The sequence below is a fragment of the Sebastes fasciatus genome, chromosome 15 (genome assembly GCF_043250625.1).
Source record: "Sebastes fasciatus isolate fSebFas1 chromosome 15, fSebFas1.pri, whole genome shotgun sequence".
In the NCBI taxonomy this organism is placed as follows: domain Eukaryota; kingdom Metazoa; phylum Chordata; class Actinopteri; order Perciformes; family Sebastidae; genus Sebastes; species Sebastes fasciatus.
This window is the reverse complement of record NC_133809.1, coordinates 19631436-19760173: the sequence shown is the minus strand read 5'-3', so window position 1 is coordinate 19760173 and position 128738 is coordinate 19631436. Positions and strand designations below refer to the sequence as shown.

The 128738-nt window shown below is 43.1% G+C and overlaps 5 protein-coding genes across 8 annotated transcripts; 4 read left to right on the top strand and 1 right to left on the bottom strand.

The window, feature by feature from the left end:
- The first annotated feature begins 39469 nt into the window (after nucleotides 1-39469).
- LOC141783999 (cysteine-rich motor neuron 1 protein) lies at nucleotides 39470-77877 on the top strand. Of its 2 annotated transcripts, XM_074661664.1 has the most exons (15): nucleotides 39470-39924; nucleotides 45053-45214; nucleotides 45482-45655; nucleotides 53590-53832; nucleotides 58298-58477; nucleotides 62166-62369; nucleotides 63781-63909; nucleotides 64207-64360; nucleotides 67262-67383; nucleotides 69079-69297; nucleotides 70630-70845; nucleotides 71963-72184; nucleotides 72914-73036; nucleotides 74081-74259; nucleotides 75141-77877. In XM_074661664.1, the coding sequence occupies exons 1-15, from the start codon at nucleotides 39621-39623 to the stop codon at nucleotides 75333-75335; spliced, it is 2826 nt and encodes a 941-aa protein (XP_074517765.1). In that variant the 5' UTR covers nucleotides 39470-39620; the 3' UTR covers nucleotides 75336-77877. The 2 variants fall into 2 exon arrangements, with proteins under 2 accessions (XP_074517765.1, XP_074517766.1); XM_074661665.1 differs by lacking the exon at nucleotides 53590-53832 and having other exon boundaries at nucleotides 39480-39924; nucleotides 75141-75482.
- A 653-nt stretch (nucleotides 77878-78530) lies between these two features.
- eif2ak4 (eukaryotic translation initiation factor 2 alpha kinase 4) lies at nucleotides 78531-104583 on the bottom strand. The gene is made up of 39 exons (XM_074661663.1): nucleotides 104220-104583; nucleotides 103998-104113; nucleotides 102195-102297; nucleotides 101945-102118; nucleotides 101405-101485; nucleotides 101139-101275; nucleotides 100401-100501; nucleotides 100148-100305; nucleotides 99498-100036; nucleotides 98420-98535; nucleotides 97488-97642; nucleotides 96928-97364; nucleotides 96772-96844; nucleotides 96605-96694; nucleotides 96397-96519; nucleotides 96067-96171; nucleotides 95704-95767; nucleotides 95535-95614; nucleotides 95308-95409; nucleotides 95166-95216; nucleotides 94833-95069; nucleotides 93873-93948; nucleotides 93397-93518; nucleotides 93089-93138; nucleotides 92035-92203; nucleotides 91301-91417; nucleotides 91086-91151; nucleotides 90817-90987; nucleotides 90600-90734; nucleotides 90153-90260; nucleotides 89662-89790; nucleotides 87179-87265; nucleotides 86374-86486; nucleotides 86223-86278; nucleotides 85652-85755; nucleotides 84117-84185; nucleotides 83249-83293; nucleotides 82313-82428; nucleotides 78531-78954 (listed from the first exon to the last, which is right to left on the bottom strand). The coding sequence occupies exons 1-39, from the start codon at nucleotides 104355-104357 to the stop codon at nucleotides 78897-78899; spliced, it is 4971 nt and encodes a 1656-aa protein (XP_074517764.1). The 5' UTR covers nucleotides 104358-104583; the 3' UTR covers nucleotides 78531-78896.
- Nucleotides 104584-107858: 3275 nt separating this feature from the next.
- On the top strand, nucleotides 107859-111119 carry actc1b (actin alpha cardiac muscle 1b). Its single transcript, XM_074660760.1, has 9 exons — nucleotides 107859-107997; nucleotides 109026-109176; nucleotides 109271-109399; nucleotides 109559-109669; nucleotides 109759-109843; nucleotides 110088-110249; nucleotides 110331-110522; nucleotides 110606-110787; nucleotides 110874-111119. The coding sequence occupies exons 2-9, from the start codon at nucleotides 109048-109050 to the stop codon at nucleotides 111015-111017; spliced, it is 1134 nt and encodes a 377-aa protein (XP_074516861.1). The 5' UTR covers nucleotides 107859-107997; nucleotides 109026-109047; the 3' UTR covers nucleotides 111018-111119.
- A 1887-nt stretch (nucleotides 111120-113006) lies between these two features.
- Nucleotides 113007-121140, top strand: arhgap11a (Rho GTPase activating protein 11A). Of its 3 annotated transcripts, XM_074661380.1 has the most exons (12): nucleotides 113007-113570; nucleotides 115333-115400; nucleotides 115504-115600; nucleotides 115704-115960; nucleotides 116062-116225; nucleotides 116314-116454; nucleotides 116700-116774; nucleotides 117118-117291; nucleotides 117392-117521; nucleotides 117711-117819; nucleotides 118858-118972; nucleotides 119062-121140. In XM_074661380.1, the coding sequence occupies exons 1-12, from the start codon at nucleotides 113442-113444 to the stop codon at nucleotides 120525-120527; spliced, it is 2925 nt and encodes a 974-aa protein (XP_074517481.1). In that variant the 5' UTR covers nucleotides 113007-113441; the 3' UTR covers nucleotides 120528-121140. The 3 variants fall into 3 exon arrangements, with proteins under 3 accessions (XP_074517481.1, XP_074517483.1, XP_074517482.1); XM_074661381.1 differs by lacking the exon at nucleotides 116700-116774 and having other exon boundaries at nucleotides 113009-113570; XM_074661382.1 differs by lacking the exons at nucleotides 116700-116774; nucleotides 117118-117291.
- A 2509-nt stretch (nucleotides 121141-123649) lies between these two features.
- grem1b (gremlin 1b) lies at nucleotides 123650-128076 on the top strand. Its single transcript, XM_074661383.1, has 2 exons — nucleotides 123650-123934; nucleotides 125490-128076. The coding sequence occupies exon 2, from the start codon at nucleotides 125491-125493 to the stop codon at nucleotides 126058-126060; it is 570 nt and encodes a 189-aa protein (XP_074517484.1). The 5' UTR covers nucleotides 123650-123934; nucleotide 125490; the 3' UTR covers nucleotides 126061-128076.
- Nucleotides 128077-128738: the final 662 nt, after the last annotated feature.

Here is a 128738-nt window from a genome sequence, read left to right as displayed (position 1 = left end):
CCGTAGTTCTCCGACATGCTTGTGAAACTGAGGTAATGTGAGCAGCAGAGTGCAGAATTGTGGTACCGCCAGCTGCCGTCTGATTGCCATTGCTTCAAAAGTAGTGTTATTATAGTAAGGATGGCCTCTGAGCGGGGTAAACGGCGTTACCACAGTTTTGCACTCTGCAGCTCACGATACCACAGTCTTGGAAAGGGAGGAGTGAGCTGAGGGGTACTTAGTTGGTTGCAATCTGCAACCACACCACTAGATGCTGCCAAATTCTACACTTTCCCTTCAATACTTGAAGTACATTTTCCTGATTATAATTACGTAGTTTTACCTAAGTAACATTTAATACAGGAGTTTTACTTCTTTACAGTGTGGTTTTAGTGCTTTTACTTAAGTAAAGGATCTGAATACTTCCTCCACCACTGTCACTTCTTGAAAACAAAGAAAACTCACCACCATTGCCAATACTGTAAATGCAATTAAGTCACACTGTCCTCTGCAGAATACCCAATGGGAGATTTACAGTAGTCTGAAAAGAGGGGTGAATTTTTAAATAAACATCAGTGAACATTAACATTCATTGTTTTTGATAAAACTGTCTCAAGGCTGCTTTTCTTAAAGCCATAAACCTCTCTCTCCTGTGAATTACAGCAACTCAAGTACAGCTAACAGTGGATTTTACTCCCCTTTGTGTCACCTAACGGCTCTTAGTCGTCCTCACATCACTGTAAAATACAACCTCTAATAGCTTTCTGCTTAAGGGAGGTTGAGAGTCAAGAAATCCTGACACTATTCGTGTTGAGAGAAGAGAGTATTATTCTGTTTGAGACGAGCTGTAATGTTGGCCACTTGTGTGGGTTTAAAAGTTCAGCAGTCAGACAGATGGAAGTTGAACAGGGTGGTGCTGTGAAAAACCTCTGCGGCCGAGTCGAGTAACCGACGTGTGTGTGTGTGTGTGCATGAATAAGTGTGTACGTGCCAACATATGCGTGTCCTTTGCAGAGGCAAGTGCGACCTAGTTAACTTGCATCTTCCAGCAGCAGATACTAAGAAAGACTCTTATCTACTGTGTGCATATGCAGGGTCTGTGACAGGGAGGGGTAAAGTCTGCGGTTATTCCCGTCTTTCTTTTACAGCACTGATCGGCTGACCTGAAGTTGACTTGTAAGCTACAGACTAGATGGTGAAGATCAGTCTCTTATCATGATTACGTTTTCTCTGCAGAATCAATCATGATTCAGACTGAGTCACACAGCGTGTTTAACTCCACGGCTTTACTGCAGCAACACTGACTGCACCACGCTATACGTCACAGTTACAATTAATCTATTTGCCAAGTACAATGGATGTATAAAAAGTACCACAGGAATCCAACTTTGTTGTAAAATCAGAGGTTGTAAAGGCATTTGTGGCGCTCAGCTCAGATTTGGAACGAGCCAGAGCTTTCCGCTACAACACCTGTGGTCTGTTTCTGGTTATGTCATGAGTGTCAGGTCACAGTGTTCCAGTTAGGTCCATGACTGCTGAGAGGATTTGTCACCACAGCAGGGACACATCCTGCTGACTGAGGACTCAGAAGAAAAGCGTAGAAGTTGTACTGTGCCTGTCAATGAAATCCAGCCTGTCATAGAGGTTTGCTTTACACTAGTAGTTAGTAATAGTGAGAAAGTTTGTGTCAGAAGAAAAACAGTTTTTTCTTTCATTACACTTTCACTTCTATTTCTTGGCACTTGCACCACTTAATCTCTGGAGATTGTATTAAAAAGCTAGAGAAGTCTGTAAACACTGTAAATTGAGCAAAGTGTGCATCTGTTGCAGGTTGTTTTTCCTCCTCCGGAGCCTGCAGGGTCTGCCCAGGCTGTTTTGATTTCACAGCGGGTGAGTGGCAGCCTCGACCCCACCTGACCCCCAGCCCGGCTTCTGCTGATGTCAGCGTCTTGCAGCAGATTGGAGCGTGTAGCTTTTAAACAAAGCCCCAGTCTCGGCCCCTCTCGAGGGGGGCTCATCCACTCCGTTCCTTAAAGGGGCCGTGCAACCAATTCAGCTGTTTGGATCTCTGCTTTCTCACAGCACATATGGCTCTGCTTTTCACCTCCACATCGCACGGTTGATCCTGTGCACCTAACAGTTTTAACACCAGCTAGATGTGTGTCACTACTCGTTACATAAGCGAGAATAATTTGGATGTCGTGCCTGGTCAGGATATCCTGCCGTGCCCTCTTCTTGTCTGAATGAGCTCTCTGTGGAGGAGGAACAGACATCATTATGAAACCTACTCATAACTTGTCCTCTTATCACCACTGTCTGTCTTCTCTCCCATCTTAGACACACTTAGCCACATCGCATTCATCAGATTTATTGGCCTTTTTTTACGCTACAGAGCCAGAGTTTAGTAAACATATTTCTTCTGTTTTATTTTCCTTGGCCTGGACATTCTCAGAAAGCACAGTGGAGGCTTTTAATGGTTAAATAAGGTTAAATAATGCCCTTTTTGTAATTAAATCCATGATGTGAAACAGACAGCAGCCTGTGCTGGAACAGGCTAATAACCGCGTTGTGGCTGCGTTGCAACAGTCCGATATGTCTCAATAGTGAATGCAATACAAATGTTTGACTTTGTGTTTTTCAGTGCCTCGACACTTGTGGTTTTTGCATGTTGCATTTCGTGTCTGTGGTCAGCTCACAGTTGGAACAAATAAAGCAGACACACAGACACACTGTCATGGTGATTCACGCCAGATATCAGGGCATTAGATTTTGCAATAAGCCAAAAGAGGTTCGGGAGACAGTCTGCACAGGAACATAACAGACTACAGCTCAGTTAGGTCAATGCAAACATCCCACTACACTCACTCATAGTGCTGGCATAGTCGTCTGCACCTGACCCAACTTTATTGCCCCTGCGTGCCCTCTGTGTCTGAGTGTGTTGTGTGTTGTGTGTGTGTGTTGAGGTTTTGTGTGAACAGCTGGGTTGAAGACTCCAGGCTCCAGAGCCCGGTCATCTAATATCTCCTGACTGGCCCTGAGGTCTCCAGTCCTGGGGAAACACCATCCATAAAGAACCTCTTATCTGGACGGGGCCCCCTTTACATCACGCTGCTAATAAAACACCACAGAGTCTCTTTGACTGTATTCTAAATCCCTGCCATATTGTAGATAACAACTCTGGATCAAAAGAGTGAATCACTGAGGGTTTTGCCATCTTAATCTTTCTGTTAGTTGTTTGGTTTAGGCTAAGTCTCATTCCTCCAAATGAAATTACACACGATGAATCAGTTATTTAACAGACAACTGTCCTTCTCAGTTACCCTGGCAACAAAACAAGGAGTTAACTCTAGCTTTGATAGCGTCAGAGTTATTAGGCTTATCAGTCGATTTAACCTCTTCTTACTTTATGCCATTTCAAATCCAATCAGTTAAAAAGCCACCGTTTAAGTAAAGTTACTACACAGATCTCTGGGAATCACATAAGAAGAAATGATCTAACACTGGCGCCACTGTCTGTGAAGCCACACAACACTGCTGACCGTCTCATCATGAGATTTCCATTAGTTTTTCATGAGAACACTCTGGCTTAGTGCACGCTTGTCGTGAAGAGGGGGAGAGTAAAAGGCAGCATCACTGGCAGACATTAAAAGGGAAACATTAAAGTTAAGTTTTCATGATATCAAAACCCATTTTTGAAACCATTTATATCATTCATTGTGTTTGCGTTCTGTAATTTCCTCTCTACGTAGTACTTATCAGGGTTACTGGTGGGCTTCGCCTTTCCTGCAACTTGTGTACCCATGAACAAGGGATTCACAGATGCATGCACATACTGGATGTGACACAGCAGACACAAGTTTGCGTTTCACACGTTACTCCACTATGCTCATAGTTGTTGTTTTGGGGTGTGCTGTGATAAGATACATCAGTTGCCTCTTCCTCACCAACCGTTGATAGACGTGTCATTTTGAAAGGAACTCTGGGACCTGTTATTATTATAATGTTGTTTTAATTACCATCAGTAACCACAGATGTCGCCAAATGAACCAGGGTTAAAATCGTAATGGTTTATAACTTTATAGAGGCTATAATAATTTTTTTCTAATAACAATGGATCAAAGAAAGTAAAGAACAAGCGGCAAATGCCAAAAGTTGCCAAAAACGGCAGTTCATTGAATGGCCACTTGAGGCTGACTCCAAAAGTGAGTCAATCCCCATAGATCCCCATGTTAAAATGGACAATTTTACAGCAGAAATAAACTAATAAAATACATTTACAGCCTGGTACAAAAAACGTTTTTGTTTTTTATAGCTAATATCCTTGTTCATGACAACTGTACGGGGCAAATTTTTATATAACTCATCCGCTTAAAATTACTTTTTAAAGTCTGCTCTGCTGCGTCATCTGGGCCCGCCTCAGCTCCACCGACCATCCACCTCTTTGCCCATTTTTGGATTAAATAGTCTTGTATTTGCATTTAAGTAGTGCTTTTCTAGTCTTCCGACCACTCAAAGCGCTTTACAGTACATGTCAGCATTCACCCATTCACATTCATACACACCTGCCCATCAGGAGCTAATCTAAATACTCATTCACACAACGATGGCACAGCCTTTGGGAGCAATTTGGGGTTAAGTATCTTGCTCAAGGACACTTGAGCAAGATACAGGCGGAGCCGGGGATCGAACCGCCGACCTTCCGATTGGTGGGCGACCCGCTCTACCTCTGAGCTTACCTTTAGCTGTGTCGTCACTGCCAAGATGACGACGGCTGGAGCCACCCACTTTGAGCTTCACAACGGCTCTTGATAAACCTATAGTGACATCACGGAGACTACGGGCATATTTAATACAGTCTATAATAGAGACGAACCCGCAGATAATTATCACCCGACTCTGCAGTTCCACTCAGCTCTATGGAGTGTTTTAGCTTGTTTAAAACATTGTTTCAGTAAAAAACGCTAATAATTGTGTCTGCACTACCTGCCTAGCACCAAACTGCAGACAGACAAAGTAAGCAACTAGCTGGTGAACATATTGGCACATTTGGTAATTTAAGAGCCACATATTTCCCTCAGGAGTTGCCTCCACCAAGTGGCCAAAAAAATGAGTTATTGCAGGTTAAAATCCAGATATGTGAACTTGTATCCGGGCTCAGTGCAGCCTCTGTTGTGTTGGCCACTGAGTTCCTCCACTGGAGAGTTTGGGGCAGACGTGCCTTCCACAGCCGTAGTTATGGAGTTATGGGAGTGACCCTTGACCCTGTGGTCTCAGATTTGTTTTTGTAGCCTCCAGGCCACTGCTGCCTCATATACAGTACATTACTCTACTTCTGTCTAGTCTGCCTTTCTTCTTCCTGGCATCTCTCCAGTGCCTTAAGCCATCTGAACGGGATGACTCTGTCATCCCGACAAATCTCAGCGGAGGCTGGCCGATTGTTTTAGGTCTTAATGAGCTGCTTATAAAAGCGCCACTTCCTGTCTTTCCTTCCTACATTTCAACAACCTAACAAGTCCAAAATCAATACCACCGGACAATATCAAGGAAATATTAAAAGATTCTTATAACGTTAATAAAAATGTTTTCTTTTTTTTAATTTCGATAATGTTTTTCCTTCAACGTCTGCATTGCTTTGCCCTCTGCAGCGCTACCAAAGAGCTTCAGGGGAACAGAGAGGTGAAGGGGTGAAGTAGAGAAGGGACATGAGGCCAGTTTGGTGGGGAAGGTCAATGCTCTTGGCAAAAACTAGAGAAATCTGATCCAAGATTACAGACATGCCCATGACAATAACACACATCCATTGTGACAGTTTAGGACAAAGAGGCCTGAAGTGCACTGAAATTACAAACGTGGACTTACTTAAAGCAGCAGTAGGCGAGATTGGAGCAAATATGATTAAAAAAAGTTATTTTTATAAAACGTCGCTATATCATGACAGTAGTACATAACAGGTGACCTGAAAAAAATCATGTGCCTGTGTCCTCCGGTGCTCCTGACTGCGTCTGCAAGATTTCACAGACCGGAGGAAAACAAGCAGTCAGAGCTGATCTGAGGTCTGCAAATTTGTGTCATTTGTGTAGCCATTGTGAGTTCTCTTGTAGGAACGCCAAATTACTGGTGACATGACCGGAGCACAGCCAATAGGAACGCTCTCTCTCTGAAATGACCTGTGATTGGTCAAAGTCTCCTGTCACTGGCTTTTTTAAAGCCTGAAAACAGAGCCATGAGGAGGTGCTGAAGTCTAGTTTTCTCTCAGAACACTTGAATTACAATATGCTGAAAGGTTATTATGGAATTTTTGCCCCATAAAATATACTGCCTACTGCCACTTTAACCCTCATGAACATTTATTGTCCTGATGAAAAGATGTGTGGTCTTTGCATTTGGAATGAAAATTTAAAAAAAAAGGTTTAGGTTGTATATGATGTTAGAAGATTACTTTATTGCTGTATTTAAGCATTTTTCTCATCCTCATCCTGCGGCTGTGATGTTTTACTGGCTCAACAAGCTGGGCTTAAACCAGCCTGTCACCGTCTGAGAACAATTAACATAATAAGCATCTAATATTGAGAGTCATTACAAGGGGGGCTATTAAATGGCAGAGGTGGTAACCGCAATGTGACTCAGCACACACAGAGTACACGCACGTATGCACGCCCACACACATACAGTACATACGCACACAGCGGCAATTAAATCTCCCAATCCAGTACAGCGAGCTGCTGGATTCGTGTCCTGACATGTACCCTGACCTCAGCAGAGAGAGAGAAGCAGCCCGAGGCATGAATCCACAATTTAATAAGCCTGAACGTGCAGCTTCGGCTACAGTCTGCTGCTCCCGGCAATGTGACATTTTAAAAAAGTTAAATAAAATCCCACGATTTCCAACAGCATCCTACCTTTAGTAATGAAGTTACAAACAAACTCTGCTCTTGCAGAGGGTATGCATGACTGACATACGCTGCTTTTGAAATCTTTTTGGATGTGTTGCCCTCTCCTTCAGCTCCTCCAGCTCCAGCACAATGTGCAACATAAAAGCCAGCCACTTCAGAGAGCTTGTTGAGCTTTCAACTTCAACATGCGCCTCCTGAGACCTCCACTCACTGTCAGAGCGCCCAGAACAAAGCACGCCATCCACACGGCAGCCGCTGGAAACATTCGGCTGCAGTGTGTGCATGTGTATGTGAGAGACAGTGGGGAGGGCATTCTGCATTAATATATGGAGATACTGTTTCATAAGGTTGCTGTTTATCCTTGTTTGCTTTCTAACTTGACTGACATTGATTTGGGTTGCTGCGTTAGTGTTCAAATGCTGTTACGCACAGCGTGTCAGTCAGAGAAACTCTGTTAAACATGATGCTTATCCATTTGGTATGGACAAGACGTTTGTGGTGTTGCAATGACGCATATTATCACAACTTAAGAATAAACCTGTGCAGATGTGCAACCCTCGAGCAAACATCATAAAAACCCTGAGAAGAAAAAAGTGAATGTCATGTGTTTGTAATGTACATAATGAAATGCCCTTTTGTTTCTGTCCCCGTCATACAGGCTGTAAATTATACAGCAAAACTTTGGACAGTTGGAGGACAAGAAAGCATAATGGCAAAGCTTGAAAGCAAAATGACTCAGATGACTAGAAGCACACCTAACTAAACTGCAAGCCATGCTCATTCAATCTAATTTGCCTCTTCTTTTTATGTTGTCCTTGGCTTGGACGCAAACACGTCTTCAAAGGGAATAGTTGACCCGTGTTCTGCCTCCCTCCACCCAACACACACTCTCTACCCGTAGCCAACACACTCTGGTTTCTAAAACTCCTTGAAGATGGACACATCAAAGACATCCGTTGGCGTGAGTGACCTGGTCTGACCACTATGACTGGAACCTGGTTTCTTTACACAAGCAAGACTCCAAGCTATGACTCAGGCAGGTCACCTGTCTCACCACAGCCTGTGGGAGAAGAGGGGGTGAGGAGAAGCTGAGGGTTTATTTTTTCCCTCCTCACCAACACCTGTAGTGGCGCAATTTCCTTCACACTCCTCAGGTTCCTGTACTCCTGTCTCTTTTCAACATGTAGCCTTCCTCTCACCTCCCTCCCCCCCACCTCCTCTCTCCATCCTTCTCTCTTCACCTCATCTGGGCGGCATTAGCGGTGCCGCTGACACGCATGGCTCTGATAGGCGAGCGGAGCAGTGTGGAGACATTCTAAGTGTGCCAGTGGAAAATTCTACCCTCAGCCTAAAACATCAAGCCCCGAAGCCAGGCCACAACAATACTGCCACCTGGCTCAGCTGGGCGTTTGCACCGGGGGGCTGCGGTGGAAGAGCGGTCCCAGAGGAACGATGAGGAAAAGTTTAAGAGGAAAAGAGAGAGAGAGATACAAGACTTTCCAATGAATGGTGGATTGAGCCGACAGGAGGTCGGTCCTGACCCGTCACTCAGGTTGATGGATTAATCTGTTGACGAGCCCAGCTGCTCCCGCGGCTCAAGCCTTCTCAGAGAGCCTCGGCTCAGAGCAAATTGGCCCGTCCGCTCCAGTCAGAGCTGCCTGACTCAGATCTATGGGCTTAGCTGTTACCTGAGGCGAGTGCAGGCCAAGAGGCCGCCTCCCTCCCTAAATTATAGCCTTGCTCGGTTCGTAGCGCCTGAGGCCATGTGTGTGTGTGTGTGTAAATGCGGTGGCTAACTCATTGCTTTACACATAAACACAAGTACAGGCACCAGCACACACAGAAAAACACAGAAAGAGAGACAGGGGCCCTATCTCGTCCACTTATCTTGGTACAGAGTGTTCCAGATGAGCAGCTTCAGCGGCCTTGGACGTCCTCCCCTCCAGACAGAACTGTATGCTGTAATTATCCTGTAATATGGCTGCTAGCAGTAAATGCTCTGTGCTCAACTAGTTTATATTCCCTGAGGAAGAAGCCTTGGGCATTCCCACAACCTGCACACTCACACTGCTGCTTACAGTACAACTACAACCAGGTGACAGTATGTGGTTTGTACAACCTATATAGTTTAACTGCATTGGCTATATGAGCTTTCTCCACACACAGGACAACATCTGACTATCTCCACATTTCAGCACATGCATTGGTCCTCATTGGATTAATTAGTCTTCACATGTCACTGAATGGAACCCAGGATTTTACAGAAACGTCAATAATGATATTCTGTTTGTTTCCCACAACTGTTTTTCCACTGAGGTTATTAAATGCCCGTAGTCATCATTAAGTGAATTTAACTGGACTGAAATCTAATTACACACTAGTATTTTACAACCCTTTTCTATACAGTAAATTACTTTTGCTGTCAGATATGTGTCATTTTTAACTGTAGATCAGAAGATGTAAGATATGTAAAATCTCAAATCTCATTCCCATGGGAAGGCGTATAAATAGCGCAATATTACAAGGACATTCCACGTGTCATGAGAGTGCATTTTGGCTTTTTCACGTGTAGTTTTTACAGCACTAAAAAAAAACAACGGTAACGGACATAGTTAGGTTTAGGCAAAAAAAACACTTAGTTAGGTTTAGGAAAAACATCATGGTTGGGCTTAAAATAAGTACGGAAACTAAGTAAAATACGCACGGAAACAACGTAACAGAAGTACAGAAAACACGTCACAAACATGCACTAATGTCCCTAACATAACTTCAAAATAACTCAACTGGTTGAAAGTCCTGTGTTTGTTGGACCCATCCAGCTCTGCTTCCGCCACTATAAGCAGTCTTTCTCACTTTTCATTTTACGTCACTAGCTCTGAGCGTAGCATATTTACGTGGATACATTTACATTGCAGTATACAGACTACATGGCGTAAATGATATGCCAAAAGAAAGAACGGCGTTCTTATTGCAGTTGCAAATTACAGTGTGATTCATAAGCCATTTAGTGCGACTGGGCTGGTAAAATACTGACAAAGTTCTAATACAGGATGTGCTGGCCGGTCAACTCTTCCTCCTCCACATACTCATCATCATTGGGATGCTGAGGACTCATTCATACAAGAGCAGTATGTCTCTACTAATGAATGGATGCCACTACACTTCTTTCCCTAAATAAGTTTTGCACTCAAACATGTTTTTCTTTTAAGCTGTTGTGTTAAGTGTATATTATAAGATGTCTCAGTGACAGGATATAATTCATCAGACATTATCTACAGGTGTTAGTGACTTGAAATAGTAAGTAAAATCTCACATTTTTACAACATATATAGAGGGAAATAAATGTGTAACTATCTTTTTGCAATGGTGCTCTATATTCTCTGTATTTTTAATTGTTTTTAAAAATTTATTTTACTCTTCAAACGTCAGTGAATAAATATAGGCAGCTTAGCTTTTGACATGTTTATTTCCTGCTGGTAAGAGGCCTGTCATTAGGCTGTCACACAAGTGTCTTCACCATCCATCAATAAGGGAACAATCTTTTGTGTTTCAGTTGAGATAAATGAGGTTAATTACAGTCTTTGAAACCACAAACAAAGGTTTCTAGTTTCTTAAAACTGAGATGTGCAATGTTTAAACCTGCAGCAATAATGAATGCACATTCATTTCATTTAAACAGAGAAACAAATCTACAGCAACACAAAATACAACGATGGCTGTCATGTGAGTAATGGAGATTGCAGATCACAGATCATCACACCTCAGCACATAACACAGCCACCTGTTACACAGACAGACAAAAACGTGACAACATTAAACACGTGTTTACTGCGACCGAAAAGTGTGACGCTGAGTGGTCTGACAAAGCGTCAGTAATGTGACGAGTTGGGTTGAGAACGCGTTGAGATAGTTCAGCAACACTTTGCCTGTAGAGCACATGATGATAACTTCAAAGCTGTTCTCACAGAAGACTCTTATCTGGTCCAGGAGTTCTCATTGTACTGTCAATGTAATAAAAGCCATGATGGATACCACTATACTGACATGTGTAATATCTCCCCTCTGCAACAGTTGTCCTTGCTACCACGGTGAAAATTGACTGTTGCATTTTTATACTTTGATTTCACGGTCACAACTTCCACAATGCCCAAACCAATCCATTACAAACTGAAGGTCTTGTGACAGTCTTGAGATTTGGTTGGAAGTTAGAGGTTTTGACGGCGAGAGCCAAACAAATAAGTCTCTAGGTCAAACAATTTAGGGTTAACCCTTATTAGTGGTCTGAATTATACATTCGCACTATCAAGTGTCTGCATGGGAAAGGACTGAGACCTGCAAATCCAGGTCGGTGCAGTTAATGTAGGCGCCTGATTGAAGATGCTTCAAAAAAGACTAGTTACACAGTTGAATTTTGGAAAATATGTAATGATTAAGTCACACAAAGTATATCCAGGTTAAAGGGGGAATAGCTAACTAACAAATGGTGCTGGTCTCTTTGGTACAAATTACATAATGTAGCAGTAAAAATAACATCTGTTGCATACACAATGTTATACTTGAATAGGCCAGCTAAAGCTACGTGGTATATGATATGGACTTGCATTTATATAGCGCCTTTCTAGTCTTCCTACAACTCAAAGCGCTTTACACTACATGCCAACATATACCCATTCACACACACATTCATACACTGATGGCAGAGGCTGCAATGTACGAGCCAAGCTGCCCATCAGGATCTAATCTGATCATTCGCACACACACACACACACACACACACACACACACACACACACACACACACACACACACACACTGATGGCACAGCCTTCAGTGGCAATTTGGAGTTCAGTATCTTGCCCAAGGACACATCGGCATGCGCACTGGAGAAGCCGGGGATGAGCCACAGCCGCCTGTATATCTGTCGACAAGTACAATTCTCAAACAGAATTTATTGCTTGCTGTCGCTCATGGCAACATGTTAAGCTATCTTGACGTGACTGGCCTTGAGGACTAACCTGACGCGCCAGATGGTTTGTTACACAGAACCATGCGAGAAGCCGTCCATGGAAACTGTTTGGAAAAGGGCAGGCACTTTCAAAAGATATTTGGCAGGTGATTGATCTGTCAATCAAACTCTTACTGATGCCCAGTCGGGAGAAGAGCGAAAACATCTTTTCCATCGAGAAAAGCCTCCAGTGGCGTTCTTTGCTTTTATATCAATGAAGAAATACTCTCCAGTTCTGATATCACTGCTGCTATAGCAGCTATGCTGATCTCTTCAGGAGCCTCCATTGTTGTTTAGAACGAACAAACAAACCTAAGCCACGCCCATAGCTGCCAGTAGCTGCTCCCCACAGGACGCTGATTGGTCCATGTAGTGATGTTACATGCTGTGCCGAGGCTTCGGAGTGTGTGTCGAGTAATCCAGGAAGATTTCCGCGATGCGCGTATCGAGGCTTGTATCGTTTTAGACCAATTCCGTCATTGATGACGTCCGAAGCCTTGCTGCCCGGCCATACCGCTGACTGGTTCAGGAAGTGGTTCAGATCTTCACTGGTTAAACCAATGCCACTTTCCAGAAGTGAAACAGAACATTAATATTACATTACACTACAATACAATTATTGACCAAAGGATTGGTTTACACACATAAGATGCATTACTTATAAAACAATTACAGTTTATTATACATGTATGTTATATACTCATAATATACTTACTAGAAAATATACATTATATTATATATTATATAGATATAAATGGATTACATGGTAATATATATTTTTTTCATTGTTTATAGTCATTCCCAACAGCCTTTACTGATGCAAAATACAGTATATCACAGATCACATGGTTAAGATCATATCTGCCTGTTTTACACTCTTTGGCCACCAGGTGGTTTCGTGTGCACATGAAGCCCCGAGAAATGAACCCCTCTCCGAACCAATTTGCTGGAAAGCTTCAATGCTTCATGAAGCTTCAACTCGCCATCACTGGGTCCATGCTCTGGCTTGCCGGACACAAACGTATTACTTGAAGCCTGACAAGATTGATTTTCGAATGATATGTGATCCTGCGATTCTCACGTGATCTCGTGACATTGCGAGAATCCAGCTCCCTTGCAAGGTAACATGAGGACACCTCTGTCTGAAAACCCAAAACAAGAAGACATCAGTTATATAACTGAAAAAAAGCCCATGTGATTTCAATAAAAACAATCCATCATTACATCCATCCATCCATCCATTATCTGTAACCACTTATTCTATTCAGGGTTTCGCGGGAGTGGTGGGGGGGGGGGTTGGGCAAAGGCAAGGTACATCCTGGAGAGGTCCAATAAAAACATAAATCTTAATGTGAGTGAATGTGAAATAAATGAAAAGGGAAGTATAAATGAAAGACGTCTCGACTTAAAAGAGGAAACCAAAACTGAAAACTTTTTTTTCATTAAAACATTTCCCATAATTTGAAACTCTTTTCACTTTCACAACATATTTCACTTTCAAACTTTTTCACTTTCAAAACTTTTCTTTTTTTTCAAAATGTGACTGCAGGGGCCCTAAATTAAGCACCAAATCCTGTGATTTAACTATACTGTATATACGAGCTAGGGAAAAAGAGGTGGAGAGGGTGGATAATAAGAGAAATGGTTAGAGAAAGAGACAGATAGAGATAGAGAGAGATGTCACAGTCAGAGACAGAAAGAGTGTGTGTAAAGTCAGTGTTGTCGAGGTCTGGTGTCTTTGATGTCGGCCGGGTAGTGCCCACATGTCCAGCCCCTCTCTGCCAGGAAATTACAACTCCGTCCCCCTGGAGCCCCGCTGACTGCTGGGAGAAACGCTCTGTGTTTGATGTTCTAAAGAGGGATCTCCAATGCAATTTAGCCTTTCATCTCTCCCCTTCTCTTTTGTCTGTGATTCATCCAGACTCTGGCAAAGTTACTAACATTTTCACAAGTCAGAAGTAATATTGTACTGCCTCGTAAAATAAACAGCGCGTGAGACAAAGAGAGAAATGCAACAATAAACAGAATGATATGGAGAATGTATAACCTCTGTCCTTGTAACCATCAGACATCAATGATAATCATTGTGTTAATATACCATATTCAAATAAATTATATTACCACTGAGTGTCAACAGTGTGATCTCAATTCAAGGACCGTTTCACCATATTTCAAATTTTCATTTTTTTTTTTACCACTTTAAAGCTGCTATAATAAATATTTTTATGTTAACAATGTATCAAATGACGCTCGTAGTGACGATCCCACATTTAATTATCTCCTGACTCTTGGCTTTACAGAGCAATTTAGCATCTTTCTGCGTCATCATTTTGGTTTTACTGCCAACAACTGTTTTGATTGCGTTACAGCTCTCATTAGCATGGTTTCTACACGCAGCAGGACGCCACTCCAGCAAAACAAACCCTCTGTTAAACCCAATGTACACCACCTGCCCAGCACCAATCGGCTGACAGGACACGTTAGTGACAAGCTGGTGGAGCATTTAGCCGCTAAAGTGCCAGATTTTTCTCTCAGAAGTTGGTGGAGGTCAGACCAGAGCTAAAAAGAGAGTGAATTTTGGACTTATATTCGTCATGCGGCCAGACACACAACTCCAAATGAATGCACATGTTTCTCTATGTCTGCTGGATCTGTAAATAGGCAAATGTTTGCTAGCATGTTTGCCATATCAACTTTATAAGGTGATAATATGTAATTATTGTGATTACAGTTTGTTGTGCTGCCGCCGAGTGGCCACCAAAACAAACCCATAAAATGCAGGTTAAAGGCACGGTCACACATGCATGAATGCAGGCAAGTGATAATCGCCTGCAGAGGCAATATTCACTTGAAAGTAGGGCTGCACAATTAATCGAATATTAATCGCGATACTGATTTTGGCTTCCCACAGTTAAATCAGGGATGCACCAATCCAACTTTTTCAGTCCCGATACAGATAGCGATACCTGGGCTTTGGGTATCGGCCAATACCGAGTACCAATCCGATACCAGTGTTTGATTAAGAAGCTGAATGCCTCACTGTGTGGAAGTGACTGGGATCATTCTTTTATGTGTAAGGCAACATCAGGCTCGACTTAAGCATTGCTTTCCTAACTTTGTAAAACAAAATGTGAAAAATAAATACATATATATAAATTTACTGAATTGATTGATCTTATTTTGATGCAAAGAATTGTCCATTATAGCAGGAATGCAGCACAATGTGGAAGCGAAAGCAGTGCTCCGTTTATTTAAATGTGAAAGTGCAATGAAATGATTTTGTCCCTAAAATCGATGAATAATCATGATGAATAATCGTGACCTCAATATTGATCAAAATAAAAGTGATTGTCATTTTGGCCATAATCACACAGCCCTATCTGGAAGTCCACCAAAGTTGAACTCGCAAATTTGAATATGTGAATTTGCTACGCCACCAGAGGCAGATGTTTTTTCGCCCCTTCGCTTGCATAGAACAGAAGTGAACCGGAGGCAAATGGAAAAAAAGGAAATTTGAAAATCTACAATTCCATGACAACTGAACCAGTACCATCGACTGATGAAAAATGGACATTGAGGTGAGCATGTTTTGCAGTCTCCAAGGTTAAGAGTTAACTTTTCATCTTAATCATGTTACTATTATTTCTGAATGAGTCACTGAAATCCTATACTGTAGCTTTATTGCTGGATTTAGTTTTTAACACTGTATCTTATGGCTGTTACTGTTATGCTTTCAACATTATTTACTGACCATGTTGACCTTGAGGTAGCAATAAGTCAATAATGCAACACTCCCTTTTCCTTCCACCCTTTTGACAAGTGCAGCTCTTTTCCCCTCAGAGCCTCTGTTTGGACCGTAACTCGGCAGATCTGCCAGTGTACAAACTTGAGATCCAACATCTGTCTTCTTTCTATTGTGGAAAGGGCTTGGCGCTCTTTTGCTTTGGATAGGGTTCAGTTTCAGATTTTATACCCAACCAAAAAAAGAAACTGGCTTCTCAGGATTCATAAGCCATCGCTGATGGGTTCATGCAGGCACAAACAGCTGTTTTGGGTTGCCCTCCATTTGCTCTGAGTTTTATTAATCAGCTCTTGGTTCACCATGGTGATTTATGACACAGTAACGGTTTTGCATTGGACCGAAGGAGGAGGGAAAACACAGCATAGCCTGCAGACGCAGCTGGGGGTGTTTGACTTTGCACTGAGTGGGATTAATGTTCAACAGGCTGTTGTTTGGCCAAAATGAAGATTGCTTTTCAAATGTGGCACCACCCGACCTCCACTCTGTATCAACACAACATCCTTGCCAACTAACCAGGGTTCACTACATTCATGAGGTTGCATGGGAAGGTCAGGTGATAAAACTTCTTCTGGTTTGGTTTCTTCTTCTAATGTGACATCCTTTCTTAACCAGTGAGGCAAGATAAATAAGTGTGACCGCAGCAGATCATTTGATTGTTTTTGGAGAAAAGGACACCATTCATGACACGACCACAATGTCACTACCGCAGTTGACAATGTTTTATTCTGAGAACCAGGTTTTTCCTTTTACCACTGGACCTCAGCCTGGAGTTGAGTGAATAACAGCCTGGCTCTGGTTGACCCTGGTGAGCATTAGACCCGTCCCCTCTGACTCTGCTTAAATAGCCTCTTTGTAACTTTACAACCCATAAAGCAGAATTTATCAGACTAATAGCATTGATGGAGAACCGCTTTCACAGAGGTGAGACAGACTCTTTGACTTCAAGTACACTCAAGAGTGCAAAACGTGGGCAACTTGCTTGTATGCACAGTCACAACAAACAGTGTAATTAGCAGGTCAGTGAGAGCACTGATGACTGATGATCAGACTGACAATATTTGACAGCATGCAAGTACATCATCATTACCTAAGCCAAATAACACCGGTCCATCCATAAGTGAGTTGTACTTCTCCTAATTGTATACGATTGGACTGTGCAGCCAGGGGATTTGTTTTGAGTTAGCCTCAACCTGAAACATATGGAGCACTATAATTTCTTGGCAGGCTTATGTGGCAAGTGCCTGACCTCTTCCTGTGGCTCTTTTGTTCTGAGAGGGGCTGGGAGGTATCGGGGGATTGCTTATCACTCTGACACAGGATGCCAGCAGGGGTCATGGTGCAAGAGGGGAAGTGACAGTGTGGCACTTCGCTTGTTTTCATGGGGAATGAGGCGATATTGTGACACGCGGCTGTGCACCTCAACGAAAACAGGAACAGCGATGACGTCCCCGAAGATTGTCAACTGCAATGAACGGTGAAGTTATTTTCTGCTGCATATACATGGTGATAGTCCTGAGTTTAGCTGCTTTTTGTTACATTTTCAATGATGCATTCCGTCTGTCTTCACCTTGGGTTCATTATATCACTTCACAAGTGCATAAGAACACCACTAGAAAAACGAAGAGAGCAGGAATGGGGCCGATACAGTGTCGTGCGCTGGTTTTGGGTGTAGGTGCCTGGCGAGGGGATGTGGTTCTCAGGTCAGGCTTAGACACGGGGGGTGATAATCTCTCTCTGTCGCAGGTGCATTTCCCTCGAGTATCTGCGGTTTTACACACGAGTCGCACAGCTGTGCGTGTTTGCGTCGCGCTGTAACATAGAGAAGACAGCTGCAGAAGTTTCAGTAAGAAGTAAGTGTGACGACAAGTGACCAAATGATTTGTGGAGATTGTGGGGAAACTAGGTTACATGGTCTTGAGTTTCTGGAATGATTTATGATTAACACATTGCCATTTACTAGAAATGTAAATCTGCATGCTGCTGGAGTGTGATGCAAAACAGCTAACCAACAATGCCTGGAAATGCTTTTTATCTTAAGCTTGTGAGAAATTGCACTTGTCAGTGTTGGAAGAAGAACTGCGACATAATGCATTGATGTTCACACGAACTGGTTGGTAAATGTTATATTCAGCTCATATCGGCAGCAACAAGATGAAAGATCCTCATAAACACATTACTAAGCGCTTTGTTATCCTTGCTGTAGTTTTTTGCGCAGTTACAGATTTACATGCAGCAAGTGGAAAAGGTTAAAGTCGTAAATGTCCAGCGGGATAAAAAGCTGTGCAAGAACAAAAGTCACATCATGTGTAAAAAAAGAAAAGAAAAAAGTCTATTAGCTCATAAATCATAGTTGAACATGTTTGTCTTGTGACTGGTTTCCACAGAAAGGAGAACAGAGGTTAGCGTTGGTCAAACGTCTCCGCCCCCTTTGACCTCTTGACCCCTGATCCCTGGGTCCTCTTCAGGCCTCAGACTTGGAGGTCAGGGTTTGACCTCACCCGCTTTAGCTCAGCAGGCTAATGGCCTGCCACTGTCACCGCCTGCCACAGTCTGACAGCTCTATGAGGCCTCATCACACTGGGCAAACCAGAGAGCTGGGCCAAGGGGCGGGCAAAGGGGGTTCGTCTGTGTGCTTCAGATCTCTATGTGCATTAGTGTGACACAACACTGATTTCTGTTATGCTAGAAACACACATGAACACAGAAGCTATAGTTGCAGACATGAACACTGAGGGACTGTGTGTTTATAGTCAGTGGAAGCATGTGGAAGCATGTAACCCACAGAATATTAAAACAAGGGCGACTGGTGGTCACACGAATGGGAAGGAGAATTGTGTGTGTCTGTGTTAAGAGGTCCTGTGATGCCGAACAATGGTTCCTCTTCATCTGGTCATGTGGTGAGTGTGTGTGTGTGTGTGTGTGTGTGTGTGTGTGTGTGTGTGCACGTGTGATTTTGTATGCAACTGTTTGAAAGTGTGTGTGTCCCTTGCGGTGCAGCTTGGTCACATGAAAATAGTGCTAATGAGGGACTACTGTTCACAACTGGCACCGGGGGTCAGACCTCTGCTGCGCGTGCACACACACACACGCACACACACACACACACAGTCAGAGATTAGAAAGTCTTGCACAGAATAATGTCAACATTTTCACCAGGTCTCACCGACAAAGACGGATGAACAACAGCTAATAACTGTAAATGCTACAGCTGATTTACAGTAAGCTACTACTTAACCTACCCACCCAGCATCAAATAACAGTTAGCCAACTAGCGTGTGAAAAAAGTCAAATTTAACAAGCTACAGTCCCAGATTTTTTTCTTAAGAGTTGGTGGAGACCAAAGAAGAGCTAAAAACAGGCTAATCTGCTAGCAGGCTAATCTGCTTGTAGGCCAATCTGCTACTAGGCTATCTGTGCATTCTAATACCCATACTACCATATTATTTACTATGCCAGAAAAAAAATGTAGTGTGTCCAATGCCATAATATGTCAAATGCAGTATGCAGGTTGCATTTTGCAGAATGCAAGCCAGCATGCTTTTCTGGCTATTCTGACCCACAATCCCCCAATGTTATGAGGAAGTAGTATGTGACAATTGTATGCATACTGCATGCAACAGTACGTACTTTGTAAGGGCAGCTGCAGGGCGTGCCAAAAAGTAAAAAAGGGAAAGTATGCAATTTGGAACGTAGCCTATGTTTACTATCGGCTGACTGCTAGTATCTGTGCAATCTAGGCTTTTAATTTGTCAATGCTTAAAAAAAAAATGGTACAATAGAAGTAACCGGCGTTTGTACACAAACGTACATTGCACTGGTGGACAAAAGCATCATTCTCGTCAAACAAACGACGACACATTTCTGTAAGAATAGACTATTAAGAATTATGTTTGTGGTCTTTTTACTACAATATCACAGAGCCGTGCCCTCTTCCTTATGGGTGTGTATTTCTTAGCTTGTTTTGACGTTTCTCTGCCCCCTAGTTGCCAAATATATATCATGCTTGAATTAACACAATAATATTCAATAATAATAATAATAATAATTTTAATACTGATAACAATAGCACGTCAGTTAGGTATGTTTCTATCCATATATTGGTAATGATTTGAAATAAATGTGTTTCAAAAGATGTCTGCAGAAGAAAATGCAAATCCTTAACTACTATTATTATGGAATATTATGAAGAGGGCGCAACAAGATGACATAATCAAAAGGCAGCCTGTCACAGAAATTTCCCACTGAGATTAATAAAGTACTTTGTCTGTGAAAAGATAAATTAATTTTCCCTATCTCACTGTTTTGTTAACCTGGAACATCATGGTACTTCATCGCTGCTTCCTACCTAATCTATGTTACTTTTATGAGTTATATTTTTGCTTCTGTTTACACATACTTCATTTTGATTTGTCTGGTGCTATTTTACTTGTTTTACTGTTCCCTCCTCTAGGCTGCAGAAGCCTGGAATAGGGAACATAGGAACAGTCAAAAAAAAGGATTTTAGTTGTGGGTTAGCTCACACTGGGTGCACACAAACACATGCACACATGAGTATTCACTCATATTCACATGTGCACACCAGCACATGCATGCTGACAGTTGAGGGCCTATTGTACCAGTCAGTAATCACTGTCCCATTAGGAGGCTTTTGGCCATAGGGGGTTCTTTTAAAAACCTTAATCCCTTGTGCCAGCGGGGCGCTTTTGCTGGCCACTGCCCAGCATCCAGGTGATACATTATAGGAGGGCAGTCGATGCCATTTGCTGTGTGTGTGTGTGTGCGTGTGTGTGTGTGTGTGTGTGTCTGGCTCACAGAGTTTCTCATTGGAAACGAGCCAGCTGACAGTATTTGGCAGCGCCTGTTGAGTCTTTGTGTGAAAACTTTCCTCAGCCAGAGAACCAAACACACTGTGTAATTGTTGTTCGTGTCAGACACAATCTACTACAACGTGCAGTTATTGCAGCCAGATGAAGATGCTATGGGTCTCCATGTTTGACTCATTTCGGAAAACAAAGCATTTTTTTTTTTCTTCGTTTGCTCTTCTGGTGCCTAATTAGAGAGCTAGATTAAAGCAGCCGGCATGACTCAAGAGCAGCCATCTCATCCCCGGCTCCTTTTGATGAAGGAGATCCGCTGCTTTAATTACTGCTCTTCATTCATTCATGTTTCACTCAAATTGCTCCATGGTCACATGATGGGGATAATCTGCTACTCGTGGTCACGGTCGGTTGTTTGAAGATCACACAGCTTCTGAAGCTCTGATCACACAAACACACCAGCTAACAAAACACTTTCCCTCGTCAGCTTCGTCTCATCAACGCGTTGCACCTCCTGATGCAACACGTAATCTTTAAGAAATCGAGGCTATCAAAGATCTTTTCTTTCTGCTATTTATCAAAGCGCATATTCATGAATCCAAGGCTGGTAAATCAGTGTAGCGAGAACACAAAATATTCCACAAAAGTGTATAAAAGAGGGAACTAGTTGTATTTTTGGTAGGGCTGTCAAAGTTAACGCGATTAATAACGCAAATTTGTTTTAACGCCACTAATTTCTTTAACGCATTAACACAACTTGCGATTTTTATGTTGTAGCGGGCTCAGTTTTAAAGCTAGAAAACCTAAGGAATCCATTGGTACCAACCATGTCATAGTAGCTTATCGCAACGGAGGTTGAATAACGCTCCAAACTTACGCTAAATTTTGGTGAGGAAAAACTGGCATGGCCATTTTCAAATGGGTCCCTTGACCTCTGACCTCAAGATATGTGAATGAAAATGGGTTCTATGGGTACCCACGAGTCTCCCCTTTACAGACATGCCCACTTTATGATAATCACATGCAGTTTTGGACAAGTTATAGTCAAGTCAACACACTGACACACTGACAGCTGTTGTTGCCTGCTGGGCTCGAGTTTGCCATGTTATGATTTGAGTATATTGTTTTTATGCTAAATGCAGTACCTGTGAGGGTTTCTGGACAATATTTGTCATTTTTTTGTGTTGTTAATTGATTTACAATAATAAATATATACATATATTTGCACAAAGCAAGCATATTTGCCCACTCCTATGTTGATAAGAGTATTAAATACTTGACAAATGTCCATTTAAGGTACATTTTGAACAGATAAAAAAATATGTGATTAATTGTGATTTAAATATTTAATCACGATTAATCGCATGATTGTCCATAGTTTATCGATTGACAGCCCTAGTATATATATTCAAGAAAAATGTATAAAAGAGGGAACTAACTGTATTTTTGTAATAATTCAGTTACTGACTCGTCTGAACTTTAGATTGCTGCTCTGTATGCAACATCAGATCCTGCAGGGAAACAGATGCAGTTAGACCATACAGTACATTGGTCAATACTGAGGAAAAGAGAATGATTGCTCCATGGCAGTACGTCTACTAATGAAAACCATACAACATCCCGCTGGCCAAGGGGGAAGATGTGCAGTGGAAACAGTAGAAGAGCCCGAGGCCGTGAGTGATACATTACTGCCTAACCTTGAGGGACTGCTTGGCTGACAGTGGGATCAGAATAGTGCAATCAATGCCACATGCCGCCAGGAGCGAATGCATGCAGAGTGGGAATCCATCACTTCTACCGTGACAAGACGGTCTTAAAGTTATGTTTCTGTTAAGAAATGTCTTGATATGAGGTTACTGCGTGTGAACGTACACATGTGCGCCGAAGCAGAAATGCAAAACAAGTGAATAATAAAAAAAAAAGAAGAGTGGAAGCAAGGAAGGGCTATTAAAACCATGTGTTTGGGGCAGTGCCATGCGGACGTGAGTGCCAGGAAGGAGAGATGGCAGGGTTATTTTGCAAGCCTGCGCGTTGGCTCTGGGTTTCAAATCAGGGAGAGAAGTGACAAAGAATGAAGGCTCGCGGAGCAGAGATGCGTGGAGGGGGGAGAACTGCCTGGCAAGCTGTGGTCATGGGGATGTGGAAATAAAAGTTTTTACATCCCCAGCTGTTTTATAGTGCCATTTACTAGAGAGCAGGTGCAGGCTATTCAAATCTCCCTTTACTAGTAAAAATCAAATCAGAACGACTTGCACAGGCTAGTGTGTGACGACAAATAAGGAGTTGGAGCAATGTAGTAGCAACAAGTGAAGATAAGAAGCAGGGAGGAGTAGCCTCATGGGTTGGAGGTTAGTGCTGCAAGAGTTGAGTCACCCCAAGTACACAAACGTATCTGTTGTTCAGCTAAAAGTCTGACTTCTTAGCTGCACATGAGGGGATGTGGGTAAATAAATGTGTTCCCACAATTTCATACACAAATGCATGTGCAGCTCCTCACACACAAATCAGTGAAGCACGGAGAGAAAGGCACTCCCTCTCACGCAAAGAGCCGAGATTGTGTCAGCGCATCGGGCGTCCTGCCAAAGGGGAGGGGGAGTGAAAAAGTTTTAGGTGGGGGAGGGGCCCACAGGTGCCGACACTTAAGCCTGGGGGAGGAGGAGTGGAAGGAGGAGAAATCAGGGGAGAGGCAAGTGGATGCACTAAGAGGGAGAGGGAGAGGGAGAGGGAGAGGGAGAGAGAGATGGAGAGGGAGAGGGAGAGGGAGAGGGAGAGAGAGAGGGAGGGAGCCAGCAGCTCCCCTCCAAACCTTCTTCCTCCCTGGTCTGTTATTCTCCTGTGAGGATGGGCAAATGAAGGCCAGCAGCACACATTTGTATGACTTCATAACAGCAAAATGTCCTCAAACAGGACAACAGCACGCCAAGGCCTGTGGCAGAAAAGGCTAAAAGGGAATAATAGCGTGACATCCGACTGTGTCAACAAAAGGAACTGAAGCGCTTTCTAAAGATATCCGAGCCATGACATATGCTCGCATTGCTGCATGATGAATGCTTTCCGTGGGCTTTTCCAAAATGTGTGAGAGAGAAGCAGTATAAAAATATGATGTGTGAAGAGTCTTTTCACTTCAACTATTGACTTCCTAGAACTAGTTTTCTCTCGCTTCTCTGTCCCCCACTCACACACATATTAAATTAGCTCCTTTCAAAAAGAAAGAGAGACGAGGGAGGTGGGAGGTGGGCCGGGGGGGGGGAGAGAGAGAACATGCTGGTAGATTGTATTTGCTCAGCAGAATTTAATATGAGCTTTTCTTCTGAGGCCAATTCCCTGGAGACACATCCATCTCTGGGAGATGGTTGGGAGGACAAAAGGAGGACTGCCCCCGAGGCTCAGCCCAGGCGTGCTTAAACACACACACATGATCACGCACGCAGATATCAACAGTTGCGAGCACACACATAGACGTGCACACAGATGCACTTATTCACACAAGCGCAGTGCTCAGACAGAGACCGCCTTGTCTGACAGCAACTACAGACTTTGTCAAACAGAGGAGGGAGGAGGGTAGAAAAAGAGTTGAAAGGGACACAGAGAGGTAGAGATACTATGAAGTAAATGGATGGAGCAATGGAGAAGGCATTTAATAGAAAGTGACATGCTGGATGTTGGGACTTGAAAGCCAGGGGAGGTTACTTTGGTGCCGCTAGAGAGAGAATGGAGGAAATAGAGGAAAAGAGGGTTGTAGTGAGCAGTAATGCCCCGTGACAGCCGTGTCAGACTGAGGAAACGGCGTGTTTATATCGAGAGTTGTGGCAGGTTTGCCAGGCGGCTAGTGCTGAATTTTTGACGCAACACTTCACCTACTTATGTTACAGCTTCTGTTCGTTCCATGCTTCCCATTCATTGTCTATGTAAGCAGCCTTGCAATGCATTCTGGTAACATGGCGGCGCGATTTAAGAGACGGGGCATCAAGTTTTTCGCGCAACTATTTTCATGATATAAGAGAAGAAAGTTTCCAAGCGTTGTCGATCCAAAATAAAGTCAGATTCAGCAACTGCGTGGCTTATTTCTTGCATAAAATGTTTTCAGAAACATTCCGGTTCCGGTTTGAAAGCTGGGAGCAGCAGCATATGAGGGAAAGTGTTCGTCCAATCAGGTGCCGAGTGCCTTATGTCTAGTGACAGCCCATCAAGCGTCCAATACTGGGAAGCGAGGCGATCCCTCGTGATAAAAAACACCCCTGTGGACACGTACCATTATGGTACGTGTCCACAGCCTCCGTCTTTTCTACGCTTCCTGTTCATTGTCTATGTAAGCAGCCGTGCAATGCATTCTGGTAGCGTGGCGGTGCGATTCGAGAGAGGGGGCGTCATGTTGGCTGCTCCTCATTTGCTTAAAGTTGAGGTCTAGGCTACTTTACGCAAATCACGGGCGTCCGACGCGACTCGCCACCTCTGGAAACTCCCAAGAAACTTTTAAACTACGCGTTGACGATCCAAAATAAAGACAGACTCAGCAACTGCATGGCTCATATCTCGCATTGAAATGTTTTCAGAAACACATTTCGGTGAACTGTTTTCAAACGAGCCGCCATATTGGTTCCGGTTTGAAAGCTGGGCGCTGCAGCCCAAGAGGGAAATCGTTCGTCCAATCAGGTGCCAAGTGCCTTGTGTCTAGTGGCAGCCCATTAAGCTTCCAATGCTGGGAAGCGAGGTGATCCCTCGCAATAAAAAAATGCCCCTGTGGACACGTACCATTATACGTCCACAGTCTCCGTCCTTTCCACGCTTCCCATTCATTGTCTATGTAAGCAGCCGTGCAATGCATTCTAGCAGCGTGATTTGAGAGACGGGGCGACACATTGGCCGCTCCTCATTTGCATAAAGTTGAGGTCTAGGCTACTTTATGCAAATCACGGGCGTCCCTTATTTCCCGCATAAAATGTTTTCAGAAACACATTTCGGTGAACTATTTTCATGATATAAGAGAAGAAAGTTTCCAAACGAGCCGCCATGTTGGTTCCGGTTTTAAAGCTGGGAGAAGCAGCCCACAAGGGAAAGCATTCATCCAATCACGTGTGGAGTGCCTTGTGTCTACTAGCAGCCGATCACTGTCAGTGGCGGTCAATCATCTCAGGCGTCTGTCTGACAGCTGACGGCCCAGTTAATGATATATTCTCTGAAACAAATCTGACCACAGCTAGACAATAAGCAAAACTCCTTCAACTGTACACCACACACTTACTTCAACATATCAAAACCAACTGCAACCTATTATACAAATGTAATATGTAGTTAAGGGAATTGGGTAATCGTGTTTTGGTTAGTTGGTATAAAAAGTCGCTCTAGGGAGGATTCATGCCCTGGAACAGCCCATAGCCTCGCTTAGTTCATTTCCTGTTCCTGGCGGAGGCAATGAGGGATAATAAGCTCTACGCTACGCTTACTGCTCTTGATGATGCGGTCACACAACCTCACTAATAGGCAGAGAGCTGTCTCTCCCCCCCCCCCCCCCCCCACCCCCCCCCCCCCCCTTCTTGTAATAATGGATGTGATGGATACAGAGCGTCCCCCCCGGAGAGAAAACTAGTAAGACTTCTTTTCACAAAGACCACAAAATGCGATGCAACCCAAAAGGAGATTGCTCATCTTCTTGTCTGAAGTGACGGCTACAGTGAGCCACTCCTCTGGTGTGGTGCGGTGTGGAAAAGAGACAGCCAGCGAGATATAAAAGTCCCCTGAGGAACATTGGCAAGACGGGCTGTTCTCGACGGAAACTTGAAAAGATCATATTTCTGGCCGAGGGGGCTCCACAATGTTGCTGTCAGACAGAATTGTGACGGGTTATAAAGAGAGATGATGCGCTGCTAGCTGCCAAACCTTGAGTCCCATGTGTCATTTTTAGCTTTTCCACACAATGACAACAAGCCATAACATGTAAAATACTGCCGAGGCCGTTAAATAAAACGCACTCCAACAACGCGTGATTACACAGAAACCAATAAAACGGGGTTTGCGAGTGATTCATATTACAATCCTGCAGCTCGAACCGAAATTAAATGTGATTGCTGCCGCAGCTCCACTCACGCCCTCCCCCCCCCCCCCTAGCACTCCCCAAATCATAAACAGATCCTCGGTTATTCCGCTGGTGCTGCCGCCTGGGTCACATTTACCCCAGCCTGGTCGCAGATACCCATGACCAACCTTATTACACACTTACCCAATTACCTAGTGAGACTGGGCAGGTGGAGGGTGGAAAGGGGGCACGCACCACACGCACACAAACGTATGAGTACGCAGGGTTAGCAGGAGGCTACAGGGGTCGTCAAGTGCAAAGAGGGTGTGAGTGGATACTGACAAAGTGCATTGGGTTGCGTCCAGGCCTGGCCTCGGCCCAGCTGGCCTCAGGCCACGATACAGGTGCCACCCTAGATCACGCACCCTACAACCCCCCCCTCACAACATATCGCTCTCCAGCTAGTGTGAGCCTCCACAACAGGTGCAGTAGGTTAGGCTGCAGGCCCCGACATGCGAGGAAACAGACTGTTATTGTGGGCCTTCCTTCCATCATCTCCTATTTTTTCGCTCCCCCCCCCTTCCACCTCCACCTCTTCTCTTCCCAACAGCCCTGGGGAGCAATCGAGAGGTCCAACCTGAACGTGTAACCCGAGCGCAACTCTTCTATATTGTGCAAGGATGTTGAAAAGAGGAGGGGAAAGAAAAAAGTGGAGGATACGTTGCAGAGGAATCGGACAGCTCGGTGGTGAGTTATGTGTGTGCGCTCGTGTGTATCGGGTGTATTTTGGAAGCACTAAATAAGAGCGTGAAATGATAGATTCCTCACCCCTGTGGCTGGCAACGGCGCAGTCGGTGGCCGGATTAGACACGCTGCTTTCGCTCGCTGACAGTTCATCCATCTGTCAGGGTCTACCAATGGTGGCGATATGAAAACTGCAAAAAATGTAAATAAGTGCTCATTCGATTGTGCATAAAAAAAAGCTGTGTTGCAAGTTTTTAAACTGACATTCGCAGCCCTCTCTACTGTATATTTGCACAGGAAAACTTTGCAGCCTACTGCATTTCATTATGAGAAATCCAGATGTGCTTCTTGGCTGCCGGTGAATGTCTTCAGCTGTGTATGACACTGTTGTTGGCCTCGCTGCGCCGAGTGCAGACAGAGAAACGACACCTCAGGGCAAGACTTTCTGCTCTCTCCCTCTTCCTCTCTCTCTCTATCTGCCATCTCTTCCTTCTGCTGATCTCCCTCTCCTTTGTCTCTTTCTTTCACGCTCCTCCACTTACTCGCACTTTTGCACCCTCTCGCCTGTCGCACCTCTCATCTATTTTTTTGCTCTGGATTGCCCAGTCTTGCTTTTCATCCTCTCTTCCTCTAACTTACTCTCTCTCTCTCTCTCTGCCACTCTTATCGCATCATCTGCTCAGAGAGACGAGGTTGGTCTGACCAGTGACAGGTAATCAGAGGGCATGTGGGAGTCGGCTCCAGAAAGTCTGCCCCTATACCTACTTTGACTCTCCCTCTCTTTCTTTCTCACACACACACACACACATTAATTTGCAGCCTACATGGTGGATCATGTCAAATGTCAGTTAAGAAAGTAATCAGAGGAGTCATGAAGGTTCAAAGACAGAAAGGTGTTGCTGGTATCTACTGAGCCACACACTACGTGAAGGTAGTCATTGTTTTGAATGAATAACACACCCCAATGTAACTGTATTGGTAGATTTACAGAATAATATATGGAGCAAAGGTTAAGGTGCAGTCTTGTCTTCTCTTATATAAAAAAACACCAACACCAACTGTTCTTCTAACTACACTGATGATAGTTAGGAGGGAAGTTTGCGGTAGGATTTTATTGTAAACATTGATTTACTGAATAATGAGGCACATCAGTTGATTTTATGCACACCTCTGGGCCTTCACAACAGTAGACAATCATTGTTCTTCTGTTGCCTTGTGGCGGCGCGGCAGTATAGTCGCTAATGATGCAAGTTATGAAACTCTCTCGAATGATTCTGTATTCTTTTTTGACCTGAAATGATCAATAATCATCTCACTGTGCTATGGAATTAAATTCATATTTACTTATTTGACAGTGACCTTAAAGAAACCCTGAGTATTGGATAGTTGTATCAGTCTGCCCTCTATTGATAAAATCATGCAATTGCAGGATTAAATGATCATTTTAGTTCTGATTTTATTTTATTTTATTTCGTTGTTGATTAGGATCTATTATTATTATTATTATTTTAATTATTATTTATTTTTCTGGGTTTTTTTACAGTTAAATTTGTGATTATAAAATATATGACATTCTCATTTCTTATCTACTTCTATTATAGTTTCTATTCGTATTGTACCGCTTGTATACTGTATATAATGACAATAAACAGTTAGTCATTAAAAAAAAATACGTTTGACCATTCCAGACTTTTGTTAGCTTATCATTTTTACCTCTACCACCTAAAGCAATGCATTGATCTTTTGTCACATAAAGAAAGCATATAAATCCACATGATCCTTAACAGGTTGGATCATGTTCGGAAAATGCAATCCGCAAAGAGCAGGATGTATCAGAATTACGTTTTAAATGTCACCTATAAATTACTTTACAAGCATTTCATTCATGCTCACGCTCACACTTCAGGACTATTTAGAGTCGCCTATCAACCCAACATCTTTACATTGTGGGAGAAAACCGGAGTACCCAGAGAAAACCCAGGAAGGCAGAGGGTGAACGTGCAAACTCCACACAGAAAGAGAAATGCCGAGAACCTTCTTGCGTTGAGGCGACTAACTGCTGCACCACTGTGCCTCCCTAAATTATGTCATCTTTGTGTTAATTTGATGCACATCCGTGTTTGTACAGTGGATGGTGTGAAGTCACTGAGTCTCAAGACGAGCTGACCGAGAGGACTCCTCTCTATGTGTTGATAGTGAAGTGAGTGAGGGTCACTTGTTTTAAAGCGTCAGTCCATTTATATAGAACTTAAAGAGTGTAGGACTCGGCCTGTCTAACACCATGGGTCAGTCCTGTTTGATCTTATTTGACTCAAGGTTCAAGGTTCTTTATTTGTCATATGTCAATTCCAGCAAAGCAGTCATTGGTAATGAAAATCTTTGGTCTCTGGTTCCTTCAACAAAGCTCATAAAGTATGTATATATAGAGTAAAAGGGGAAATCACACAAGCAAAATGATAATCTAAGGCATACAATAGTGCAGTTAAAATAAATATAAACATAAGTGTAAAATAAGAGTGTAAATGTACATTTGTAATTTTGTTGACGACAGTATTTCAGATGGGAAAACTGAATGTAAACAGGATGTATATGCATGATGAGAAGAAATATATCTACACAGAGGTGTAAACAGGAATGTAGCATGTAATAATGAGAAGTACTAAAACATATACAGAGGTGTAGACAGGATTGTAGTACGTATGGAGAAGTAACAGTTAGTAAAACAGGAAGGTAAAGTGACAAGTGATGAGCTGAGGAGCTCAAGTGTTCAGTAGTCTTACGGCCTGCAGGACTGAACACTGGCCTCAGTAGTGTCGGTGACCTCAGCCAGACAGGTCAGCTGTCTTGGCTGTTGTTGAGCTGCACACTGAATCAGATCAGACGCAGCTGACAGATCACCGTCTAGACAAAGAGCAGACCCCTTCCTAGTATTGTTTGTTGGTGGTTAGTGGCGGGAGAAAAACAGGAAGAGTGTGTGTGACTAAGCCAGTAAAAACCTGGGCCCAGGAGGAATAAAGACTTCCTGCCTTTAGATGTTTTCTCCTCTCACACATGAGTTGACGGGCAGGAAGGCAGAATTATGAAGTTTATGTTATGTGTGATAAAATGAGCCTGAACGCTACGGGCCGAGGTGAATCTCTAGTGAAAATGCACTGCCTGCATTCCACCACACGGTGGCAGCACCACATAAAGGTAAAAAAAGGTCATTTCAACACTAGTTTTCTGTTTCTCTCTGGCACTGACAGCTCACACCTCTCAGACCATGCAACAGAGGTAGCTGGCCAGGCTCAAACCGTGCAATTAAAGGAATAGTTTGACATTTTGGGAAATACTGTATGCTTATTCGCTTTCTTGACAAGAGTTAGATGAGAGGATTGCTACCATAAGAGTGAAAGCAATCTTCTCATCAAACTCTCATGTTGAACATCTTTTTTAAAACCCTAGGCTACCAGGGCACCCCGACTCCAGAATCTTTAAGACAAAGTTGGCCTTTCCACTCCTCTTTGCCATGAAGCGACAGTTCAAGCTATTTACATCTCTGACGTATGTTCTATACAGTATTTCAAGTAAACATGAAGTTTATGGATTCACAGATGTATTAATATAACATACATAACTTACACTCTCCCCCTCATTTGACCTGTATCTACTTTCCTTTGGCCCATGTGACTGCAAGCACGCACATGTCAGCTATGGTAATGATGTCAACCCGTTGCTTCACCTTCATAAAGGTCAGAGGACTCGCACATTTTTCACATTCTTGCTCCTGCCGTCTCTCCTTCACCCCCCCACACACACACACACACAAAGATGGGAGTAAATCTGTGTCCCAGACATAACATTTAACCAGTGATCATTTTCCCTTCGCAAGGTGGTTGTTTCACCTCCATGTTTGAGTTAGTGGCACTGTAATTATGTCAGAATTTACAGCTGAAACACAGGTTGTGACATTCCTCTGCCAGCTGGAGAGCTGCCTGTAAATCTGGCACCTTTACCTGAGGATCCTCCCCTCAGAGCCCACAGAAACCGCTAGAAGCATCTATGTGAAGTCACAGGTGGATGTTTGTACGTGCAGAGTGAGCACAGGATTCGATAGGATTCAATCAAGATGATGGAGTGCAAGGAGATGGAGTTAATTCTATGGTCATAATACATAAGAAGCCTCGTAAGCTTGATTCAATTTCACTAGATGAACACGCAGATTATTTAAGAGACAGAGACTGCTTTTGTTTTATTGTTCTTGTCAAGATAGGAGAGTTTATAATTCAGTTGTTCTGACTTCTCACTGCGTAAAGTAAGAGAAGAAGAGTCAGACAATATTTGAGAAAGGAAACTGGGGCACAATCTCAAACAAAGAAGACCAAGAGTTTTAGATGGTTGGAAGACATCAGTGACACATGATGACACAAGTGGACCTACTCATCGAGGTCAAAGTTATGCTACCAATTGACTAATTTGATTTATTACACGGCTTTGTTGAATACTCGATTCTGATTGGTCAATTATGGCATTCTACAGTCTGTTATTTCTTTATAACAGACCGTTGCTATGTATAAAAGACCATTGCTATGGGCGCAGTTCTGATGTTGGACCGTTTTTGTGTCAAAATATTGATTTCTTAAGTAAGTAACCATGTAATAAGTGGGATAATGTACAGCAAACGGGTCATTGTTACCTCCGCCAAGGCCAAAGGCCTTGAAGTTATGTTTTCACCGGCATTGGTTTTTTTGTCAGTCTGTTAGCAGGATTACTCCAAAAGTTTGTGATGGATTTGAATGAAATTGGAGGGGTGGGGTGTAGCACAATGAACAAGCCATCAGATTTTGGTGATCCCGATCATGATCCGGATTCAGGAATTCTTTAAGGATTCCGATCAGCCTGAGCATTAAGACCACAGGGTATATGATGACGCGTGACCCTGCCTCCTTCTGAGAGCAGAGAGATACGTGTGTGGATGTGTGGCGAGACATCAAGGTGCAGGAGCTGCTGTCCGTCCGCGGAAAAAGAAAAAAACGGTAGATGACGGGATGGCAGACAACGTAATGTAACTTTATACAGACATAACAAGACTGCTGAAAGACAGAGGCATCCGCCGATACGTCACATGGAAACACTGTGTTAATAATAAGCCGACCACCTCACGGTACCGCCAGCTGTGAGCTGTGATCTGTTTTTAAAGTCAGGCACCTTGGCGGAGGTCTGCGCTCTCCAAGTGCCATTCTAGTTGCTAATGCTTCGCATGTGCCTGATGTGTGAATAAGCAACTGTTGGCTCACACATTTGCCAACAACAACAACAAATGTATAAGGTGATAATTATGTTAATGTTTACAGTTTGTTGCACTGGGACAAAATATCAGTTAATGAAAGTTTATAACAATTCTGGCCAAAAAAGACTGTTGGCTGCGTTCACTCTGTAAACCATTTGTGTTACAATGATATCAGACAATATAATGCCTCAAAACACTCTAGAAATACAAAATCATGTCTGTTCATGTCAAACCCCATGAACTACCAAATATGAACCTTTTAAAAGGGAAAATTTGACTTCAGGCTCGTTGGAACTTGACAGTTTCAGTTCATCTACATGACAAATATTTCCAGCTACACCCACTCAAAGTTTATGACCAGGTAGAATCTGGGTTACTGCCTCGCCCTACACTCACTTAGTGTAACCGTAGACCTCCCGAGGCTCACTAGTCCTATAGTCTCAATGATCCCATGTATGAAAGGGAAGATTACGCCAGGCAGGTGTTGTGGGAATGGGACACAAGGGTTCTTTTAGGTCTCAATCCACTGAGGAATTCATCATCTTCACATAGATTTTCAGATTAAAACTTCTGAGAGGCCCACTTAACGTTCCGCCGGAGCAAGACAGAGGCAAGCAAGTATGCCACTTATAATTGTCAAACAAGCTGGTGGCCGTTCGCTCCGCAAGGTCACAGGATCTCACGGCAGACAGGGGATGGAGGGAGAGTGAGAGGCCCAGAGTTGGGCATAATCTACAGCCAGAGGATTTGAGCCATGACTGTAAGAAGGAAGGGTCTGGGGGCTGAGTCATAACAACTCTTGATGCCAATCGAACCCAGAAACCTCATGTGTCATTACAGTGCTTTTAGAAAGTGTTGATGGAGTTGGTAACAGAACATGTTGTAAGTAGACACTGTGTGTGGTGTAGAGTTTATGGTTATTCTATTGGCACTAAACGGCTGGCTTAAACTTTGTTACTTTATCCACGGCTGATATGTGCTCCTCACAAAACAAGACTACAGCCACGCTAGGAGTTCTCTGAGGCTGTACTAAGGCACAGCGGTGCTTTGAGCTAAATGCTAACATCAGAATGCTAACATGTTGATGTTTGGCAGATATAATGATTAGCATGTTTACCATCTTAGTTTAGCATGTTAGCAGCTAGATTTCAGGCATTTAGTAATAAACCAAAGTTTTGGACAAATTGAAATTTGACCTGATGGGGCTATATAAAAAGTTAAAGAAGGCCTATTGCCATGTCCTCTGTCTGAAAAGCTCCATTTAAGTGCCCCCCCCCCCCCTAAAAAACCTAGTTTTCTCCGATTGGTCAGCTGGCCTACTCTGTTGTGATTGGTCAATCGAACCAAACTCTTCAGACTCCGCTCCAGCTCCGCTCTGACTAGCTTTGTTTGAGGGCGTGCCAAACCAGCCTCTAGGCAGGTATTATGCAAATGTGTTACTTGGTGACATCATCCCTAAGGAAGAAAAGGCAGGACTTCAATCAAGGTGTTTCAGGCAGTTCAGGAGCAGTGTTTCTGTGGGGGAGAATAACTCCCTTTGGCGTGGACTTTGGGCTTTGTAACTTTGTAGACCTTTTACATGCACAAAAAAAACCTATATAACACACTAAAGGAAAGAGAAAAAACATAATAGGTCCCCTTTAAGGGATCACCAAAGTTGTTACACTTCATCCTGAAGGTAACATGAATGTCTGTCTGACAGGTAAAGGGCTCATCCTCCAAAATGTCATCAAATCAAATCTCATTTGTGTCGCCCTCTAGGGATGCACCGATCCGACTTTTTCACTCTCAATACCGATACCTGGGCTTTGAGTATCGGCCGATACCGAGTACTGATCCTATACCAGTGTGTATGCCTCACTGTGTGGAAGTGAATGGGATCATTCTTTTATGTGTAAGGAAACATCAGGCTTGACTTAAACATTGTTTTCCTAACTTTGTAAAACAACATGTAAAAAATAAATACATAGATAACACAACATAAACTTAGTGAATTGTTATTTATCATTGAAATAATAAATTGTGCACCAGCAATTTGGTAAAAAATCATCAAAATGACCAGGAATTACAATTCAAATGTAAACCTTTTTAATTCTAAACTTTAACAGGAATTCCAGTATATAATGTATGTAGTATATAAACATAGAATTCAATTTAATAGATTAGCCCCATTGTCACCTATACCCAATCCAGCTATTTGAGTCAGCATCGACACCAATATCCGATCCGGTATCGGTATCGGTGCATCCCTATTGCCCTCCTTATGAAAACAACTTAGCAAAAATTACCTCACACAGCATTGATTTACATGTCAATATCTAGGATGCATGACTGAGCCTACTAGATGACTGGACATCTGATTAGATTTACGCCCTGACCCCATTACTTCACAGAAAACAGCTAATTCACAGACTACAGAGACAAAGTGGAATACCTAACCCTCAGGGCCGGTTGAACCCACTGAACCCTTTAACGTTCAAGCAGAACTGCTTAGAGCCAGAACAAGACGGGAGACGAAGGAGGGGGACTTGTAGTTTTGTATCACTGCTGCTGTGATGACTCTGAGAGAAAAAGACAGCAGGAGACCCGACGGTGTCACAACACATTACTATAGTCCTCGTAAGGAAAACAGCAACTGGACCAGACCTCACAGAGAGAAAGAAACAACAGAGGCTGAGGGAGCAGAGAAGCAGAAGAGAAAGAGTCAAGGACAGAGGAGAAACGATAAGAGGACAGCATGGATAAAATAATGATGTTCAGTGTTTTTGTGAACTAGACATGGGAATCAGCTCTGATCTCCTGCAAGATGAGTTACTCTTTCTGTTGGACTCCTCCGACTGTTTCCGATCTCCTTCTACAGAGGTCCAAACAAATGAAGAGTGCAAAAGTGAGAAACAAAAGCTCTTGTGAGTCCCTTTGGATGGCAGTAATGGAAAAGAGAAGTAATCATCTCTGTCGATTATTACCTCAATACAGCAGTCTGTTTCAAAAGAAAATCGTGTTTTGGCCTATTTTCTGAAAAGTTTTGTTGTGTTCACTCCTCTTTGTCATGTATCTCACGTTTCTGGCTAGTTTGAAACAGGCCATTCATTAGCGTCTATGTGTTGCTCACTAAATGATCCATATTTTCCGCAATTTCGTAGATGTCTGAATGGCTTTGAAACTCTTTCAACCGTCAGTATGCATTGCCATTATAAACCCCCTCACCACCCCCACCAACCCCATCAACCCCACCCCTTGGCCTGGATCTGCAAAGTATGGTTCAGTCCAGCACCATGCGCTCACAGATAAGCAAAGCAAGGGCGATAACCAGCACTGTACACTGAATCCCGGAGCACATCCTGAGGACTTGTTATCAGGTGTGCCGCACGCTGTCCACTCGACACGCACTCAACGCTCCATATCACACTCCACGTTCGGCCCCGTGCCGCCCTCAGCTTTGTATTGCTGCTGCCAGTGAGCTCGCCTCCAAAACCATCATTCACACCCATCTACATCCCAGAAACACCTCCTCACCACCAGCCTGACGCCGCCACAGCCGGCGGGTGTAAATTAGTTGCCTGTGGAGTGGGTAGACGAGAAGCAACAGAGAGAGGTCATCCAATCTCTGGAACAGATCCCACCCACCGTGACCCATTCATCTTCTAGGGATGATTATGTCCACCTGAAACTGGTTCCACAAGCCCGGATCACAATCATCACACCAGGGACCACAGTGGAGAGAGGGAAACTGGCGCCCCTACTGCTGTATTTTCCAAAAGATCTGTGACTCACAACATCATTAGCACATGTACACTACGGTTATTCAGGCCCTGTGAAACGCCCTTGACTGCCCCACCTTCTCCCCCTGTTTGCTCCACTCAGAGACTCTCAACTCTGGTTTTAGTGTACATGGCACTCAAGAAATGTGATTAGCTTTGTTTGGGTCTAATCTGCACTTATTTGAAATAAAAAGAAACAAGGCATAAATGATGTTCGACGCCAGACTTAACAACGGGGAAGTTTTCCCAATGCCAAATTCATGCAACATTTGACATACGAGTCTAATGAGGGTGTATTCTAGTTTGGTCCCAGTCATTGTATTGTTGATTGCTGCCCCTCTGAGAGGAAAATGCCCCCTTTATGATCCTCTAGAGCGTTTATACATGTAATTACTAGTAAAGATGGTAGAAAGAGGACCATAAGGTGCTGCGGTGACCTTTCGGTTGACAAAAACAAACCTCCAGTCCATGATAGCGGGAAGAGAGTAGCCAGCTGGCCCCCCGTTTGAAAGCCCAATGCCCATGCAGGCAAATAGGTCAAAGCCGCTGGTAACCGAGGCTCTCCAAGGTCCTGGCCTGATCTGTCGTCAACCAGCAGCGGGTGTCCGGCCAGCGGTCAGCGGGTCGGCCCATTTGACAAGAGCTTTAAGGAGGGGACGGAGCGAGGGAGGGTGGAGGGAGAGCCGGAGGACAAGAGCCGAGTTGTGTTGCAAGGGCTGATTATGCGTGCTGTGGGCTTGTTTCCTGGATGTTGTGTTTGTGTTGGAGCCGGTGGCTCCAGGCAGATGTTGCAAATGAAGGAGGTGCTGTTGTGTGTTGACATTGTGGGGGGAAAATCATCCCGGATGACATCTGATTTGGTGTTTGAAGAGGAAATGTTTCCATAAAATCTGCAAAATTGGACCATCCTCACACATTTTAATACGTGATATCTGTTATTGTATCATTTACTTTCCAGTCATTTGTATTAGAGCTGGCAGCCAGCTTTGAGGAAAGCAGACTTATCACACTTGACTGGTTTTGAAGACTACACGATCTGTCACCGTGGGAAAAAAAAGATCTGTCTGCTTTGCTCTTGCTCACTTGTGCAGTAGAAAGGGGGGACAAACAGTGTTTTTATATTGCTTTCTCTAGGTCTTCAGTGTCTGTGGCACTGACACAATCAGCCTCCAGCTGTGCCCACTGCCCACACACACACCATCCATCTTGCCAAAGTAAGCACACAAACACTGCCTCAACAAACACCAGATGACCTTTTGCCTTTCCAAAGCCACCTGCATATACAATCGGGACACCTACAAACACAAGTAAGCACGCACTCATCCACACACAAAAGGTAAGGCGGTGTAATGATATACAGCCCTGATAATGTTTGATTGTGGGGCTTTGACGGACTTTATGGCTTTATTGTTGAGCAGAGATAGAGAACAATTAGGGGGTTGGTGATAAGAGCCCAGCTGTAAATGCACTCCGTGGCATAAAAGATATGATCTTAATGAGGGAGTGTATAGACTATACTGTATTGTATTCTATTTAGGGCTGCAACTAACGACTATTTTCATTGTTGATTTATCTGTTTGTGACCCGGCAGCCAATGTTGAGATCTGTTGAGGAAATACCAAGCACCGCCAACCAGCCGGAGCAAACTTTCTAATTTTACAGCTAAAACAGTACACTACAAGATGTTTCTGAAACATTTGAGGCGAGAAATAGGCATTACAGTAACAGAATATTGATTCATATTTGAACAGCGCTGCCTAGTTTGACCTTTTGATTGGACTTCGTGAGTGATTGACAGCTGCCTCCGTTGAATGAACAGCCAATAGGAACGCTCTCTCTCTCCGAAATGACCTGTGATTGGCCAAAGTCTTCTGTCACAGGCTAGATTTTTTGTAAAGCCTGAAAACAAGATGACATCCCCAAATATCTTGTTTTGTTCACAACTCAAAAACATTCAATTTACTGTCATAGAGGAGTAAAGAAACCAGAAAATAATCACATTTAAGAAGCTGGAATCAGAAAATTTGGATTTTTTTTATTAAAAAATTACTCAAACCAATGAAATTTATATCAAAATAGTTAGCGATTAATTTAATAGCTGACAACTAATCAATTAAGCGATTCATCGCTGCAGCTCTAATTCTGATTTTATTGCCATATGGTTTCACATACTTTAATTATGTAAAGTATAGTCTACCCTCCTTTACTGGCGTGTATATGATTTAGATTCATAATGTATAGGCTAATAATAGTGTGACCTAAAGCAAGGACTTTAGATTGAGTCATTCATGCTTTTTTTTATAATGAAACACTACATTGCTGTAACACATTTGTAACAAGTATTTGTAACTGCTAAATCCGTTTTCATGGCTCTCAAAGATGCAGAATTGCAGTGATTCACAGAGTGTGACGCAGAAAAGCAACTTGCATCCTGCAACAATGACCCTCCCTTCCGCCCCCCCCCCTTTTTATTTTCTATTGACTTATTTGTTGATTTAATTTATTATTACTCTCGTATTTTTGTACTATTATTGTTTTTTTTTTGTTTTTTTTTATGTGTGTTTTGTTTTTGGGCTTTTTTTGTTTGCTTTGTTGTTGTTGTTTTTTTTTAACTCTACTCTTTCTTTTTATCATTATGATTATTGTTATTTCTTTTCTTGGTTCTGTTTTGGTTTTGAATGTTGAGGTTGTTTTCTCTATAGTGTACTTGATGGGTTTGTCGGTAAGCCTATCTACTTAAAAGTTGGTTTATAGACTGTTATAATTACAAACAGTGGATTGCATATATGAAAACAACCTTGAAAAAAGGGAAAAAATAAAGTATTAAAAAAAAAAAAAAGCAACTTCCACTCAAGGCATTCAAAGTTGCATCATTGCGCAACGAGCTGGGGACGCATCAGTTCAAATCCTCCCTCCTCCTTTTGGCTCCTTGTGACTGGTCGCTGGTGGTGTCAGTCAGGAGGAGGGGTGCCCACCTAATTTCTATATGCCTCCTGGATGTCAATTGAAGAGTCAGATTGCCTTCTCTAGCGTCGCTGTCAGCAGCAGCAGCAGCAGCAGCCTCACTAACTGGACGTCCACAGCCAGTCTGGGATCTGGAACTGAAATCAGAGGAGACGCTGGAGACGCGCGTCTACCTGAAGCTTTTTGGATATTGCTGCATCCGCACACTTCAGTCTAGTGGTATTTTTTTTGCTTCTGAAGTGTGTGTTAAAAACTTTAAAGAAGACTTTGCAAGTTTGGAGTTCCATGTAGTATAGTGCGCATGTGGTTTATCATCTGAACGAAGCAGGACTATTTCTCTGGGAAGCTTCTTTTTTTTTCCTTTATTTTAAACATGTTCAGCATGTGCTCCGTTGTGTTACTGAATGTCATTTTTCTGGTACGGGCACTCTCGGCTCACGAGTGCACGCCGTGTAATCTCCGGACTTGTACCGTCAAAGTACCCTCGCACGGCTGCGAGGGTGGCCGGAGGACCTTGGCCAGAGATCCGTGCGGATGCTGCGAGCAGTGCGCCCGGCTGGAGTGGGAGCCCTGCGGCGGACAGGACTGGACGCACGGCTACTGCGCTCTGGGGCTGACCTGCGCCTCTGTTAACAACACTGGAGCAGCCCAAATACCACAAACTGGAGTATGTAAAGGTGGGTAATGTCATTTATTAAAGGTCCCATATTGTGCTCATTTTCAGGTTCATACTTGTATTAGTATCTAGTAGAAACACAATTCTACTAGAACATGTTTTCATACTGTAATGTTAAAAAAAAAAAACATTATTTCCCTCATACTATCGGCCTGAATATGCCTATATTTACCCTCTGTCTTAAATGCTGCGTTTTAGCACATTTCGACGGAATTGCATTGCTAGGCAACAGCTTGGGTCCATGTGTACTTCCTGTCAGCTGATGACATTCACATACACTGCAACAGGAATAAACTGGGACAAATTTACAATGTTTACATTCAAAACTGTGTAAAGGGTCTAAATATTGTATATTTGTGACATCACAAATGGACAGAAATTCTTACAGCTTGTTTCAAATGGTTTCAGTTTCTGAATACGCGCTGTGTGTATTTCCCTGTGGATTGAGCATTTCGATACTTTCACAGTATCTATATAGGACTTAAGCCTGCTTTATAATAAAAAAACGTGAAAATCTCACTTTTTTTATAATATGGGACCTTTAAATCATATGACTTGTGGCAGTATTGAGAGACTGCTGTTGGGTCTTTTTTAACAGCGCAATAAAAAGAGAGGTGTCAATTCATTTGGTAGGCAACCATCCCCTTCCTTTGAGTGGCTTGAGGGCACTATTCAGATGTCAGCTGAGTCCTGACTGCAGCGACTGTGTCAGTGTTTACCTTGTCTCTGGCTGCCTGGAGCAGCTCCCCCAGGTCTGAGGGGCTCTTGACTTGCCAGGAGAGGAGTCATGTTCAACTGCTCTTTCTCCTTCTCCTCAAAGCTTCATTCACTCTCAGCTCCGAGGCATGACAATAAGTTTGGCAGCAGTGATTTGGCACTAGGTCACACTTCAGCTTTAGTCAGCTCTGTTCACTTTGCTTCACAACTCAAAGAGACATTCATAAAAAGTGAATTAAAATAAGTCAAAAATGATTGTTTGAATCAGTGCGAGGGGTAAAATTGTGGATTACCCATGGCGTGACCGACAATGATGATTGTGTTTTTTAAACTATAATTTAATAAGAAGCTGCCCCTTTCCAGCACGACTGCAAAAGTCTCCAGCAGATTTTTGTTCTTGTGAATCTACAGTGCTATACTGTGCTGCTATATCATGGATTTGCTCACTTTACGCACAATTTGGCAACTTTCTGAACTTCAAAGAGATGTGTAGGGTGTCAGGTTCCTCACAGTGAACCCAGTACGTAGCAATGGCCTTCCCCTGATGAACAAATAGCTGAGGTCCACCCCACCAGCTCCTCCACCTGCACTGTGTCCAGCTTGTTTCGGGATGATTGAAATGGGCTGACAGGACTGTAGGAGAGAGTAAGCAGCTCTCAGTGGGTGTCTGGACCCTGCCCTCCCACATCATCCCTCTGTGGGGTGGTCCAAGAGGGTTTTCCAGGGGTCTCAGGCCCCAGGCCATCCCAGGAGACGCTGCTGCTGATTGTGCCGCGTGTACAGGTTAGGCTGGCGCCTGCAGGACATCTCCTCTGCAAATTAACAGCTTTTGGAGACCTAATGGCTCCTTTGATTGAGTGGTGCCTCTTCTAGTCCTGTGTGGCTCCAGGAGCCTCGGAGCACGCCGCTGACCCCTAAATCAGACGCACGAACACACACACACAATCTCAATTTCCCAGAGGGACTAGGTGGGGGTAAATCAACACCTCCCGGTGTGTTTTCAGGGGCCACAGTAGGCAGGCTGCTGGAGGCTGATCCCAGATTTCCCTCCTCAAGCTGCGAGGGTCTTAAAGTGATTAGACTCGCAATCAGGAGAAGGGGGTAAATGTTTCCGCTTTCTGATCCCTTGCTTTTCTGCGCACAGTTTTGATTTTCTGGGTGGCCAAAATCTGTAAGTGTGGAGACGCAACAACCTGTGACAGGTGACATGTTGCACATTATATGAGAGGTATTCCTTGGTAATGCGTCATCATCCAGTTTTTAATCCGTCATTGTTAATGGGATTGAAAAACTTGTTGGAATAGCTATCAGATATAAACATTTCAGGGCTCCTGCGGTCAAGGGGAAACTGCAATAGTCATTGATTTTGACTGTTATGTAAGATACTGGTATCTAAAAAGAATTGGAAATGTGCTGGAGATTAACTGATAACTGAGGAAGTGTTAAATCCAGGCATTGTTGCTATTTAAAAAGGTATAATAACCAAAAAAATAATAGCTTGAACCAACTAATGGTTGTAGCTTTCCAAAAACAATACTTTGGATATTTAAATCCGCTATTCTCATGAAGGAATTTGGCACTAAAACACTTAAAAAATTAATCAAATGTTGAATCAAGTTGCAGGTTGAGTCTGTCAAGCGTGTTCTGAGTACACAGGCACCTGCTCTGGGGAAAAGTCCTTTCAACTTCTCATATTTGCTTCAGCGATCAGCCCGTTAGTCAGGTGAAATCATTCAGCCTTTGCAGCTAAATGATTTGTTTTGATGTCGTCATTGTAGTCTCATCGTCTGTCCTCCCGCGCAAGTTTTCGCTGAGCTCTACAGGCACTAAGCATACCACGTAACAGAATGTCTGTCTTACAGGGACGCTATGTCCACTGCACTCCTTCGCATGCCTTCTACTTCTCCCTTCCTCTGGTATTATCTAATGTTTCAAAGACTTCCTTTTTAGCTCGCTATCAGCCACGGGGCCTCTAGAGGTCAGCTTTCCCATCCTGGCCCTGGATGCCAAGACAAGCCGCGGCTGAGAGAGGAATCCCCCTGGGATGAAGCCATAGACCCTGGCTAGAGTCATGCCAGGCCAGATAATAGATAGCGAGGCCAGACTAGACTGGACCAGGGTCAGGCTAAAGGGGGGCTAGGCTGAGGCAGACCAGCTTGGAAGAAACTGGGTTGACAGGGGTCAAGCTAAAAATTTGTTAGCGAGACAATGTCTTTAGTGTTCACGCTTTCATTCATTGTTTTTATTCATTTTCTACATGCCAGATTTAGCACCCCACACAGACAGGCACCCCTGCCACCGCCACCTCAAATGAAAATACCCTCCCAGGCACAGGAAAGCCTCGGGATGGAAAAAATGTGGAGCCGAGGATCATTTTAAGGTGAAAGGGAATCACTGGGAAAGTTTTGGTGCGGTTTATTCAAAAGGCTGCTTGTACTTTGCCAGTCTCGCTGGCCGTCTGGGAGAGCTATTAACAGCACAGGCTGGCTCAGGTTAAAGGTAGTATTACCTTCACCTGTTCCATTGGCCGCCGTTTACTAGCATCGTCCATCACCGATGACTCATGCACACAATTAAACCTTAAAGGAATAGTTCAGGTGTTTTGAAGTGGAGTTGTATGAGGTACTTATTCATAGTCAGTGTATTACTTACAGTAGATAACAGTCGGCACGCCCCCAGTTTGGAGAAACAGACAGGAGTACTGGCACGGAAGCAAAGCAATGTACTGCTGGGGACGGGGACAGCAGCAAAACATATTTCAGCCACCTAAAAAAATCAATATCAGTTTAAGTGTACGCTATGTTTAGAATATTTTCACCAGTTTACCTTGTCGTCAGACAGCCCTTTCTGACAGGGAACTGAAGCCGTTGTATCTTTCTATACTCTCGCCAAAGCCACCAGACTCCATTGAAAAAACTTGTAATTTTTCCTCGCAGAACACGGGGGTTGCTGCTATTGTGTGACTTTGGTGAATCTGAACTGACGAGCATGGATAACAGCTTTAGTTCCACGTCCGAAACATTGACTGTATAGCTGTCTCACAGCAAGGTAAACCGGTGAAAATAATCTAAATATAGTATACACTTAAACTGATTTACATTTTTTTAGGTGTGCCTTTCTTTTAGGTGGCTAAAATACATTTTGCTGCCAGCCCCGTCCACAACAGTACATTGCTTTGCTTTTGTGCACTAACACGGTCTGATTCTCCAAACTGGGGGCGCGCCGATCGTCATCTACTGTAGGTAATACACTGACTATGGATAGGTACCTCATACAACCCCACTTCAAAACACCCAGACTATCCCTTTAACTTAGGGGGAAGTGACTGCACGCATGCTGTCTTCTACAGTCACATAGATTCACTCCAGCAGTTAGATTTATTACAGTAAGGGACTGACTTTTTCCCATGGTGGAATATCTGTTTTCGATTAACATGTGTTTTATCATGATTTACAGCATTTAAAAGCAAAGCCATTCCATTTCTTTCCCGTCACAGTTGAGTCTTCATATTATCGTTTTTCTTACCCCTAACTGGGAATGAAAATGATTTTCATTTTAAGAGGCTTTATTTCAGGTAGGATCGCTACAGTAGTCTGATAAATGTACCATGAAGTGCTCGTGTTTATATTGGATAGTTAAACCTTTTCACCTTTTCCTCTGGTGCATTGTGGTGTGTAGAGAAGAAAGCCAGAGTATTATGATAAGCTCCAATCAGGCTTCCACACTGTTGATTGAGCCTGGGAGCTAAATGCTTGGGAAGGGGTTACTCGGGGTTACAGTTTGTCTCATCCCGTTTACTCTGCTGCCACTCTTATAAGATTGGACAACTGTGAAGGAGGGTATAAATATGCGTTTATTCATGCGTGCATGGGAAAGGAACACTATGGTCGATGTGTATGTTGGGACACATTTACTCCCTCATACATTCCTTCCTATGGTGAAGTTTCGTCCAAGTTTGGCTAAGCCCCGAGGTGCCATCTCACTAGCGAAGGAACAATATGTGGGTATGGTGCAAGTGGCCTTGGTACAGAAGAGGCGTTCCAGCAGCCCACAGAGATGGAAACCCTGGGAGGGCCCCCATGCTGTGGAACAAAAGCAAACAAATGGGCTCAATGGCTGAAGTAGCGTGGCGCGACGAGGAAGGAGGAGGGATGGTAGCCCAAAAATACACTGGTCACTTCAGACGGCGGTGCCAGGGCAAATGTGTTGCAACCGAGGCTGTAAGCTGGCTAACCCTTCCGCACTTTCGGAGACACAAATCTCAGTTTCTGGCACATTTTAGCTTGTGATTACGATATTATCTGTAACTCTGCCCAATCTCTCTTTATTCCCAGTTAAAATGGACAAACACGTCAAAGTGAGATGTTTATGATATTTCTCTATTCTAATGTCATCTATCATCCTCCTCGCAGTGCTCCCTGAGCATCCAGAGGCCGGCCTGGTGGACGAGCGCTGTCCCCTGATGACAGGCTGCGACAGAGCCGGAGGTCAGTGCGTGTGCGATGCCCGTCACTCCTGCTTGGGCTCTTTCACCTACCCAGACCAAGAAACCTGCATGAAGGCCAGCAAGTCAGGTGAGCCCTGTCCTCCCATCACATAGTGAAATACAGATGCACACACAGTTAGAGGGAATAATACTGTCCATTGAGAGGAGCTAATCCATAACAGATGTGGCTCTGAGGTGACTAATGCTACTTACATTTCATAGTGATGACACACATGCTAAAGCTTTGTGTAGTGGTTCTCCGCTCACCCTTGAGTGGTGCCATTGTCTGTGACTCATTGATGACTGTGGTTTGTGTGTGTGTGTGTGTTTGTGTGTGTCCACGGTTGGATTTCAGAGGGCCGAAGGCACGAGCACCGGGACAGACACAGAGAGAAGTATGTGGGGCCATCCAACCCGGCCTGCATGTTCTCTGGGTGTAACCTGACCACCGAGGGCTGTGTGTGTGAGTCTCAGAGCTGCCACCACCACTTCGCCTACATCAACCGCAGCCAGTGCCAGGAAGCCGCAGGTAACCTTCAAATGACCTGCAACTGGAAACTGACAAACCACACAAAAGGCAACGAACCATAGCTTTACTCCTCTCAAGTTATTTAGTATTGAGATGTGAGGATTTATACCCAACAAAGTCACTTTCACTTAACAGAATTATATCAGTCCTACCTGTAGTCCATGCTTAGTATAAACACTGATATAAAGTGTGCTACACCACTTGCCCCTCTCTTGTACAAATCACCTCTCTGAGTGGAACACAGATTCCTTATGTCTCTGCTCATTATGGTTGAAAGGAAGCATATTGCCGCCCACCAATGAAAACCTTTTGACTCTAAGTTTGCTCACCTTTCATTTTAAGCGAAGACATTAGAATAGGTAGAATAGACTTTAAAGAACAAGTGCTTAAAACTGTTTGCGATTGTACAAATGAATCTACCTGAATATTTGCGTGGAATCACTGGGAAAGCTGGTAGGCAGATCACATGATGCACGGCACTTCCCATGATAACATGCACAGAGAGAGAGAAGTAAAGGAGGAGGAGGATGAGGGAAGAAAAAAGGTGTGAATCTGACAGAGTAGCAAAAACAGAAAAAGTCTCCATTAGAAAGAGTTGCCGAGACTGAAGATGGAAATTGTTGGGGATCCTCAGTGACAGGATACAGTCCTTAAAGGGATAGTTTAGGTGTTTTGAAGTGGGGATCTATGAGGTACTTATCCATAGTCAGTGTATTAGCTACAGTAGATGACGGTCAGCACGCCCCCAGCTTGGAGAAGCAGACACGAGTTAGCACACGGAAGCAAAGCAATGTACTGCTGTGGACGGGGCCGGCAACAAAACTTATTTTAGCCACCTAAAAGAAAGGCCCATCTAAAAATGAGACATGAGACAGCTATACGGTCTATGTTTCCGACACGGAACTGAAGCCTTTATCTATGCTCTCACCAAAGCAACCAGACAAAAACACAGCAGTACATTGCTTTACTCCTGTGCGGTAACTCCTGTCTGCTTCTCCAAGCTGAATGATCCCTTTAAGGTTTAATTATATAGAGTGTAAGATGAATGCTTGCCCTTGAATGATGTGAGAAAATGTGCGTTTACCTCCACTCTTAGCAGCCTCTGTGATTGACACTTCTAAGTGAAAAAGTGTTATTGGCACCGAGAGTTTAGCTTCCTCATTTGGATTGTGAGGTGTCTGGTAGATAGACAGGCGCAAAGTGGCGGCTGCCACCTGACTGACACTTGCAAAATAGGACAGGAGTGCCACTGAGTGAACTCAATGAACCTCTGTGTATGTTGGGTAAACCTCATTTTACTGAACAAGCCAGGAAAACCTGGAGACAAAAAATAGTCCAGTGCTGTGGTGAACCGATTAAGTCCAAAGCATGTGACTGTGGCTGGTTTTATTCACATGTTGCTCTCCTTTGATACTTTTTCTGGCATTTCACATGAAGAACTGCTCTTTAGATAGACTAAACGGTGGCTGGCGACGTGCCACGGAAACATATTTGAGATTATTTAGTCTGCAAATAACACAGCCGTTCTCCCACACTACAGCTGTGTGTGAGGATGTTCTTGATCGGTGAATCGCACAGGAAGCGTGTTCATCAAACACTATATTGTTTAGACGTATCATCATTGAAGTCTAGCGTTACAGTGAAAGATATACTATTGTTTCGTAACTCCCTCATCTAAAAAAGCCGACGGATGACAGTTTAAACTAACACCAGCGAAAACTGTAAACAACATTTTTCAGCAGCTTATGAGTTCTCGCTGCAACACACCCGCCCTTCTGATGGCCCCTCATTAAGTAAGAGACCAGGATGTGTGCGTCTGTTATGTCTGCGAGTATGCATGTGGAAAGATGCACACGTGTGTTTATATATCATCACGTGTGTGTGTGTGATAAGACTATATATGTGCGCAATGCGTGTCTGTGTGCGATAATTATCTTGTTTGTCTAGATTTCCCTTCGTCTGTCACCAGCGAGAGTTTCCTCTGCGACCAGACCGGGACTTTGTGGTTAGGATCTTATTTGCTCCATAGAAACTGCGTCAATCAACCCCTCGTTGTCTTTAAACACAAGCAGTTATTAAGATGTGTTAGCATGCACTGCTAGTGTTTGACAGCAAATAATAAATATCCTATAAAACCTCATGAAAGCTCCACTGATCGCACTTCACACGCATTAGCAGAGTCCCAACATCAGTCGGAAAGATCCTCTTATTGAGTGAGCTCACACATGGTAAGAGTTTAGCCTCTCACTTTCCCTCTGACTCACTCAGTGGTCTTGTTAGTTCATCCCTCCCCTGTGACACACTGTGATCTGTTAAAGCTCAACATCTCCTCTGCTTCCCCACTGTTGCTGTTCAATCACCTCGGGTTGTTTCAAGTGGGATCCTGTTCTCTGCCGGTGTTCAAGACGCTGATGTAATTTGGCTGCAAACGCTCAATCGGAAGCAACGGACGTCTTTAGCCGCATGTCGGGGAAAGAGGATGTGATAAGTGTAAGAGAGGGAGGGGGGGAAGGCAGACGCAGGAAGATAGGGAAATCGCAACTGAGGCCGACCGTTTTGTTGAGGTATTTGTGTCAAGTACAGGCCCCGGGGTCTTGGTAGGGTGGTGTTTGGTAATTTTACACTCTAGGATGGTTTACATATTTCATTCACGATAAGGCCCCTAACTGCTATTGTAGAGGAATTCCCCTGCTGTTGCTCACTGACGGGAACAAGCAACGGCGGTCTGCACATTTTTGGAAGTGTTTAGGTGATTCATACGACTGGCATCACTTAATACTAACATCTGCTCAGACATAGTGAAAACCGAAGCAAAGCTGGAGCAGTCAGGTTGTACTTACTTGCTCTGATAATGGGGATAGAGTAGAGTAAACTCTGTCCCTCACAGGCATGTGGAAGTTCACGAGCGGTTCATCAGACAGGGAAGCAATACCCACTATGATGCCATGGCAACAACTAATCTACTTGCCCACCTGTGCCACCTCCGTCCTGCCCCTCTCCGCCCTTGTGAAAGGACCGTTAGTTCTGCTTGGCTGCAGCCCCTTTGTGGCGGAGCTATTACTGGCTGAGCCAGACCGCCGCCGGCTGGCGCGAGACGTCTCAGCGCTGTGTGTGCTGTCTGCGGAAGCAGTGGCCCCTGTCGTACCCTGCGAGCTGCTCGTTTCCCAGTGTGTGCGTATTTGTATGTGTGTGGGTAGTCAGTGATTTCAAAGAGGAAACAAAACTCTTGTGTGGTGATTGAGACAAAGAGCTTCCCTTGAAGGCATGCTGGGATTGCTGTCAACCCACTCGCTACTCGTGGTCAGCCGCTAAACCGAACCAGCCGACGGGGAAAGCCAAGACACACACACATGAAGTCAGACCATTCCGGCACGTCCAGCTCTCAATCCATTCACTAAATCTAGATCCAACCATGACCAATGACGAATCAAAGACACCCCAACTGTAGCCTAAGACAACTCCTTCAGTTCCAAGGCACATTTTATCCATCATCAGCCATTCTTTTCCCCTGAAAGGGAACAAATCCATATGGCTAAAATCCATACATAACTCCTATACATTTGCTGTAGAGTTATTTTTTGAGGTATAGTGTCCCTTGAGTGCCAGTACACGTGACAACTGTTCCCAGCGCTTTATGTTCAGCACCCTGGAGCAGAGTATGTTCACCCTTTTCATATGCATTTTGTGCCTGATATAACGATTGACCATGCATGGTGATGATCTCTAAGGGACAGGCCCTTTAGCAAGATAGAAAGCCCTCGCGCTCTCTGTCATTGGCCTAATCTTATTGGCCATCTGACGGCAAGGAAAGGGTGTGTTTCAATGGAATGCACACATGCTATGTACACTTGCTATGCACACACACAAACACATGAAAAGTCCATGTGCAAATGTGCACCTACATGTGGACATGCTCATTACCTCACCCCAAACATGCTCATTCACAGCTGCGAAGCGGTGTTACTCGTGACGCTGAGATCACGTTTTTCATCTGCAAATATTTAGCCAAAGAGCGAGAGAGCAAAGGCCTGCCGGCATCTGCTGCTGCGTGCCTACGCCCGTCTACCTCAAGCTTCTGACCATGGTGTGAAGTTCCCACCGAGTGTTTCTGCCCGGTGACCCCGTCTGTGCCTTTTGGCCTAGACCTGCTCCGCGGTCCACACACATATACTCGCACACGCCGACACACACTGAGTGGACAATGCAGACTTTCTCAGCTGTAACTGCTGGTGGGCGCCGGGCCAGGCCCCCACAGCTTTTACGTGAGAGACCGGCCCTGATGTGTCCCTTTTTGCGGAGCAACTTTATAAAACCTGAGGACAGACCAGAAACCCACGGAGGGCAGCTGGACTGAGACAGCTTTGTTCTCCGCTGACTTGCTTCCAAAGTTGGTCGGCGAACAGAACTCACATTGTGCGCTTTTTCCATGAGTAAACTCAGGCTGTCAACACAGCCTCCTCTGCCTGGCCGAGCCGCTCCGGTTCGGGGGAAAGACTGCGCTCCTTGTACCCGGGCTTGAAGAGAAGAAAAACCCATTTAGATAGGAGGTGTTTTTCTTTCTTCAATGAGCTGCCGAGGTACCACAAATATGCATTGTTGACAAAAGAGACCATTCTGTGGTAATGAAGCAATTTCCGTATCCCACCTCTTCCAGACCAGCGTCAGGTGTGCATTGAGGTCAAAGGTTTTCCATTCTTTGCCATATTACGGTCGTACAGGAGCGCATGTTGCCTAATCTGCAGAGAATTTATCAAGCATACCAAATCAGGCCTTTTGTGTTTGTGCAAGCTGGAGTATGGCCACCATTGTGATAGGAAGATTGCTTCTGTGGTTGCTGACTCTCTAATTACAGCCATTTATGCTCAGAGATAGAACACAAACAGAACAGGATAAAATCCATTTGCTGCTGACTTCTCCCGTCCTCTCCGTCGGCCTATTGTGCTTATGAATGTGCCAGCTAGAAAATTATATTAATTGGACCTGCAAGGGTTGGACCATTTCCACGGATGGATACAATTCTATTCATTTGAATGACAATGGTGTGTCTGCCAGCTGCTTTTCCCAGCGCACTTTAACCCCCAGTGATTATCACAACTGAAGGAGTAATCAGCCTTCTCTGGGACACATACAATACACAGAAAGTGTTTTTCAGTGCTGAAGATCGTCCCAGGGCGTTTTCTATGGCTTTAAACAGTGTGAGGTTTTCATATGCAAAACCAGTCTTCCAACTGAGCAGCAGCAGACTTCGTTAGACTTTATTGGAAGTAAAACATTCGCCAATCAGCGCCTCCAACTGAAGTTTATTTAACTCCAGCTTAGGAATTAGGCCAAAAACCGTTAAAAGGGTTGTAGCCTCCCTTAATTCAGGGGTTTTCCCCTCATTTTCTATGACACTATTCAGCTACAAAGTTTATCAATGAGAGCTTTGTGGCGGTCCTCACTGTTCCCAGGTTGCTTGGGTAAACAGTACAGTACAGATACCTCACACTCCGGCTCTATTTATCTGGAGCCAGAAAAATTCAACGTTTCCCTTATCCTCAATTTCATCTGTCAGAAATGTTACCCCCACCCAGCAAAATACAGCAGTCACAGTCATACAGCCCCACTCCTCCATCCATGTTTATTGGGTCAGGTAGACATCAAACAGCTACTTAACCGCGATGTCGGCAGAGCATCGGAGATGGAATGGTTGAGAATTTACGATTCAGAGGTCCGGCGGCTGTTGAGTAGAGGACTGGCAGAGCAGAACCATTATCAGGAGATCAGGAGTCTGGACCCCGAACTCCTCACCGGTTCAGTTCCCCCCCCCATCTTGGGGAAGAACCCAGAGAGATCCATTTACAGGTCTTCAAATGTCAGGGATGAGGCACATCCTCTGAGAGACTCGTGTTGCACCGTGGAGCCAGGGCCAATCTGGGAAGACCATCAAGAAAACTCAGCTTCTGGAAACGCTACCAAACCCCAAGCGCTGTTACACAACCTCAGCCTATACGAGTCCCTCTCCTCAAAAACCATATTATGCAAAGATTGTCAAGAATTCCTCATAACTGAATCATAATTTAACTTTCTTATAAGGCAGTCATTTGTTGACACGTTTTCTCCTTTAAAATGTCAGGTACGATTTAAATTACCAGATTTTCCTCTTTCTCATCCATAATTCCTGCGCTAGTTGATGCTGCCTTTCCACTCTCCCTCTCAGCTGTCAGAGCGCTACAAAGTGTGTATTTACGGTGCTTTCAGCAGGGGATCTGGGAAATCACTCAGTGATTGACAATTATAGGACAGGACGTGAATCTGCTCTCCCCAATCCTTCTCCTCTGCCTGCACTGTGTACATTACAGTGACACTGAGAACCAAAATAAACACGTCCCTTTGGTTTGGGTAATCCAATCTTTGTAAGGTAGCTACTGTTCTCATACAATGGCTGTACAGAGGGGCGCTCCACTTTTCTTTTCCTGAACAGGCTCCAAAATACACCCCCGAGCCCCTTGCCCAGATTTCCAGTACCCCTGCACCTCTTTCCCCTTTAAAAAGGGGTATCAGAGCTTATTATGTTGGCTCTGGCGAATGAAAAGACAAACACATCCTGGTATGCTAAGTGAAGGGGGAGATTCTAGACTGGCAAGAAGAAAAGCTCTGTTGAAGGTTGGCTGGTATTAATGACTGGTTTTAGAGCGCGAGAGGCTGTTTGGATTGCGAGCCTGGCTGGGTGGGATCAGAGGTCCGCAGACAGGATATGCGGAGAGCCTTGTCGTGTCTAGAGCGCCCGCTCTCGCTTCTCTGACAGGATGCTGTGAAGCTGTCACGGACTGAAGTGGGGATCTGATGACTGTGCACAGTGAGTTTGTGTTGGGTGACTGTGTGAACTCTGCCTTTAGAGCGTAACACGAGTAGCGCTGTTCTGAAGTGGCTCGACTGACACTACAAGGAGGCAGCACTCGCACACACACACATGCACACACACGTGCAAGCACAGAAAAAAACTCCTCTAGGAGAACAGTATGGGCACTGTCGGAGCCTGGAGCCGTTGAAGGTGGCGTTACAGGATGTGTTACAGAAAAATAAGAAAAATTATGCAAAAGCTGTGTCCCTTTCACTATACACCGACCGGCTTTACTGTCTTTCAGAGGTTGTAACAGGTTAAGTTTTAGAGCTGGAGAAGTTAGATATATCATATGAAACTAGAAAACCTAAGGAATCCATTGGTGCCAACCATGTCATGCTAGCTTGTCGGGAAGGAGGCTAAATAATGCTCCAAGTTAGGCTAAATTTTGGCGAGGAAAAACTGGCATGGCCATTTTCAAAAGGGTCCCTTGACCTCTGACCTCAAGATATGTGAATGAAAATGGGTTCTATGGGTACCCACGAGTCTCCCCTTTACAGACATGCCCACTTTATGATAATCACATGCCGTTTGTGGCAAAACTCTTGCAGTGTTTTGCATGTAGTATAAATGTGTTATTTTCGCTTATTTTAAAATGGTGTATTTGTCCCTAAACAGTCTTAGAATTACGAAATTTGACCTCACTGTATAAAATGACCTGTTTCGACCTCTAGGATTATCACAGCCTCATGAAACATTACAGCTGCAAACTAGAGACCTAGGGCATTCAGAGGATGGATGGCTTTCCTAGGTATATTGGCAATAAGGGGGTATCTAAGCAGTTTCCAGAGCAGAAGTGTATGAGCACAACAGACAACTGAGAACCCAGTTCACCCGTCCGGGAGCGTTAACTTAGCAGCCACGATGCTGCGTGTAGTGTCGCAGACATGCAGACACTTTCCCATTAACATAACTTGACACAGTGCTGAGCTGCATCTCAAATTAATCTCCCCCCAAAGACCCCCTGTACCCTCCTAAAAAAGACAAAAACTGGTCTATTGGAGGTCTCCGAGTGTTAATGTCAACGTGCATCCTTGTCTGTATGTTTCAGAGGAGCTGAGGTGTGCTGGGGCGACGTGTCCCGCTCTGCAGGTGCCCTCCTGCCCCGAGGGTTCTGTCCTGACCAAGAGTTACACGCCCCCTGCTGGTTGCTGCCCCTCCATACCGCCCCAGTGCACTTGCGACCTCCGTGACTGCCACAAGCCCCAGTGCCCGAGCGGACAGCGCGCTGTTTCGCTCAGCCAGGCCAGCGGTCAGCCAGGAGACTGCTGTGACGTCTTCGAGTGCCAGAAAGGTGATTTCACTGAACAGTCTGTTTCGATTGGTCTCCCGCCGGGTGTAGCAGTGGCACGGTCGGTGTGAGATTCATCGCCTTTGAGGAAGCAATTATTTTCCTCCGAGTGAGGCTTTCCTCCCTGCTGACCAAATGTCCACAGATGAAAAGGAAAGCTGCTGATTGGATAATTACTGTTGGGCTGTTTATCAGGCCGGGCCGATGCCTCCCAGGGTTAGGACCATGGTTCAAAGACATTTTTGCAGGGGTGTATACACAAATACTTCTATTGCCTGAAGGGACATTAAATATAATAGGTCTTTTAAAGCAGATTGCTGGTCTGAAGTACACTCTTGTACCATTTTCTCACCAGGTGAGAAAGAGACAGGAAATGCAGAGAAAAAGTGGCGAGAGAGAGAGCAGATGTTGTGAGCTCAGTGCTCTGTGACGTGGCCTAGAGGCAGCCAGGAGAGTCAGGAAGGCAGGGAGGGGACCTGTGGTATTGGTCTGTTTACTCTGCGCTCCCAACAAATATTCGCTGTTTTACCAACAGAACAAATTCCCATTCTGGCCCCTCCACCCGCATAAATGAGCGCCGTGTCCCGGAATTAATGGACTTAACGAGCCCAGTGACCAGAAAAGTGCTTAGGCTACGAATTTGCTCAACAGAAGTGCAGTGTCAAAGGGTTCCTGTCTGGTCACACGTCCAAAGGGAAAAGGTTCAACAGTTCATTGATGGGAATGCTTTTTATGTGCTCCAGTCTGCCAGTGGGGAGGGTAATCGAGTCCGGCAGGCCGGCGGGGGCTGAATGGCAGCCGTGGGGGCCATGGGATCAGTGTTTTGATAACAAGTGTCTGCTGCTCTTTGGGCCCGGGGCTTGATGCCTTTTGTGCTGCCCCTACCGTCCGTTAGGCCTGCATGACTGCGCGCCGTGTCAGAAAGCTCCACAGACAGGGACAAGGACACACACTGGGCCCCCTAGTCACCACCCCGGTCCTGCATGGGCCCCCCAAAGCACTGGCTACTACCAATTCTCCTACACTAGGGCTGTCGCAATAACCACAATATTGACAAGCCAACCGCAGGGCATGGCAAGCAACCGCCACAACCGCTATGTTCACATTTTTTTTAATTCTTTGCAATGGGAGCGCCACATTTTTCCACTTTGCTACAAACGGGAGAAGCGTTTCGAGGCGCTGAGCGTCTATTCTGCGCTGAGCGATGCATGTATGGTGTTTTTTCTGGTCGTCAAGAGTTGAAAAATATTTAACTTTGGGTAAATCTCCACAATGACCAACCCCTACATGTTAGGGGTGTAAGAAAATATCGAAAAAATTTAGAATATCGCGATATAATGTTTTGTGATTGTCATTTAAAAAGCAACAATATACTGAATCATAGCCTAACAATGAATCGTATTTATATAACACTAAAATCAGGATAAATAAAGGAATTTGCAAAATAAAACAATTCTTGAAATAATACCACATATAATAATACCTGTTGAGCCAATCATTATCGTGGGGGTAATTCCTTCACCGCGACAGCCCTATCTGACACATATAAAGTCTACGTCGCTTTCAGATACCATACCTCTTCTCTAATGGAACACACTTTAACACGGCCCCCTATTGTCTCTGCGTGTCAGGCCTAGACTGATTAACTTGTTTCCATTGCCCATTTGGCTCAGGGCTCATATTTAGTCAGGGTCAGTGTGCTGTGACAATAAATCCCACCTGTGTGTTTTGGCCTCCGATAGACTCTTTCCACTGTTGGCTGGAGAATGTCTGTATCTGGGTGGCAGAGCCAAATCTGGCAGCAACCCCATCCTGACCTGATGTCATCTGATGTTACAGATGATCCTGTTTGGTCCTGTTTAGCTGTTGCCTGCTGTTTATCAACACGTTGGCTGCATATGTCCCCTGCAGTGAGCCCTGGGCACAGACTAGCTTCAGGACTGCACATGTTCTTGTTCTTTTGACATTTACGTCGGTGTTAGGCAATAAGGCTGAGATCACCAAACTAATGGTTCTCAGGGGGCTTAGCTTGAGTTTGTTATAAACACGCCTCAACCACGTCTTTCAACATTGATGAGTGGTTGTTTTGGTAACACAAGTTAAACTTGTCATTTGATATTCTGAGCTGATCAAAAAGTATCACTGCGAAGTTGAAATCCCATCATTATTCTTCTCTGGGAAAAAGTCATGTTTCCCGCTGTGGTTTTGCTTCATTCGCCTGTAAACCACGAGAAGCGGCTGTATGACAGTCCATTATGAATGATTTAGACAGCCTCAGGGTCAATGCTTTATGACCCATCCATCTCTACATCCAATCCCCACCTCAATTTAGAGAACATCACAAAGCATGACTGGAATTTAGACTCTGTGCCGCAAGTTGTTTTAGGGATTACCATTAACAAACACTGCGGAAATCACATGTGAGCATCCCCCTCATGTGACTTCCTATTGCTTCTGTGAGCGTTAAAATACGTTGCCCTGCCTTTTGATTTCAGCCAGCTAAAGTGCTTATTGCATTTTCTCTGCTTGGTTTTGCTGCACGCAAAGCAGGACAGCAGAGATACAGAGAGAGAGAGAGAGAGAGGAAAAGGCAGAAAGAATGGAACAGAAAGGAAGAGAATAAAAGATCAACAAATGCCCGCCCTACTTTCAACTCAGTTTGCCCACCTGCTTTGTATTAGAGACTGCACTACAGTCTGGTTGTCGGGAGGCATGGGGTCATTGGCGCAGACGCTATAAGTCTGCACTCAAAAGGTATGGCGTACAGATGCCGCCGTAACCTCTCATTTATAGAAACCGCTGGCCCCACATCTGCTTGCATCTGTGCAATGCATTTGCTCTCCCTGACTAGCGTAGCTACTCCTCCGTGAGTCTGGAGACTTTCTTACATAACCGCATTGCCTCACTCCCCTGATGTCGGAGTGGGTCTGATGAAAAGTTGCTGTGTGGTTTGTGTGGAGTCACCCAAACCACTGTGGTACATTTGACTGTGTAATCTAGCATTACCATTAAGATGTCATGCTGTAATCTTCTCCTTCGGCTACAAAACTTACACCACTCGTTTTGAATAATTCATCATATTAGTTTCTTTTTGTGGAAATTGAAACTTAGGTTGTTGTTATAGATATTTTGATTACAGACATTTATGCACAGATTCAGACACTTTAAGGGCCAATAGTGCAATGAGGTCAAGGTTTTCCCAAACGTATTCTGGTCTTTACTTGGCCTGTTTGCACACTGGGGATGTGATGGTGAGAAAATTTTCCCACCGATTAATAAACTTGTGACAACACCGGTGTTGCCGATTACACTGGACATTTTACAAGAAAAGACGGCGGTCAACATGTAGAGCGCTTACTTTGGTCTTTACCGTCTGGCCTCACCGGTCCAGCTTTCATTGCGAGGTCACAGGTTTCCATCTGGAGCCGCTGCGCTGTGCACACCGGCTGTGACCGCTCCGTCCTCCACACGGAGATGTTTAACGTTATGGTTCCCTTATAACATTTGGTTTAAATCCGAAGTATTGCCAAATAGGCGCTTTTGCTTTTCGCTTTGACATCAAATCCTCCACCATCATCTTGTTTGTCAACTCTCTCTCGTTCTGTGTGGGAAATCTGACTCCTGCTGCTCTGTGCTGACACTTTCAGATTGTAGCATCCGTCGTATGTTTTGATAACACGGCGCTGACATGCCAAAATGAACTAAATGGGTTTTATTTCTATAAAAAAAAGGCAAAACGACAGTAGGGCCGTTGAGTACGTAATGTAATCAGTGTATGCCCGACCACCGTGTAACCCCGGTAACACCGACTACCACGGCAAGCCTATTGCACAACAAGACCAGATCTTGGTTTTCCAACAGTGCTGTAACTAAGCTCATTTCATTTCATAGTAGAGGGAACACAGAGAAAAAGAGATTCTAAGTGCTTGGATGCTTTCGGGAAAGGCAGGCCAGAGCATTGATTCACTCCACCTGCCACCAGCACACTGAGCCCAGATTCTGCCAAAGCCTCAGACCCACTACTGTTTTCCTTTTACTCGCCACTGCAAGAGTTTGACGCCTTTTCAAGACTTGATATATCCCTGTGAAATTCCTCCTCGTGGACTTGGCTTCATTGTCTGATAAATGCCATTCCACCCCACAGGCGTAACTTCAGCCATCAGCGTCTGCCTCGGCACCATTTGGTTCAGATAAACATTTCCATCAATAGCAGAAAGTGAATGGATGTGTTTATGAATTTTTAAGTGATTGTGTATGGTCGTGATAGTCTAAGTTTGACATTTGTGATGAGAAACTGCATTTTTCTGTCCTATAGTCATGAGGAGAAAATCTTTGTGTTAATCTTTGCCAAATGTGATAGACACCTGACAGAGCACAGCGCCCTGTTCATCAACCGCAGAGTGTGTTAAGCATTATCATCCCCACATGGTGTTCAGCAGCCGTCTGACTCCTCTTTCCCTCTCCTCAGTCTCTCCCAAGTGTGTCCACAATGGGAAGGAGTTCTCCGAGGGAGAGGTCTACCGCATGGACCCCTGCTGGCTGTGTCAGTGCCGGGGAGGAATCTCCTTCTGCTCCAAGGCAGAGTGCGCTGAGCTGGACTGTGAAAACTTCTACATTCCTGAGGGCGAGTGTTGCCCCGTCTGCATAGGTACACGCATCTACCTTATTATTTTGTTAAGATGTGGCCACTTAATTCTTCAATTTGCCAAAAGTTACACTATTGACACTAGGATATTCTGATGTGGCATAGACAAGAAGGCCTGTGTGGCCAGCTGGCAGAGTGGAAAGTTGATGTAGGAGAGGTAGAGGTGATATCAAAATCCACCATGCCCAACACTTGCCTCCAGTGACCCTGCCTTAATGGCTTCCTCATATACCCAGTTTCCACACTTGTTAACATACCTGGCATACAAGACGCACACTAAAGAGCCAGCCAGAGATTCATTTCAACTGTGGGGAGACTAAAGAACATAAAAACCCTCTTTCAGAGTGTATGGCTTGGCTTTGTAACATCTCGCTCTGGCTTAATGGGGGGGACCCAATCGCAAAACACATGTGTTCAAAGCCAGGTAGGGAGCTCTGATATGTGCACTTGTTAAAGAAATGGGGTTGCAGCGCATATGGCAACCACATTACAGTCTGCCAGAAGCCAGTGGATGGAGACGGCAGCCAGTTTTAGCTTCTGCCCGCTTGGCTACAGTTGATGGGGCGCATGAGAGCGAGGGGAGAAGAGAAAGAGCAAGACTGCCGAGGAGATTATGTTAGGTCAGTGTTGGAGGTACACCTGGAATATGTAGGCATTTACTGTAGATGGTATGGAATGCTTTCATCTTTTACTTATGGAAAGCTGCTCTAATTTACTGCATGGCTCACTGCGGAGAACATTGCCTGTAATGCTCTTAATCTGGATTATGAGATGTATTAAGAGCGATTATACCAAAAGATGTTCTAATCAATATTTCTTACAGTAGATCAAATTACTATTTGTAATGTCAAAGGGATTAGTTGTAATGATAAACTCATAGAGAATTATCACTGAACACTTTAGCATCTATTGTTTTGGTTTTACAGCCCACGACTTTACTATTTTGGTTCATTCTTACCACTCTCATCAATGCCGTTTACAGCAGGGGCAGACAACTGTTTTTAGCAAAAAAGCTAACCAAACATCAGATAGATAAAGTTAGTGCCTAGCCGGTGGACATAGTGCCGTATTTAGCAGTTTAAAAGTCAGATATTTTTGTCATGAGTAGGTGGAGACCAAAAACAGAGCTAAAAGTATTGTTAACGTTGTCGGCTATTTTTTTATTTAGTCTCAGTCAGTCAAATGTCCTTGTTAGTTTTTTTTGTCAAGTTTTAGTTGACTAAAGTCTGGGAATTTTAATCTTAATCAAAGAAAATCGTAACTACTTTAGTATAGGTTTTAGACAAAATATCACCTTGTTTCTTTCTCCCGAGCACTATTGTTGTCATTGTTAACTTTAATTTAAGTAGCACAGGAAACGGAAATGCTACACTGAAAAAAAAAAAACAGTCTATACTATTTTATCTCCTCTTTAACGAAAATAAAGAGAGATTTTGGTAATGTTTCCATTTTTTAAATAACATTTTAGGCTTGTCTTTTTTCGTCAGCAATATTGCATGTTGATATAGTCACGTCCAGTGTTTAATGACTTCTTAGTCATGGGAAAAAAAGGTTGTTCATGAATATATTTAGTCATCGTTTTTGTTAACGAAATTACCATGGACTAAAAGCAAAGTGAATATTGGATTTAGATTTATAAGATGGCAAGAAACACGACTCCATGTCTGCTGGATGAAATTAATAAGGTAATAATAGGTTAATGCTGTGTTTTCAGCTTGTCCTGGTAGTCATCTGCGTATTACGTCAAGATATGGTGAGCTTTAAGTGGACAGACTTTTTTTACACTGAAATCTCAATAGCCTTAGGAAGCAAACTGAAAGATGCTATTGCGTTGCATTATGGGAAGTGTAGGCTTCAGGGTTTTAGAGCTTGACCAGTAATGGGGACAAAAACATCACAATATCTAAGCGTCTGCCGCATCTAGGGCTGTCCTCGACCAAAGAAATTCTTAGTCAACTAACACTTATATGATTTTGTCAAAAATTGATTAGTTGATTTAATCAACAGAGCTATAAACGGAGTTTCTCCACAAAGAATCACACAAAAGCGCCACTTTAAATGTTTTGTTTACCAGAGATGTGCTCATAAATTTCTTGGAAACAAGTCATTCAGCAAGAAGAAGCATGAAAAAGCTTAAAAAACGACTAATCAATTTAAGAAATCTTAGTCGACTAAGACCAAAACAACCAATTAGTCAACTAATCGATTAAGAGGGGGCAGCCCTAGCCACATCACTCTCTACCACTCTGAGTCCCCCAGCTTTAAGGAAGTGAAAAACAAAAATCCTGAAGCAACCCTTTAAAGTTTCATAATAAGGGTCATGGTACAGCAATAGAGAAAAAATAGTTCCTGTTCAGGTTAATCACAGCCAGATGGACGGAACCTCAGCAGCCAAAACTCAGCTGGGATCAGATGGGGCAAATAGGATCACCCTTTCTCCCTCCGACACACATTCAGCAAACCACACCAAACACATAAACACACACAGATATATGAACCCCCTTTTGTTTCGCACTGACGTACAAAGAAAATGCTGAGACCTACTTCTAACCTGCCTCTGTTACCAATAAACAGTGTAAGAAAAACAATTAAAACTGTTTATAGTAAATGAAAAAAGGCTTCCAGGCATCATACATCACCTCAAGCTGAGCAGCATGGCTTCACAGGTTGGCTTTTAAACTGTCTCAGACTTTGTGGTTCCTACTTAAGACTAATGGCTACAGATCTAAAATTTTGCTTTCAAGTGCTTTTGTTTCCTTCAGACTCAAATTTATCAAACGCTGACCTAGCCTTTGACCTTAGAGGTCACAGCTGAAGCTCAGATGGATGAGTTCAAGCTTTCAGTCAAAAGGTGAGCAGACACTGTGGGGACCAGCAGTTATGAATGTCATCACCCCTGCTGCGTTTCCAATGATCAAATCTCTCCCGGGACGACACGGCGATACCCTGTCTCATGTCTGTCTCATTTCGACTTAACCCTATGTATGTTGTTGCGAAGCCAGGGGCCTCTCCTGCCCCCCCTCCTTATAAATGTAGATAAGTCATTTAAATTCAACAGCTCTTGGTGACAAGCCAGTTTCCATATCTTGTTAGCTCCCTCATGGAGTATCCTGCTTCCTTCAGCTCCGCTATCACTCGGTCTCCTGTTAATTCAATTACAGTAGAGGATGTAGTATAAAGGACAATGGACTGTAGTTTTGAGTTCAATTCATGGTAGCCAAACCAAACTATACATGTGACTTTGCTGAGAATCACATCAAAGATTCACCTCTTCTCTTCACTTCATTCCTTAACCCAGTGATTCTCAAAGTGGGGTCCAGGTACCCCCAGGGGTCCATGGCAAAATAATTTGCTATAAATTATAAAACTATGCTGTATCCTTAAACAGTGCATATCTACAGATGTGGACCATTTGCACCAATAAAACAAGCATATTGTGTCCATTACTCCCCACGTTAGCTTTGGGCCAATAGAAGCTATTACTCCTTATCACTATGAAACAGGTCTGAAGTATTGAGGTTGAATACAAATAGTCCCAATGGCATCTAAGAGTACAAATAGTGTTAAGCATTAATCAGTGTTACGATTATGAGGGGGTTCTTGGAAAATGTTCTCCTCTGCAAGGGGTCCTGGCCCCAAAGAGTTTGGGAACCCCTGCCTTAACCCACAATGTGTCTCTCTTTCCTCCCAGATGTGGAGTTACTGTCGATGGACAGCACTAAGGCCAGTTGCTGGGTGAATAACAAGCTGCGAGCCCACGAGGAGCAGTGGAAAGAGGACGACTGCACCTTCTGCCAGTGTGTGGATGGAGAACCGCACTGCACGGCCATGGCCTGCAAACAGAGCTGCCAATACCCGGTCAAGATCCCCGGAGAGTGCTGTCCCTTCTGTGAAGGTATACAGTTGTGTTGGCCTTTTATATTCATCATAGGGCTGCACACTGAATCAAATATTATTCGCGATCACGATTTTGGCTTCCCACAATTAAATGAACGCAATCGACTTTGGTACTGACGTTTAAAATGCTCTGCTCATAGAAAAAACTCTGCTGCATAAATCAAGCGCTTCCTAAACTAACATCTAGAGATGATCTGCCAATTGGCAGCTGATTGAAGCCAGACGGTTTTCAGCAGTCTCATATCAGATTTTTGCCATTCACACACACATATGTGCAGCCGGCACATGATGGTTTTACGTCGGCACACAGCGGCACAGTCAGTAATATTTAAATAAAAATACAATCATATTTTTCTTAATCATTTGAATTGTGTGATTTTATGCAAATAACTATTATAGATGGCAAAAACAAAGTAAAAGGATAAAACTGAGAGTTTTTGACGGTTGGAATGTAGCACAACATGGAAGTAAAAGCCGCACTCTCGTTATTTGAATGTTTTAATTGCAATATTAGTATTTTGTCCCTAAAATCAATGAATAATCGTGATCTCAATATTGATCAAAATAATCATGATTATCATTTTGGCCATAATCGTGCAGCCCTAATTTATCATAAAGCTCATATCTATATGAGGTGCATATTAGCCCACATACCACATGTCGGAGGCTCCTGTGGCCCCGCCAGCTTTGCTACAGAGGCCATGTCGGCATGGGCTCATTAAAGGGGAGGCCACGGAGCATTCTTCAAGCTGCAGGGTTCTTTGTGGTCCTTTATTACCCTTGCCCGCCAAAATGAGACCCACCTGTGTGTGTGAGGCCGTGCCGTGCTTTTAACACAGGAGGCTGCATAATTGAAGTGGATCCCTTTTTTGTGAGCGTAATTAGTTACAGCTCGTTGGGCTGCTCCTCCCACTGAACGTGGCGAGAGAGATGGGAATAACTATGGTGCTATGTCTGTACGTGTATCCTCACTTATAGTGTGGCTTCACAATAAAGCTGGCCCTGATTCAAGAGGTCCAGTCCAGGGGACATACCATTGTCTTCACTCCTAGTCCTACAGCTAAAACATGCCCTTTATAGACACATTCATCTTATTAATGGTAGACAGTTCCATACAATACGACGGGAGAGGTATAATCCCCCTTACAGTGCGACCCACCCTGGTGTAATTGCTCTACATTTATCTGTAATTACTGTTTACTCCAAAACAACAGCAGTGTAAATAGGTAGCTATTACAGTTGGCACAAAAAAGCATCGGTGAGGTACAACACCTGAGGGGATCCTAGCACACGTATATAAAAAAACAAAACAGAAAGAAAGTCATAAAAGAAATCACAGTTTGTTCTTTGTTGTATACTGCTGCTCTCATGCAACGTTCTTACCCTCCATCATCTCTTTTGTTCTCCAGAGCCTTCTTACGAAACAGTTAGCCCCATGCTGTGCCCTCCCCTGGAAAACTGCTCGCTGTCAGGGAACGAATGCCCATACGGCTTCCAGCAAGACAAGAATGGATGTCTGCTCTGCCAATGTCTCAACAGTAAGTTTCCTCGCTTTACGTTCAACCTAAAGGGTTAAAGTTATAGGGATACATTTCTTCGGACATGCTGCTTCTTGCATTGAAACGTTGGACATACAGCACGGTATTTACCTGTTTACCTCATGCTGATGTCAAAACAATTTGCCAGACACTTGGTTTTGACAGCAAGACGTGTTCATATTCATTACAGCTTATTTGTGTACAAGGTCACAAGAATGTTCCCGTGACCTCATGCCTCTTGCTTTTGATGGATTGTTGTCCCCATGATCAAGGTGACCTCTCCCTCAACTCTTTCAGATGACTCCTGCCCTGACCTGGGAAAATACTGTTCCCTGCAATGCCCGATGGGGTACAAGAGGGATGATTTTGACTGCGAGGTGTGCGAGTGCAGCATCCCCGTGCCCAAGTGCCGACCTTTGACCTGCACTAAGACCTGCCCCTATGGATATGTGTAAGTACAACCAGTAACCCCGTGGGTTTCTCATCACCCAAGTCCAGCTACACTCATTTGTCATCCGTGTTTTCAGCCTGTGTGCAGACATCGGTGGCAGTCAGTGACGTGACGTGCAGATATATGAGGAACTATACACACTTTGCTTATACATTCTCATAAGACAGAAAAAAACAAGTGGATAGTGATGTTATGTCAGTGAGAGGTGGAAAGATACTAGAATATTGCACTCAAGCAAAAGTACGGTTACTTTAAAGACATTTACTCAAGTAAAAGTAAAAGTAGTTGTGTAAAAGTAAAAAGTAGGTCAGTTAAAATGTATTCTGGGTAAACAATACTGTGTTAGATTTTAAAAGAGGGAGGGGGGTGATACTGTTAAATTAAAGAACATCTTTAGGTTACAAAATAGATTGCATTAAAATGTTAACTTGTAAACAAGTGGAACAACATCAACAACAATAAGACACCTTCTGTCCAAACCAACAGACTGTGTCTGTGCATACTACTGATTATCAATTATATAAATATACAACTGCCTATACTTTTATAAACTAAAAAGTGGGCCAATTTAGTCCCAAGAAGTATTGAATTAGTACACTTATAAGTATACTACTAGTACATTGACATTAGTATTCTTACTACATAAAGTATACTTCGGGGAAATATACTTGAACTTTACTCAAGTATACTTCATAAACTACACTTAATAACTTTTTCGTAAGTGAATGTACATGAGTTTTTCTTGAGCCTTAAAATCAGTTTTCGCCTAGTCACCTCCTGTATTTAAATTGGTATGGCTGAATGACACTTTCAATACTTCTATTATCAAGTGCTGCCCAGAGGCCAGTGCCTGTCTGGTCCTGATCTAAAGGAAGTAGAGCAGGCTATTGCAACAGTAGTTTGGCATCCGAGATCAAAGGGCCCACCTTGGTGGCCGATCCCAGGTCTCTAAATCTGTTTGTTCGTGTTTGTGTGCGAGTAATTCACTGTGAGGTCCTCACCAGCCTCTCAGCCCCCCTGCAACTCCTCTCCACCTAATCCCATTTAACCCAATCAAACATCTGGAAGTGCTCTCTCTGCTGGGACGCTCGGTCCCCAGGCACCACTCTCATTTCATAAATCATCGTTCCGTCTCAAAACAACGATCAAAAACACATCAGGACAAAAGCGGCCTTTATGAAACGTATACAGTTGGGATTCTTTCGGGTATCTCAACCGTGCTCTTGTGGAGCCACGGCTCAAGATGGGCCCGATATGTCTGCGTGGGATGCCAGAGGAGAGTAGAACAGAGGATGAGGGGGACCCTGTGGGGAAAAGAGGAGCAGGAAGTCCTGGCTTTATCCTTCATAAGCAGCTGTTTAGGTCCAGCCTCAGAAGTCTGAAATCCTCTGAGAGCTTGCCAGCCTTACAATGCAGATCTGTCCTCTCACACACACACACTCTGCATGCAGCCACAACAAAGAAACAAAAGACACAAAGGATCTCTGTGTTTACACTGGTTGTATTGATGACATCCTGTGTGTACTGTAATGTACATATCCAACTGAAGGCCTCCGAATGTAAACTATGCGTAACCATGTGCTGAACACCCATTCTCAGGGCCGTTCTTATATGACTGAAGGTGTGTTTTCCATCCTTCATAGCTCAAAATCATCACAGTGACCTCACGGGGTCATGAATGGCATCCTTCTGGCCATCACAGTTGCTGCACACTGGAAATTGTGCCGAGCCAGCAGTCCCGGGGCCCCCAGGGGCCCCCAGTGCCTCCCCAAGCCCATCTCTATCCCCTCTGGAGCCCAAAACGCTGCTTGGCATTCCACATGCCATCTTTAAACAAAGCCTTGCTCTAAGGTCGCAGCACTCTCTGTCTCTGTATTTGTACAGTGAGGCACTAGCCAATGTTGTTTCAATAGCTGTTATTGCTGTTTCAGCATAGATAGGGTGCTCTATTTGCTGAGCCCGAGATGTTCTGTCCTCTTTATGGGACGCAGCACGGTCCACGGGTTCGAGGGCTTCTTTTATTTATGCTGCCCTGGCAGATGAAGATGAATAGAGTCATTACCCAGGCCTAATGAGGCCAATGCTTCATAAAATGGGTATCATCACTCACTTACCTTGAGGGAGAGACGCTAGGGAGGGAGGCTGGCTGGGCGAGGGAGGCTGAATGAGATAAGTGTACATACAGGTCATTCTTTCATCTGGGTTTTTCACAACTTATCAACCTGCAGCTCATCCATGTTTTATTAGGCAGATAATTGGATCCAACCGGCCTATTTCCACCCTCTGCTGCTTACGCTCTTCATACTGCTTTGGTGTCTTTGTATGTGACGATATAGCCCTTTAATGCTGCTTTGCTCTGACCACTGGACTCAAGTTTCGCTTCTGGCCAGTTTAGTTAAATTTACGAATCAGCCTGGCCATCAGAAGGTTCTATCTGTCTCTCTTTTTCTGTACTTCCCAGTCAACATGCCCACCTCATCTCTTATCCGGCCGCTGCTCTTTGGTGCTCTTATCTGTCCGCCAAAGGCTTTTGAGAGCAATAAGGATGGCAACAGGGTGAATTGGAAGCATCTGAATTGGCTTTAGATTACTCCTTCCAGAGTCGTTGGGTTGGCATGATGTGCACACCGCAGGGATGTCACGTGTCGGCCTTTTATTTGGTCCTCCTTCAAAGGCGGCTAATGTAGAGAGGGGGGAAAGCAGGTCCAGATGTTGATTATACCAGACCCGAAGCATCTGGGTTTCACTCAATCACAACGCCATGTTGCTCCACAGACCTCTGCTCATCTTGGAGATATCCAATTTTAAACTATTTGAGCTGCACATGAAGTGGTGTTGTTTACTTCCTGACATGCTCCTAAAGTAATTAACTTCATCATGTGTATGTGTGCTGCCCTGCAGGAGGAACAAGCACGGCTGTGAGATGTGTCGCTGCGTCAAGTGTCCACCCTTCACCTGCGACAAGCACTGCAGCGAGGGCTATCGGCAGAACAGGAAGAGCTGCTCCATCTGCATGTGTAAAGGTAACTGGCAATATTTCTGACCGAATAATACTGATAATGTGAAAATAGTTTGGGGGTGATCACTGATGCTTTCACGAGATATTGTGATTGATGAGTCCTAACGATGTTGATGACCTCTGACCTTACTGTGGATGAACCGTGCTGCTTGTGGCTTGGCCTTCCCTCTGCCGCTAGTCTCAAGCCAAAATTTTCATTCTCATACATAACAAATCGTAACATCAAATAGAGACTTTGTATCCGTAGAATTTTTTTTTTTTATTTCTTTATTGCCTTCATATACACAAATTAAACAAAAATAAAACATTCAAACTTACAACTGCAAAGAGGAGGATACAGTTTACAACTAGTGATGCAGCATAAAGTACTATTTGCTTATTATAGCTTTTATACAGCAATTTACATTATTGTCAATAAAATTATACAGTTCTTAAGTCTTTATTTCTAAACCTAATCCATTTTACCCATTTTCTGTTAAACTCATCTTCTTTCACTCTTAGAGAATAAGTCTTTTTTTTCATCACAAATATTATATTTCCTGTACTATATCTAACCACCGTCTACCATAGAGGATATTTAACCCTTTTTCTGATATGTACGTATATCAATATATTACCCATACTTTAAATTGATCATAGCTGCATCTTAAGCGTCATATATCAAGAGTTATCTCCTGATACATAACTACAGCTCCACCACTGTGCGCAGTGTGCAGGTTAGTGGATAGAAGGGAGATAGGAGAGCTCTGTTAGTGGAGTTGAACTTCTGCCACTAAAAGCTGATTTCCTGTGACCTTCTGCTGCTTTACTGTGGACACTTTTATGTTTGCTTGTTTTGGTTCTTGTTGGTGTTTAGCTTTATCCAGGAGGCTGTGTGTGCAGCTCTAATTAGATTCCCTCAAGTATGCCAATGCCACATTTATGCTGCACCACATTTAATGCGATGTGTTTATCTTGCCAGTTTAGCTGCATTATAAATATTTCAGCTTTAAATATACTTGTGGTTTTCCTGTATGGTGAGATGATCAGTGCAGCCGGCTCCTCACCACACAGACTTGTGCCTATAAACTGCTGTTTACCTTATTTTGAAGCTCTTATATCAGTCTCTCTGTGGACTGTTAAAATATTTAGGGGTAGGAAACTTTTTTTTGGAAGTATGTGTGTGTGTGTTTTTTTAAAGATTTAAATAAAAGAGAAGAGACAAGAAACATCTGCCTGAACTCTGCAACATCGTACAGGTCACTGTGTTTGTTCCGGATCCCAGTGGATCCCTGCAAACTTTAAGAGTTTAACACATGCTGGGGCCCTTCACAAGCTCTCTGTGTCCCTCAGCTACAACTTTTTCAGTAAGTTGACAAAAATTGTAAGAAAAGTATGAAGCTTTGTTTGTGGCTGGATTACAAATTGATTATTGGGACATAAATACACAATAAAGGAAGATCAAATACTCCTGACTGGTGAGTGTTCCAGTATATGGAACCATAACCACTTAGCTCCCACTTTAGCCTCTCATGAAATTGGAACTGAGACAATAACACTGGCCCATTTTACTGTAAATCATAAATGTACTTAATGAAATTTCCACAGTGGATTTACAGGATCCCATGCCATAGCAGGCTATGCTGCCTTTTGAAGTTTTTACACAGCTGTTCCTCAGCCACCCCAGTAATGTCTGTGCCTCTCATGTTTGCGTCTCCAGAAAGTGGCCATGTCCCAAGCACCACTGCACAGGCCTCGATGCCCAGCTATTGCCTCACCTCCAACGGGCAACGCTACGAGGAAGGTGACGGTTGGCACGACGGCTGTCGTGACTGCTACTGCCATTCCGGACGGGAGATGTGTGTGCTCATATCCTGCCCCGTGCCCAGCTGTTCTAATCCAGTTGTGAGGCCCAACCAGTGTTGTCCCACGTGTGAAGGTATGTCTCCGCAATTCAAACGGGACTTTATTTTATATCCAGTTTTAAAGGACGATTCCTGGTTATTATAACTTGGGACTCATTTTTGTAGTTTTGGCCATTATTCCTGTTGGTTATAAGAACATTGTACTCATCAAGTTGATTGTTGAGATCTGGGAATGTGGTGGCAGTCACACAGCTTTAAAGAAACTCCCAATAATTCATATATAATAAAAATGATGGCCAAAAATGAGACCCAAGTTTTGATCAACCAGAATAATCCTTTAAAATCTTGTCCTCATTTGAAAAAGACAAACTGTACCAATGGTATAAGAGCAGTTTGAGTGTTTCTTTGTTTCTGTTTGAGTTTTTTCATTCTCATGAAGCAATTTACATCAAGGTCATCGCTCCACATGTGTCATCTCTAGCTTTGTTACCTCCGCCAAGGAGGTTATGTTTTTGGCTTGGTTTGTTCGTCTGTTAGTCAGTAGGATTACGGAAACACTACTGGCCCGAATTTGCCAGATTACCAGAGAAGAACCCATTCATTTTTTGAGAGAATCTGAATCACAGGGCGGATACACAAATTAATTTCCACTTTCGTTGCGAGACATTGCGAGATAGAGCATGGCCTTGATCGAGGTCTGCTCTCTCCAAGGGCCTGTCTAGTTAAAATTGAAATAACATTTTAGGACTCAATTTGACACTCGATTACTCGTTGGAAATTGGTTGTAATTAATACTCATGCTTGAATTGCACACACACACATCTGGCAATACACAGTCCCTTAACAGCTCATTCAGCAGAGAGCTTTGGATCATTAGCTTGCTTTTAGATTTCAGACTTGCTGGCCACTTACACTCTCATACATACAGTCTGTCTGTTTCTCTAGAAGTGGAAGGCACACTGATCCCCACCCACTCTTTTTTTTTTTTTTTTTTTTATCCACAACCCTCTGACTCATGCGGGATATTTATGGAGGGGTGACTCAGTTGGCTGTTCAAATATTTAGGAGTGAAAGAATGTCTACAACTTTCAGAAGCTTCGCACACTTTGCAGTCGGGGGACAACAGGATAACTGTTTGCAGATGTCTGCTACTCTGCTGGACAGAAAGATGTTTTTCAACTAGTGTCAAAACACAACTTGGACACCACCCTATACTGCCCGAGGCTTCTTTTTAATGGCTAGTGGTCTCCCATGCATCTTTGTTCCAATAACTTTTGACTCTGTTTACGCTCTCAAGATTGTTCTCTTCATGGTGTAGCAGTTATTGTTATGAATGGATGTTTGTTTGGTGAATTTGATAGCACACACATGACTGTTTTTTTTTTCTTTTCCTCTTTCTACTATAGATGAGTCAGGCAGCGGTCAGATGGAGGGGATGGACATGGTGGTGTGCAGAGCGCCCGGGGGGGAGTTTTACGTGGAGGGGGAGACCTGGAACCTGGACGAGTGCACGCGGTGCACCTGCAGGAAGGGACGCGTCCTGTGCGATACCGAAGTGTGTCCCCCGGCTCTCTGCCAGACACCGATCAGGAACAAGGACACCTGTTGCCATGTGTGCTCAGGTAAAAAAAAACAGGAAAGCAGAAGTGAATTCAGATAAAAGTCAGCGGGCGTCACAAGTTGGGGTTGTGGGTAGGGAAGTCTAAATCTGTTTTGGATGTGCTATCAGCATGTGGTTTTGGAAGGTCGCACTCTGTTGGGCAGTTTTATGTCAGGCACCCAGACTCATAAAGAAACCAGCCAAGACCGGTTGGATTTAAATAGTGATCCTCCACGCAGGCAGGCAGCAGCACATGTGGACCGCTTTCACCCGGCGGCCCACATCGGCGGTTCATCCAACGCTCTTATAGCTGGAAGGGTTATTCCACTGAATCTGTGCTATTCCACCCGGTTATGGGAATATACTTTGACACAAATGTCTAGCCGCGAACGCAAAACCACACGCATATTTTATTTACAGCCATACCCAAACACTCGAGCCTCTTCTCATACACTCAGAATCAACATATCCCAAGCACTCCCGAGTATGAGGCCCACAAATCAGCAATGCATGACTGCGCCTGAGAGCTGCTCCTCGAGAATGCCGGGCCCACCTTATCGCTGCATCTCCCTCCACAAAAGCAGAGGCCTGCCTTTGATATATGTATGGGCCTGGTCACCAGGAATGTGGGGAATAATACACATCTCACTGACAGGCCCTGTGATGTATGTGTACAGTAGGGTAGTGCAGTGTGTGTACACGCTAACTAAAGACTTTGGTCGTGAGAAGGCCATAGATCTCAGGCCCACGGGGGGCTGATGAGACGGAGAGATAAGGCCTTCCGAGTGAACTGACATCTGCCATATGGAGTCACATGTGTTTAACATACAGTCTTATCTCGAACGCAACCCTAAAGGCCCAATAACTTTGGTGGATTTAGATGTTATACAGCTGGGATAAATGCAGGAGTCATGTAGAAGCAGGCCTCTCTAGAAGCAGTTATATATAACTCAGACAGAATTAGGCTTCTCCTTTGAAAAATGGCGATTCTCTAAAAGCTATAACCTTACACTGTCAAATCCTATTAAGTGAGGAAATAGTCTGGAACACAACCTAGCACACAACCCCATGTCTTACCTTAACCTTTGTGTAATTTCATTATTAACCCTCTTTCTAACAACCAATTTCTGCAACCACAGAGGAGACACTGAGCCCCTTGCTGCCGGTGAACAACAGCCAGCAGGAGTACTGCATCACCAGTGACGGAGACGTGCTGCTGGCCGGTGACTCCTGGAAGGCCAACGCCTGCACCAGCTGCACCTGCAACAACGGCACCATTCAGTGTTTCTCTCAGCGCTGTCCGGCCGCCAACTGCAGGGTGCCCGTCTTACGCAAGGGCCAGTGCTGCCCACACTGTCTCGGTGAGTATGTAGGTGCATCTCATTAGAGAGAAAGCTGCCTTTTATAAGTATTTGTGCCACTTTATTGCACTAAAAATACACCCAACTTTGAGTTTATGTAACACTTCCACAAACTGAGAGCAAGAACTGTCAAAGTTGTACACAACTGCCATCCTTTTTATAACAAGTGGTACCACTGGAACAGGGCACAGCCTGTTTGTTGGGTAAGTTATAATAATTCATGTCAAAAAGAGGGCGTAACTGAGGGAATGTGTGAGGCTGAATGTGTTTGTTCGTTAGACACAGCCACTCTGGCGCTACATGGGCAAACACCATCATTCGCAACAACATTCCATGTGACACACACAAACACACGCAGCGAAAACATTCCTCGAGCATCCGCACATTCACACGTGTTTCCTGTTCCCGGCTGAATCGGGAGTCGCAACGCTCTCTCTGTGGCGGCACAGGAAGGCAAAGCTCCATGTCAGCTTTTCCTATAGAGGAAAACCTCGGCATAGGCTCCCATTGTTCACCCTGATATGTCGCCGTTTTCTGCCCTTTGTTTTTGTTATTTGACCTGTGGAAAACAGCTTTTAACGTAGTGTACAAAGCAGTACAGTGGAAATTAAGGGGAGAGTTCCTATGAATGCAGCTCATACACTGACTCACAGATGGAAATGTTTACGTCTGGATTGTTTTGCATTACACCAGCGTCATTAATAATGGATCTTATTCTTGTCTGAACAGAAATTACGACGTCAATGCCGGTGATAGTGGCCACCAACGCCCCCAAGAAAACGGCCACTGTTACAGTGGAGAGTGCATTGTGGATCACCACCGTCACAGTACCGCCTGTCATCGCTGATACAGGTACCTGCTCATTACATCCCTCCACACTCTCCATATTCTCTTTAATACACTGTAGTAGTGGTAACCTCATCCTAGCTTAGGGTGACCAGGTGTTCCACTTTACGAGGGACGGTACAGCGTTTTTTATCCCTTGTCCCACATATTGAGACGATGTCCCACATTTTCATTGGCTCTAGTTTTCAAAAGTCAAACCACTGCAGAACAGACGCTTCTCTAAAATCTGGCTTTTATCCAATGGCTGGGAAGAAAGCAGGCAAGGCTGTCATCACGGCGCTGTGTTCGCTGTCAAACTGCGCACACGTGGGTCAAGTGCAGGTTAACGTTTCACCATCTTTGTCACAAGCTATGCAGATTTAGGCGGAATATGATGGAAACTACCACAAAGAAAAGGAAAAGCAGCTACAACAAAGACTGTGAAACTAATTATATGTATTTATAAGCCGGTGGAAGGCGATTCTGAGTTTTTTGTGAAATTTGGCAGTTATTTTTCAATTTCACACGAAGGGGGAATACGACATGAAGCGACACAGTTCATGCGGGTCTCACAAGAAACGTGTGGCTCAAAAGGAGATGTGCAGATCTATGGATGCATTCGGGCAGAGCATAGAGATGTTACAAGATAAGGGGCAGAATAGACATGTTTATTATTTAAGTTAGATAGACATTATATCAAAATAGTAGACTAACTCTCAGCCTTGGTAACGTGTCCCACATTGTCCCACACAAACATACTCTTTGTCCCACATTTGGTTTGTTGGGATCTGGTCACCCTATCCTAGCTATTGGCATCATTGTGTGTACTCTCTCTGCCAATCCCTGCAGATGTTTATACTAATAAAGAGTGTTTGGGATACCTTGATAAATGAGTGAAAGTTATACGAACTCGTGCTGAACTAAAACAATAATGATAAATGGACACTGGCTAGCTCTCAGCTCAGCTCTCCTGAGAGAGAAATGAGCTGTTTCCAATTTAGAATTTGGTAAATAGAGAGGGCACGGTTAATGAAAAAGCTATCGGATATCAATGTTGTCTGTGTTCCACAGATGAGCCAGCTTTGGGTGAGAATTACCCCAGCCAAACAGAGATGGCCGTCATCTACCAATCTGCAGCCTGGATCCTGGCAGGTCTCCTCCTGGCCATCATCATCTTCCTCGTCGTGGCGTTGCTCATCAACAAGAAGAAGAAGTGGGTGCAGATGTCGTGCTACAGTGCACCAAAGAAGGTGAGATCTGTTATTCACATAAATCAGATCATTGTTTTGAAGGCTTAGACCGTGTTAAAGGCAGTGTGCAGCAATTAAGGGGATCTATTGGCAGAAATGGAATATAAAATTAATAAGTATGTTTTCTTTAGTGTATAATCACCTGACAATAAGAGTCGTTGTGTTTTTGTTGCCTTAGAATTAGTCGTTAGTATTTACATAGTGAGCGGGTCCTCTTCATGGAGTCCGCTATGTTGCACCGCCATGTTTGAACAGTAGCCCAGAATGGACAAACCAAACACTGTAAACTTTTCCTGCTTGGGCCGGAGTCGATAACGTTGCTCACTCCTGTCGCCGCTGCTCTCTCTCTCTCTTGCTTCACCACTCACTTCCCACGTACACACACACTCTACGCGCTGGCTCTGCTCTAAATGGCTCTAGATGGGGCCATTCGTGTTTTCGTGTCGGCCACCGCAGCGCAGAGGATTGTGGGTCAGAATTGTCAGAACGGCATGCTGGCTTGTAAACTGCAAAATGAGACTCGATCTAGTAGGACATTCTGGTATTTTTGGCATACTGCATTTGACATACTATGTATGGTGACATAATAAACTATTGGAACGCACAGAGGGAGATTTCCTTGATCTTCCAGCTTCCGCTACAACCAGTGCTAAAGCTGTCATGACATTAGGATTAATGTAGTTTCCCCTCGCGCTGCACTTTCAACTGGAGCAAGGCCACGTCCATCATAAAGTCTACAACCCGACCATGAAATGAGATTGTAGTGTCAGAAAATCAGAATTCGTCAGCGAGAATTATCAGAAGCTAACATAAATTAGTAGGCTTTCATCCCCGTCATTCTAATAACAAGGGATTATGTTCTTTCTCCTTTTCCTGCTTAGACTGTGATCCTAAAGAAGCATGTGAACAAGAACTCGGTGGTCTACATGGAGCCCTCCAAGGAGAACAAATTTCAGAATGTGAAGAACGACTGCGGCATCATCCATTTCTCGCCAGAAATGAGCTCTAGCTGCGCGGACAAGATGACCATCCCCAGGGCCAAGCTGAGCATGGGCAATGACTGGACGCCGCGCTAAAAGAAAACTCAAACTCTGCAGATCACAGCTGTCCGGCACCTCCCACTCTCTCTTAACTGCTGTATCCATGGTGATTAGTGCAACAGTGCACACACACACACCTTGGTCGCCGCTGCCTTGTTCCCACCCTTCTGCCTGAGGATGCTCTACAAGAGACAAAGACCTCGGTTTCTTTTAATATGTGCCCATATTCTTCTTTGTGATGGAGTGAGACGCTGGGAGGTGGACGGACGGGTGGACACATAAAGGACACACCCACTCCGGGCTCTGCTTTAAAACAGAGAGGGAGGACGCCAGAGAGGCTCCTCTGTCAGAATCAGACTTTGACTGTGAACATTGTAATATTGTCGCTTTATATTATTGCCTTTGAAACTGGAACTTTGAGGCAATAAGAGGAGCATAAAAAGCTTTAGGACGGGGGTTCGGGCTGTAGTTAAAACGGGGTGTAGAGGACGCTGCCCCCCCCCCCACCCCTCCTGAGTCCAGCAGTGCTTCATGGATCTAATCATTGTCATCAGCAGGGAGGCCAAAGGAACTGATAATCCAGTTGGATCAAATTGGGTTCAGCAGCCAAATCATAATAAGTCAACAGGCTTTATAGAGTCCCAGATCCAACCCCCTGCTTTAGAATGTGTGGTTTCCATCTTAGTTTTTGTATATTTCTACAGTATTTGTACTAGTTGTAGTGTTGTTCTTGGCCACCTCTCGTTTTTATTATGGGTGTCTCCGTGGGGCCACATTGAAACATTTTTGCCAGAAACATTCCCGCCGCGGTCAAGTTCAGGAAGGATACGCTTCCCAAATAATAGCCTCCTTTCTACCTTCAAATGACCCGAGTCATTCCATTCAGAAAACGCAGGCCATAAACCGCAATTCTACGAAATTAAATATGTGAACCCTTTCCACAATACAGTAGTCTCCGTCTTTCCCCTCGGCCTCAGTCGACCTTGGCTCTTCCAGAAGGAATCGGTCAATTCAAAAACTGCAGTGTTGAAGTGGAGTGATGTTCGTCCAGGAAGAATGTCATTGTACTGACTGCAGCGCGGTGCCAGACGAATCATCTAGACCTACGGGGAATGTCTTTGATACCATGCCTCGCTTCATAACTTCATTCACAGCTGTGTGTGGAGCTACCGTTCACACCGAATGTTAGCGATAGTATTGATTTTAAAGCCTTAATTCTATAGCCTTAATGCATATCTTGTTTTCATTTAATAATTATATCAAGGAGTCTTCACCCAATATTAAAGGGGAACTACGCCCATTTTTCTAAATTCATACATGTTATTCATGTGGTCTAAGACAGTCCAAAAATATAAGTAAACATGAACAACTCTCCCAAATCCCCAAACCAGAGCGCTAAAACTCAAATTTGTGATGTCATCAAGTATAAAGTGTGGACCGCCCCGGGGAATGATCTGAGTATATGGGAACATTTTCTGTTTCACAACTGACAACAATACAATAGAATAAAGATCATTTGGGTATAAAAAAAGAAAAACATTCTGTGGGTCCATAAAATCAGCCTCCCTATTCATTGTCTATGGAACAGTTTGAGTTTTGAGTTTGAGTTTTAGCACTCTAGTTTTTGGATTTGGGAGAGAGTTGTTCATGACTACTAATATGTTTTGGACTGTCTTAGACCATAGGAATAACATGTATGAATTTTGAAAATGGCCGTAGTTCCCCTTTAAGATGAACAGATATTGCTGTACAGCGTCACTGATGGTTCTCATCAACTCTTCATATACAAATGAATGATGTGGAAGAGTCTATGGGGAACTCGCTAGTAACTGTACATAATGGTACACATTACAGAGCATGTTAAAGAGACGTAGCACTTTTCTTTGGAGCCAGTGTTTTTTTTTTTAGTAAGAAAGCTCCCTGCAGGATTCTTGTAGGGATAAAGTCCCTAATCAGGGATTTGATAGGCATATTAAGCCCACGGAGATGTTAAACCACTCAAGTGAACACGCCGTCGCAGCTAGCGGCTCCGTACCAATCTGATCAGTACGGGGGAAAGCATTACGAAACAAACTGGGGTTTCATAGGAAAAGGTTTTGGATCACAGCTCTCGATCCATTGCCAGTTTTTCTCAATACAAAGACCGTTCTGATGCCAAAATTGGTTGGAGACCAATTTATATTGAAGTGTTTTTAGTAACTCTGTGTCTGTTTGAATCATGACCATGTGCTTTAAAAATGAAGAGGCGACTGTAAAAGCTTACGCAATTCTTTGTTCTTCTACGTGTAAAAAAAAAAGTAGTTTAAATTAGTAGGACAGAAGAGTACCTTATTTATTTTTTCACATAGCTTTATTTATTATTACTAAACTATAGTTTGAGATTTTTTTTTTTTCTTTTTGGAAAATGAACCTTTTGGTAGCCAAAGCTGCTGTACATTGTAGACTATTTACCATTTCTATCTGCTATATTCTATACAACCTTATTTATTTCACTGTTGCAAAAACCTGTAAATATGTTTCCTAGATGATGAACTGTAACATTTACACCTTATTTTGAAAAATAAATGTGTGAACCAAAGTGGCCCGCACGGATGATAATTTAAGTGGCTTAGAGGAACAATTTCCCTTAAGCGCAGTGATGTCATTCAAGATGGTATCTGTTAGTGGTTTTTAACTTTGTGGGTTCTTGCACATCTGGTCCTGGAGTTGTGCCCCAAATGGGACTTTGTATTCTCTTAGTTGTTTTAAATCTGATCGTTTCCCCTTGTTCTCTTATCTCGGTAGCAGATGTGTTTAGTGGTGGTAGGTTGTTTCTGAGGGGGGGTCCTCTGAGATTTGAGTCCGAAGAGCAAGTAGTCGTCCTCATCTATCCTATGGGCTAATAAAACACTGGAAATGACATGCAGGTCAGACCTGGAAACCTGCATAATCCTCAGTGCAGACTGTGCTGTTGTTTTGACTTGTCCGTCAAAGCTTGCTCATAAACTTCAAGGTGAGGAAGCTTCTCCGGAAGGATCAATAAAGTCAACATTAGGGTCAGTTTCCCAGGCCTCGAATACGTCAAATACTGCAACACAAAGCCTTCAGACTACTCAAAAGTAGTCATATTTGACTGGAGATATTTTCAACTCCTCAACTGAGCAACAACTGGATTCATAATCATCAGTTACAATAAGGATAATGTGTAATACTCACATGTACAATTAAATCAGACAAAACCACAGCTCCATGTGGGAAAAGGTGATTTATTCCTACCATCCATCCGGTTGCTGATTAGAAATGTAAAATCTTCATGACACATAATCTTCAGTATAAAGCCCTTCTATGGTTCTATTAAGGCAATAAAGTCAAGTGAACCTCTTGTCCACTGAGAAAGACAACAAAACATTGGAAACTTCTGGGAAAGTTGTGGATTTTTGGGGTAAAATAGCTGAATTACCATTCAACGTGGTAAACATGATGTCTCTGGGACTCTTGCTTTCCAAAAATAAAAGCTTTGAGTCTGTCAGTCTTCAAGCATGATCTGTAGGTCCGAGGGTGAAAATAGTCTCTGGGAGTCCACGGAGCCTCAAGCACAGCGGGCCAACCTCTTGGCTTTCAGAGAAGGATCTTGTAGTAGTCGTCCTTGTAGCTGTACAAGACCACCACCGCCACCCTGCAAGAGGACATCGCTCAGTTAGATTCAAAAGAATATTAAAAAAAACATTATGGAGAACTTCCAAATGGGACATCTCAAAATCAGGACTATGAAATTTAGCCGGGAGGGCTTCCAAGATCTTAGATTTCTCTAGATAAAGAGGTCAGTCTGGTTAAAATAACACAGGATTCAACCATGTCAAGAGTCCACGTCAAGAAAGACCCACAACTCAGTGCAGTGCATGTGTGAAAGGGGGTTTCAGTGTAGAAATGGACATCACCTATTCCAAAAAAAAGTCAAAATGACTCCACTTATTTCCATTATCACTTAAAGGGTACGTGCATTTCATGGATGTATCATAAGAACTAGATACTGGACCTGCACCTATTCATTCCAATGAGAAATGCTCGCCACCAGACCAGACTCCATTCACAAAAATAGTGATTTTACCTCACAGACCACAGGAGTGCTGGTCTACCGCTGCATTGACCGGTTAGACTGTTTGTGTTATTGTGTGACTTTCGGTGACCAAAGTGGTGTCCACAGCAGTACATTGCTGAGCTTGCATGCCGGTACGGTCTACTTCTCCAAACTGGGAGCGTGCAGACTTACTGTATGTAATACATTAACTATAAGGATGTATATATATTGTATATGCAGCGACATCATCATGCAGAAACCTGGAAGGCTTGGAATGGCTTGGGAACTGGATTTGAATACATAAGGAACAGGGAAGCTACAGAATGATATAAAAACCTCAAAAAAGTATAAAATAAACAAAATAATGGACCCGTCCTTTAAAATATTTATATATGTCAGCATGTTACCTCAAAGTGCAGCCTCACAGAGCTACTAGCATGGCTGTAGACTTGTTAAATGGTAACTTTCGTATTTTTCAACCCTATTTCCCCATGTTTTTGTGTCTAATTGACTAATGGGGACAACAATTTCTGAAATCGGTCCAGTACTGAGAGAAAGCGCTGTAACCGGTAGCTGCGAAACGAGCTGCGAGGGCAAGTGAACAGCGTCAATGTAACATTACGTCCACAAAAAGTGCTTGTTTTTGCCACTGACAGGCTCAGATTGTTATTTTAAGTATCTGACAGCATTATGGAAAGGACCCTGCAGAGAAATAAAATGGTTTTTTTTACCTTTCTATTGATCCGGTCTGTTTGTTATTGTGTCCAAGTCCCGCTCAAGGAGAAGTCTCGTTGTGAAATCTGAATATCCGCATACTCTGGCTCAAATAAAAACCATCGAATTTAAAGACCTCATCCACAGTGTGGTAATCATCTAAATATTCAGCCATGACATTGAAAATCTTTTAGATAACACTAAGCTACGCTTTCTGTACTCCAACACAACAAACTCTTTCTGGCACTCACGTTTCCACCATGGATGAATTCCACTATTCCATCGTTATCTTACAGCAACTCAACACCTCGCCAGATTACACAACAAGACGTCTCCTTGAGCGAGACTCTTTGTATAAAGTCAGACACTTATAATAACAATCAGAGCCTGTCATGGCAAAAACAAGCACTTTTAGTGGACGTAAATGACGGTGCCAGCTTGCCCCAATAGCACCATATTGCACCCAGTGAGAAGCTGCCATCTACAGCGCTCTACCTCAATACTGGACCAATTTCAGAACTTGTTGTCCTATTAGTCAGTTAGGTTGAAAAATACCAGCTGTAAGACTGGGAAGCCTTTGGGATCAGTGTAGTTTATGGTCTTGCTGCAGCCAGGTGACTGCGTGAGCCCTTTAGCCCATTCATCTGGCCTCAGTTGCCTGTGCCCCACATTCGATCAAAACAACTAAACAAACACATGCTGAATAAATCCATTGTTGCCTCTGTGGCGCTCATTTATCAGTAGAGACTTTTTTTTCCAGACAGGAAATTAAAACCAACTGCTCTGGAGAGGCGAACGGGAAGGCAGAAAGAGAAGCTTTGATTTTTTTTTTTTTTTGTTAGCATCTCATTCATGAAAGACAAAATCCTCTGAATCCCTCACAGGGTTGCTCTCTATGGGCATGCACAAGCGTCACAACACTAGAAGCTCAAACACTGAGGATTTAGCTCGGGCTTTGAAAAAAAAAAACGTTCTGCTGGGAAGCTTGTGAATATTAACCGCTCTGTCCACGACCACAGCAATGGGTGAAGTTAACCCCCCCCCTGTACTGCAACCTCAGCGTCAATCAACTTGGGTGTTAAGAGACAGACATCAGAGGACCAAACAAGGCAAATCCTTCTCCAGATTTCACCTCAGGAAATGGGATCAGCTGAGGATTTGATGTTCTGCAAGGCAGTAGTTATCCGTATTACAGCTGCCTTTGAAGGGCCGACTGTCACTGTTACACCTGGAGTGTGTGGTGCTCGGTCGGAGCTTTGGAGTGGCAGCTGCCCGTAAAAGGAAGTCTGCCTTTTTTTTTAAAGTGGTCTTTAACATATTCTACTGTTTGCCTCAGGTTTCTTTTTAATAAAAAATAACAAGTCAGTAGTGGATGGAAACACGTGGGGGGTGAGCAGTGAGGCCAGGTCGTGGGGTCTCTGGCTCATCTTCCACTCGGGCTCCTGCTGAGACGAGAACAACTGTTTGTTCGGAAAATGTCTAAACAGTCTCAAGTTCCTGCTGTTTCTTTTCTTCAAGGTGGAAAACATGTTGACACTAAAGACAAGGCTGTGCTTGTGAAAATGGAGTTTTGAGGTTGTTTTTTCATTCTCTTATTCAAATCTTTTCTGCATTTCTTAAAATAGTTTCTATGTAATGTTGGTCGGTCCACCACTTTGACCCTGTTTCAAATATCTCAACACCCACTGGATGGATTACCATGATTCCCTAGCTTACCACAAGCACCACCAGAAGCATAACATTTTTGGTCTTTAGTCATAACAACTATTGAATTGGTAGGATTGCTCAACTTTGCCAATGAATGATCCCCTGACTTTTCGTCTGGCGCAACCATGAGGTCAAAGTTTTCACTTATCTAGCAAATTATCTCAACATCTTCTTGATGGATTAGCACAAACTGTTGTAGACATTCATGGTCCCCAGATAATGAATCCTACTGACTTTAGTGTTCCTTGAATATTAAAGCTGCAGTTGGTAACTTTTAGCAAATATGATAAAAAGTTATTTTATAAAACTGTCATTATATCCTGACCGTAGTGCATGAGACAGATAATCTGAAAAAAAATCATGTTCATCTGTATTCTCCTGTTCTCTTAATGGCATCTGCATGATTTCAACATGTCGAAAGGAAAACAACCAATCAGAGACAAGGATTCTCTACAGCGGCGACAACTTGTTTTGCGTTTGACGATAACAACAAAAGGAACTCAACAGTACAGGACTCCAAAGGCACCAAACTCACTTTTTCATGATTTTTAAATGGTGGATCTCCTCGCAGATGGACTTCAGGTAACGCTGCTTGGGGAGACGAGACAGCAGGGTCTTCACGCTGCTGTTGAACTGCTCTTCGCTATCAAACTGGAAAGAAAGAAAGAGAAAGAGAAAGAGAAAGAAAAGGGGTTAATGCAACGAAATGGGAAAGAGTGACAAAAACACGAGGCCTCACAGTTTCTTCATGTTTGCTAACAGAAAAGGAGGAATGAATGGGGTTTTTCATCTGCAGCCTTGGAGTATATTTTTGCATGTCAAGTGCAGCGGGGCAGTGACGGCTACAAAGCTACAGCGGGTTTATAGATTTCCACGGCTCTTTGTGTGACTTGAGGTAATTTGCCGTATTTAAAACAGGCCTTTCCTGCACGCCTGGCTGGACCCACTGTGTATTGTCATGCGTTTTATATACTGAACATGTTTTCTTTGACACATGTGCTGCGAGGGGGCCGACTGTATAGGTGGCCCATTCATTTATGGAGTGGAGTCTTTTGCTTATATAACAGTGGTGTTAAGAGAGTTTTCCAGCTTTCTTCATGCTTCTTAGCACAATGTAAGTATTTTTTTTTTTCAACCTCTGCTTCGAGGAACCGGGCTTTTTATGAGTGCAGCCTTGGTCAGGAGTTAGGAATGTGAATATTAACACCTCTTAAGTTTGCGTTTTGTTAACTGTAGCATGCGTCTGTCCCATATGTGAGCCTTGTTAAAGGACTTAAACGGATCTCCGTGGCTGTAGAGAAAGGCAGGGGTGTTCCCTCACTCCGCTCCTCATCAGGACTGTAAGGAAGCAGACGGGATCCCCGTCTTCCTGTCTGGGATGTTGACCTCTATTGGCTGTTCTTTCCACTTCCCCACCTCCCTCCCATTTAACTCTGCAATAGTCTGGATGAAGCCAGTATAGTGAACCAACCTCCAGAGACAGGAAGTTGATCAGCGTTTCCTTCTGCAGGTCCACCTGCGGGATACAAAACAAGCATGGTTACACAAGAAAAAACACAATGGAGCCTTATCTCGTTACACAAACGTATTCATAAATCGAGCTAAAAATACGCAACCGTTGCCCGATAGCTTGTGTAATTCTTTCAACACAAGATTATCCAGTCCAACTGACATCAGTAAATTACTTATAATTCCACTTTCACAATGCCCTCCCAGGGCTGAAAGCACTCCATGTCCCTTTCACAGGAAGGCTCTAATGGGGTTTATCATTGGAAAATGAGAACTGCTGCGTTCCAGTCTGACTGATAGACTAGCAGGCTGCTGACATGCAACAACTCAGACTTATATGATTGTGCAACTGCTTACCGGAATCAAGGTAATTATGTTGCAATAACTTGTATTTACTGTTGCGTCGTTGATTCAATCCAGACCCCAGCGGGGATGACAAATGCATTTGGAATATGCGTCGACATGCTAAATAAGAGAAGCAGGGATGATTTACTTTGAGAATATCTGGCCATAAATCTCCAACGCGACCACAAATAAACTCAATAAGGCAGCCATTTACATCCCCCGAAATGACACGGTGACTGCCTTCTGTTTAGTGTTCATTGTTCTGTAGCGGCTGGATCGGACTCGCAGCGATCTTAACCTCCAGCAGGGGATTTTAGCACGAGGCAAAACAGCTATAAAAGGGCTGCTGCCGGTGATGTTTGCGGTTTTAGCTATCAAAAGCTCTTTACTCGCTCTGTGATTTCACACATGAACTCAAGAGATAAGGTGGGAGAGCAGAAAAGGGGAAGCTGGGATCGGGAGGGGTAAACAAACAAATGACTTACTGCCAGAACCTCGATGTCATTGCTCTTGTTCTGCAAATTGCTACCGAGATTCTGTAATCTGGTTTGGATCTGAAAGAGAGAGAAGAAAGAAATGGAAAAGGTTGGCAGAAAATAATAGTTGTTCCCATGATCAAAATGAACCGGCAGGAAAAAAAATCATCTTCAAATGCAGTCATTTTATAAGCAAACCATTGTCCTGGCCTACAGTTATAGGCGCCATATTCTCCAATAAAGACACTGACAGAGAGACTACTATGATTTCATAGTAAGGACTTGGCGGAGACCAAGCAAGAACTTGCTCCTAAACAAGGTCTTTTTTTTCTGGGTATGACAATGCTCGGTTTTCTTATTGATGGGTGAACATGGTTTGCTTTAGAACGGCAGGATGTCCCTATCATGATCCAATAATCTGAAAACATTCAGCTGTTTCTCTACAAAACACAGTTGGGCATTGCACTGAGCTTCAAATAAAGGTTTCAAATAAAGAGGAGTGCAGGTATGAGGAGGAGACAACCTCTCTTTATATAAAAAAAAAAACAATAACCTATTTGAAGTTACAATCTCGAGGATCTCCGTTTTGTTCTCTTTGGCAGCACTTATGGCCATAAGCAGTAATTGAAGGTGTGTTTTTGGAGTTCAATTCCCAGAGATCTAAACGGTGTCGCCTGAGTGACGTCAGTCAGTTGGCAGTTGGCACATGTGAACTTTTCTTTGTTTGTTCAACCATAGTAACTGTTTAGTCGCAATGCTAGCAGGGAAAACAGTACGCCGCTTCACACACGTGAGTTTAAGAGCAAGTCAGTACCGTCACATTTTTTTAATTTTGGCATTGACTTGGTACCGAAGCATCGGTTCTCGTGACATCCCTGCTACCTTCTCTGGTGGACCAACCACTGCTGGGTGATGGAATACGCATCACTAACTGTGCGCCGCTTGCAATCTTTCCCGGGAATGTCGTCACAGACACCCAGTTCGTACTACTGCAAATGCAAGGGCTTTCATCAGTGCGCCCCAGGCTCAATCACCATTGTGTTACCTCATTCGGCGATAGATAGCGACTAAACAGACATTTATTTAAATTAAAATCTCCAAAATTATTACTTTAAGTTTGAATTAAATTTCCAATCAACAGCTGCACCTTAAAGGGTTATTATTTCACCAGCAACAATCACTGAAACTGGGAGAAATCAACCTTTTTTAAGCCAACATTGCTGTGTTTACTTCTCTCGCGACGCTCAGTCAATTAAAGTACTCATTAAAGTAATCATTAAGTTTTTCCCCACTTGTGGAGCTGTAGAGAAATGTTTCGATGAGCAGGTGCAGAGACAAACTCCAGTGTTGATTGAGTGGCAAACACTGATGACTAATTTTAGATAACCCCATTAGAATATCTGGCAGAACCCGATCATTGATTTCAGTAATGAAATAAAAAAAAAAGCCAATCAGAACAAGTAGCAGGAGAAGCAGAAAACTAATGTGTGTGTGTTAGTGTGTGTGTGTGTGTGTGTGTGTGTGTGTGTGTGTGCTACACAAACCTGAGTCTCGTAGCGTCGTCTAGCACTGGAAGAAACTTTATCCGGGCTGATGACGTTCACATTCATGTTGGTGGTGCTGCTGCTGCCGTGCTGCTCTGAGGAGCCTGGACACAGAGAAAAGGACCGTTTCCGCATTTTATCCTAATATAAGGCTTTTTACATTTCCAACATCCAACAGTTAAACATCTGAGTGGAATGCATAAATATGAGATTAAGGTGTGATTTTCTGTTATTCAATTTAAGTAAAACAGTTGTTGGCTACCTGCGTGCCTGCCAGAAGTTGGTGTGAAATGTAACACTACCTCCTCTACTGCACTAATCATACGTCACTCTGGGTAACAAATCAGTTAAATGCCAGAAGTGGAAATGCAACACCAGGATCAGTCATACCTTGACTCCACACTGATCACAATATTTGTGGTTCATAACACTTTTATTGCAGCACTTTAGTGAAGTTAGAGCACAACTGTATACAGACAGAGGTGTGACTGCTCCATGCTGCTGTAAGACCACAAACAGACAGTTTAACTGTATACAGAGGCTGACTGTAAAGAGTAAGTGGTAATCAGACCTGTGGTGTTGGGCAGGGATCCTTTGGGGTTCTGAGACATGCTTTCAGAGATCTCTCTGCAGAGGCACAAGGACAACATTATATTAGAACAACTCCTTACTGTACATCACTCAGACATCTGAGCAGCACATTAAAGCCAAAATGTTTTTACCTGATGTTTCTCTCCTCCAAGAATTTGTTCCGACATTTCTGATTGATGTGGTCCACCAAGTCCGACTCATGAATCCGTTTCTCAGACTGTCTGTCCTTCTCAAAGGATTTGACCTGAACACAGAAAATGACTTTAACACGTACACAACCTTACCATAATTCTCTCTTATCAAAACAGCTTGGAAAGCATCACAATCTGCAATGCTACTCACAGAAAAGGTGTCTTCTTAAAGGGACTGTGTGTACGATTTGGCGGCATCTAGTGGTGTGGTTGCAGATTGCAACCAACAGAGTATCCCTCCACTCACTCCTCTATTTCCAAGACTGCTGTAACGTGAGCCGCCAAATTCAAAACTGTGGTAATGCCGTTCACCTCGGAAGTCAGACGGCGGCTGGCGGTACCACGGTTTTGCACTCTGTGGCTCACGTTATCGCAGTTTTGCAAGCGTGTCAGAGACGGTGGCCTCCAGGTCACGTAAAAATGTGAAAGGCTCTCGCTAGAGTCAGTGTTTGGTTTGTCCGTTCTAGGCTACTGTAGAAACATGGAGGAGCAACATGGCGGACTCCGTGAAGAGAACCCGCAACCTATGTAGATATGAAGGGCTCATTCTAAGCTAACGAAAACACAACGATTCTTAGTTTCAGGTGATTATACACTAATGAAAACATGAATATTATATTCCATTTCTGCTCATAAATCACCCGAAATGTTACACACTGGCCCTTTAAGTAAAAAAAAGACGTTGCCTTCTTAAAATGTAAATGAATACTGCACAATGCTTTGCTGCACTGTACGGCTGGTTTACCTTCACATAGTTTCCCTCCTTGTCAGAGACCAGGGCCATGCAGTTGATGCCAGCCAGCCTGCAGTGCTCCATCAACGTCTCCTGAGACTAAACACACAAAAAGACAAAAGGCTGAACACACACAATGTGAGTGATGATTTAAAGGGTGCAACTCAGCTGAACCAGGAGTGCATTTAAAAAGTAATTCTTGTTGTAATGGCTTGATTCTGACCTTTCCCCATGTTTCACTGTTGGGGCTTGAGGATGCCGGCCAGAGGGCCTGCGTGGGTTGAGTTTAAAGGGAGGCGTTCAGAGCTGAATTTCTGAAAACTGCAGACTGCTGAAAGCTTGCTGCCGTCATAAGAGTTTTACAGAGTGTTCTCTTCTATTAATTACTAAAAGAGTCATGAGTCAAGTTTGGCATTTAGGTTGGAAAATCTTTGTTTAAAAAGTGAAAGCTCATTCTGGGGGAACACTGGATTCACAAAAACTCTTCTATAGCGGCAGTCAGTCAGTTTAAGAGGAGTTTTGCTTGGAACGAGAGTGTGCGCTGTGCTGGGAGTCACGACCAAAGCCAATGTGTATTCAGGTGATGCATTCAACCATGACAGTGTGTATGCATGTATATGTTTGTGTCAGCCCAATTAATTCCCACCAGCTTCAGCCCTTCATCAGGCTGCTCCGCTACCGGATTAACGCTGGTGCAGAACAAACCCTTCTGTGTGTGTGTGTGTGTGTGTACGTGTGCATGTGTCGCTTCGCCTCGTCATCATGTAAGCACTAAAACTTCCTCTTTTCTTACAACTCTCTCATTGACAGAACAAATTAAGCCAAAGGTAAGCCATTGCAGCGGCGGGCAGCTCTGGGCCATGTGCCTGAGCTGACCGCATGTGGAAGGGGGTTTGCCATATTTGGCTAATAAAAGCTAAAAGAGTGGAACCGTCTCCTGAGGATGAATTAAAGCTGCAGATTCGGGGCCTGTTAAGAGGCCAGCATGTGAAAGGTGTTAACAAAAGTCTAGCGAAGGATGGAGGGGGGGGGATGGGTGAGGAGGTCTGAACAAGGTGTTCTCAACATGTCGCTACTGGTCAAGGCAACCGCCTGCATACGTAATCAACAAATACACACAAACACTGTCTGGACATAATGTTGCTCGTTTTCAGCCAAACCTTTCCTAATTGCTTCTAAGTGGAAATGAAGGAGGGCAATCACTTATGTCCTGCGCCAGTACAAAAGAGAATGAGGACCATTAAAAGCAAAACACTTGCAGAAGTGGAAAGTTAAAACAATAGGTTATAAAGGAGGACAAAAACACCCGAGGAGTGTTTAAATGTGGGCACAGCGGTATGCCAGGGAGGGCGTTCACACCAACACAAGGCTGAGATCAGTTTGTCACATAAACATGAAGAATGTGACAGAGGCATGGTATTAGGAGGTTTTTGGACCAGAAGATAAATAACTTCGCTTTGAAGGGGACTGATCTCAGCTCGGCTGTTCCCCTAACGAGAGCTTATCATAAAAGTTTATTGGAAGCTTGTCTAACAGATGACTGAGGCGATTATAGCAGAAATGACTCCACATTGTTGTATTGTCCCAATATGGCCTGTAAGCCGTCTTTTCAGCTCATTCTCTGGGATGTTTACTATTTCTGATGTTGTCACGATAAGTCTGCTGCTGACAGATGAGGGGCTTTTTTCCCCTCAGGAACGGAAGTCAGGTGTCGCCCTCTGTAGGAGGGCTGACGTTACTGCAGGACAAGAAGGAAATCACCCATTTTACACAACGGCTAATTCCCATTCAGAGATCTGCAAAGTCCGAAATGTGGCTCAGTTGTATAATTATTAGTTAAACTCAATGAAATCCTTCTGCTTGAACTTAATGTACAGTGCTGCTCCAGCTATATCCTCTCCTGCAGGTTCCTTCCTTTCGCAGGTCCGGAAACAACACTGAGGGAGTGACTTATTGAGAAGTGGACTCTGCTTCCTTTAGCTGAGAAGTATTCAGGCTTGGGCCTTAATGGCTCTGGCGTGACTAGTCTTTAAGGAGTTGCTGTGCATTTTTACTGCATTATTGCTTATTTAAATGTCGATTGTCTGCACTTTTTTGATATTTTCAATTTAATATTTTCTTGAAAATGCATTTAAAACATATGAGAAGCTTACAAGCATTTGTGGCATATTTGGTTCTCGTGATGAACTTTTCTCGAAGGAAAAGATGTTTTTGCTCTTCTCCTGACTGGCTTCGGTAAGAGTTTGATTGACAGGTGGTTCATCCAATCACCTGCCAAGCATTTTTTTTTTTAAGTGCCTGCCATTTCCCAAACAGTTTTCAATGACGGCTTCTCTGATGGTTCAGTGTAACAAACCATCTGGTGGGTAATGTTACTGCAAATGCTCTATGAGGAAGGAAATGCATTCAACACTTTTGGAAGACCTCAAGGATACACACAATGCATATTGGCATTGAGTTTACAAGAAAGCTCCACATGCGGGCAGGCCGCTCACCTGTGAGACATCATAGGCGATGTCTGCAGAGACGCCGTTGGACCACAGCTTCTGGACAACGTTGATGGCTCTGGACATTGAAGAATGACCCACTGGGACCACCAGCGCATCGCAGGAGCTCACTGATGGCTGATACAGAGAAAAAAAATAGAGAATGTCAAATACTGAAAGATGCAGTGAACTGTAGCAAAAAATAACTCTGTCTTCAGATCTACACAGTTTTCTGGGCACATCATTTCACAATCTGAATATTGCAAATATAGAAAATGATGCACCTCCAAAAATAACTCCATGGCGTCAAGAGTCACAGTGATCATAGTTATTAACATGTTTCTAAAAGTAGCTGTGTGGCGGCCGACTGCTGTAATAAGGCATCATTAAATATGGAGCTGTCTGCTGCTCCTTCATTACAATAATTAGGAATGTCAGATCCCAGTGTGTGTGTGTGTGTGTGTGTTGTGTGTGTGTGTGTGTGTGTGTGTGTCTCTCACTGGCTCCTCCATGTTGGCCATAGCAAGACAGACTTTGTCCAGGGCCACACTGGCCCCCACTGCAGAGGGCACCGGCACTGTGGAAGCTGGACCTCGAAACTCCAGGATCTATAGAACAAAGCACATAAAGGTACCACGTAGTCTGCATCATATGGAGTTAATGGAGTACAGACAGAAGAGCTATATTTGGAAATGGAAGAAATATGGTTCATGTCTGGAAAGAAATCGTTTTGACACATTTTTTAAATAATAGCTGCAGATTTATGTCATGACATCGACTGCATATAAAGATGGACGACACGTCTCCCCTTCCTCCCACTGTACAAAAGTGAAGGCAAAATATCCCGGATACGGGAGCTGCCGTCTTGAGATTTTGACGGCATTTGGAGCCAGAGTCTGCGCAGTAGTGATTGGGAGCTGGAGCCGTGGTATCGAGGTAAAACCTACCAAGTGGTCGTAGCGCCCTCCAGCAGCCACTATGTCCGGCACAGTACGCTTGCGTTTCCTGATGAATGCCACGAACTGGAAGATGACCCCAGAGTGATGCTGCACCTTGTACACCAAGCCTAAGTTAACCACCACCTATAGAGAGGATACATCTGCGTTAAAAAGGGGAGAAAACCTCTTTGAGACAGATCATTCTTTTACCCACAATCCAAATCACCGGCAGTTTAACTCCCAGTCTATGCAGCAGCGATGTGAGCTCCTCCAGGTCCTTGAGGCCCTGCTTGGCCAGCTGGGTGACGGCGGTCTTCTGTTTGGTGAGTGATGTCAGCATTGGCGCCAGCTCCTGCAGACTCCCCTTCTGCTCTATGTACTTGAACAGCGTCTGCAACTGGACGCAACAGAGGAGAGATGTTTTACGAGTGAGAACTGCAGCAGGACTGATTATTTTTACAGGAGGAGCTTCATGCGGCCCCGGTGGACACTTACGCTGCTGGTTGACAGTGAGAAGTTGTAGAACTTTGCCTCCACCTCACGTTTGGTCAGCTTTTCGCTCTTGGGGGGCAAATACAGAAAAAAAGGACCAGGAATGTTACTACTGCTATATTTGGGAGGAACACTATTTATATATGTTCATACCAGCGTATCGGCAACAGTCACGCATTGTGAATAACATCTGTGGTGCACGTGTGACCTGCACTGACCATGGCGTCGCACAGTATCGTGGAGGCCTGGCTCAGTTTGTCCTCGGGGACTCCGCTGTGGAGGAGGATGGCCTTCAGCAAGCTGGTGTGGTTCAGGTAAATGTTATAGTTCCTTTCCTGCGGTCACAAAACACACCTTTAACCCTCTCAGCTGCAATTACAGTCAAAACCAAGATCCCTACTGTACAACGAACGCCTCAGTGAATAATGACTGTTGTGTCCGGCTGCCCTCTCATTCCGTCTGACTCACGTATTCTTAAAAGCTTTCACACAAAGAGCAGGGTGGTGTAGAGGATCAGAAACAGGATCTATGAGGGATGAACCAGAGGCCAGACCCGGGGTCGACCGGGTTCATGAAACACGCAAGGAGAGCTGCTGCTGGAGACCGACGCGACACTGGGATGTGTGGACAGGAAATGGATTGGACTGGGAGGCATGGAAGGAAGTGGACATAGCTGCGCTTAACAGATTTACTATGCAAATAATAAATACGCCGTAAATCCGTCAGGCTTAGACATACTTTGGTATGTCAGGAATGTGAGTGGGAAGTTAAATGGGAAAAAACAACAGCGGAACAGGTTGCGTTGATAGCATCCGTAGGAAAATAAAGAACAATGATGCGTCCAGGCCAAAAAACAAACTGCTCTGAATGTGAATGAAGGCGAGGCAGCAGCACGGCACAAACTGTATGCTCACTGGACCATTTGAAAATACAGGTAGTTCATGTGTGTAACCTGGAGCACGGGGAATTCCTGGACTATTTCAGAGATGGTGTAAATGGTCTCGGCTTCAGGGAGCAGGCTGTTAGTGACGGGGGTGATGATGTCAAAGGCACACTCCAGAAGCTCCCTTGGGTGCGCGCGATCAAGCTTCCTGGGGCGGAATACGCGTTCGATGCTGTACCTTGAGAAAGACATAAACCTGTGTGTTTATTCTCAACATTAATGTCAGTTTTGCATGTTAACTGTTAGGGGTGGGAATCACCAGAGGAACCACGATACGATGTTATCACCATACTTCAAGTCACAATACGATCTTATTGCAATATGCTGAGTATTGCGATAAGATATACCGCAATTTATTACCTTTTTTCTATTGCAAATTATGCAGTTTGTTAACATCTGTTTTATCTAATAAGATACAGTTTTCACTCTGTTCATCTCAGAGATATCTTGAGGTCAGACGTCAAGGGAACCCTTTGAAAATAGCAGTTTTTGACAGTTTTTCCTTGCCCAAATTTAACTTCACTTCACCATAAACTAATCTTCATTCTAGCTTTAAGACTGAAACCCGCTACAACCTCTGAAAGGCAGAATAGCAGCCAGATTGTTGAGGGGTTAATATATATTTAGGTTGAATATAATAAATTATTGATACTTGACGCCTGTGTTTCGATACAATATCTCCACGCAAAATATTGCGATGCTATGCTGCAAAGATATTTCCCCCACCCCTATTAACTATTTTACTTTACTTATTATTATCCAACAAAAATACAATGATCCTTCATTGTATTTTTGTTAGATAATATTGTTAGATGCTATTGACTATATCACCCCTATCACAAAAACATACATATACATACATACACATCCTACAAAAGATAAAAGATCTTTTAAGTAAAAAGAAATTTATGTACAGCTGCAAACAGTTTTATACCATATGAAACAGTGATTGTGATTTATACGTTAACAATACGTTAGTAACACACACATATATATATATATAGCTTATAGCTATAAACAAAGGATTATTGGCACATAAATGTGTTAAATCATTCAGCTTTACCTCTTCAGATGCGTTATATTATTGCGGGCGACGAATCTTGAAAACGCCATCTAAAGTAAAAAAGAGAGGTGATTCATTAGGTGCAGTGAAGTCAGTGCATGCTGCGCTGTAATCAATCACAGTGTGGAAACAACCATTTAGTCCTCAGGGTTTCCTGAGGTAGCAGGATCTGAAGGCGGCTGCTGATTGCAGCCTCACACTATGTGTGTGTCCGCATGCGCTGATGCTAATAGTTGTATAATTAGTGTTTGTGTGCAAGCGCGGACATGTAGGCATGCGCGCGTGTCGTGTGTGTATGTTCAGCTCACGCGAAGGTCGTAGGGCAGTGTAACCAGCATTCCGCTGTGGTCCATGAAGCAGGCCAGCTCGCTGCCATCATACAACTTCCTGTTTCTGGGGAGGAGCAGCGGTGTCTGGAGACGCACCGCACCTGAGAACAAACATCACGTATTACTGCAACATCTGCATAAGATAACATAACCCTCACCCTGAAAGAGATGATGCATGAGAGCAGATACAAACGGAGCATAAACAAATAAGTACAGCTGGACATCATCAGCAGCAGCGTTCACAAAAACACAACACCAGCACCTGCAGAGAATCTGCGCTGCCCAACAGTGCACTTATTGTTTAGCTGCCTCTCACTGGAGCAGATGTTGGGGTCCCGAAAACAGGCTTACAGTGGGGTCAGGAGTCCAAGTGGTTCGCAGTGGAGAGTCAACAAAGACTCACACGCAAGACTCATAGTCTAAGACTCATAGACTAACAGCCGTAGTGTACTCACCGTGCTTCTTGAAGATCCTGGTGATTGTTTCGTACACATGCTGCTGCAATTTGGCACCGTACAAGCTGAAGCTGCCCTGGAGGGAGACCAAACAAACAGCCTCTGTTAGGGATCAGGAGACATCGATTAAGCACTGCCAGGCCTTCTGCTGGTCGCCTATACAGACCAGATGAGTGCAGTAGTGCTGAGGGGTCGATGCAGCCATTCATATGTTTGCAGTGACATCTCCAGGTAGAGAGGGGAACAACATGCAGAGTAGCAAACTGCCTTTTTACCATGGCTTTACATTTACATTCACCAAAATCCATATAAGTCTTCTATACCTAAATAAACAAAATCACACATCCCTATGTCTCTAAGGACAACTGCACGTTAAATAAATTCCCTACATTTTCAAATGTCAGACACCTGACCTACAATCTGGTTTTGTATAAAATATGTCTAATATGTTTCCTTAGTTTTTAATTCCTTATATACCACACATGCATTAATTAAATAAATGCGAACACTCGTACCAGTCCTATGTTGAGTCCAGCACAGAACTGGTACAATATGGCCACATGTAAGAAAAATAAAACTAGAGCTGCAATGATTAATCGATTAGTTGTCAATTATTAAATGAATCGCCAACTATTTTGATAATCGATTAATCAGTTTGAGTAATTTTTTAAATAAAAAAAGTCAAAATTCTCTGATTCCAGCTTATTAAATATAAATATTCTGGTTTTTTTTTACTCCTCTATGACAGTAAACTGAATATCTTTGAGTCGTGGACAAAACAAGACATTTGAGGACGTCATTTTGGGCTTTGGGAAACACCGATTGACATTTTTACCATTTTCTGACATTTTATAGACCAAAAAAATAATTGATTAATCAAGAAAATAATCAACAGATTAATCAACAATGAAAATAATCGTTAGTTGCGGCCCTAAACAAAACTAAAGCAGTAGCACATACCTTGTGTAGGTCTATGTCGTAGGTGTATTCCATGACCGGAGAGGTGTTCTGGGCGAACAGCTGGCCCACCATGGTGCGGTAGGCCTTGCCGTTGATGTTGGCCATGGTGTGCTGCAGCACCTCATGCAGCTCCGACTCCTCCATCTGTGGTGGAGGCAGCAGTTCGCTCTTCAGGAGCTCCTGGGCGGTGGGCCGCAGGGCCGGGTCGTGGTTCAACAGCCACTCTATCACTTTCCTCTGACAGATGCAAAGACGAGACACAGATTATATTGTTACATTAGGAACCCATAGGAGGAAGATTCATATCTACATGTTGTACTTCAGCGTCCTCACCTGTGTCCCTTGCTCATACTCAGCAAAGTCCTCAGGGAAGATCATTGGCTCCTGCAGTATGAAGAGAGGAGGTCAGTTTCAAAGCCCTACGCTTCCTAAATTACCTTCATGTACATGCTTCCAGTTCTGAACATGGACGTACCACACGTAGCTGGCTCAGGACGGTGATGCGCTCGGCCCCCGTGGTCATGGGCCGGTAGGACATCTCAAACAGGATGATGCCCAGGCTAAACAGGTCAACTTTCTGAGCACAGAAAGAACCAGACACTCAAAAACTCAGTAGTGGAACAAGGACAAACAAAAGTCGCATGGAGGCCATCGCACAAGCTTAAATGATATCTATATTTCAATAAAAATCAGAAATCGTACTTGGTTGTAGGTGGCTTTGGTGTTTCCTTGAACCTCCGGACTGACGTAGAGCGCAGTACCAACCATGCCTGTCATATTACCTGTAGAATAGCAACACAACGCGTCAGGGAAGAAGAACATGCATATCAGATAAAACAGAGTAACACCATGTGAATGTTTTCAAACACACCTGTTGGGTCTAGTTTGGGCATCACTGCAGAGCCGCTCTCCTCTACTTCAAATTTACCTGCAGCCTGAGAGAGATAAACAGTATCTCTAGAAATTGATAACATCTTCATCACTGAAGTTATACATTTTATAGAGATGCACAGAAAGCTACTATTTGGTTAACTATCAAGCCGAGACACTACAGGCAAAAACATCATTTGTTTCTATATCATCCATAGCCTGATTTATAGAAGATTTGTCTCCCCTTAAGCTAAGCATTGAGACACAGCTAAACAGTTTCCATGATTCACATTAAGTCCTCCACAGTGCAGCCTGTCAGCAGGGTGAAGCTGTTAACTGAATATCACATCAGGGTAATGCATACCACATTAGCAGGGTGGTCTGTAGCCAGGCCAAAGTCCCCAATCTTCACGTGGTCCTGCGAGTCGAGGAAGATGTTGACAGGCTTCAAGTCCCTGTGAATCATGCCCTAAAAGAGAGGAGGATGGATGAAGGGATCTGCTCGGTCATGGGTAACTGAAAACATGGCTTCCCTCTTGTTAACATCTATGCTATTGCTATGTTATAACCACACAAAAAGCAACAGATATTGAAGTATGAAAAACACATGGCTTTGCGGTTACGGGACATTTCTGTGGCAAATGGGCTTATTAGCTTTAAAGGAGGGTGGAAACTAAAACACTCAGATAAACACCTGCTCGTGGATGTAAGCAATGCCGTCCAGTATTTCCCTGAAGAGTCTCCATAACCGGTTCTGGTCCTGGTGCAGGTCGTGATCTATTGTGTCCCTTAAAGTGCTCTTTTCACAGTATTCCATCTGTCAGGAAACAGAAAACGTGCATTAGATGTGAGGCAGAGACCTCTAGTGGTGAAGAGCGGTGCATGACGGCAGTGAAGCTTACTTGTATGTACAAGTGATGTGCTATAAGGAGGGATCGATCTGAGTCTGTGCTCTCCGATGTGTCGATCGGCGGCCTTTCGCTCGGCTCGACCTGCGAGAGGAAACATCTGTTAGTTGCACTGACAGACACTAACAAGTGAATGATTAATGAAGTGTAAATATTCAAACCTGTGACATCTCGTCTGTGCTTTCATCGCCATTGTCAAAGACGATGTCACTACTTGAGTCACTGTCTGATGGCCTAAAACAAAAGAAAAAAAATACAATGATGTAGCAAGAGTTTGTGCAGGAGGAAGTCTTACTGCCACTAAAAACAACACTTACAAAAAAGAGGCACCAAACACATCTTCTTCATCGTCATCATCATCCTCCTCATCGCTCGACTGGCGCCTGCTACATTTGGCGCTGGAGGATCTCTCGATGGAGGTGGACCACTCCACCGAGCTGGACAGGGCCAGAGGCGGCGCGGCGTCCTCCACGTTGTCGGCGAGGCCCAGCTCGTTGATGCGCTGCGGAGACTCTTTGCGCCGAGGAGGCTTTTCGGGAGTGCTCCAGGGCTCAGAGCTGTCGGTGTTGCTCAGCATCCCTCCAGAGGGCGTCTCATGCCGCTCGATCCACGCGTTGTAGTAGCGGACGATATTCTCATGGTTGAGGCGCGAGAGCAGCGTCACCTCGCCTTTGATCCGTCTGAACTGTTTACTGGCCGGGTTGACGAGGATGCGCTTCACAGCATAGTAGCAACCGTCTAGCTTGTTCTGAACCTGGAGATGGAGTAGAGGGAAAGAGGAAGAGACAAAGTGGACACAAAGAATTAGCAGTCAGCTTTCTTGCCAGTGTAACGTCATCTCTCAATAAAGCTGGTGTGTACAAAAAAAAGAGCCTACCTTAATCACAGCACCAAAGGCTCCCTTTCCAAGAAGCTGGAGTTCCTCAAACTCATTGAAGTAGCGAGAGAACTGCCTCTGCACCCCGAGGCTGAACGGAGCATTGAGGATGTGACTCCGGGGGAAGACTGATGATGCAAAATCCACGCCAGGATCTGAGATGATGAAAAACTAGAATTACTACCTCACGGTTGTATTCCTCCGCCAACCAGTCAAGTTGCAGTTTACTTCCATATCTGTCCAAAATGTCATCACTTCATCATTTGATCCTGTTAGACATTTATGTGACATTTTCATAATCAGCATATGAATTCTTATTATCTTTGTTATGGCCAAAAACTTGTTTTGTTAGGTCACAGTGACCTCGTCCTTTGACCACCAAAATCTAATCAGTTCATTCTTGAATCCAAGTGGACGTCTGTGCCAAATTTGAAGAAATTACCTCCAAGCGTTCCTGAACTATCACTTTCACGAGAATGGTCCAGACGGAGATACGGACGTACAAACAACCTGAAACATGATGCATTCGGCCACGGCTGTCGCCGGCGCGGAGGCAACAAAACGTGACCAACTATTGGACTGTCTTGTTGGAGTTGAACAGTATGACATCACAAATTTGGGGGTGGGATCAGCTCCCTCTTCTTTACACTTTAGACACTTTTTTGGGACAAAATAAGCTATTTGAAGACGTCGCTTTGCTTAATCGTAATGTACAATTTTCACCAAGTTCTGACATTTTATAGACTAAACGATTGTATGGTTCAGTTTTTCCGTAGAAATCTCAAATTTAATTGTTTGTTTAATTGTTTGTTGACTCAATTTTAGGACACTTTGGTTGCACTTTGTAGTTTTGTTGTGATTCATTTTTTAAGGTGTTTCTAACATTTTGTCCACCTCATTTCCACATATATGTATGTGGACGTGCGTATCACCTTCTGGGCTGGACTCCTGGTGCTGCGGCAGGTCTTTAGGCGATGGAGGCTTGAGGAAGGAGTGGTCTAAAAGCTGCTGGGTCGTCCAGCGTTCAGCATCATTCAGGCACACACACCTACAGTATGACAAAGACACAGATATAATAGAGGGTTCAACTGTAGAACAGGAACACTCTAGTCTACTGTACAAATCCACGTTGTGCTGCTGGTCTGCATATTAAAAACAAAGAAAATGAAACCTGTGTATAAAACAACTTCATGTGAAACCCATTTTCAAACAGCCAGCAAAGCAAGTAGACAGACAGCCTAGAAAACATCACGACCTAAAGGAACAAACCAGGTTTCAGCCTATTTACAACAAATTACATATGCTTCACATTACTGCCAACCATTTTCCATGACACGGTCCTCAGCTTTAGAGTTTTGAATGTGTTTTTTCCTCCCTTCCAGGTAGGCACTGGTTTCCCTTCATGTTTGTACGTACGGCATGACAATCAACTCATAGAGACATGACTTGGCATTATATCTTTCAGTGTAGAGCTGCAACGATTAGTCAGGTAATCAATTGGAATTTGTCGATTGAAAGAAAATCAACTGGCAACTATTTCCGTAATTGAGTACTCATTTGATTTGCTGCTTTTCTTGGTCTTACATTTTAGTAAATTAAATATTTGGGGGTTTTGGACTAACGGTCAAGTAAAACTATCTAGGATCTAGAATAATATGACGGACATTTTTCACTGTTTCCTGATGTTTTATAGATCAAATAACTAATAAATTAATTGTGAAAACGACTGGCAGATTAATCGATAAGGAAAATAATCGCTCTACTTCAATGAACATTCTGCTTTTGTCATTATAATAATAATGTTCAGACTTTTTAAAATCAATCTGCCTATAAATTTGCATTACCACGTGATAATAACATGACTCTGACAACAAAAACAGCTGCAGTGAGAGTGCAGCTATGTTAAATGGTCAGCACCAAAGGTTGATGATGATCAACTATTTCTAGTAAATGAGCTGAAACGCTGGTATACTCCTTTAAAAAGCTGGTGATGTATCCATCCATACATACTTGTGGAGGAAATCCTGGAAGTCTGGAGGCAGGCTGGCTGGCACCATCACTGGATACTCCTGCGTCTCCTTCCCCTGACTCAGAGCCAGCAGCATCAGCCCCAAGTTCCAGATGTCCCCCTTTTTGCCCGTTTTCGTCGGCATCGCCGTATCCTCTGAGAAACGCACGTGGGCTTGCTCAAAAATGTCTTCTTTGCAGATATCTGAAAATCTCTTGGATAAACTGTAATCTGTCAGTCGAATGTTGCCCTCGTAGTCCACCAGCACGCTGGAGGCCCCCAGCTGTTTGTGAACCACGGAGTTGGAGTGAAGGTAGTCGAGGGCAGCCAGCAGCTGGGCCGTGTATTGGCACAGTTTATCCAAAGGGACTGGGGTGTTTGTGATGAGGCTCTGGGTCAAGTTGATGCCGGCCACGTGCTCCACCAGCAGGTTAACCACGAGGCAGTCCTCCTTCTCAGTGGAGCTCAGCGCCATGTACTGCACCAAGTTTGGGTGATCCAGCCGCAGGAGGGAGTTGAACTCGTTTTCTGCCCCGTGGATCTACACAGGAATTCAAAAGTATGGTATGGTATTTCAGAAGTGTTTAGCAGTTAAATAATACATTTGACCACCAAATTCATAAAGATAATAACTGCTTCCTCCTCTACTTGCCTGCTTTTTGCAGTTCTCAATCCGTCCTTTCTCCTGGCTGGTGAAGAACTTGCCCATCTTCTTGTTCCAGAGGAGCGACCACTCGTAGATCACAGCAAAGTCTCCAGAGTTCGCCTCAAATCCATAATAGACGTTACGGCGAAGCCTCTCGCTTGCACCTGTCAGAATCATGAACACAGACACAAACTCGTTACTCAAATGGATTAAATGACTCTTGCAGTGGACTAGTTGCATCGTCTCAGACGGCTCTCACCTAAGCTTTTCCCTCTGTGGACAACAAGTTCTCCAAAAGTGCTGCTGTAGAAGTGACGGAGCTCTTGTGAGCGAGGGTTGTCTTCATTAACCGTGTCACGTCTGGGAAAACAGCAGCGGTGGAAAGTTACAAAATACATTTACTCAAGTACTGTACTTCACTTTTTAGGTCCTTGTACTTTACTTGAGTATTTCCATTTTCTGCTACTTTATACTTTATACTCCATAACAATTCAGAGGCAAATATTGCACATTTACTCCACTACATTTATTTAAAAAGTTAATTGTTACTTTGCAGATTCAGAATAATTGTAAAAAATGTAATCAACAAATAAATTATGATGTAATGTTATAGATTAAGATTAAACTTTATTGATCCCCCCGCAAAAATAAAATTCCCAAGCTGACCAGCAGATAAAGTATATAAAGTAGCCGGGATTAACTCCACCTTTACCAGTTGAAACAATAAAGTATTGTATATAATAATGCATCAATAATTATAATAATCCAGTGATATTATTCACATTATTCTGCATAATGAGTACTTTTACTTTTGGTACTTTAAGTATATATAAGTAAACATTTGAATGTAGGTCTTTTGCGTGTAACCGAGTATTTCCACACTGTGGTATTGCTACTTTTACTTAAGTACAAGATCTGAGTACGTTTTCCAGCTCTGGAAAACAGATACAACTTTAAGCATTATCACATGAAGAGCATCGGTTGGTCTGCTGTGTACCTGTGGCGTGTATTCGAGGTAGTCCGACGGCGGTTACTGGCTGCTTTCTTTGCCTCTATCAGCTCAGGGCTGGGTGGGCTCTTCCCTAACAGGGAGGTGTTGGCAGCAGGTGGCTGCTCCATGCTATCAAGTCGCTCCTGTGATATAAACACCACACAAAAAGGAAAATTACAACGCCATTTTTGCTCCATTTTTCTGCAGGTAATATAACGTAAAGTGTGCACGCTTTTCGGTGGAGATCAGTAGAAATATTGCAGCACAGACACCTGTTTGGCAATCTCCTTTCTCCTCTTTTCTTCTCGCTTCTCCTCCTCTCTTCTTTGGATTACAGCCATGATCTCTTTTTCCTATAAGAACGAAAAATACCGCAGTCAACATCCCGTTCAACTGGAACTTCTGTCAGTTGTTGGGGTTCAGTTATTTAAGGAAATAGCAACAAGGCGCATCGTTTGTCACATGATCCTTAGTACTTAAAATCCCAAATTCAGAGGTCTTTCAGCAAAAGCAATCCAATAGAGAGGTATCTAATTCTGCATTTGTATGTGTAGTTAGATCAGTTACATAACAAGTGTAGGATTTCTATTATTTAATAATTAGCTGATGGGTTTTCTGCATTTTATTCACAGCATTAGTGGTAAGGATTTAGTTTCAATTACATAGAAAAGATAAGATTATTGCTCCCACAAGAGGAAATTCAAGATCCTTTGTGAATGGGCCGAACAAATCAATTAGAAATAACATCAGTGCAAAACCACAGATAAAACGAATCCAGCATGAATTGCTTTTTGTCCCTTTTCTTAACCAACCGTGTCCTCCTCCTGCTTGCGCCGCTGGTCTATCTTCTGCTGCTCCTCCCGGGCTAGTTTCTCTTCCTGCCTTCGGTGGTTCTTCAGCATCTCCTCGTGGAAGGAGCTCGACGGGGGCTTGTTGTGCTCGCTCAGGAAGCTCTGGATGTAGTCCGCCAGCTCGTAAATCATCACCTGGGTGGACAGGTAAGTTGGTTAAAAGCAGTCTGTGTATGTACTTGTATCTGTGGGTATGTGTTTGCATCCTCACCTCCCCGCATCGCGCTGCCGCCAGTTTGGTGAGTTCATTCTGAAGAGTCTGGATGTTTTCGTTGGAAAGACCTTTGGCGTTGTTCAGCTCCAGCTCCGGGGGCCTGTTGGTGCAACAACAAGACATAAATTACCAAAGAGTGAATGATCCCTGGTAAACACTGAGATTACATTCACAACTCCACACTGGATCTTTGTTTAGATTGTGCCTGGATCAAGCACTAACTGGAATGTTAAAAGCCACAGTTTGGCCTGTAGCAGCATCTTTCTCATTTCTTTCCAATCATGTGGGCTCATGTGGTCAGCTAGTCAGTTAGTGGAAAAATCTCAGTATTCATTTAGTTGTGTTGTTTAGCTTTTGGGTCATTTCCTTCAAGCTACAGGGCGTCCGATTAGAACTGGCACAGTCACTGTTTCTCAGTTGAGGCTTTGAATCGCACACTTGGTCGTTCCACTTGAACCGTTTCTTTATTGTTGCCATATATTGAAGGTGTGTAAGGATAGGTGGGTGTGGTTCTGAAACAAATATGTATATGGAAATAGGGAAATATACAGCATATATTGAACCACAGCAAATAATTACACATTATGAAGGAAATGATTTCCCTTTGTTACTAAATCAACTTAGCAGTTAAGTGAGGAAAACATAGCAAAGAATAGTTCGACCACAACTATCATTACCCAAATTATCCAAATTATCTATAATGGCTCCTATGCACAGCATGAATAGGAATTGTGGTGGGTAATAACCTTAATAACAGTTCATTAACAAAGTAATGATATTTAAATCCAAATTAAGGTCACATGCACACCAAGCCTTAATGAGTAACACCTGCACAGCTGCTTTCATCACCATACAACAATGCATTATGGTAGTTCAGTTCAATCATGGCAATTAACAGCAATTAACTGCATCCTTATGTTAAATATAATAGTCTAAAATTCGGATTTATATCTGATCAAAGAAAAAGTAAACAAGAGTATGAATCATTCAGTGTCAGCTTTTGGTATGTGACATGTGTTGGTTATAGGTGCTGCAGACACATTTTGGTTGGTACCAAAAAACTTTTTAGGTTCAATATATGCTAAGACTATTGTCATACAGACGTCAACAACATAAAGTAAATAGATTTTATTTAGGATCAAATATACCCTTGTCTAGACTAGAAAACTGTAGACATGTTCATTAGATTGTAAATTGTTGTATATTGTATGTATGCATGTATGTTTGTGTGTGTATATATTACAACATATATTTATTATGTTTACCCCTATCAGGAGCTATAACCCCATAATTTATTATATCTTCAACTGTGCAACACTAACTTAACAGAACAATAATTTAGTGCAATAATCTGATTAACTCCGGCATTAACACTGCATTTATTTATACAGTACATTTAAACTGATATTCTTATTTTACACTATTCTTGCATTTTTTATAAATGCATGCATTTATATTATTTGCATAGATCCTATTTTTCAGCATTATTATTATTCGCACTGTTGTTATATATATATATATATATTTCTTATTTATATTTTGGCAAAAAAATGACTTGCTCCCGCACACACTTTTCTCTGCTTTATTAGTCAACGTTTCAGTCAACAAGGACCTTCATCAGGACATTAAAGTTTTAATGTAAAAGTACATATATTGACAAAGTACATATTGGAGGGGATCTACTCCCAGCACCACAAACAATTTTGAGAATGTGCATGTTTTCCTCTCCTTATTTATATTTTGGGCCATAGTGAATACATGGCAGAGGGCAGAGGTCAGAGGTCAGGGGTCAGTACTCACCTGTCTGGGTATGTGGGTGGACATTTGACCTGCAAGTCCACAGTCACATAGCACTCCTGTCCATTGTTGAGCCCATTGGGCCGCAGGTAGAGGTGCACCTCTGGAGGCCTTTTAACCTGAAAACACAGATAATGGACACCTCAAATCACTACAGGTAAGTTAACAGTAATAATGTATCCATGCATTCTTATAATATATATATATATAATATCTATAGCCTACCTTCCACGGATCCTTGTCCCGCAGGTCCTGGAAATCATCTCCAAAGATAGACGCCAGAGCCTCCAGCTCGTTCTCCTGCTGCACCGTGTGGTCGTCTGTCCTCTCTGCTGGAGGCTGCTGCTGCTGCTGACGGCTCATTCTGCAGCTGAAGGCTACATGGCAGTCCTCCGGTCCTCCTGTCCTCCAGTCCTCCGGTACCGTCACACTCACAGCCGTCGGACAAGAGGAGGAAGCTCGCTGCTGCACTCCCCGCTCCTCTGTTACTTTGTGAGCTCTTAACTTCCGCAGAGAGTCGCCTCGCTGTCATTAAACTACTCAGCAGTCTCTAACTTTGCACTCAGGCGACCACAACATTGCTGCAAACTGGCGCGTAGCTGTCGCAAGCTGCGTCGCAGGTGAAACGTCATCACGTTGCTTTGTCATAAACTCGCCGCTAGAGGGCGTTATTTTTTATTGAACAAATTCAAATTTACAAACATGGCTCATAGATCATTGCATTAGAGTAAAAAGACAAGGTGCATACAGAACAAGAACAGATAAAATATGTAAAATTATACATGAAAATAATAATACATTCAATTAAGGGCTATAAGGGCTGTACCTGTAATTCATATTCTTCTATTATACTAAGTAGTTTCAAAGCATTTTTGTTTTTCATGACTTTAAGGGCTTTTATGTAAGAAAGAAACTCAAAATGAAACACATTAAACCTATAGGTTTCACTTTCATATACTTGGATTTGTGCAAATAAAATTTTCCAAGAATGAGAATGTTATTCACCAGAAAGTCTTCTTCTTTATTGTCCATGACAAGACCATAAACAATGTCATGTATATCCAGCCATAAAGCTCCAGAATACAAACAGTGAAAAAATAAATGATCAGTAGTTTCAGTATCATCACAAAATACACAGTTATTGGTTTTAATTCCAAATCGTTGACGCAACAAATCACTAGAGAGAGGGAGGTAATTATCCTGTACTGATGCTGGGGACGGAATGTACAGTGTATTTTTTCACAAGTACTTCTTGTAGTAACGGTGGTGTACCAGTACTGATAGGTACAAGGGGAGGAATGTGAAGTTAGAGAATAAAGGGGTAATAATTTATACTGTAGGTGTAGGAGGTTCCTGTCCTGTTATTACTTGTACAGTATGACATTTTGGACATGTCATAGCAGGGTAAACACAGGTGCAATTGATCAAATTAATTATGGTCCCGTTCTATTTAGTGTGTCACAGCCATTCCAGTGAGTCACCATGCACAATACCAGAGCCCTGGCCCACCTAAATGGAACATAACCATAATTAAAGTGATTAATTACACCTGTTTTTACCCTGCAATGACATGTTAAAATTGCTGCTGTGAAAAGGGCTTTCCATGGAGCACTTGAGGGATGCTATAAATGATTTAATGCTACAGAACTCATTTACCCTATCTTCTCCCAAACTTCTAGCTCTCTTGCTAAGTAATGGTCATACTGTAATAACAAAATAGCCTATGTATCCAGTAGGCCAAGATAAAAAAAAATAGGGGAGTAGGGTGCTGAGAGTGGTCCTGTGGTCTGCTGTGGTGCTGGGCCTTTCTGGGATGTTTGGTTGATTGACGTCCATTCTCAGCTCCCCGAGGAGTTCAGACCTATGAAACAGAAAAACAGGTAATGAATAATGTTGGACACAACTATACATCCTCTGCATTGTTGCATTTGGCCTCCAATGATGGAATGACATTATAAACAACGGAATATTATCCGGGTTCCTATAATAAATATAATCCATATATGTAAAGTTAACTTATCACCATGTTATCTCACTTTTGGTACTTTTGTAGTCTTAGTGAGGAGATGACTTACTGAAATCACAGAATTATAAATAAATTGATAATACAATTTCATGGAGACTTTCCTTAATGTTAGTAGTTATTACCTTACCTCTGTCTGTTACAGCCACCTACCCTAACTAACTAAAAAACATGATGATGCAACAGAGTGAGTAAAACATGCCACCTAAATATTAAAGTACAGTACAAGTGCCTTAAATGTGTACTTCCGTAGCCTACAGTATTTGAGTAAATGTACTTATTCACATTCCACCACTAAAAACTTAGTTTAAAGATAAGACGGGTAGGAGTACCAGAGTGAGAGGGTCAATGGTCAAGATGGTTAAATAAGTAATTTTACCCTTGGCTATCAAAGTGGATAGTAAACCTAAGGCATGTTACAATATTAAACATACTTCTCAATGATATAGTAGATATAGAAAAAGATTTGTAACAATTATGCTCCAAAAATGGATTTATAACCCTTCAATTTCCTTTCCCTGCACTGCAGTGATTTAGTATGCTTCCATAAAGTTGGGGGACTCACAAGAGTAAGATTTGAAAAAAGAACAGTCAAAATGTATGCAGCAGAGGCAGAGATATCCTGACCTTTAGTACCTAGTATCCAAAAACACTGGATCCTACACTTCCCACAATGCACTCTACCTATCTAGTGCATTGTCTTTTTAAACCTCACACAGGCTCTTTGACATTCAAATAACGGTGAGATGCTTCAGCTGCATCCAGCTCTGTGGAGATAGAGAGGAAACACAGCTATATATAGGAGTCTTTGTATCTGGTAGAGCAGCCTGGAGCAAAGGAATGCTCTCACATACCTCCAGCTCTGATATAAAGTCACATATTACTGCTCTTGAGTCATTCTTCCTCACCTGAAGACCGGAATTACAAATACATGACTGGTATCCCCTGAGATCTGACCATATATGATATTTTCTCTGGAAATGATGTTGCATCAACAAATAATCAGTCAAATGAGTGTATCATTCCTGCAGAGATGAGAGTATTACCTCATAAGGTACACTGTACATCAAGGAAAATATATGGATAAGTGGGTGGCACAAATATGGACCTCCTCCTTGCAGACCTCAGTGGCTGCGTCTCATTAATGACTCTGCTGCTCACCATAACCCTACAAGGAGACAGCCGGGCCAATCAGCTCACAGCACAGACACCACATGCCACTACTCAGACAGCCAGATCCCACACAGAGCCCGGCTGGCGTTACCATCAGCTGTTACGCAAGTGGAGGAAGCTCAGAGTGCATACCAGCAGCGTGGTTCACAGACATATGCAATGTTTTCATCTCCTTAACAAGTCACCGGTGACGCTATCCTGACTGGGTCATCATAGTGGGCCTTCTGAGTATATTAACACCTCTTAGAGATATTATGCATCATAGTTTTAAAATACAATATTTGAAAACTGATTGCATGACATCCATAATGTCTGGATTTTAATTTATGATTGCAGGGCTATAAAGAAATTATACTCACATACAAGTATGCATTGTTTTAAGGCATGAAGTTACATATTTCATAAAGTTCATGATATAAACTTCCATCTTAGAAATGCAGACTACTCTTTATGTTCCTTTCAGAAAACAAATGCATTATTTTTACTATGTTCTCTTGTATTAAACATTGCAATAAATACAATAATATTCTATTAACTATCACATTAACTTCTAAACTTTTTTTGTTTTCTACCAACATTTCATTAAAATTGTGTCAGTCAAGTGACTTCATCCCATCCCATGTATGTAAAACACACTTTTCCCGTGGCTTGTTGATTTTTTGCCGGCAGCTCTTATTTGGACTTGTGTGAACCCCCCCTCCAGCCCCGCCTCTGGTCCCTAGACCCGGTCTGAGTCTTATTTAAGGGGCTCCTCTCACCCTCAGCCTTTGTCCCAGTGGAAGCATCCGCCTATACCAGAGCACCTTGGTGAGTACATTTCACAACTTGTTCCTCTGATTCGCTGTGGATGTTATCTGTATCACTTGTGTGATTATAGTTTCACAAAGTCACAATGAGTTGATGAGACTTAAATGAATGAATGAACGATGTAACTTCAGCTAACTAATAGTGTTCACATGTTGTAACGACTAACTGAACAATTAAAACTGGAGATATGCTAGGTGGTCTGCCATAGGATGTTGAAATTAACTTTATTAGATGATGTGATTTTCTGTGATAAAGGCACTCCATGCTATGGAAAAAGCATAGACATAACTACTGTATATTAAACATATCCTGTGGGAGTATTACTTGGATCAGTGCAAACAAGCTGGGGAGAAGTGCCAAATTCACCCGCACTCCAATGAATGAAGTTAGCTGGGGCATGGAGCCATGTAGTAAAACAAAAGTGTGCAGACCGATGGGTGCTGGCTGACAAGCTCTCTCACTCAGACCTGAAATAGCAAGAGGTCCATGTGTCACTTGTTTTACCCTGTTAAGCACAGTGTGGGCGCCAAGAGCTTAAAATCTTAAAATAGATCACATGCAGGTCTCTGTGTTATGCCCCTTTTTGGTGCTACCTCAGCAGCTCTGAGATGTCCCGAGAACAATCAGGGCTGTGGTGATACGGTATCAGTAGTAGTACGACAAGGTTGGGACCCAAATAGCATCCAAAGGCATGTCTAATTAGCGCTCTATAAATAGCACCCATTGAGTTAGTGTTAATAACTTTAGAGCAGTTATGAGAGAGTGTTGGCAGATCCTCAAAGGCACTCTGGATCACAGCTAATACATATATTAATCATGTTAATCTATTGGTCTAGTCACTTCATCACATCATCAGCCAATACAGCGATGAAGTGTCTGTGTGTGTATTCCAGTTTAGACAGCTGTTCCTAACACCCATCCTAAACCTCCTTGGTGCTATGTATTCTACGATGGCCAGTTTAGTCAGCTGTTCCTAACACTTATCTTAAACCTTCTTGTGTTTCTACCCCACCCCTCAAATTTTTTAGACCACCCCAGTAAAGCCTAATCATGTGTGACGACGACGAGACCACCGCCCTCGTGTGCGACAACGGCTCTGGCTTGGTCAAGGCTGGATTCGCCGGAGATGACGCTCCCCGTGCTGTCTTCCCTTCCATTGTTGGAAGGCCCCGCCACCAGGTACAAAGCTAAAATAAAACTCTTCTTAGAAAAGTTTGAGTAAGAGTAGCATCTTCCTATGCCTTATGTTCCTTTTGTGCTTCCTCCCCATCAGGGTGTGATGGTGGGTATGGGTCAGAAGGACAGCTACGTAGGTGATGAGGCCCAGAGCAAGAGGGGTATCCTGACTTTGAAGTACCCCATCGAGCACGGCATCATCACCAACTGGGATGATATGGAGAAGGTGTGTGTGTTGACAGTGAGACTCGTTTACAACATTCGCGGCAGCTGACCTTTCCGCATCCTTGAGAAATCGCAGTCTTCGTAAAAGCTGCTTATTTTTAGAGGACCTGGTTGTTGTTTCAGTTGTGACATCAGCTGTTCTCGCTCCTCCTTTGTGTAGATCTGGCACCACACCTTTTACAATGAGCTGCGTGTGGCCCCCGAGGAGCACCCCACCCTGCTCACTGAGGCCCCCCTGAACCCCAAAGCCAACAGAGAGAAGATGACCCAGGTACTTTTACAGTCACTGCTCCGCTTTCCCAGTATTTGTTCTCTCGAGTTAAGACGAACCTTTCACACTCTGCTTGCTTTTTCTCGCAGATCATGTTTGAGACCTTCAATGTTCCCGCCATGTACGTGGCCATCCAGGCTGTCCTGTCCCTGTACGCATCTGGTCGTACCACCGGTCAGTACGCTGCAGCTTTTTCACCAATTTAGTCTGTGGTCAGGAGCTAAAATAAGAGGAAATGTTGCTGTGTCTATCATCTGTATGGATTCCTGTGTCATTGTCAGAGGGAGGTGTTAATCCCTCTGCAGCAGGGTTTGTGCCAAGTGATGTCAGCAGCATTGTATAGTTTATGAAGTGCGACATACTTGGCGAGACCTTCACAGGCATGAATAGCTGACTGGTCCTTTTCTGCTTGCTAAAGGTATCGTGCTGGACTCTGGCGATGGTGTGACCCACAACGTCCCCATCTATGAGGGTTACGCTCTGCCACACGCCATCATGCGTCTGGATCTGGCCGGTCGTGACCTGACTGACTACCTGATGAAGATCCTGACTGAGCGTGGCTATTCCTTCGTCACAACTGGTAGGTTTCTATGTCATTCATTTGTTTAGTGAGAGGTGTGCGAAGCGTTGTTTCTCAATACGTGAACTTTCTGCTTCTTAGCTGAGCGTGAGATCGTGCGTGACATCAAGGAGAAGCTGTGCTACGTGGCTCTTGACTTTGAGAATGAGATGGCCACGGCTGCCTCCTCGTCCTCCCTGGAAAAGAGCTATGAGCTGCCCGACGGTCAGGTCATCACCATTGGTAATGAGCGTTTCCGTTGCCCAGAGACCCTCTTCCAGCCTTCCTTCATTGGTAAGTATTGGTTGCATTTGACTTTTTGATAGCCAGTATTTTGTCTCAGACAAAACTCATCTTTTTCGCTTGACGCCTTCCAGGTATGGAGTCTGCTGGTATCCATGAGACCGCCTACAACAGCATCATGAAATGTGACATTGACATCCGTAAGGACCTGTATGCCAACAATGTGCTGTCTGGTGGTACCACCATGTACCCTGGTATTGCTGACCGTATGCAGAAGGAGATTACAGCTCTGGCCCCAAGCACCATGAAGATCAAGGTGAGAGAACTGCAAAGATTTTAAGTCACCAAGTTAATTTACAAAGCGAATGGACACTCAATAAATGGTGTTTATTCCTCGCCTAGATCATCGCTCCACCTGAGAGGAAGTACTCCGTCTGGATCGGCGGCTCCATCCTGGCTTCCCTGTCCACCTTCCAGCAGATGTGGATCAGCAAGCAGGAGTACGATGAGGCCGGCCCCTCCATTGTCCACAGGAAATGCTTCTAAACACACCACCAACCTCCTTCCATACATGCCATTGTACGTTATTGTCTCCTGTATATATATGTGTATGTTCTATTGTAATAAAGATAAGCCCTTGTGAGAGTATCTCCTGTACTGTGCTTGCTTGCAGCAATGCAAATACACAGAATAATGAGTGACACTGCATACACCACAGATTGCATATTATGAATGACCCTCACATGAATGATCAAGAGTTTGCTGAAACATGGTGATGTTTTCACCTAATGGTTAAATACAGAAGTGAACATTCACTTTTACTTGTCTTGAGAAACTGAACAAGTACTGCAATTGTCTTACTTTCCTTATTCTCTCTGGTTATTTCTTTGTTTTAAAGACATATACGGATGAATATAGAAAGATAAGGTGATAAAGCCATCATCAATATGGGCTGTGAATAGCTCTTGCCACAAATGAGACCATTTTGCAGATGACGTTACATTACAAGGCTTTCTTACAGCTAGGACAGAGGATGTGATGGCAGTCAGGGTGTTTTAGGTTTAAAGGTACTATTGATAACACTGATAACATTCAGCCACTAGATGTCACATTCTCCCTCCCTGTTCCATTGCATTTACTTCACAACAAGTTGTTGCCATACACTTACCGTCAATTTCAGCCATTTATCCATTTTTTCCCCACTAACTGACAACACAGAGATTCCATGTGATGCCAATCTCGTTTTACTATTGGCTCAAAAGCCTTGTTAGAAGTGGGAACCTAACGTCAGACATCTTCCACAGAGATAAAAAAAAAGATTAATTCTGCCATTTAAAAAAAAAAAAAAAAGATTAATTCACAATTATAATAATTTTTTTCCAGGAAAAGCCATTTGGCACCTTTCTAAAGGCCATGTAGATGTATTATTTTCATAAATTGATTCATCTACATAAAATGTTTTGCGCCATAAATACACAAAAACGAGGATTCATCAGCTAATAATTAAAACCTAATCAAATATGGGAATAAGATAAGATAAGATAAGATATTCCTTTATTAGTCCTGCAGTGGGGAAATTTGCAGTGTACAGCAGCAAAGGGGATAGTGCAAAAAACAAGATGCATCCGCTAACACAGTAAAAAAAAAAGAGCTAAACAAAGTGTAACAAAATATGAACCATTTAAATAGAAGGAAGTATAAAAATAGGAGCAGTATATACAGTATTGACAATAAACAGACTATTAACAAAATTGCACAAGTGGAAAATGATATTGCACAGTGAGAATTACACCTGAGTAGTACTGATAGACAGTTGGTGTACAGTAAAGTGCAGTTCTTGTCAGATGACGCTTTCTCTAACTTCTGTCCTCAAATCACAATATAGCTTTTGCATCTGAAACTGTGCACGTATTCATTAGATGTCCACATACTGAGACACTCTGGAAAGATTTTGAAAAACTGAAAAAAAGTTATTCATCAGAGAAACTCAATGTTGAGGATGTCTATATCTTAGAACAACTTATATTTATTGTAAACCTTTACATTCTTTTGGCAAGTTCTTTATTCATACAATGAGTTGCCTCAGAAAAAAACTGATGGGGAGGTCTATCAAAAGCTATAAAAAGCATGAGATATTTATCTGAACGTGGGATTATAATTTGGTGACACTGCTGGATTTTTTGTTATATTATATAAGAATTAAAATTCCACTTGAAAATATCAGGTTATTGTCAGTTTTTGGTGTGCACGTGTAAGTGGTCTACTGGGTATGTATCTATTAAAATCACGGATGTGGTTATAATGTTTATCAAATGAGTGTAATACGTGCAGTACACTGCATTTTCCATTTTAAAGGTGCGATTAATTTGAATTACAGAGGCCACCGGTTGACAAGAAGCATCCAGTTTGAAGCCTAACAAAAAACAGCCCCGCCCACTAGGGTTGCCCCGGTTAGTAAAACACTCGCCCCAGAGAATGTTGTTCGAACCGTGACCAGCCAATCAGAGCGCAGAGCGCAGGGAGCGCCTCTGTTTGAATGCTCAACCGGAAACAGTCAGTTAGCGTGGAAACCGACCTGACGAGCTAACCACACCACAATGCAGTTAACCAGCTAGAAAACGACTTAAATCTATGTAATTCACACGGTGTTTCGGTTTGAGAAGAGGTGAACACGAACTGTAAGTCGTGTGACATCGATAAGCTGTTTTGTTTTTCGTATGAGCTAATGTGGCTTGCCAACTGCATTGTAGTTAACCGCAACACGAAGCTAGCTGGAGGCGTCAGGTCGTTTACATCTCATTGAGACTGCGTAGCTTTGAGGGTACAGTTAAGGATCAAGCGTCTTGTGAGCAGTTCAAGATCTACCTGAGGATGACTTAGAGTCAGGTATCTGGTGATAAAGTTAGAAAGGCTATAGGGTCAGAAGAGAGTGAATCAAACTGCAAGATAGGACAGGAAAGGAGTGTTAAAATGAAAGTCATGGAGAGAAATGTGATGCGTCTGGTGGCTGTGCAACACCTCCGAGCAGCGTTTGGGATCAAGACAAAGAACTGGAACAAAAACAAAGCAGCCAGCTGTAAGACAACAACCAGCAACTCGGTAAGTTTAAAGAACAAATTAAGATAAGATAAGATATTCCTTTATTAGTCATGCAGTGGGGACATTTGCAGTGTACAGCAGCAAAGGGGATAGTGCAAAAAACAAGATGCATCAGCTAACACTGTAAACAAAGTGTAACAAAATATGAACCATTTAAATAGAAGGAAGTATAGAAATAAGAGCAGTATATACAGTATTGACAATAAACAGACTGTTAACAAAATTGCACAAGTGGAAAAATGATATTGCACAGTGAGAATGAATAAATGAAATTCCACCTGAACATATCATCTACCAATGTACGGCACAGATTACTTGCGTTTCATTTACAGTGACTGAAACTTTTGGACTTGAACAATCTGTTATTATGGCAAACCACGAATCAACAAGTTTTTTGTTGTTGTTTTTTAAACAATATTTTTATTGAATTTTACATATAGACATATATACACATAGAGACAGACTAAATCTATTAATAACATTTTACAATGAAATGTTTAGTCAGAATTTCAAAGAAAGAGAGACATGACATTTCATATATTTCACTTATCTAACAAAGAAAACAAATAAAATAAAAGATAAGACAAAATAGATAAATACCTCAAAAAGAAGAACACAAATTTAAAAACAAAACAAAACAGTACTCAGCAACACACAGCAGTTTCAATTTGACTCTGCTTCCTTGACGTCCAAGAAACTCCAACAAAGGTTTCCACACTTTTTCAAACTCTGCTGCTTTTCCTCTGGTTATGTATGAGAATCTCTCCGGTACAACACAAGATGCCATCTCCCTCACCCATACATGTATCGAAGGTAAATCCATTTTTCTCCAAGACAGAGCTATCATTCTCCTGGCCTGCAGGAGTCCAAAGTCAATTAAAATGAACTGTTTAGAGCTAACGATAAAGTTATCTGGATATAAACCTAGTATACAACGAATCAACAAGTTCACAGTATCAGCCTCAGACCCACTATTGTTTAGGCAATTGAATCAAATTAGCATATTACTGAACAGCTTGCCCCCATTGATGAGACCCGTTTGTTAACAGACCGTGGTCGCCCATGTCAGTCACTGCAGATGCTTTGTTTGGCTCTTCTCGGGATTATTCACACCGTAAACTTCTTTACCAGTCATAGAAGGCCAAGTCTAGCAAAGCACAAAAGGGCTATGTTTTCTCATAAATCTTTATGGCACCTTGTTGTGATGGATTTTTGGGACATTTTGGCAGTAGAAACTTATACCTTGCTGAATTTAATTACAGTTCATTTAATAACCCCAAAGGTCCTTTTTTCTTCTTGTGTACTTTTCTCGTAAGTGGCTCACAGGAGTCACAAGGTATGTTGCAAACAGACGTTGTGACTTTTCAAATCAACTTCCGCAGTTGCAGGGAATGCCCTAAGATGTGGTAATAGAAAACAAATGCCACAAAACTTTAGTTCAGACTAGGTGAAGAAATCAGGAACTGAAAAACAATAGACAATCAAAGGCCAGATCATTGAGGTTAAAACCAGCATGAAATGTCAGTTGTAGCTTTCATCACCCTTCTCTTAAACACAGGAATGTGCGGCAGCGAAATTCCTGTCAGACGACTCTTAAGCATTTTGATAAATATGGTAAAATAAAACGCTGCAGGTCCAAGAGTTAGACTTGGATTAATACTTATTTATCAGCTGATTGGGCTTTTTCTCTTATTGTTTAGACTTCCTGTTTAAAATCTAGCAGTTAATGTTTTTATATTTCATTGTTTGATTGTTCCCTCAGACGAAGGTTTTTGGAGTATCCCTGGAGACCTTGCCGTACTATAATATGGAATGCGGGAGCGTGCCAAGGCAAGTGGATATGCTTATGTAATTTTAACTGGGCCGTTGGCAAGTTATTTCTTGTCCTGTCTTGTACATTTTATTCTAATGGTATTTCCCTGCCTTCTTATAGCTTCCTGGTCGACGCATGTATGATACTGCTGGCACATATTGACACGGAAGGCTTGTTCAGAAAGTCGGGCTCTGTCGTCCGCCTGAAAGCACTCAGGGTGAGTGATGGCTAAAGTTGACCTTGCATACACTGAGGCATCTTGACCCCGAGAAGGGTCTAACACAAAACAGTGTTTTTCAGACTGTGTTTTGTCTGTCCAGGCTAGACTGGACACGGGTGAGGAGTGTTTGTCCACTGCTCTTCCCTGTGACGTGGCCGGCCTAGTGAAGCAGTTCTTCAGGGAGCTGCCAGAGCCGGTGCTGCCCGCGGAGCTGCAGGAGGCCTTTCTCAAGGCCCAGCAGCTCCCCACCGAGGAGGACAGGACCTCCGCCACCATGCTGCTGTCTTGTGTGCTACCCGACAAAAACCTAAGCACCCTGCGTCACTTTTTTGACTTCCTCCAGAATGTGTCTAAGAGGTACCAGAATTATTAAGTTACATCTCTTTTTCCTCTTGATTTTTTTACAAACATCCATCTACTATTAAATATGTTATTCTTTTTCTTTGCTTAAATCACAGGAGTGCAGAGAATAAGATGGATAGCAGTAACTTGTCTGTAATCTTGGCTCCCAACATCCTCCACGCTGGAGACGGTACAGAGAAGATGAACGCCAACACCGAGAGACGCCTCAAGCTGCAGGCAGCCACAGTGCACTGCTTCATCGAGAATGCTCACAACTTTGGTACAACTTGAGGCATCTTACCTGCAGGTCATCTTTGTGTCTGTAGCTTTTTTAGCACTAAACGTTTGGCTTTGTCTGTGTGTCCCAGGTGTGTTACCACAGTTTCTTCTAGAGAAAGTTCCAGCCATGATGGGCTGCGAGGCGGGCATTCTGTCCCCTACTCACGATGGACTCGAGGAGCTGGACTTAAACTCGGGGATGAAGAGGAGACACAGACGCAGCTTTGGAGGTAAGATTATATCATTAGAGATTTATTTATTTATTTATTTGCATGCAAAGATTTAACTCAAATCTCTGGTTGGCCAGATAGACTCCAGTTGCACTGGTGCAACCCCCCTGGACATATCTAGAGACATTAAACAAACAAGTAAAATGGAGCCCTGTATCTCCGTATCTGTAAATAAATCATGTCATTTTGAAGCAGCTTTAGTCAGTAAATACTGTTCATATGGTTCGGTTTGTCTCATATTTCAGATTTGGTCAATGGTGCTCTGAATAAGATAAAAACTAATAGAACACCCACAAAAGCCCCCCAGTCAGACAGTCTTGGTAGGTAATAATGCTGCCTGTCGTATAGCATGACGATACTGTACCAATCCATCTGCTACGCTCGTGAAACAACAAGCTTTTTGCAAATTCACATTTGCCTTGATAATGAAAAATGGGTGTGAATAATATGAAATTATGCTTTGTTTCAAATGTCTATTTGCTTTTGTTTTCTTTGCCTGTCTGCCCGTCATTTGCATGGATCATCATCCACAAATTTCAGTCGAGACCTGCTAATTCTTCCAAGTGCCTTGGCTCAGAATCGTCTTTCAAAAACAGATCAAATATATAAAATAACAAAAATACTATACATTTGAAGATATTAATTCTTTTGTGATTTTGCCAGTCTTTTCTTCTGCCACTCCTGTGATTGCAACACCAACCTCAAAGCGAAAACAACCTATGGAATCTGGCCACTCTTTTGGATTCTCAAACAAGAAACGTAGATCTGTGAAAAAGACCCTTGGGATTGAATTACTTCCCAATACTTTGTTCAGCGGGGTCTCCACTCCTGGATCAGGTATTGATGGTTGTTTGATCAAACGGGTATCAACTATTCGGCCGTCTCTAAAGCCTGCGGTTAAGTGTACATCTTTTTCCTCCCTTTTTATATGTTATAGCTTACAGCGCTCCGGGGATCTTGGACTCTTCCCACAATACGCTGTCATCAGCAGGGAAGTCTAGAAGGCAGTCGGCCGTCTCTGTGATGAGGAAGAGCCGACGACTTAGCAACAGACACGCTGTCAACAGGTACACATTCACAATTATGTTATTTGTATTTAAGTGCTACCATATAGAAATTACACTGACAGTATGGTGCAGTAACAGATATTCACAGCCATAAGAGATAAGAGTTTGTAAAACATTAACCTCTCAGAGCTACACGGCACTCTTAGCACATCTTATGCTGATAATTGTTTGAACGTTTATCCCTTTCAGAGTTGAATCTGGAAAAGCCGGTTGCTTCTCTCCTAAAGTCGGCAAAAAAGAAGCACCGCGCAAATCTCTGCGCCTGCGTTTTAGCCTGGGGAAGAGCAGCAAGGAGGCTGTAAGTGTGGTTGCCCGACCGACTTTCCACTTATCTGGTTTACAGAGAGACAATGAAAAATGTTGTTGAACAATTGCATTCATGCATATGCTGCAATTAACTGTATTAAAAAATCAAGTAACATTTGCACATTGGGGGTTTTTAACGGGGTAAAGTGTTGCACGTTAGCACTTTTTTTTTATTGTGTAACACTAAAAAGTTTACTTTCAGTATCTAATACATTTAAACTAATGCATGCACGGGTTTAAAAAGAATGTGGATTGTTGTTTCACATTTTGGAATATTACAAAATGAATTGCTCTTACTTGTATGGTACAAAGCCATAGGATATGTCCTGTGATTTACTATGTTAAGCACTCAGGTGAAAGAATGTGATTATATACTATATTAGAGCTGCAATGATTATTTGATTAATAGAGTAGTTGTCAACTATTAAATTAATCACCAGCTATTTTGATAATCAATACGAGTAATATTTTAAGCTTCCAGCTTCTTAAATGTGAATATTTTCTGGTTTCTTTACTCCTCTATGACACTAAACTGAATATCTTTTGAGTTGTGGACAAAACAAGATGTTTGAGGACGTCTTTGGGAAACACTGATTGACATGTTTCACCATTTTCTGACATTTTATAGACGAAAAAACTAATCAATTAATCGAGAAAATAATCAACAGATTAATCGACAATGAAAATAATGGTTAGTTGCAGCCCTTAACTATATAGTGTATACATAGAATATATTGTAACCTGTTTTGGGGTACATGTGGTGAGCTGTTGGTTGCATAATGTTCTGATGCTCTATAGATATACAGTATATGTATATTCTTGACTTAATAAAAAGTTGTTGACCAACAAATCCAATATCTTGTTTCTTCTGAGTGATTCTGAAGAACTAACCACAACAATCACTGAATTAACATATTAATATGACATTTTGGGTGACACCTTTGGGCTCCTTTTTAACAAAATGATAATACACTAAAGCTTCTTCCTCCCTCAAGTTTCTTTCATTTCTCATTTCATGCTGGTGATAAAGGGATCTGAGTCCGTAGGCTGGCGACTTGCCTCTCAGGAGAGCACCACCACTTTCCATTTCACCAAAGAGACCGAGTTCAGTCCGTCAGTTCTGCCTAGAAAAGCAGAATCCAAGAGTGAGTACCAAATGAAGAAATCATATATTACAGTGTAATGTTACAAATGCAGTCTTTTATGAATTGTAATATCCCACTTTGTTTTACAGGCTCCAAGTACATCAGTAAGTCTGAAGACAACCTGCTGACCCCTCTATGTGACTCGAGTGTCCACCAGATCTCATGGAGCGGGGAGACTCCCGTAGGAGCCCAGGCTTTCAGCGGACGCTCTTTCACAGACACCCCCATGAGCATGTGCTTAAAGAGCAACTACAAATCTGAGCCAACCATGGTCGTGTCAAAGCCTCCAGCAGTCACCAGCTTTCCCAAGAAGCTGTGCTGTGCCTCCAGCGCTGAGAGCCTGGAGAGCGAATGCTCCATCACTGAAGCCAAAACCGGACCCACCCTGCTGAAAATAAAGAAGGCCTTCACAGAGTCGGGCAGCGACCTCCAGTCTGTCTTACAGGAAGCCTGCAGCTCTACGGGGCCAACAAAAACACCAGACATCGTACTAGTCCCTCCACCAGAGACTCACACAGTCAAAGCTCTGTCTGTGGACACCCCCTCCAGCTTCCCACCTCAGCGTAGTCTTCTGGCTTATGAACAGAACATTACATTTAGCCAGATTGAAATCGCCGCTTTATCCCCTTTGCATATCGACAGCATAGTTTTTGAGCCTGGTGTGTACTGTACTCCAGCAGCTGATAAAGGTTCTCTCTGTGCTGCTCCCATCAGCAGTCACAACAGCTCCATGGTGGGAGACAGCGAAGGAGAGGTAGAGCAGGTGAACTGCAGCCGGCTGATTGACGCTCTGGACATCCAGAGTCCCGCTCTCTTCAAACTGGGCGTCTCCTCTGGGCTTCAGTCCACTCCGTACAGGCTGGGCCTCAGAGATGAGTTTGGTACGCCTCCTAGAATTGGTCCTGTAGTCCACGTGGTACACGAAGAAAACGAATCTTCCCCAGAGAGTGGCGCCAAAGTCCAAAAGCAACAGCAGCCCCTCTCACCGCGCAGCCTGGAGACCGAGAAGCGCCGGGTGGCGGACCACATCCATCACTTCAACAAGCTCACGCTTCATTCTCCCAGAGGCCCCAAGGCCAAACACATCAGATCCCCGCTCAAGTTCCAGCGCACCCCCGTGCGTCAGGCCGTCCGCCGGATAAACTCTCTCCTGGGGGAGAGCAGGAGACCCATAAGAAACGCAGAGCTCGCCATCACCCAGAGCAGTCCGGTGGTGAAGGCGGTGAGCCTGGAGAGCGGCCTCTCTCCACACCCACAGCTCCAGCCTCACCGGGGACGCTCCAACAGCGTTTGTCCCATAAAGAAACCGCCTCCAGTCCCACCCAAAAAGCCGAGCACCCTGGCCCGTAAAGCCAAGGCCTGCGCTCTGGCCGACATGACCAACAAGGTCCAACCAAAGACCAAAGTGGACTGTTCTGTCCCCGATCCACCAGGAGCCCAGAAGCGTCTTGTGCAGCAGGTAGTAGAGAAGGACATGAACTACTACAGAGGTTCACCCAGAAACCCACTCAACCAAGTACAGCTGCTGTCCGCCACCAAGCCTGTAGATTTATAGCTTAACATCTTTTTTATATTTCCTCCTCACTATGCAGGTCTCCGTCTGCTAGGACTACATGACATTAAAACATATTATCCATATTTTCAGGGGTTTTAATTTATTTTTTAGCTACGGTAGGTGCTGCTTGTGTTGCGTTAGGGTTCTTAATGGGAGATGGTCATACGCCTTATGTTTGTTTTTACTCTAGTAAAACAAGTTTGAACATCGAGACGTATCGGTTTACAGGATTATTAGTAGTTTTGTAGTGTGCAGGCTAAAAATGATGTGAAATGTGATTGACGGTATGACTGGAAATGTTTAGATCAAGTCTTATGCTTTTATTTAATGCATTTTTATATCTAATCTTTAGTTAGACGTCTTTAAAAAAAACAAAAAACTGTTTACCGAAGTTGAAGCCGTTTCTTAAATTACACGATATTTTTTTAACAGAAAGTTTAAAAAAATGCACTTTTTTTTGTTGGATTTTATAAGCTAAAAAAAAAAAAAGCCAAGCAGTATTGATCACATCATCATGTCTATCGCAGTCCGTTAATTTTCAAAATCATCAGCCAATAAAATGCTTTGCTATGTGAACTGCTGCAGATAAATAAAATCAAATGGTATATACCTACACCTCTCTCTCAAGTTCAATTCTTCTGGTTTGCATCAATAGTTAGCCACAAGGGGGAGTCATACAACCACTGCTTAAACAATACTATACTGACAAGTTCAGTTAAACATGTTCCTGTTCAATAAGGCTCAGGAATTTACTCTGTCAAAAACCCAGACTGACCTGTTGCATATATCCTGATATAACAGCATTTATTTGAACAAAGTTGGTTCTGGTACATTTGAAAAAAAATATGATTTGTGTGAGATTCCTTCATAAAATAAAAATAAAATGTGCCTTCTGCTTAGTGTAGATATGTGAAACTCCCAGCTACTAAAAGGCTGCATGGATCTGGCTCAGTGACTTATGTTGACATGAAAAAGGTTGTTTTTTTCCCCCTCCTGTAAAGGATCTGAAGAGTAGACAGTGAGTGGCTGAAGGTCACAATCATTCTTTAACATTTCTCCTCCACAGCCTGCTTTTCATGTGCAGTAGGAGAGGTTGGAGTTGAGTGTTAAAATCCTCTGTTACTGCAGCAGCTTATTATTATTGTTATTATTAATATGATTATTATTAATATCACTGCAGTGACTGTAGCTTATTGTCTATTTGTGTCATGGGTGTGACAGGCGTTGCGTTATGACGCATAAATATGGCACACTAGGCAATTGGACAGAGGCCATGTGTTCAGCAGATGAATATTCACCTTTATCAAACATGAAATATCAGAAACGTAAGGAAAAATCCAGTAATTTATATGTAAATAAAACGGTACAATTAGTTATGTTCTAAAGATAATAGGCATGTTTAATGTTTGGCCTATTATATTCTAATCCTGAACCAACAGCAGTGAGGGTGCTGGGGTTTCACTTTCCACAATATCATAAGGGCTGAAATATGACTTTATATTTACTAATGTTTTACACATCCAAGTTTAATCACAATCAGAATCAAGATGCCTTTGTAGTCATTGTAAGTTCTGCATACAAAAAAAATAGAAGTTCCACTTTATTGGTGCAAATTTAACATAAGGAAATACAGGACACTGAATAAAAACTACAATGAAAAAAAATAAGAATATTAATATAAAACTAGGTATAAGGATAAATAATCAGTATCGCACGTGGTTGTAAAGTGCCAGGTGGATAGCAGCATGAGTGAAATGATCATGAGTCATTACTTTTGGGTTGCCAGGTTGTGAAAAAAAAAACATTAGCCGGTGATCATCCTACTTCAGCAGAGCACTTGATTTTTTCTTTTTAGATATTTATTTAATTCATCAAGTAGAGACTAATGAACCATTTTTGGAAAAAAAAAACTGCAGAGTATCTGGACCAAAATCAATTTATCATCAACTTATAAACATTTATATCTCCAGCTTTGTGGCTTATTAGTGCAAACATATACTATTAGACTGCCAACATACTGTATATAACAGCATTTTACTACAACATCAGCCAGAGGGATATTTCACAACCTGGCAACCCATAAGTTGCTAATAAGATTGGTTTAAACTGATTTATAAAAGCATTAGTAAAATATGAATAACTAACAAAAAATACATTAGTAGCCTAAGTTATACATTTATAAAAGGTGCCTCATTAGAAATTAGTACCGATATTTTTTTATTTCATTAATTTGACCATATAGGGCTTATATAAGATTTAAAGACAGTAAACTCAGATTGCTCAGAAGGCTAATTTGGGCATGCGTAAACGAGGCCTATATTAGAGACATGTACAATAATTAAAAGGCTATCAAATGGAGCAAGGAACATTGTATTTATATACAGTACCTGCGTTCACGAAATTCCCAATCTTCTGTTTCTGAGAAAATGTTGTCATTTTCTATTAAACATGCTGAAAAGCCTGTTTGGTTCCCTGATGTCTCTGCTGTTCAGCTGTAATGATAATGATGTTGAGGATTCACAGGTGTGCTTTAATCAACCGTTCTGATTTGCAGGCGTGTTCATAGTTTACGAGAGGACAGTGAACGCCTCCTTAGTTTTACAATAGTGATTTATTGCACAGTGTTATTATCATGCCTCCTCTTGATTCAAAAACAAATCAACTCTTTTACTTTTTCCATTTGCGCATAAACTTGAGGCCTCCTCCTCCTCCTCCTCCTCCTTTTCTTCCTCCTCTTCCTCCTCCTCTTCTTCTTCCTCCTCTTCTTCCTCCTCCTCATCCTCCTCCTCCTCTTCCTCCTCTTCCTCCTCCTCCTCCTCTTCTTCTTCCTTCTCCTCCTTCTCCTCCTCTTGTTCCTCCTCCTCCTCCTCTTCTTCTTCCTCTTCTTCTTCCTCCTCCTCCTCTTCTTCTTCCTCCTCCTCCTCTTCCTCCTCCTCCTCTTCTTCTTCCTCCTCTACTTCCTCCTCCTCTTCTTCTTCCTCCTCTACTTCCTCCTCCTCCTCTTCTTCTTCCTCTTCTTCTTCCTCCTCCTCCTCTTCTTCTTCCTCCTCCTCCTCCTCCTCCTCCTCCTCCCTGCCCTCTCTCTTCTCCTCGGTTGTCTGTTTTCTTGCAGTGGGTTCATGGAGAAGTGTTGAGTGGGCGGATAGTTTTGATTTTCTCTCCATCTCGCTCAGCCAATAATGTAGAGGGAAGTGTTGTGCACATCTCAGCTGGCAGACATTTAAAAGGGAGACAGTCCGGCGCTGCAGCAATTTCTATTAAACCCTCCTGGCTCCTGATCCTCTGTCTATGGAGAGGTTAGTCTCCCACCCATCCACAGACCCTCGAGTGTTCAGCCCACAGCAGTAGGTGCCCATCACATCGGGAGGATCACATCATTACACTTGGTGCAGTGGAGGCTCGCACAGGTGAGTGGATTTGGACTGTTTGTGATCATAACATCCACTTACATTTGAACTTTATTTGGTTTATGACTCATAGAAATGATCAAACTGCATGTTTGTTTGTTTTCCACTGGTGTGGACACGCAGATGGTTTATTAAACTTATAAGAAAGTTTATATGCCAGACATTTGGTGAAAAATTGGCTCATTGCAAAACAGTCCAATTCACAAAGATCAGCGTTAAGACATGCAATTACAGTGAAATGATTAGTGTCTTCAGAGAGTTGCTGGTAACTGAAGGACATTTGTAAGGGATACTCAAACTCATTAATTGTTGGGATGCAGTGACCGGTTGCAATGACAGTTATAGTGTTTAGTATACAGTGTATGAGACATATTACTACTTAAGTTCTGAAGACAAAAAGCTGCGTCCGCCATAATATTATCTTTGCCCTTAATGTGCCGAATGTCCAAAAAAAAAGTAAGACCGCAAAATCAGAGCCCACCGCATGACTCTCTGATTTGGGTTCTGCAGAGAGTTCAAAAAGGTGAGCAGTAAATACACCGATTGGCATTCTGGAGTCAAGTTAGACACGGAGTTGTGCAGCGCCAAGATTAATGCCAACGCTTCTTTCTCATTCAAGTGTGCTATTGATATACTTCTCTAAACTTAAAATAAGTTTAAAGACAATTTTTCACCAAATGTCTGGCTAAATCTGGTGCCATTCCTTTGCGTAATGTATGTATAATCTTAAAAAAGTGGGAACATGCATTATATTTCTCACTCAGATTTTATGAGTGATGTAATTTAATTAGACAGTTGTTTTTATTCTCCTGTCTCGTTTTGCGTTTAACAAAAAAAGCAAGCTGAGTGTGTGCGTCTTTACGCAGCGTAAAAGCTATGACAGCTGTGCGTGAAAGCGTAAAGCTCATAGAAATGATAAAACTGCATGTTTGTTATCCACTGGTGTGCACGTGTGGACACGTAGATGGTTTATTATAAACATAAGAAAGTTTATATGCTTTTCCTTTGGCTAAATCTGGTGCCATTCCTTTGCGTAATGTATGTATAAATCTTAAAAAAGTGGGAATATACATTATATTTCTCACTCAAATTTTTAGAATGATGTAATTTAATCAGACAGTTACGTTGTTTTTTATTCTTCAGTCTCATTTGCATGCGTTTAACAAAAAAAGCTGGCACAGGTGAGTGGATTTGGACTGTTTATGGCTCATAGAAATGATAAAACTGCATGTTTGTTATGTTATTGTAGACGGTTTATTAAAACATAATAAAGTTTACATGCTTTTGCTTTTGGCTAAATCTGGTGCCATCCCTTTGCGTAATGTATGCATAATCTTAAAAAAAAGTGGGAACATACATTATATTTCACACTCAGAATTTAGAATTAGAAATAGAATGATGTAATTTAATTAGACAGTTGTTTTTATTCTTCAGTCTCGTTTTGCAAGCTGCGTCTGTGCGTCTTTACGCAGCGTAACAGGCTCTGACAGCTGTGCGTAAAAGCGTCCAGAGTTGAAACGTAGATGATGAATTGTTTTTCTTCTTCTCCCCAAAGGATGGCCAACTCAACTTGTATCTTGTGCAGTATGGCTCTCATCATGGTGCTGCTGCTCTCCTCCTCTTCAGTGGAGTCCAAAAGAAACCGAGGTTCACAAGGCGCCATCCCTCATCCGGACAAAAACAACCCCAACCAATCGGAGCAGCAACCTCCTCAGCAGCCTGGCTCCGGGTCCCGGCAGAGACAAGGCTCGTCCTCGTCCTCGTCCTCGTCCTCTCCGGCCGACGAGGTGCTGGAGTCCAGCCAGGAAGCGCTGCATGTGACGGAGCGCCAGTATCTGAAGCGGGACTGGTGCAAGACGCAGCCGCTGAAGCAGACCATCCACGAGGAGGGCTGCGTCAGCCGCACCATCATCAACCGCTTCTGCTACGGACAGTGCAACTCCTTCTACATCCCGAGACACATCCGCAGAGAGGAGGGCGCCTTCCAGTCCTGCTCCTTCTGCAAGCCCAAACGATTCACCACCATGACTTTTACTCTGAACTGTCCGGACCAGCAGCCACCCACCAAGAAGAAACGCATCCAGCGCGTCAAACAGTGCCGCTGTATATCCATAGACCTGGACTAAACACATGGATGTTGTGCGTAAATGGTAAATGGACTTGCATTTATATAGCATCTTCCGACCACTCAAAGCTCTTTACACTACATGTCAGTATTCACACACACATTCATACACTGATGGCAGAGGCTACTAAGGTGCCAACTTTTGCACACAAGCAGAATAGGTCCTCTTTAAAGTGTTACTTGGTGACATCACCACGTTACGGAAGAAAAGGCAGGACTTAAAGCAAGGCGTGAAGTGCAGACCTTTTACATGCACAAAAAACTATATAACACACTAAAAAAGGGAGAAAAAAGCACACAAGCAGAATAGGTCCTCTTTAAATTGGGGAACAAGACAGATTAAAAACATTTTACACAGAAGGGCAGCGATATCCCTATCCTACATATCCCGGATCCTACATTTTCCAAAATGCAACTCAATATCATCTATTGTTAAATCCTGTCTGATTTGTAAATGCCTGTCTTTCAAACTCCATATCTCAAATTTGTAACACAGGCTTATTGTTAAAAAGTTTCAAGAATCTGAGATAAATGGTAAATGGACTTGCATTTATATAGCGCTTTTCTAGTCTTCCGACCACTCAAAGCTCTTTACACTACATGTCAGCATTTACCTATTCACACACACATTCATACACTGATGGCAGAGGCTGCTAAGGTGCCAACTTTGCCCATCAGGATCTAATCTAAATATTCATTCACACACCGATGGCTATGCCTTCGAGAGCAATTTGGGGTTAAAGGTCCCATATTATAAAAAAGTGTTTAAAAGTTTTTTATTATAAAGCCAGCTTAAGTCCTATATAAATACTGTGAAAGTATCGAAACACTCAATCCACAGGGAAATACACACAGCCCATATTCAGAAATCCTGCATTTGAAACAAGCTGTCAGGATTTCTGTCCATTTGTGATGTCACAAATATACAATATTTAGACCCTTTACACAGATCTAAACATTCAAAATGTGTCAGTTTATTTCCTGGTTGCAGTGTATGTGAATGTCATCAGCTGACAGGAAGTACACATGGACCCAAGCTGTTGCCTAGCAATGCAATTCTGTTGCAATTTTGTCGCAATTCCGTCGAAATGTGCTAAAACGGAGCGTTTCAGACAGAGAGTAAATACAGGTATATTCAGGCAGACAGTACGAGGAAAATAAAGGTTTTTTTTAACATTACAGCATGTAAACATGTTCTAGTAGAAACACAAAATACAAGTATGAACCTGAAAATGAGCACGAAATGGGACCTTTAAGTGTCTTGCTAAAGGACATATCGACATGTGACCTGGAGCAGCCGATCCGGGGATCGAACCATCGACCTTCCGATTGGTGGACAACCTGTTTTACTCTCTGAGTCACATTGAGCCCCATCTTTCTTATTGGAGCGGATTGTTTGTAGAAAAAAAAAGACATACAGCCAAGAACATGTGCCTGTCTGTCTCCATCTAAGGAGGAAGGCTTCTTCTTCTTACATGTAGGATTATCTTCTTGCACAACGTGTGAACAAATATGGACATGCAACAATTTATAAGGCGACGTTGAACTGCAATGAACATTTTACTCCTCACCAGTTTGCCAAGTTTGAAAATCACTGCACGAGAGGACTGCATTAACCCGGTTTATTTAATACATCCAAACGCTTATTGGGGACAGGAAAAACAATCCTGTCATAATTTTTTTTTCTTTCCGTGCATACATGTTTGTTTAACTGGATGTTTCCACTGTGTGGAATTGTGGATGGATGACTTTTGGAGATATTTGTAAATGGAAAAATTTTTTTTTATTTTATTTCTATATTTCAAGAATCTTTCTGTGAATTTCGAAGTCCATCAGTTAATTTTTTATTTTTTTTTGTAAGTTTGGTGCCTACTCAGTTTGTAGAGATAATAGGCTTCTTTGTTACAGCGGTGGTTTATACAGTATTGAGATTAAATAGTTGTAAAAATGTAACCGGTTTGTTTATCACCTTGATTAAATTATCCATGAAAACATCAAATAAATTGGAATATGTTGGAATTTTGTTGCATATCATCTGTTAATTTACACCTGATGTAGATTAGAAAGGTGTTTTAAACAAGATGTTAAATGATGCCCTCATCATGTGCTGCTCTCCTCCTACAAGGAACACTCAGACCTTGGAATAAACGTCATCGTAAAAGTAGTCAGTTTTATGAGAAAAGATGAGGTTACCTGCTCCAATTATCCCTCGAAATGATCTCATTAAACTTCACTATATTTTGTCCCATGGTTTGCAAATCTACCGCAGGACTGAGAAGAGGAGCACGCGGTGTTCAAGTGCAAATGATGAGGTTTTTTTTGCCTAAATGCCACCAATCCAAAGTTTAATAAATAAATTGCAAAATGCTGGAGATTTTTTAATTAGAAAAGGTATTCTTCTTCTGAAGATTACCCTTATAATATATGCTCTAAAACAGAATTATTTCGGTGTTTGAATAAAAAATTATAATGACCTGGAAGTGCCCCAGATGTAAAAATTAAATGTTTTTATCAGAAAGAATTGGTGATTTACCTATCCTTGTTTGGTGAACATGAACGCACCACGCAATGCAATTTGAATGTAGTTTTTGAAACGACTGTAAATATGTAAAACAAGGTTCTAAATTTCCATTGTGGCACAGAGTGACTGTTGGTATTTAAGTGATACAACAAACTTCT

Bases quoted from the DNA above. Each gene is read 5' to 3' on its own strand.
- LOC141783999 (XM_074661664.1), top strand. From the start codon at position 39,621: ATGTTCAGCATGTGCTCCGTTGTGTTACTGAATGTCATTTTTCTGGTA. The intron at 53,833-58,297 runs GTGATTTCACTG...CCCTCTCCTCAG, and splicing joins CGTCTTCGAGTGCCAGAAAG to TCTCTCCCAAGTGTGTCCAC. The intron at 73,037-74,080 runs GTACCTGCTCAT...TGTGTTCCACAG, and splicing joins GCCTGTCATCGCTGATACAG to ATGAGCCAGCTTTGGGTGAG.
- eif2ak4 (XM_074661663.1), bottom strand. From the start codon at position 104,357: ATGAGCCGTCAGCAGCAGCAGCAGCCTCCAGCAGAGAGGACAGACGAC. The intron at 97,643-98,419 runs GTGATACGCACG...TCATCATCTCAG, and splicing joins CCAGGAGTCCAGCCCAGAAG to ATCCTGGCGTGGATTTTGCA. The intron at 95,615-95,703 runs GTGTGTTTGAAA...GCTATTCTACAG, and splicing joins GCCCAAACTAGACCCAACAG to GTAATATGACAGGCATGGTT.
- actc1b (XM_074660760.1), top strand. From the start codon at position 109,048: ATGTGTGACGACGACGAGACCACCGCCCTCGTGTGCGACAACGGCTCT. The intron at 109,400-109,558 runs GTGTGTGTGTTG...TCCTTTGTGTAG, and splicing joins ACTGGGATGATATGGAGAAG to ATCTGGCACCACACCTTTTA. The intron at 110,523-110,605 runs GTAAGTATTGGT...GACGCCTTCCAG, and splicing joins CTTCCAGCCTTCCTTCATTG to GTATGGAGTCTGCTGGTATC.
- arhgap11a (XM_074661380.1), top strand. From the start codon at position 113,442: ATGAAAGTCATGGAGAGAAATGTGATGCGTCTGGTGGCTGTGCAACAC. The intron at 117,820-118,857 runs GTAAGTGTGGTT...CTGGTGATAAAG, and splicing joins GGAAGAGCAGCAAGGAGGCT to GGATCTGAGTCCGTAGGCTG. The intron at 118,973-119,061 runs GTGAGTACCAAA...TTTGTTTTACAG, and splicing joins TAGAAAAGCAGAATCCAAGA to GCTCCAAGTACATCAGTAAG.
- grem1b (XM_074661383.1), top strand. From the start codon at position 125,491: ATGGCCAACTCAACTTGTATCTTGTGCAGTATGGCTCTCATCATGGTG.